The 143,087-nt window shown below is 39.2% G+C and overlaps 12 protein-coding genes, 1 long non-coding RNA gene and 1 pseudogene across 13 annotated transcripts in view; 8 read left to right on the forward strand and 6 right to left on the reverse strand.

Moving 5' to 3' along the window:
- Positions 1-2,618, forward strand: part of LOC116305369 (uncharacterized) — a 4,869-nt gene extending 2,251 nt beyond the window's left edge. The window contains exons 3-4 of the mRNA XM_089029437.1: positions 1,847-2,204; positions 2,277-2,618. Of these exons, the coding sequence (XP_088885563.1) occupies positions 1,847-2,204; positions 2,277-2,313 (395 nt within the window). The 3' untranslated portion in view covers positions 2,314-2,618. The remainder of the gene's footprint in view (positions 1-1,846; positions 2,205-2,276) is intronic.
- A 1,064-nt stretch (positions 2,619-3,682) lies between these two features.
- On the forward strand, positions 3,683-8,244 carry LOC116305364 (tetratricopeptide repeat protein 28-like). The gene is made up of 2 exons (XM_089029435.1): positions 3,683-3,757; positions 4,988-8,244. The coding sequence occupies exon 2, from the start codon at positions 6,145-6,147 to the stop codon at positions 7,822-7,824; it is 1,680 nt and encodes a 559-aa protein (XP_088885561.1). The 5' UTR covers positions 3,683-3,757; positions 4,988-6,144; the 3' UTR covers positions 7,825-8,244.
- Positions 8,245-29,006: 20,762 nt separating this feature from the next.
- Positions 29,007-33,532, forward strand: LOC148911227 (glycine receptor subunit alpha-3-like). The gene is made up of 4 exons (XM_089029327.1): positions 29,007-30,194; positions 31,218-31,381; positions 31,826-32,041; positions 32,592-33,532. The coding sequence occupies exons 1-4, from the start codon at positions 30,143-30,145 to the stop codon at positions 32,793-32,795; spliced, it is 636 nt and encodes a 211-aa protein (XP_088885453.1). The 5' UTR covers positions 29,007-30,142; the 3' UTR covers positions 32,796-33,532.
- An 888-nt stretch (positions 33,533-34,420) lies between these two features.
- Positions 34,421-39,196, forward strand: LOC116293897 (meprin A subunit beta). The gene is made up of 10 exons (XM_031701394.1): positions 34,421-34,569; positions 35,183-35,356; positions 35,443-35,566; positions 36,943-37,034; positions 37,106-37,189; positions 37,505-37,723; positions 37,931-37,981; positions 38,248-38,394; positions 38,505-38,770; positions 38,981-39,196. Exons 1-10 carry the CDS (start codon positions 34,500-34,502, stop codon positions 39,062-39,064), a joined length of 1,311 nt encoding a protein of 436 aa, XP_031557254.1. The 5' UTR covers positions 34,421-34,499; the 3' UTR covers positions 39,065-39,196.
- Positions 39,197-40,776: 1,580 nt separating this feature from the next.
- Positions 40,777-50,541, forward strand: LOC116293899 (45 kDa calcium-binding protein). Its single transcript, XM_031701395.2, has 4 exons — positions 40,777-41,342; positions 41,551-41,726; positions 43,520-43,605; positions 50,044-50,541. The coding sequence occupies exons 1-4, from the start codon at positions 40,787-40,789 to the stop codon at positions 50,285-50,287; spliced, it is 1,062 nt and encodes a 353-aa protein (XP_031557255.2). The 5' UTR covers positions 40,777-40,786; the 3' UTR covers positions 50,288-50,541.
- Positions 46,376-48,057, reverse strand: LOC116293900 (5-hydroxytryptamine receptor 2A-like). Its single transcript, XM_031701396.2, has 2 exons — positions 48,042-48,057; positions 46,376-47,777 (listed from the first exon to the last, which is right to left on the reverse strand). Exon 2 carries the CDS (start codon positions 47,683-47,685, stop codon positions 46,705-46,707), a length of 981 nt encoding a protein of 326 aa, XP_031557256.2. The 5' UTR covers positions 47,686-47,777; positions 48,042-48,057; the 3' UTR covers positions 46,376-46,704.
- Positions 50,542-50,646: 105 nt separating the features above from the next.
- On the forward strand, positions 50,647-53,997 carry LOC148911228 (uncharacterized). Its single transcript, XM_089029408.1, has 2 exons — positions 50,647-51,248; positions 51,659-53,997. Exons 1-2 carry the CDS (start codon positions 50,919-50,921, stop codon positions 52,964-52,966), a joined length of 1,638 nt encoding a protein of 545 aa, XP_088885534.1. The 5' UTR covers positions 50,647-50,918; the 3' UTR covers positions 52,967-53,997.
- On the reverse strand, positions 53,945-56,084 carry LOC148911229 (uncharacterized). Its single transcript, XM_089029409.1, has 2 exons — positions 55,562-56,084; positions 53,945-55,238 (listed from the first exon to the last, which is right to left on the reverse strand). Exons 1-2 carry the CDS (start codon positions 55,774-55,776, stop codon positions 54,821-54,823), a joined length of 633 nt encoding a protein of 210 aa, XP_088885535.1. The 5' UTR covers positions 55,777-56,084; the 3' UTR covers positions 53,945-54,820.
- Positions 56,085-62,110: 6,026 nt separating this feature from the next.
- Positions 62,111-65,105, reverse strand: LOC116293901 (signal peptidase complex subunit 1). Its single transcript, XM_031701397.2, has 4 exons — positions 64,955-65,105; positions 64,796-64,855; positions 62,853-62,939; positions 62,111-62,636 (listed from the first exon to the last, which is right to left on the reverse strand). Exons 1-4 carry the CDS (start codon positions 64,991-64,993, stop codon positions 62,508-62,510), a joined length of 315 nt encoding a protein of 104 aa, XP_031557257.2. The 5' UTR covers positions 64,994-65,105; the 3' UTR covers positions 62,111-62,507.
- A 284-nt stretch (positions 65,106-65,389) lies between these two features.
- LOC116293895 (WD repeat-containing protein WRAP73) lies at positions 65,390-91,535 on the forward strand. The gene is made up of 14 exons (XM_031701392.2): positions 65,390-65,594; positions 65,676-65,771; positions 66,700-66,756; positions 66,982-67,098; positions 69,101-69,173; positions 69,681-69,784; positions 70,208-70,294; positions 87,672-87,806; positions 87,908-87,985; positions 88,231-88,315; positions 88,988-89,113; positions 89,591-89,674; positions 89,755-89,862; positions 90,417-91,535. The coding sequence occupies exons 1-14, from the start codon at positions 65,526-65,528 to the stop codon at positions 90,521-90,523; spliced, it is 1,326 nt and encodes a 441-aa protein (XP_031557252.1). The 5' UTR covers positions 65,390-65,525; the 3' UTR covers positions 90,524-91,535.
- A 4-nt stretch (positions 91,536-91,539) lies between these two features.
- On the reverse strand, positions 91,540-99,833 carry LOC116293891 (uncharacterized). The gene is made up of 11 exons (XM_031701388.2): positions 99,645-99,833; positions 98,159-98,264; positions 96,467-97,948; positions 95,752-96,018; positions 95,612-95,677; positions 94,422-94,892; positions 94,135-94,241; positions 93,980-94,038; positions 93,732-93,901; positions 92,561-92,659; positions 91,540-91,981 (listed from the first exon to the last, which is right to left on the reverse strand). Exons 2-11 carry the CDS (start codon positions 98,217-98,219, stop codon positions 91,902-91,904), a joined length of 2,862 nt encoding a protein of 953 aa, XP_031557248.1. The 5' UTR covers positions 98,220-98,264; positions 99,645-99,833; the 3' UTR covers positions 91,540-91,901.
- A 1,211-nt stretch (positions 99,834-101,044) lies between these two features.
- LOC148911230 (uncharacterized) lies at positions 101,045-104,072 on the reverse strand. Its single transcript, XM_089029999.1, has 2 exons — positions 103,968-104,072; positions 101,045-102,258 (listed from the first exon to the last, which is right to left on the reverse strand). Exons 1-2 carry the CDS (start codon positions 103,986-103,988, stop codon positions 101,059-101,061), a joined length of 1,221 nt encoding a protein of 406 aa, XP_088886125.1. The 5' UTR covers positions 103,989-104,072; the 3' UTR covers positions 101,045-101,058.
- A 7,481-nt stretch (positions 104,073-111,553) lies between these two features.
- Positions 111,554-117,836, forward strand: LOC148911231 (uncharacterized). Its single transcript, XR_016119645.1, has 2 exons — positions 111,554-111,911; positions 117,313-117,836. It is a non-coding gene; the product is annotated as an uncharacterized LOC148911231 (long non-coding RNA).
- A 19,576-nt stretch (positions 117,837-137,412) lies between these two features.
- LOC148911232 (uncharacterized) lies at positions 137,413-139,715 on the reverse strand (annotated as a pseudogene).
- Between the last annotated feature and the right edge of the window lie 3,372 nt (positions 139,716-143,087).

A 143,087-nucleotide genomic window follows, 5' to 3' on the forward strand; every position in this document is an offset into this window, starting at 1 on the left:
TTATTTTTTAGGATTCAAGAATTTTTTACTAGGAGCTATCTTTATGCTCTATTCTGATATCCTGATAAAGGATCATCTAGCTTATCGGCCAAAACTATCTTCTAAGATGTACATGCTCTTGAAGAGGTAAAACAACGCCAGCCCTGTGGTTTTTAGCAGTAAAGGAGAGAAGTTTGATTCCTCTGCAGTAGGGCGAAGACCTGTCGAGTTTGTAAAGAAATAAGAATCCAAAGAAGATTTACCCTCACATGTATTTGAAAAACATCTTCACCAGTAGTGGCAGGAGAAGATCCCAAGACACAAGAAGTGCATGCACAGCTATTGGAACACAATCCGTTAAATGAGATACCTTTTTGCCATTGACTGCACAAAGAAAATATGTATTTGATTTTTTCCTAAATTTCCATCTCAGAGTAAGTTCGTCTTATTTCAACATTAACCCAACATTAGTCACTTCTCATGCATTTCTCTCGACTATTTGTTCATTTTTAAACTGCATAGCAAGGTAAAAGCAAGTGTAGAGAACCATTTAAGGCTAGGAATCATATCTGCTCTTGGACATGTAAACACCCAAAACTGCTATGTAAAACGCAAAATGAAATTAAAGGAGCAACTGAGTCACACAACAACAAGGAAAAGTCCATCAAAGTAAAACCTAAGGAGCAGCCTGTATCACTAGCTGCAGAAGTGGAACAGATACCTATGTGGAACAGATACCTATAATATTTGTCCTAGACTCACCTATATCAGTACGAAAAACGAGTCAAATGATGCAAACTACAAAATTCAGCGACACACAGAGCAGGCGAAGAAAGCAAAGCCTTAAGTTGCTTGAGACGTATTTCTTTTAAATTTCCCCAAAGTATCAAGAAAATACAAAACAGCAACAAGAAGTCAAAGATTTTGGGAATGCTTACTGTTGAAAAAATAAGGAGCAGAGTATGTAGCATATATTATAAAAAAAGCTAGCCAGAATTACTGTACCACGAAGAACTCAGTATTGATCCGCAGAGCCTGGTTCATATCAGAACTGGTTTCCAAAATCAGCAATTGAAACAAGGTCATCAATTTCGGAACGACGTTCACAGATGAAATGGAGTGCAGAAGACAGTGAAGTTATAACAAATGCATCTGGAGAGGACATGAAATTCAGAAAATTACAGCCAAGAAAATCTAGAATCCTAGAAGGTTTTGAAAACCAATTTGGATACTAAGAGTTAAAAGAAATCTACACCAGGGAAGATGACAGTGCATGGCGACAATGGTGCTTAGAGAAAGTCCGCACAGAATGGAAAACAGTTAATGAAAAGCTGACAAGCTGGAAACCATGACTAAGTGAGAAATGACAAAACCAAATTTGATCAAAAGTAGTATATCTACTGTAAGCCGGAAAACTAAGACTTCAATTTAGCATGGTGGCGTAAAAAAGTTATAAATACGTTAATTAGACTAAAAAAAGTACATAAGAGGAAAGAAATTCAATGGGGAAATACTATTTTGTGAAGGCAAAGCTCACCATCTATAATTTCTTAAGATATGAGGAAAAAATAAAACAGTAAAAATTTTGAACATGTTCAAAAAGAGCACTATGTTCAAATAAATTACTTAGGAATAGGTAAACTTTTTGAACATGTTCAAAAAGTTTACTATGTCTAAGTAAGAATTTTGAACATGTTCAAAAAACTTACCTACGAACTAGGTAAACTTTTTGAACTTAGGTAAGAATGCATATGGCCACCACCATCACCATCACCATCACCATCACCACCACCATCACCATCACCACCACCACCACCATCACCATCACCATCACTTTACTAATGTCTTGATTCTTCATTCCTTTCAGGTTTAAATGATAAGCATGAGACGTTAAAAGGACTGAGTAGTAGAGGGAACTATTACTGTTCTAGTAACCCAAGATGTTTGCATTCTTTTTCTACTGGCAATATAAATAAAAACTCCATAGACGGCAGAATCGACTTCGTGTGTCCTCGTGAAGGATACATAAGTGGTATAGATGAAGGTTATTTTTTCAAGGATCCTGCTTCAGTTGAGGTCCGGTGTTGCCATGACAACCATCCCCGTAAAGGCTGCTTCTGGGTTGGCTGGCAAAACTGCTTTGGACGTCCATTCAAGTTCTGGGTACCAGATGGATACTACATGGCTGGTTTTAGAAGGAAGTTGCACTTTGACCCAAAGAACATGTAAGAATTAAACTTTTTATATTAATAATGTTTTATTAATTACGACAATTAATTCTGTTCTTATTTTTTTAGATTCTCGGGAGTTTGGGACTTCTATGTGTGTAAATGAAAAGCAGAAATGTCAGTTCCTCTAGTGAATCACAGTTAATTGAATGCCTTTTTCTTTCATGGTTACATCCCAAATCTACGCTTCGTTTTCAGAAGCTCTCCTGCTCTAGTGTTTCTTGGTCAGTCATAGTTGGTTTAACTGACGTTTAGCGACAACTAATAGAGCAGCGAGAGCCCATGTAACAGACGATATACCTTAAATAATGCATGGAATTAAACAGTATTTCGGTCTAAGATGCTCAACACCGAGCGAATGACCGAAATGATAAATGTAATTGTAATAATAATAATAATAATAAAGTTATATTCCACTAATGTAGAGAGTTTATTATTACATATTAACTTGACAAAAAGGGTGCCATAAATGGGTCGAAATCTTTTTGCTCAAAAATGCTGAAAAATGTCCCATTTTGAAAGCTCCATACATATTATTCTGTATTTTGAAAAAGTAACCAAAATTGCATATGACCTGAAAACGTTTCGGACCATAGCGTGAACATGGGTACCGTAGCATGAACCAGCGTGTGGTAAAATATGATGACGTCATGAATCACGTGACCCATGGAGCCTTAGGCAACGGACAGAGGCTGCCGGATAGCTTTTTAAAATGGGACATGATATTCCCGGTCCCAATGTGAACAGGCGTGAAACAGAGCATGAGTCAGCATTTTATCGACAGCGGATATTTCCAACTCGCTCTCTTTACTCAAACTACTTAAACTTCCGGTTACAAATCACTCCAAAAACAAGCGCTCTATGTGTGAACAGATGGGCTATCTGGTATACTTTTTGAGCCGAAACGATTGATGCTGTCAGTTATAGTGTGCACATAGCCTTATTCGTAGTTAATTCCAAAATGTTGTGTTTTCTTGTTTTCATACCATTAGTATTAAAGCTATGTCACTATAATTTATGTTATTCATGAGCCAACAGGTCCTTTGCAGGCCCTTTGCGTGTCTAGCTGTACTGGAGAGCAAACTGAATATTTTGTCTTACTTTAAATTTTTCGCAGACTCGCTCGTTCACAATATCATGTGGAGCGCTAGCATACTAAGTTATCTAACCTTGCTATCTAACTATTCAACAGTTTCATGACTATTTTAATAATATTTTTAAGTGCAGTTTAAAAACTGCACTTTAATTTTCATCATAATAATACAACAAAGATAACGGCTGGAAGAAGTTCTTTTACCATGATTCATTCTTCATGGTTGTGTGTTGCTAGGATGCAATAGAAAGCGTATCAGCTGTTGTGTTTCTTTATGTTGTAGTTTCGCTTCCGGAAGCTTCACTTCCGGTTGCCATTTGATCATCATATCGCGCATGCGTATGTTATCGTGCTCCTTCGTGCTGGTCCGCCATCTTGGTTTGGCTTTTTGAGTTATTGTACGACTTCAGTGCATTAAATTACTTTTACGACCGAAACCACGACACTTTATATTCAGGTACTTTTGAAATTCATGTATTTATATCCGTAAGACTCAGTTTATTCCAGCATTCTTTCGACGAGTCTTTTTATACCCCACAAAATGTGACCCGAAAATAGCTTAATTTTGTAGAGCGACTGAGCGCAAGGATTGTGTTTGACTCTTGGCTTATGGCCCATCAAGAAGAAAGTCAATATTGTAATATTTTCAATACTTCATATCTTATTATTTATGTACAGGGGTGGAAGCAGGGGTGGTGAAAGGGATAACTAGTCACCACCCCCTCCCCTCACCGTTTTGCTCATATTTCTCAGTATTATGCACTTGTCATCGGCTTCCACGAGGCGGGGGGGGGACCCCGGGCAAATGTGGGGACTTTGCTTTGAGACTAGAAGAATGTATTTCCCCAGATATGGGGCAAGGTTCTTAGAAAATACCCCTATATTTCACCAGTCCCTGGGGCAACATTGTTATGGAGTTGAAATAACAGATCACAAAAAGGAACACAAAACAGTAGAGTGCACACACTAAATCCATAAAGCAAACTGGTGACAAGATCTTAGTAACATGTATAGCAAATAGAGCATTTGATAATATCTTAACTTTCTAAAAACTATTACTGAATATACTAATTCAGCGTCTGTCTCAAGCTTGCACTTGCTGCTACAGTTACAGTAACTTGACCTTCGTTCAATGTCCGCCATAATGGCATTTTGTGCATGTTTTCAGTTCACAAGCAGCGCAGGTTAAGACAGCGACCCCAATGCCAGTAAATTGAAGTCAAAATAAATTCAAACAAAAAACGATGTTTATACCTCGGTTTGCTTTTTTGGACCTTTAGAGTCCAATACTTTATTGAAAACAGCTCTTTACAAAAAACTCTAATGCTTCCAGGGGGTTTCAGAACATTTTATCTATCTACCACTTTTCCCCCAGGTACTCTGGCAAGGATTTAAGGCTAAGTCCCCACTTTCCCCCACATTTCCCTGAGTCTACCCTGGGGTCCGTCCCCTCGTGGAAGCCGATGACAAGTGCATTATCCTTAGTAAGCCACCCCCTTTTCCTGGTATTCCTGGTAAAACCTTCATAACCCCCCTTCTATAATTCCTGAATCTGCCACTGATGTATACATAATTTACATATAATTTTTTATTTATTTCAATTTTTAATTATTTAAAAAATATTTTAATTCTTCCATCGGTGGTTCTAATGTGTGCTTGTTTAATCATTTAATTTGTTTGATTTTAGTTGAATGTTGGATAACAAGTAAAGCTGAAGATAAATATGTTCAAGATTATTACTTTTGTAAGGTTTTGCTTTGCGTCAGCCTACAAGTTGCGAGAGGAACTTGGACTGTCAACTGAACAGCTGATTTGTCTGTATAAAGAATGCATAGAGATGGCTAAACACTGTAATGATATAAGTACCATGATGAATTCATGCGTGCAGTTCGTATTGCATAGCTACTTCTTAGGTAGACATGCTGATTCACTGAGGTGTCTGAAGGAAATATTACCGTTAGATGTAGCAACACCAAGTGTTGAGTTAATATTTCGTAAACATTTGTGCTTTACATATAAGGGGCTCAACGAGTTTGAAAACGTTGTCTTGCACACCAAGAAATGGATCGAAATTGCTCAAAGTATAGGCGATAAAGAAAGCGAAATATATGGACATCGTGAAATGGGATATGCATTTTTGTCCTTACCTCGTTATGATGATGCTGTTGACTGTGGCAAAAAATGGCTTAAAATTGCCCAGGAAATTGATAGTGCTGAAGACATGATGATGGCATATAACCTTATAATGGTTGCATATAAATACATGGAGAAATATGATGACACTATTCATTATGCGCACAAGCTCCTTGATTGCGCCTTGAAAAACAACAATCAGAAGGGTGTGATGAATGCGTACTTAGAGCTAGGAAGAGCACATCTTGCCTTGAAACACTATCAAGATGCCACTGACTTTGGACAGAAATGCATTAAAACAGCAAGGGAGATAGAAGACATCTCTCAAGATACTGACGACAAAAAAACTCAGATGTACGGACATGTTATTCTCGCTCAAGCATATATGGAATTTTTGCAGTTGAATGAAGTGTCTCAGAGTATAGGTGCGGGCATGGCGATAGCTACAGAGCTTTGGAGACAAAAAAGCAGAAGAACAGTTCAAAGAATATAGGTCTTTTCTTTATGGATTTGTTGGTTTGCTTGGCAAGTGTGATGCACCCTCAGTAAAGGAATTATTAGAGGTACCAACATCTTGACCAGGATCTTGAGCAAGCAGTGAAGACAGGTGTTAAAGCAAAGAAACATAGCGCCTCCATCAGGCTTTACAATTTTTATCTTTCCAAAAAAGATTATGAAAAATCAATCAAGTGCCTTGAGCAGTTAAAAGAAATGGATATTGATTGTTCTGTGAACTTGTTCTGTATCACAGAAATCGGAAAGTTGTATCAATTGATGGGTCAGAATGACATGGCTTTACGGTGTTTCATAGAAGGGACACCTGCTGCTGAGTCTTGCTCTGAAAATGTTGGGCTGCTATCCAAATTTTATTATGGCATTGGTCAATTATTGTTTTTGTTAAACAGAGAACTGAACTTGGCAGAAACTTATCTAAAAGAAGCTATACGATGCTTTGAAGCGATCTTTACCACACTTGGTAGTCTTGATGAATTCAAAATTTCAATTTTTGACGAGTATATTCATAGTTATAAGGTGTTGGCAATACTGTTAATCAATGGCAAACAGATCAAGAAAACTGTTTTAGTGTTGGATCGTTGTCGTGCAAGAGCATTGAAAGATCTTATGATTTCAAACTTCAAGATGGAACAAGAGGAAAGCAATGATGAACACCTAGAGTACAGCGATGTTTTGTCTCTGGTCTCAATAAATGACTTCAGCATTGCCTTTTATTCACTTTATTTTAATGCTTTTCTGAAGTTTGTTATTGGAGGGGAGACAAATTTGCATTTTTCAATATGTCTCAATTCTTCGCTACAGACATACGTTGATACGTTGTTTGACGAAATGGGTAATCGTGAGGTAGATGACTGTGAGAACAGGTCTTTGGACAAAGAAGAAGATATTCAAAAAAGACAAAGAAGAAGCCAAGAAGAATACGAGGAACTTAATCAAGCAACGGCATTACTGCTGAACCTCGATTCGAACACAGGAGAATCTAATGAGAATAGTGCTGAAACCAAAGGATCTACTCTAGAAGATCTATTTGATATCTTAGAATGTGATAGAATAATATCGTCGAAGCAAGACGAGGTTGTTATTATTCCAGAAGGTCCCCTATACCAAGTGCCTTTTCCCGCTTTACAAGATCGTCGCACGGGCAAGTATTTATCAGAGACAAAGCGCATTAGACTTGCTCCTTCATTAGCGACTTTAAAGCACTTTGAAGACTTCCCAACAGACCAAACCAGCGATGCTAAGCATTTGATTATTGGTAACCCTTTGGTTGGGAAGGTAATGATGGACGGAGAAGAACAGGATATCCAAGGTTTGCTGGGGGCACAAGCAGAAGCAATCGTAATAGCTTATAAACTTGGTGTTAAGCCACTAATAGGCGAAGCAGCCACAAAGCAGGCTGTTCTAGAGAAACTACAACAAAGAGTATCTGTGGTTCACATTGCTGCACATGGTGTCCTATCAAAAGCTACCATCGTACTTGCGCCCTCTCCTGAGGTAAGAGCAACAAAGACCCCAGATGAAGAAGATTACATGCTGACCATGGCTGATGTACAGCAGGCCAAAGTACGTGCACAGTTAGTTGTGTTAAGCTGCTGTCACAGTGGACGGGGTGAAATCAGAGCTGAAGGAGTAGTTGGCATGTGTCGAGCCTTTCTAGCGTCAGGTGCTCGTGCAGTGGTAGCGTCTCTGTGGGCCATCGATGACGATGCAACACTCGACTTTATGACATCGTTTTATGGCAATCTGAAAAATGGGAAAAGTGCCAGTACGAGTCTACAGCTGACAATGAACGAGATGAGAAACACGTATAAGGATCCAAAATACTGGGCGCCATTTTTTATCATGGGTGATGATATAACGCTCAAGATCATTTAAAGCATGTTTGTTAAATGATAGAGGGGACATGTTATAGGCGTATTACGGCATTGGATAAACTGAAGAAGATAAAATACACTATAACCAACTACCACTACCATCACCATCAATCACCATGACTATGACTATAACCTATGACTCACATTTGTAAATACCACTATTATCATGACCATCACTCACCATGACTATGACTATAACCTATGACTACATTTGTAAATACCACTATTATCATGACCATCACTCACCATGACTATGACTATAACCTATGACTACATTTGTAACTACCACTGTTATCATGACCATCACTCACCATGACTATGACTATAACCTATGACTACATTTGTAAATACCACTATTATCATGACCATCACTCACCATGACTATGACTATAACCTATGACTACATTTGTAACTACCACTATTATCATGACCATCACTCACTATGACTATGACTATAACCTATGACTACATTTGTAACTTCAGCTACAAATATAAAAACAGTTAAAATTAGGCTGAGAATACTAACATTTTATTGGCTGCACAATGTATTGGAATTCCTTTTTGTAGTACGTCAAGTGTTACGAACCCAAAAAATGAAGTCACAACTATTAGAGTTAAAGTCAAAACTATATATCTTAACTATATCTATATCTTAATAATACCTTATAATCTTTATCTATATCTTTTATTTACTCAGTATTAACGTAAATATTAGAGTTGAAGTCAAAAGTACATATCTTAACGATATCTATATCTTAATAATACCTTATAATCTTTATCTATATCTTTTATTTACTCAGTATTAACGTAAATATTAGAGTTAAAGTCAAAACTATATATCTTAACTAGATGACGACTAGTATTAGAACTAGTTTAGACTGCGTCGGTGATATTAAAGTTAAAACAAAGGTGTCGTGGTAGATAATCTTTTCACCGTAGTAAGAACAAGAGTAACTAGTCTTGTTCTTACTACGGTGAAAAGATTATCTACCACGACACCTTTATATATCTTAACGATATCTGTATCTTAATAATACCTTATAATCTTTATCTATATCTTTTATTTACTCAGTATTAACGTAACTATTAGAGTTGAAGTCAAAACTATATATCTTAACTATATCTGTATCTTAACAATACCTTATAATCTTTATCTATATCTTTTATTTACTCAGTATTAACGTATCTTTTGTAGAATACCGTGGGCAATTCCCACGTGTTTAGAATATATAAAGGGTAGATCTGATACATGTAAAGTAGATGAAGAGCTACCTGGTACCTCTCTCTTGGGGGAATGATTACACAAGTCAAGTTTGGATTAGCACGCAAGCCGTGAGAATATGAATTATAACAAGAAATGATAAAGAAAAACACGGATGCTTAGCAGATGATAGATCATAGACAATTAATATAACCCCTTTGTTTTAATGCGTTGTCTGTTAGAAGGCAATAAGTAAGTGTTAATTGTTATATACCAACTGTCAAAGTCCATTTCTCTCTTACTATGATTGGTCGAGAGAGTATGCCGTGAACGTGAACAAGCTTCGATGTTTCCCCGGCAACGGCTCTCAGCGGGCAACACTATATGTTATTGACCAGTAATAAGATAACCAAAAGTGATTTTCACGGAAATGTAATTTTTTCTAAGTTTTTTCTACATCAAAACATCAAGTAATGATTATTTTTTCTTTGACTCTTGGTATATAACAAAACACTAATAATTGGTTGTTTTTTTTCCTTTCTATTTTATGATTATGAAAATGTAGAATTAGAACAAATGAATAAATAGTTGGATATTTTCAACGACAATAGTTTATTATCGTAAATGATTACAGATGAAGTATATATAGATTTCGATTCTTTTGCTTTGTGCATGTGACACTACTTGAAAACTTGATCTTGCGTCATGACGCGACAACATCAAATATCCCAATGTTCTCTGTCAGAATTACCAATGAATTTTCTTATCTTTTTACCATCCTTTGTCATTATATTATTTACTGGGGTGGCTGTTTATTTTGCGCAATAGTACCCATGAGTCTTAAAGTCACCACCCACTAGTCCTTTGCGGGCATATGATATCGAGACGATTAGAGTGGATTTTCTGACAATAGATCTTGCATTCAAGATAGCAAAATTAATGGAAAGCTGAGTTTTCGATGGGGCACTAAGAAGCGCAACAGGTATCAGATTGTTGACATTTCTAGAATAGGTTCCCAAGATCCACGATGCGTAGAAAGAATGTTTGGAATATATTAAGATTCATAACTTCTTGATTCGTAACTCCATTAAAGACATTTATGATTTCGCTGTACTCCCTTGAGACATTTGGACACTTCACTGCAGGGCATTCCGGCCAAAACTTCAAGTCTGTGGAATCCAAAACGGGTCCTCGATTTGGATGTATATCACCAGAGGCGAGTATCGCCGAAGAGGTAATATTAAACGTTGCAGTAGAATTGTGAGGATAAAGTATGCGATCTTTCGTTCAGCCATTTGCATTTTAATGTCGTAGATATAATCCGTGAATTTTTGCTGCAATTATCGGGAACTTCGATGAAATATTGGTTTTCCTCATTCAAATTAGACTTTAGATCCAACCTGGAAATATACTTTTCAAGAATCACGGCCGCAGGTAACAGTAAAATAAGAAAACTTACAGAGACCAAAACAACACCTCTATCAATGGTTCATTAAGCATCAAACTTAGTAAAAAACTTCATCAAAGTTTACTTACTTAGAGTAATTAAAGAATAGTATTGAGAGAAGTCATGTAGGCAGTGTACTAGAATTACGGTGAAATTTGTAGGTATTTTAATTGTACGAGTTACACATGGCTATTACGATATTAATATTTTGATTGTGGAGTATGATCATTTACTCTTAATTCATTGCATTCTTATATCATATGATAGAATACACTATTCTTGATAGTCACTTCAATGACAATTAATGTGAAAAATTGGGCTCTGTACAACGATTCTAGCCAAAATTATTATAATTCTTTAAAACAAGGTACTACACAAGAAGCTTTTACTTCATTTGTCAGGGTCACATTTGAGAAGGATTTATTTCAAAAATACACAAAAAGTATGACATTATGGATGAAAATGTTCAAGTAAATTTGAAAACTGTTGAAACAGTTTAAAAACCTCCAGAAGCATTTCATATGTCTTTACCACATAAAAGTCTCAAAAAAATAACTTATAATAATAACTTTTTTTAAATATTTAAAACTATGCATATTTTATATGCTTATGCTCACATGCGTGCAAAATAAAATAATAATAATATTTAAGATACGCTTATTCATTGCTGCTCTAAGCGCACGAAAGAGTAATACTAGAATAGACAAAGAACTAATAGCAGAGATACATTTACAAATTATACGCTTATTTGAATAGATAAGTTTCTAGGGCTGTCTTGAAGGATGTTAGCGATGATTGTGATGTAATGGAAGGAGGAACAGAGTTCCACAGTTCAGGGCCACATACGGAAAACGAACGATAACCATAAGGTTTTAGAAGAAATTTGTTGATGATTTGATTGAATGGAAAATGAAGATGTTAGATTTCTTGGGGGTTTGTATTGGGAAAATGCAATGAGAGATGTAGCATGGAGCCAGGTTATATTGAGATTTATTGTTATTAAGAGGATGTTGTATATAATACGGTGAGTCACAGGAAGCCAATGAAGCTGACATTATAGTTGGCATGTAGTAGGACGCTGATCAATAGTCAAAGAATGGTTTTGTTCAATAGAAGTCAATTCATTTCTAGTTTTGATTATTTGGTTCTTAAAGAAAGTGACCAAAATTGTTTGCAAGCAGAGTAGATGATTGACATGTTGGAAGACGTTTTTCTGGTGATTTTTGTAGAAGGTTCTTTCTTGAGAAATGGTGAAAAGTATAATTGTGAAGGATGTTATGGATATCAGGTATGCAATGATCATCTTAGTCTCAGGGGCGGATACAGGGGTGGTGAAGTAGGTGAGTAGCCACCTCCCCCCCCCCCCCTCCACCTTTGCTCATATTTCTCAGTATATTGTAAGTAACGATCACCCCCCTTTTCCTCTCTTTCCTCATAAAACCTTTGTAATAGTCACCCCCCCCCCCCCTCCCTCCCCCGTCCCCCAGTTCCAAAATTCCAGGATTCATCCCTGGGTCTGTTCCATTTAGCCAAGTTTCGGTTAAGACCAGAATGTCTAGATGGTTAGAGTGGATTTTCTGACAATAGATCTTGCATTCAAGATAGCGAAATTAATGGAAAGCTGAGTTTTTGATGTAGCACCAAGAAGCGCAACAGGTATCAGATTGTTGATATTTCTAGGATAGGTTTCCATTGAAGATCTACGATGCGTAGAAAGAATGGTTGGAATATGTTGAGATTCATATCTACTTGATTCGTAACTCCATTGAAGACATTTATGATTTCGCTGTACTCCCTTGAGACATATAATTGACGGTCAATATTTGAATCTTATTAACCGAGCGGGAGGTCTATACGGGATAATCTTGACCGAGGTCTGTACCCGACCGAGGTCAAGATTATCCCGTACAGACCGACCAAGCTCGGTTGATAAGAGTTTCATTATATGACCACTTTTCATTGAAAAGGACAAAACATTTTCGCAGTAAGATTAATATGCGATCGGACCGGTTAATACCGGAAAATCTAGACCAGTCCGCGATGCGATCTATCCAATCAGATTGCTCGATTTGCTATAGTGTCCAGGCTCTAAGATTCACGGTCATATAATACAAGGAACTAGTGTGTTTGACTGTTGGTATACGGACAGACAAGAAGCAAAATGTTTCACTAGATCATGATCTTAACATGATCTATCATGAGTATAAAGTTTAGGATAAAAACTTCATAAAAAACCCTAACCCAACCCAATCCATCAATCTAGACGATTCTCAATAGACCTTGGTATCGATACTCTTTTCCTGGTATTCCTGGTAAACCTTTGTAACCCCCCTCCTATAATTCCTGGATCTGCCACTGATGTAGTAGTATAGGGAATGGGGGTTCCAGCGCAATCTCAACACGGGCAAGACCCGTGTCAAAAATCCACCTACGGAAACAACCCACTCCAAGTGTGGTTGGGGGCAACAGCGCAAATATGTTAGTCTATATATGGAGTGCGAAGAATGTAAGAGAACTTTTAAGAAAGAAGCGGATTTGAAAAAGCATTTGAAAATGAAGACGAAGTGTATGAGCAGTTATGATTGTGGATGTGGTAAGAAGTTTGAGACTAAGGTTAAATTGTTTTGGCATTGTCAGGACTGTGAGTACGACTACGACGACCTAAAAAGTGCTTGGTATTAGGTATAAAATATTTCCTATTATATAGATGGAATCCCAAAGCAACTTCAGCACGGTGTCAATACCCGGTAACGGTGAGATTGACGTTAGACAGTTTTGGCGTCAGTCAGAAAGGAAGGTTAAAAGGACTCTCCGAAAAGGTATAGAAGAATTAGGAGCCCTGAAAGCGAGCATAATGGTAGAAGTAAGTTTGTCAAAAGACGAGGTAATGACGACAGCAATGTTGCGATCAAAGTCGTTAGTGATATTAGAATCCACGAATCTGGATAGGTCACTCAGTGAAGCCTTAGAAGCAATAATGGAGTCGCTGTCTAACTACACGAAAGAAGGATCGGGTTGGACAGTAGAGGAGGTTGAAGGAATAGAGATAAGTATAGCCAGGTACGTACCCATACGAGGGGGGAGTTACGTACCGCTACCAACGTGGGTAGAAAGGAAGAAGGCTATTGTAAACGTGAAGAATGAAGACAATCGATGCTTTATGTGGGCAATCAGGTCTGCACTGTATCCAGCAGAGAAGGATCCCTGTAGGACAAGTAAGTATCCCACAGATGATTTAGAGTGGGATGGTGTGGAATTTCCCATGCAGTTGATAGACATCCCCATATTTGAGGAAATAAACGATCTAGCAATTAACGTTTACGGAGTCAGAGAGCAGACGATAGTACCGTTAGTTCTGTCAAAAAGTAAAGGAGAGCGCGTACATTTATTCTACCACGGCGGACACTACTCATGGGTTAAACACATTAGCAGACTATTCTACAGACATACTAAGCACAAAGGCAAAAAGTACTTCTGCGACTGCTGCTTGCTGTCATTTACATCCTTAAATACCCTAAAGAAACACGATGAGATCTGCCGCGGAGTCGAAGAAGTGGCGCAACGGATCCAGATGCCCACCAACAAAGAGCTTTCATACGCAGACCATCAAAAGCAGATGCAAGTGCCTTACGTGATATATGCAGACTTCGAAGCGTTGATAACTAAGGAAGAGCAGAAACGTGGCGCCACGAATAAGGTAGGATTACACGAGATCTGCTCCTTTGGTTACATAGTAGTCAGATCAGACGGTAAAGCAAACCCTCCTGTGATTTACCGAGGTAAGAACGCAGCTAATGAGTTTCTAGAAGCATTGCGAGAAGAGGAGGGGGAGATTAGAGAACAATTAAGACGTCCAAAGAAGATGGAATTTACCAAAGAGAACCAGGAGGCTTTTAACAAGGCAAAAAAATGCCACATTTGCCAACATACGCTTCTTCAGTTTGGAAGACGAGCCAAGAAAGCGTGGGATGAAGATGGAAAGTATCTAGGAGAAGCTCATTTTAAATGCGGGAAGTATGCTAAGAAAGGTGAGAAGCCGGGAAAGCCCTCCACGCACTGCATTCACTGCCACAAAGCATTTGTTGAGGATTTCTATGTGGATAAGGTTAGGGATCACTGCCACATCACGGGTAAATACAGAGGAGCGGCTCATTGGAAATGCAATATAAACTTCAAAGTAAATCCAGACATGGAGATTCCGGTGTTCTTTCACAACCTCCGCGGTTACGACTCCCATTTGCTACTACAAGGAACAGACGGCTCCGACGTCAAATGCATACCCAACAACAAAGAGCGCTACATGTCCGTAACTGTGGGTAAGCTAAAGTTCTTAGATTCGCAGCAGTTTATGGCGGACTCCTTAGCAAACCTCGTAAAGTATAACACCAACTTTCCCATTTCCAGTCAATACGGCGCGGAAAGGAAAGGAGTCTACCCATACGAATACATGGACTCCTGGGATCGATTCAAAGAACCCCTACCACCCAAAGATCGCTTCTACAGCACCCTAAACGAGTCTGGTATAAAGGATGAGGAGTACCAGCATGCGTTAGACGTGTGGGAAAAGTACTCCTGTGAGAACATGGGGGACTACCACGACATCTACCTAAGGTCTGACGTAGTGCTGCTCGCAGATGTTTTCCAAAGCTTCAGAAAGATGGCTATGGAATATTACGGATTGGATCCCGCTAATTTCTACACGGCTCCTGGGCTCAGCTGGAGTGCTTTGTTAAAGAAGACAAATGCGCAGTTGGATCTCCTAACGGAGTACGACATGTATCGGTTTATGGAAGACGGTATTCGTGGCGGCGTATGCGGACCCAGCCGACGTTACGCCCGCGCAAACAACCCCTTAGTAGAGCACGACCCAGAGAAACCAACCACATACATTTACTACCTGGATGCGAATAACCTTTATGGTTGGGCAATGTCACAGTACCTACCTGTGAGAGACTTCGAATGGGATCCAGTGAAGCCGATAGACTTCTACATGCAGGTAGGAAAGGAGGAAGACAAGGGTTACGTCTTAGAAGTGGATCTGGAGTACCCAGAGCGCCTGCACGACGAACACAATGAGTTCCCCTTAGCACCAGAAGCGATAGAGATACCATTTAAGCAGCTAAGTCCGCTGCAAAAGCAAATGTGCCCTGGTTACAAACCGTACAGGAAACTAACTATGAACCTGATGGATAAGAAGAAGTATGTGGTACATTACCGCAACCTGCAGTTCTACGTGCGACACGGAATGCGCGTAGAGAAGATCCACAGAGTCCTAAAATTCACGCAGGAACCCTGGATGCGCCCCTACATTGACTTTAACACGCAAAAGCGTACCGCAGCGAAAAATGACTTCGAGAAAAACCTCTTCAAACTGATGAACAACAGCGTGTTCGGAAAGACAATGGAGAACATCCGCAAGCGCGTAAGCGTAAAAATAGTCAGCACCAAAGAGGAAGCAGAAGCATACGTGTCACAGCCAGGCTTCGTTAGATACGTAGAAATGCTGAACTTCTACGTGATTCACATGAAAAGGGCAAACCTCTTACTAAACAAGCCCGTTTACACAGGCTTTACGGTGCTGGATCTATCGAAGCTGCTTATGTACGAGTTCTACTACGATAAGCTTAAGCCAAAGTACGGAGACCGCTGTCGCCTCCTGTACACAGACACCGACTCCCTAATTCTAGAAGTGCAAACGGAAGACGTTTACAAAGACTGCCTCCCCGACATAGACGAGTACGACACCAGCGGTTACCCGAAGGAGCACTTCCTTTACTCTGCGAAGAATAAGAAGGTAATTGGGAAGATGAAAGACGAAATGTTAGGAAAACCCATAGTAGAGTACGTGGGTCTGAAACCAAAGATGTACAGCGTGCTAAAGTTAGACGGCGTAGAAAAGAAAGCTAAAGGCGTAAAAAAGTATGTGGTTAAGAAGGACATTACGCACGAGTCCTACCTCAACGTATTACGAACACGCAAGGAACAGCGGCATAAGATGAACAGCCTGCGCAGCTATGGTCATCAGATACATAACGTCACGCAGGAGAAGGTGTCACTGTCTGCATTTGACGGTAAGCGATGGATGTGTGATGACGGAGTGCATACGATAGCATTCGGACATCACACGATAAGCAGTTCTTCTTTGACGAACCCACGCGTGGGACCATCATGAAGATAATACAAGATGGGCTGGCCCTTCTTAGCTATCGCACTTCGGATCTGATAAGTTTCCAAAGACCAATTAGGATCCGTAGCTCTTTTGGATCCTCCTTCTAATTCACCCGACTCATAGAGATATCGAACCGTGACATCGCCTAATCTTTTTTCCTGGGGGAAGACCGCCCTCGAACTTCTGATGAAGGACTTGTGTTCCACGTGTTTCTTTTTTATGGCATCCTTGGGTTTCATTCCCGTAGCCCTGGCCGCCTCGTTGTTCGAAGCTGCGACGACCTGGGGGAGCCTCTGAGTCCATTCCCTGTTGCGTTTGGAGGGATCTTCCAGCTCTTTCCAATACTGGTACCCAAAGAGACGCTCGGCCAAGGTCTTATTGAATCTTTCGACGATGCTCTGACCCCTGTGGTACTCTGCTTTAGCTCTTCTAATCTTAGTGTCGTGGTCTTTCAGGGTTTTGGTAACCACGCCCATGAACTCCGTCCCCGCATCCACTTGCAGCAGCTTGGGCCATTTCAAGACGCGCTTATAAATCCTACCTAGGGCTTCTGCGACTTCCCCAGAATCCTTGCTGGTTATGGGTTCGGCGTCCTTGTATCTGCTTGCGATATCAACTACGGTCAAAGCGTATCTATAGGTCTTTCTTCTCACCTTGTCGTGCGGTAAGAAAAGCAAATCCGCCTGATGAACTTCATTGGGGGCATTTACGGTGAAGCTGGGTCTGGGAATGTACTTGGGCACGGGAAGATAGACCTGCCAGAGGGTTTGTTTTCTTAGCCAGTTCTTAGCCGCTTCATCTGATACCCTGGCCGCGGTCGCGAGTTTTTTAATAGCCGACGCTCCTTTCCAATAGCCTTCAGGCCCATAGTAAATCCTTTTAAGTTTGTCCTCTACGCGGCCCATTATATGAATTCCAAAACAAAATTGATCTTACGTCCGTTGAAATCCACCGTCTTTCCGTCCACTTTAATGGTAATGTTTATGCTTTCTACCAAATGAGATAAGTCATAGCTTAAAGAAATGGGAGTGTATTCTACTGGGTCAAATGGATTACCTTTGGGTAGAAACTTGGACATAAGAGAAGACTTTTCTCCATTGTTGTAACTATGAACCAAGTCGCAATAGACTTCGTAAGAGGATGCGACTTTCCATTTCACATCATATGTACTGCCGCTATTTATCGTGGTACTAGTAAGACCTAGGAGTTCTACCAATGGACTGCCCATTAAATTAGCGCTTCCACTATTTTTCTTGAATTTCATTTCATGGGGTAATCCTGTGGTAAGAGTATATCCGTGCTTTGCTAGCTCCTTAGCCAGTGTTATAGGGGTGTAATGGGAATCTGGTATTTTTGGTTTGGTGCCGGAAGTTCCGATGACAAAGCCATTAATTAAATTATACCAAGAATTGTACAAAGAGCAACTAACCAACCGAACCTTACAGGCTTTGATGGGGGGATTCAGATAAGTAGTAAAGTTATTCTTGTCGCTTTCCAAAAAGACGATCATATATTACAGGGGACAAGTCCCCTTCTAGTGATCTGAGCGCAGCTCAGAGCAGATACGCCAAAGCTACGCCTCCCGCCAGCCCTGCGACTCCTACGAAGACCAACTCACTATCTTTTTGTTTCTTAGAAGGCTGGTAGTAATTCTTGAACTGAGGCTTTCTTAACCTAAAGTCGGGGTGTGCTTGCGCATAAAGTTTGAAGGCGTAGTCTGTGTTTTCAAAGTTCTTATCCGCCTGCATTTTGTCTTGGTAGTTCTTATCCAACCAATCCCTGTAAGCTTGTCTTTTTTCATTCCAAGCCGCCACATCCCTTTGATATTTCTCCAGCGCTAAGTCGTGTCTCTTCCTTTCGGCGGCTAAATCTCCGCTGCGATCACCCCTGACTAATCTATCCAAATATTGACCACCATAATTAGCTCCAGTGAATGCTAAAGCTGCAATGACTCCACCTACGACCACGCTAGCCATTTATACATTAGGAATGTACTTTTCCTTCCGTAGGTAATCCTTTACCATGATAGCCCCGCCAACGGCAGCGGTCATCTTAGCAAAATTAGCGAAGCTCTTGCTTGGGTCTTCAGTAAAGTCTTCTTTGAGCACTTTCTTACCTACCCAACCAATACCCGCAACGATGGAAGTAATGATAGCTGCCTCTTCAACAGTTTTCAATAACGCGGTTGACATTATATTACAAAGCGAGAAGGAAAATCTAGGTCGCCACGGTACGTGGTGATAAATCTACTCCATTTCAGGGATCTTACTTTTTCTAACAGCCGGTTCCACAGGTGCGCGATACGTTGGTGGTTCTACCTTTTTCGTTGCCCGCCATTGTAAGTAGAAGCTGCCTGCTGCTATAGCGACTCCTAACGCGCCAATGACGTATCCCGGATTAATAAAGGATTCTTCTTCCTCCACCTTTTCTTCTTTTTTGGCTTTGTTCTTCCTGTTCATCTCCGCGAGCTTCTTTCCGGCAGCGACTCTGCCCGGAGATTTAGCCTTGGTAATCTTGGTATCTTCTACGGGAGCCTTTTCTGGTTGTTCTTCGGTGCCACTCATCTTATATTAAGGGACTTGAAGGACTTGACAAGTTACTTGATGACGACTTGACAATGACTTGGCAATGACTTGACAACGACTTGACTAAGTACTTGAGGTGACTTGACAACGACTTGACTAAGTACTTGAGGTGACTTGACAACGACTTGACTAAGTACTTGAGGCGACTTGACAACGACTTGACTAAGTACTTGAGGCGACTTGATCAGGTACCTCAGCAAGTGCTGCCTGGAAGACCTTTTCGACTTCTCTGTCCTTCTTGAAGTCCTTCCAAGATGTTCCAAAGGAACCTAGTACCTCCTTCAAGTCGACGTGCTGAGCTACGTGAAGTGCCGCAGAGGCGACTGCCATTAACTTACCGCACTTCAAAGACAACCACCCGCAGGTTATCTTAAGTTCTTGGGCGATGACATAGTCCTCGCTTATGTCCTTCCGCAGTTGCTCCACGTCGTCTATAGGCAGTGCAAGTCCAAGCAATTTAGTGGCAAGTCGGATAGCGGAGTCTGCTACGGCGTCCGTGGTCTTACTTGCGAGGGCAGCCTCGCACCTCTTATGGAACTTCTTAACCTCCTCTTCTGACAGCTTATTAACCTGCTCATGGGTAAGTTCCTTACCTATCATTTCTTTACACTTCCCAGAAGACACAAGAATGTTAAGTTGTTCCTTGAGGTTACTTTCATCTAACTGTGTGGGGACTTCATCTAAGAGCTGCTCAATGTCCATATATGTTAACGTCATACGGAAACCTCAAAGAGAAGATCATCTTGGAATGTTGGTGCGTTTTTAAATGCCGCATGTATTCATGCAACTGTTCCTTGCTTATCTCACCACCGTAGTCGCTTAAGATGGTTTCCAGATCAGACTTACTGGGTGTATAAAATACTACGAGAGAGCCTATGTTTTCCCTAAAGGGTTTAGAGACACTGGTAAGCTGCTGGGAAAGCAACCAAACGCTGATATTGTCGTGTCTGCCGCTGAAAGCGAGCTTCACTAATTCGGAGGTGCGCTTTTTTACGTCGTCCCCACAGGCAATGTCATCCAATATGAGGAGCGTCTGTGTATCTTTAGGGAATTGCTTGTGCCAGAACTTAAGATGCCCAGATAACTCGTTAGGGTCTAAGATATCTACAAAGAAGTCGTCGTCTTTCACTCCTATGCCCGTCCAGGTGCGGTTGTTCACGTAGGTGGGACAAAGCAGCACTATGTAGTCAAAGCGGTATCTAAAGGATCCTAATAGCTGCTCTACCACGAATTGGGTCTTTCCACAGCCGGTGGGTCCTACTATCAGAGCGTTACAAGGCATGTGATCTGGGTTCATATATAGATGGAACCAGTGGAAGCAGTGCAAAGAATTGTCGCCGACGCAAAAGAAAAAAGAGCCACCAAAGAACTGCAAAGGGAGGAGATAGACCGGTTAAAAGAGCGCGTGCAGGAATTGTACGATGAAATGTGCGGTCTGAAGCGCGCAGAACGGTTTGGCGCGCTTTTGACAATGGCGGGCTGGGCTAAGGAGTCCATCAAGGATTTCATACGATACCCTCCATAGATATATGGACTGTATTACGTGCGAACTACCTGCCGACTGCATTACCCCTCCCAAAACACCGATACCCAAACCGTATAAAAAATACACCTGCCTTCATTGTAATAAGGTATTCCCCGAAGGATCCTTTGTTGGGCATTGGTGTCCCGCAGATCCTAAAGCACAGCGAACCTTAGCTGACACCTACAAAGAGGATCTGCAAGGTGGTTTTAAATAAGGTCTTCTTATTTATTGTTAATTTGTTAAAGTAAGATAAGAGGTTTCAAAAGAGTCTTAATAATTATTGTTAATTTGTTAAGACCTTCTCGCAGGCATTTAACAAAACAACAAGAAATAATAGACCCTATCCTAAAACCCTCTTGCAGGGTTTAACAAAATAACAATAAAAAATAAGGTATGTATAATGGAGTGCATGCAATGTGATAGAGCTTTTAGTAGCAAGCAGCGACTGCAATACCATCTTTCCAAGAAAGTCTGTCAGAAGACCGTAAGTACCCTTTGCGGTGACTGCGGTAAGGAACTGTCCACTGTACAGGCCCTACGATATCACCGCGAGAACAGAGTCTGCCTCAAAGACCGTTGTCTCCGTTGCGATGAACCTCACTTCGAGGAGAACTGGCATAAATACCGCTGTCGTCGTTACCACCTCGAAGATGTCGTCTGTGAAACCCACGGAGACTTAGCCGAACGTTGTTGCCCCCACGAAACCTCCCGGGCGCTCACGCGACGTAAGAAGGAAATAGACCAGACCTTCGTATGCTTTGACGACGTCGAGGGCGTGAGATGGGAAGACAGGGAACACTGGGACGGCATTTGCGACCGATGTGGCTGTCTACGTAGCGGTCAACATATTTGGTGTTGCCTGTACGACGGACCCAAGCCCTTAGACCATTACCTTGCTGTAAGAAAAGCATGGAAAAATGAATAATATATGATGTTACCTTACATCGCAGCGTTCGCAGGAGGAGCCTTAATTACCATATCCACTAATTACATGACAGAAAAAATGAGGTCCGCCGTAGCAGACCAATACCTAACCGCCCACGAGGATGACTAATCACACAGAGGATTAGCATCCACCCTACGTTCAACGTCGAACTTCCATCGCCCGTTAACCTTACCATAGCTGCGTATGTGCGTGTACTCTTCACCTTGGATTACATACCGCACACAGTCAGGTGCCCACAGGGTACACTCTTTCCCTTCGTATTCGAGGACCAACCTTAAACGGCTGATGTCTTCGAAAACGACGTAATTTTTTATTTTGTATGTGATGCCTTGGACTAATTCACGCCAGTGCGTCTGTTCAATGATCATTATATCTATGAAATATTCTTTGGTGAGTCCTTAACGCCTCCTGCGTCTTAAAAGCCTTAACACACCAAGGACAAGGTACACGAATACCTTCCGCGTAATAGTCGATCTCCCTGCATATAAGGTCATAATCGTTGCACACCATGGTTAGGTAACCATTTGCCTCGTATTGTGCGAGTAACGCCTCTTGTTTAGGTGATAATACGCCGTTACCCTTAGGTGTCTTCAACTCCAAGCATAACCCATTATACTTTTTATGTGCATTAAGAACTAAGATGTCGGGTTGCCCCGCCTGATACCCTTTCTGCCAACATACTATCCTTTTGCTAGCTGAGTCCTGTAGTTCTCCAAGACCTGGTGCGAGCAGTAGGATAGGGTGGAATCGACGTATGTAGATTACGACCTTCTTATGCAGGTCAAATTCATTTTCTATTTTGAATACCAACTTGTTAGGACTGTCAAAGCGCCGCTCTATTTCATACTTACCTGTTTTCCTGAGGGTAGGGAGAACGTCACCTAACACCCATTTTCTGAACTCCTTAGCTACGGACTTTTCAGATCCGAATATTAACTCATAAAGACCCATTTCAGTGATGTAAACGGAATGTGGTTGCGCATTAAGGGTGTCAGTCAGATTTACACCCTTTATAGACCTCAAAGTTACCTTGTTTTCCTCTGAGACGTGATCAGACGCCGCTTTTCTGGAATTTACGTAACCCAAGGCATCAGCCACGGACTTTGCTTTGAAATAAAGTTTATCGCCTTGCACTATGCATTGCAGTTTGGTGTTGTTGTTTTCAAATACGCGAAGCATTATATACGTAAGGGATATTTTATCCTTTCTTGGATGAGGGAGCGCAGCGCGCGAATCAATACGCAACGCTCTTTAGCTGATTCATTTCTACGCTCAACTGGGCGTCAGACACCACGAAGATGTATGCGTTGATCTTGTCTGAGTCGCCTGCGCTAGCGTTTAAGTCACGCTTGATTTCCAGGGTAATGCCGTCCTGGGTATTTACCAGACGCAATCCCTGCCCATGTAAATCCTCGTCGTTGGTGGTTCGCATGTCAATCCACAGTGCATACTTATTGGTAAAGAACTCACCGGGTGCAACTTGATCCCCAAACTTTCTTTTTATTTCCCTGTAGATGTCTGAGGGCTTCATTCCCTGCGAATACACCTTATTTGGAACTCCATTGATGCTAATCCCGACGTTGGTGATGCCGGGGTTATGAAAGGCTTCAGAGTCGCGCTTACCGGCTTCATAAGGCTTAATAAATACCAACATCAGCCCCGTAAGACTACGACGTGGTAAATTAATGCTCTGAGTAATTACCGCGTCTGTCTTATCCAGGAAACTAAAGGTTTTGTACATTACCGCGTGGTCGTACAAGAATGCCTTTCCAGCACTGTATTCCATGCCAGCGCTACGTGCTAGATCTTCGGAGTGTATGGTTTCATACTGCAATTCCAGGTTGGTAATGGCGTATGGATGAATACTTCCCGACAACGCAGTGCTTAACCCGCCAATGATGTTAGTCATGTTGGCTAAGGTCACTTCAAACTGCAACTCACTCAACTGTCTAGGATAATAAACCCCGTGGCTGGTAATAGCCTCAAAGTCCAATGGTATTACGTATTTAGTACCATAGGCTGTCTTGATGGCCTTTGCATCTGCCACGTCAGTTGCGTCGCCAGAATCGGTAGGTTGTGTCTTGGTGGGAGTCCGAACCTTACGTAATATTGCGCTACCGATACCCTGCTCTATTTTTTGTGCCCTTTCGAATGCAGTCAGCCACAGATCTTTGTAGGTGGTGTACAGGTCATAGTTGTTTAAGTCTAAGAGGGATTCCCCGGCGAACTTTACGCGCATCTTAGAAACAATGTTGCGACCAAGGTTGTTAACGATAATCCTTTCATCTGTGGGGCTTGACTGCACCGCTAGGTCGAACCTTAAAGCCAGGGTACCAGGAACCAATACTAGGTTATCCGTTAGGCGGGGCACGCCTACATACAGCGTCTCACCTGGCTTAGCGCTAGAAGGCGTGAATGTAACCCGGTGAAAGGTGCGTTCTGCTTTCAGTCCGCCAACCTGCTTAGGTAATACTGTTGGGGTTTAACTTTGAGCTTATCATATATAATGGAAGTAGAAGGAACGGATTTTGACCCCACCACCGAAGAAGGTCAAGTCGACATTAACGACGATGAATACGAGTCTTTACTACCTAAAACCAACGACCCCACGGAATTCCGAGGTAACATGGTGCGTCGGTTTGGAAAAAGAGCCCGCGCCGGCTGGATGGCTTTCCTAGACAAATACCGCACTAAGAACCCAGGCAAACCCATACCAGAATACATAAAGCTCGATAACATCGACTTTGGTAGTAACACGATGATGAAACCTCCTAGGAGCAAAACCGCGGAAACCAGCTTTGGTCCGGACGGCAACATCCCCGAAGCCCCCGGCGCTGCATGGCTTAGTAGGGTTCAGGAACAAATGGACGAATCCATGGAAGAAACCCCGGACGATTTTGATAGGATCAAGGAAGAATTCCCAAACTGGGATCCAAACAAAGTCCAAGTAATGTTTGACGCGGATAACGAATGGGGCAGGGAAGTCGTAGTAGCAAGGTTAAATAGGTCTAATGCTCATCCATATGTCATCAGGGACATAAATGGTAAATACTACGCAGATAAAAATATTCCTCCAACCCTTAGAAAGGCATTAGGAGAACCCAACTTACCCGAAAGAATGAGAGAAAATAGTGAGAATATTGACGAAGCCGTCGAAAGAGTTAAGACCATAATGCAGCGGCAACAAAAAGGTCTTGAGGCGATAAGGGAAGTAGAAGAGCTAAAGCAAGCGATGGAGGAAAGGGAAGCAGATTACATACGGCAAAACCGACTACTCCTTGATGCTCAAAAGAGAGAACTTGACGACAAGAATCAACACATATTAGAACTTAGAGGACAAAGAGACATTTCTCTTCGCGAAAAAGACAGCGCCCAAAGGGCATTCAATCTCGCCCTGCAAGACCTGGATATAAGCAAGGAAGAAGCCAAGGACTTACGTACCACCATAGAGGGTTCTTTGGTGGAGCGGCGGCAGTTAGTTGCTGAAATCAACATTAAAGAAGAGCAAATCCAGCAAAGAGATCAGGCCATCGAAGACCTGGAAAAAAACATATCCGAAAAGCAGGAAATAATCAATGACCAGGCGCGCCCCGAAGAAGAAAGGGAGGCAGCCCGAAGGGAAGTAGAAGCCCTTCAGGAGAGGGTTGCGGAATTACAAGCGCAAAAGGACAACCTGGAAAGAGAATTGGGGCTTACCACCAAGGAAAAGGTAAAAAGAGCTCTGGTGAAGTATGGTCTTCCGCTGGCATTCGCGGTCGCTATTTCGAGCGTAGTAGGGGTAATCCTTAACGCGCTTAAGGCTACGGGCGCGGGCGTAAAGAAATTAGGCAATGGGCTGACGGACTTGGGAAAAAAGATGGCAGCCGGCTTGCCTGGGCTGCTGGGTTCGGTTGTTTCCTTGGCACTTAGGGCCGGCGGAGAACTGTTGAAGTTCGTGGGGAATAACATTTGGATCTTGGTTGTCGCTATTGGGGTGGTACTCCTGAAGAAGCTAGGTCGATGAAGGGACCTTGGATTTCCTGTCCTTAGAATTGCTGCGCTCTTTCCGCGTCCTTGATTGAGGATGATGAAAGATAGTATTTGCGCCGCCCTGATAATTTGGGGCTAGCGGCAGCACGCTCATAGTGGAAATGGGTTTATGACTCCAAACCGCATCGATAATATTGCTACCCACGCCAATGCTGTTTATCCTTGCGTGGCCCGGCGTCGACCCATCGTTGCTACCGTCATCAGGAAATATTTGTAACTTAGCATATTTACAATTAATCACCATATGAAACGTGACCGGCGTCAGATCTTCTCCGCTAAATTTGTTTGGCTCCATCGAAAAGTGGGCCGCTCTTCTGCTGTTCGGGGAAGTTCGATAGGGGGGCAAAGGCTCGTCATTCTCATCGACAAGCCTAAACCCCACATTCGCGCTCACTCCCGTGTTAATGCTAATGGTGCAAATGACTAACGCAGGACCTCCAACTTCAACCCACATTCCCATATCAAACCACTCATGCCTTGCGTACTCCTTTACGTCTAAGTAGTGAACGTAATGCGTTTCACTTAAATGCGGATTCATATAATTTAAGAATCACAGATTCTCACAGGCTTAACACTGTAAGAGTGCTGATGGTCGCGTGATTATAAGGTCGATCTCTTTGATCTTCTATGCTATTTATGCACGCCGACGCCGTGTCATCTACGCGTATTTGCAACTTTATCTTCCCATGGCAATCAGCAACCATGTGAAAAGTCCAAACCGAGAGATTTTCGGTGCTGGTGTCGGGCGGCTCTACCGAGAAATGTGTAGGCTCTCTGTTGTTTGTCTTCGCGCGCATGGGCTGTAATACTCCATTGTCGTCGCAGAAACGAAATCCTACGTTTGCATCACTCGCCGTACCAATGCAAATACTACAAAGGATCAATTTCTTACCTGAATAATTCAAATTCACGGACATGCCCGTGACATCAACCCAAGATGCTTGGGTGTATTTTTTCTCGCCTGTGTAAGTCGTATAAACGCAATCTACTCCAGCTACGTAGGGGTTGTTCATCGCCATATATAATAACTCAGACCAATGCTTGCAGCTGCTAGGCCGGCTTTTAGTAAGTTATGGTCATATTCCTCACGTATCGCAGGCATAACCTTCTTTACTGGTTTCTTTGGTTCGGGTTTTTCTGCGTGTCCCTTTTTTGGCTTCTCCACGAAGTGAGGAATGTTCCTAAGAGTGTCAGAGTTCACGTCATTCACCCCAAACTTCGTATCCTTAGTAGCTCGTTGAAGTTTGTTGTTGTATCCTACTACAGAGCCAGTATTTATAGATAAATTACTGGGCATTAACCAACAACCCGGGGCTACGGCATAGTCCAGTCGGGCCTTAGAATTTTGTATAGCTAGTTGGTAACGCTGTACGCCCTTGCTAATGTCGCCCTCCAAAATCGAACTTTCGAATAGAATCAAAGCTTCGGCTCGCGTTTCTTCTGCGGCGCCCGTATTTCCCACTATGCTGGATCGGGTGTTTACCTGAGCTCCAAGGATAGAATACACGTAAGCTTCTATGCTGCGGTTTAAACGGGCAAGGCCGGCTTTGGTTAGTCCTTTACCTTCTGGGGGTATGAAATTAAGATATTGCTTTGTTTGCTCGTCGTTGGTAATTTTGATAATCAGTGGATTAGCCCCTGCATACTTACCGCCCTCGTCTTTGAATAAAGGCCCGTCTCTAACTTCCTTAGTGGTCTTAGCGTTTGGTTCAAAGAAGGTGCTACTGTCGTGAGTTTCTTTGTGATACCCAGTGTTCCATCGTAGATTCAATGCATGAACTTCCTTATCACTTAGCTCGTGTCCACCAATCCCCCAATAAGCCCAAATATGTCCCAAACCATCGTTAGCACCGGCAGTGCATCGGAAATCCTTCCCTACAACACCGAACTCCTTACAAAGTCGGTCGTAAGCAGGAACGTCGTATTTGTTATCTCTTGGATAAAACGCAGCATCTCCTGGTAATGCAGTAACACCCATCTCATGCAGTATTCGCCTCACCGTAAAGTGAAAGTGAAACATAAATATCGAATTCTTCATCAAGTTTGCGCTTACCCCACAACCGCCGGTGGCACACCAAACCGCAAAGTTCAACTGCTGCGGCCAATAACGCATATTAGGAGCGCTTAACCATTCGTGAGATTCCTTAGCGGTGGTATGATTAATGGGCACGTTTTTGAAGATATCTCGCACCTTTAACGGAAAGGAATGCTTGTTAAAAATCCGCATGTTCAACGTTAAATCCAAGCTTGGTTGTTCATCAAATGGAACCGCGGGTATCGGATAAGTACTGGTACCAAGCAATAATTCCTTTGACCAACCTTGCACGGGCTTATGTTCGACATATGTTGGCTTAGGCTTATGTTCAACATAACCAGAATTCTTCAGTTGATTGTCTGTCTGATTAACCAGCGTAGGTTTCAAATCCTCATTACTGTACATTCTGGAGCCGTTATAGTAAATACCATCGGGTCTTCTTTCGAACTTACTAGCATCCGCGTGCGGAAACATCTTCCTGAAGGCCCTCCAATTCCAGTAATCCCGGTTGTCGTGATGTGGCTGCTCCTGTATATCATTCCCAAAAGCGTCGTACATTAGTATATATAATGGATGTTATACCATCAGCACCTCCACTTTATCCTGATCTACCCAAGGAGGGACCTAACGAATTAAACGCGGAAAACTTTCGTCTGAATAAAGCGAACTTAATCCTGGCTTACTTGGAAGGGCAAACAAAACACTATGAAAAAGTTAGAAAAAAGTACGTTAGAGCCCGGAGTACGCTACATAAAATCGCGATAACTGCCGGCTCCATGTCCGTGGCGTTAACAGGCTCTGGCGTTGCTACTTCGCTTACTGGACCGGGAATAATCGTTGGAGTTCCTTTGGCTAGCGTCGGCGCCGTCTGCGGTATTATTTCGGCTGTTACAACAGGCGTTATGAAACAGTTGTCAAGCAAGATATCCAAGCATGACACGACAATAGCTCTGTCAAGGGCTAAAGTAAATACTATCATTGACCTTGTCTCAAAGGCTTTGCGTGACAGAAAGATAGACAACGCAGAATTCTCGCTTATCTTAGCTGAAGAGGAAAAGTACGAGAAATTAAAGACGGACATAAGGAATAAAAAAACAGTCGTAAAAGATCTTTCCGAGGAATCTCGCAAAAAGATCTACCAGGAGGCAAAAGAAGAGCTTCAAAGAAAGCTTGCTCAGTAAACATCTGCTTCGAAAAGAGCGTGACGGGATTCTATTTACATATCGAACGCCGGCTGTCCGGGTCATATGCGTAATCAAATGTCTGAAGCTATCATTGACGTCGGCACATTCCTGAGCGCCTTAACAACCAGCGATTTTAAAAGTGAATATCGAGTCTACTTTCAAACTTGCTGGTTGTTAAGGCGAAGGGGCATGATCGGAATGTTGTCTATTGTTTTACACGTGAACAACTCATTGTTCTTCCTAGGCACGCCACTTCCGCCACGTGAAAGTAAAAACCCCACGGTCAAAGCTGTTATCATTATTATGTCGATCGCCTTGGAATCCATCCTAACAGGGGGTGGTTGGGGTCTATTTCATGGAATATTTCGTAAATTACGTCAGGGTAATAAGGAATATCCTTATCCAGCCGACAAAACATCCACTCGGCTTTTGTCATATCAGAAACCTCGGGAATAGACTTACCGGTAATTTCAGACAAAAGATAGGGAATAGCTTTGTAATATTTCCCTAGTTTTAATTTTTTCAATGTCTTCCGTAGACTTTGTGGGGTTGGCTCTTCTAAATGGTCTATGATTTTCTTCTTTACTTCGTTGTCTAAATATACCGGTCGATAACCTTGGATATGACTCATCCAGTCCCTAAAGTATTTTATTCTTTTGTATGGCGTCTTCTTACGACCTCCGTTGGAATAATATTGTTCCCTGGTAGCACAAGGCACGGCATTACGAATATTTTTACCGCACTCGTAACACTGTGCTGACGTGTCGTCTTCTATTTGCATTTTCTTGTCACAACAAATATACTTATTTGGTGGTGGGGTAACAAACTTGGGTTTCAAGCACTTTACACAGAAATCATAAACAAACTCTTTACAATCTTCGCACTCCATATATAGACTAACATATTTGCGCTGTTGCCCCCAACCACACTTGGAGTGGGTTGTTTCCGTAGGTGGATTTTTGACACGGGTCTTGCCCGTGTTGAGATTGCGCTGGAACCCCCATTCCCTATACTACTTACATTGCATTGTCCTACAATTCAATCGCCCCAGTAATGATGCATTGTCACAAGCCACCTGTTGTCTACAATATCAATTTTGCCTCCCATAGATTCTGGCTCCACTGACAATGTTATATTAAAGTGGAAGTTCGGCGAGAAGAAGTCAGTTACCATAGAAAAAGACATTAGTCTGCCACAGATGGATCTGCTGAGCGCCAAAGGCAAAGAATACGTTGACTCGTACACAACAGGTGCGTCAGTAATAAGTTAAGCAACTACAACAAAATTGATTTTTGCTTGCACAGTAGGAAGCCTCGCGATCTCGAGTACAATTCTAAATTTATAGGTACAAGTGATGTTTTGAAAGTTTTCAAAATTAGGCGATCATCTTAGGCGAGTCCAATTTGAGAACTTTCAAAATATCACGAGTATCTATATATTCCAAATTGTATGAGAAGATCGTGCTATATTTTGTTTATAATAAACTCAACAAAATTATTAATTTGGACTCTACAGAGTACGATTTGGGATTTAATTGTACTCCTCTTGTCCAATCAGAATCGAGTAATTTTGTTCAGTGTATTATAAAGTGTAAAACTGAAACTCACTTTTATATCAATTCTTTCTTTATACTCCGTCACACGATCAGAAATCTAAACGCCCACTGATTTACCTTTTAATTAATTCCACGACTACCTAGTAAACGATCAAGGTTTACGATGGCCAATACGAACGGGCGAGGTCCACTTTCAAGACATCAATGCAAAGGGCATAATTTTTCCCTATCCAGACCAACATTAGGATGACGGTAAATAACTTTAGCAATCCGTTACGATGTGCGCGTGCAGATGATGTCAGAACACCGGACTGTGGGCAAATGCTAAAAAAAAACAGGTTGAATCTAAACCTATATTGATAGTTTTCAACCATTGTAAGAGAAGTAAATAACAAAAGACACGGCGGCCATGTTGGAGGATATAACAAAATAATTCATTGACAATTCTTTTGTTAAGTTCCTCCAACATGGCCGCCGTGAAAGCCATCAATACTCAGTAGAGTAAAAATAACGTTAGAGACAGCATGCTGCGGCAGTCAGTATAAACATTGTTTGCTGTCTCTGTTCGAGGTTTTTTACTCTCACTTAGAAACCATCCAGAATTTCACTTCCGAAACCCGATAGGTAATCTAATTAATCTCAGACATAGCATTGTACAGTTCAGATCGATCTACCTGTACCTACTTCAGTGTGACACTATTAATGCTAACATTTTTAGGTAAATATTCAAGGTTGTCTCTGGTTTTCCGCTTCAAGCGCAGGATTACCTTATTTATCACTGAGACATATGTACCACTAGTATTAATAGTAGCCTTATCCTGGGTATCATTCTGGATTAACTACAAAGCAGCTCCGGCTAGGGTTGCTCTGTGTATTACGACGGTAAGACATCACCACATATTTTTTTTCATTTGGATATATATACTTATTATTATATATACTTTTTATTTTTAGAATGTGTGTGTTTAATATGGACCAACGGTTGAGATTTATATATATATATATACTTCGTAGTACAACTAGTACTGATATAGTAGCTTTATCCTGTTGCCTTTCCTTGGAAAAAGGGGGGATACATATATATATAAATATATCGCTAAATTGTGACAGTTTTAGGGATTCGGTATATACAATAAAAAAAGGAAATAAATAAAAAAGGAAAAAATTAAAAATAAACAAAAAACCATTCAAGTTCTTGTCTTCGGCTCGCTGACATGTCTAACCGGTTACCTGATGTATGTCATCGATTTTGTCGATGTAAAAAGAATAATTGTAATTGAACTGACCACTTTATTTTATAGGCCAATACAATTTGTTCTATTTCAGGTTCTAACGATGATTACCTTGAGTGCCGCAGTAAGATCATCTCTTCCCAAGGTCACATACACTAAGTACAGTGATTACATCCTCATATCCGGTCTGCTGTATGTGTTCGGCGCTCTCGTTGAATACGCTGTGATCAATTTCTGTGATAGCCTTGAGCATCAACGAATTGCGCGACAAAAATTAATGAATGACGTAGAAATGGCAAAGTTTGAAGAGGTAAGATCGCACTTGGCGCGAAGAAATACGTTTAGAAAGTGAAGCTATATCACCTCGACGGCTTAACATTGCCCGGGGTAGACTCCATGAAAAAATATTATAGTGAAAAGGTTAACTGTGACCAGAGGGAGCCCAATTTAGATAAAATTTATATATATTTGTATACTACAATGAACGAGAACTATAGAAAGATTATATGGAAAACAAAATTGATGATCGATGTTTTCACTAGTTTGCAGTATATATGAAGAACATTATCTTTGACTTTGAATACAAAAACAAGTGAAGTTTATATAAGTGCTGTGTGATGGGTGTAGGGGCTATCGTTCCAAGAAAATGGACTTCAAGGACAAAGTCGAAGACACATCCTGAGAAAAAGGATGAAAAGATAAATGCATATTGTATAAGCATGACAGCAATTTCTTCAAGATCCTCTCTGCATTCTGTCTTTTAAACATGCATTTAGTATTATATAAATCCCTTCCCAACAGCGACAGCCACGACAATAAGGCATGCCCTATTATATTCTAACTAAGCTCTTTTTATTTAGTTTAAGGAAAACGAAGACACCCTTGAAACAGTCGAAGGACGTGAACCTCCAGTGCGCATGTCACAAAAATTGATACGCTGGTTCGAGTTTGGTCGCGTTAAAGTGGACTCGATTGATGTTAAATGCCGTTACCTCTTTCCCGGATCCTTTCTATTACTGCATATCATATTTTGGATCTATTTTGTAGTGGAATCGGCTGACTAACCAATTGTCTAATCATTTTCTAGCCACTTCCTTGAATGACTCATGCATGTTTATATGCATAGTACCTGAAGACGTTTTCTTGTTGTAGTTAGGAACAGATTTTACTTCAAATTCTATGACTTTATATCAAATTTGAAAAAAATCTACTCTACTTCTAGTTCTACTGTTTGAAAAGAAAACAACAAGATTTTTTCATGATGTATCTTTCGAAAGGCACAATATAATATCTAAAAAAACATGACGTATTTATTTTCGGTAAAGGTAAAAAAGTTCGAAGATTGTCTTTCAAATTCTTGAAATTTAATAATTGCTCTTTTGGTTTTGGATTTCAGTTCAATGAAGACCTACAGCGTTCTTCAATGCTATCCTATATTTACAGAACTACTTTTGTTGCCTATTGTTCTTGTGACAAAGCGCCAAAATAAAGCCTACTGGGATAGAAAAGAAAAAAAAAAAAAAAAAAAAAAAAGATTAAAAGACTCGAAAAACTCTTTAGCAGATACTAGACATATTAATATACAGACACATATCTGTTGCGTGGCTATCGAACAATAATCGCAGTTCAAAGTCTTTTACAGTGTTTCAGTTTTTCAGGGTTTCATGTTGTAAAAAGGCAATCTCTGAAGTGTTTCTGAGCTGTTTGAACAGGGCTTTTAAAAGGGTTTAGAAGCCTGCTGGTCACGTGGCAGCTATATTTGTACATTTCGTTTTAGTCAATTCTTAGGAGTGAGTTTATAAATATGAAATTTCAAGAAAAAATAAAGTTTAAATTTCATTTGATATTGTCTGGATATACAAGTTGTCTCTCCTTAACAGTTTCTAAAAACTCTTTTTAATATGCTGAAAGATGTTCAATATTTCAAAAAGATGGCATGGCGTAGCCAAACAAAGACGCGGTCTGTGAGCGCACCTGAGCCAATGTATTTGTCTTTCACAAGTTTCTATTAAATGATAAATATAGGATTGATTGTATGAGCCCTTTTGCTTCTGACCGACTAAAATCCCTAAAAGTCCTCAAATATATCTACTAGCTCCTGTAGCTATAATAACAAATAACCATTTAGCTTACCACTAATATATTTTTCATGACGCCTCCACCGAAAATAAAAAAGTCCAAATCTCATTCATTTTTTTAGTTTGTCTTTCGCTCAATTTGAAAACAAAGTTTGTCATTTTAGCTGTAAGATTTGATCTTTGTAATGCACAATTACCAGTTGAACGTGAGACAATGTTCTTCATCTTTCTTAGCACATTTCAAAGCATGAGGGTTGGTATTTAACCAGCAGTGTTTGACTAGAGACCAGGGGGACTCGTAAGAGCTTGGTGAAAACAAAAAGACCCAGTGATACTATAGGCTCTCAGCCGTTCAGTCTGTTATATCAATCAAGTCACCATGTATCAAACACCAAAAAAACCTCTTTGGGTTTCGGAATTGGATTATGCAATACTCACTCATGACGACTATGTCAGTGCCATGCATGCCTTACTGTATTGTGATTGGCTATCATCCTAAGAAACTTTCAAACTTCAGCTAAGGATTTTTTTAAAATAACGAACCCTACCCCTCCTCAATATGGTTGTCCCTGTATGGGTCCCCCCTCCCCCGAAGTCGCCAAGTTGACTACTAGGTGTGGTTAAAAGATATCAAAAAGACAATAACTTCCTCGGATCATCGCATTTCTTTAAGAAACCCAACGAGTGAAGATGCATTTCTTGTTTTGTCTTGCGTTTGTCGTGTTCTATCACGGACAGAGTGCGCTTACATTCGAAGAAGGTAGGTCGAGGTGAATGACTGATTTTGAATTTCCTGCATGCAGTGAATATTAGCTAATTGCAACTAAAACAGTCAGGGTAGTTCACATAGGAGCTTGTGGTGGTGCCAACTGCTCAATACTTGAGTCAAATATATGCGCACTGAGCCGGTTTTTTCAAGAGTCTCAGCTCGATGAACAAAACAATCAAAAAGTCAGGCAAAAGCAATCATAATCATTACACAAATGTAACATTTAAAGAAAGTACGGTTCATTCTTGACTAATACTTCGTTGCAAAACCCATCTGTGGTTCGAACACATTTTAATTGAGTTGACTGTTATAGTTTTAGCATGTGTGTTTTGAGAACTTTTCTCCGGGTTCTCATGTTCTTAGATCTTTCCTTCTAAAAATTAACTTCCTAAATTCAAATTTAATTATTGGACTTTCATCGAGCTTGGGGCCTGGCTGTCTCTAGCTGGGATGCGTTCAGCGGACTCGGAAAGGCTAGATTATCATAAATAATTTCAGGTTTTTTAAAAAAAAGTCACCTTTCAAGAACTTGATGACAGTGAATTAATGCACCATTTTGGCAAAGAATTATATTCATATGGGTGTTTTTCTTGTTCAACCACAGAGAATTGGCTACTTGATCTTCATGAAGGAGATATCCAACTGAACAATGTCCAGAAAGATTCTCTGAGATTCTTTGGCGACCCTACGACATCACTTGGGGCTCGTGGACTGACGTCAGACGCTACTAAACTATGGTCCAATCTCATCGTTCCTTACGATATTTCTTTAGAGTTAGGTAAGTGAGAATATAACTAGCAGATCTATTGAACTGTTTCAATATACTGATATTTTTCAACAAATAAATGACTTTTGTTTGTTCAGAAAACGTTCCAGAAGCCGTTGCCTCCATCAATGCTGCTATCAGAGAGTGGGAAGAGAACACGTGTCTTAAGTTCGTCCGTAGAACAACTGAGAGGGACTACATAAAAATGTTCAATGGCTCTGGGTAGGACAGACTGATATAGGCTGTGTGCAGCCAGACTGTTAACATTTATATCAGACGGCAAACTACATATAGTGGACAGATAATCAGAATGACTTGTATATTGCAATCATAAGCCATCCTCCCACCCAGGCTCTGTTTTTCCTTTACCTAGGAGGTGATACCCTTAAAGTATACGTTAAAACTTCATGATCCTGTGTCCACAGAAAGATACATAATGCATGGATATCTTTACGCGTTTCGTAATGTCTTAAAACGCCACTTACAGTGCATGCGCATGTTTCAGAGTTAAAACACTCTTGTGCCAAAGGAATCGGTTTCACTATGGGTACATTGCGGGCGAAACATCAAACGTCTATGTTTATTCAAGTATCTTAAAATGCAAAAAAAAAAAAAAAGATGGGGGGGGGGGGGGGGGGGGGGGGTGACGAAAGATTTCAGGCCTCCAAGCCGGGTACCGTGTGCTTGACGTGACCCATTGTCTTGAAAGCTCAGTTTTTCCCCACTTGGTCAACTGGGCCACGCGCTGCATGCATTAATCTAAACAGGGCCGTTGATACATCTGAATTTGCATCTGTTCCAGTCTTGGCTGGCCAGATTTGCGGTCGGCTCGCCGAGATTATCTCAAATGTAAGCTAGTCTTCAAAGCCACGAACGGCCTAGCACCACCTTACCTCTTAACGGAATTTCGACAAGCCAGTGAATTTCACCATTATTATACTAGGCACCCCGACTTGACTTCTTCTGCCCCTCGTTAAGACTACTAAGTAGCAAGGGGGCTTTAGATATAACGAACGGCCTAGCACCACCTTACCTCTTAACGGAATCTCGACAAGCCAATGAATTTCACCATTATAAAACTAGGCACCACGACTTACTTCTTCTGCCCCTCGTTAAGACTACTAAGTACCAAGGGGGCTTTAACTATAACGGGGCGCGTACTTTTGATACTTTACCCCTTGATATTAGATCATTCAAAGAGCCTAAAAGTTTTATAAACGAATGCGAACGTCATTTGAAGCGCTTAACGACCTACAAAGCGTCATGCTCATTTCTTATATATTGTGTTTCCTTATCTGTATTATTAGTAATTAGAGTTTATGAATTTTATTTTCACAGGGCTTTCGCTAAAATAGCTCTGCTAAATGAGACATCCATGTATAAATAGTGGCTTCGGGCTAGAACATTATTCTGCGTAAATCCATTTATACATTAAGTGCGCATTGGCTTAGCTGCAGTAAGGCCCGAAGTCCATGCAACGCCTCAGCTTCTGCGCATAATGGCACAGTATAGTTAATAGACATTAATATATTTTAAAATATCATATCCAATTGTGTATCCTAGTTTCCTTGGATCATGTAATAGTATGTTTTCCGTAGGTGCTGGTCGTACGTTGGTCGTCAAGGTGGCATGCAGCTAATGTCTCTCAAATCAGGCTGTTGGCACTTAGGAACTGTTGCCCATGAGATTGGTAATAACATCTTCCGTCAGTTCCGTTGGCTATGATCACATTTTTTTAAACTCTCTTCTGGCTTTTTTTAGGCCACGCAATGGGATTCTGGCACGAACAGAGTCGTCCGGACCGAGACAACTTTGTGAAAATCGTCTGGGACAATATTCCTGAACGTAAGTAAAATTCAATATTCCTGAGTCTAAAACTAGTTGCGTTCATCTGTACACGATCATGATCAAAACAATAGTATCATCTCCCTCACCTGTCCCTTCTCATCCAAGTCTCATCCTCGACTAATGTTTATTCATGCTCCACTCAACTTGTTATATATTCCTACCATCCTCACATGACATGTGAAATATATTCGTAAAGAATCGCGCGAGCTCCCACACTATCCTATGCTCTACTCTACTGATTATATATATTCCTACCAACCTCACATGACTTGAAAGCAAAGATTCCGGACTGAGGTGTTCTTTATTTTTAAGCGAGAAGACATAACTTCAACAAGTACAACCGCACACAAGTAGATTCTCTTGGTGTACGGTACGACTATTTGGCTATCATGCATTACTCCAAAACCGCCTTCTCCTCCAATGGGCAACCAACTATCATTCCGTTAGATCCAAATGCTATCCAGCTTGGTCAACGTGTTGGGTTGAGCCCACTGGATGTCAAGCAAGCGGACTTGCTCTACAAGTGTAATGGTATGTGCTACAGTGTTTATACATAACTTTTATTGAGCATTGTCACGAGGTCGACACAAAGTGCAAACCCAACATGACTACCATGTCTTATGTGATTATTTCCTTTAATTACAGCAATCTACCATTTATTGCATCGCGTTTTACTGAGAACTGAATTCAGTGATTGCATTCATTTTTTTTAACGCCGACATTTTCTTTTAACTACAGGACAAACAACAAGACCACTGACTCCCATCAAACCCAACCCACCTCCTCCAGGTATTGAACCTATATAATTCCTAGAATAGACTCCTTGCATGAGCAGCTCAATTTGGAGTAAAGAATTCCAAAAGAATTCAAAAATAATTTCAATCTCCTGAGAATTGGAAACATATTGTAATATCCTGCAAATTGGGCTGCATTCTGATCCGGCCCCTTTCTTGCCTTGGCGGTATCAAAATTGGGGTATTCGTCTTGTGCAACAAATATAATGCATAGAGCTATGATGAAACTTAGTACATAAGATTTCATATTGAACATTTTAGGACCAGACACCTGTACATTCGACATCATGGGCGATCTGTGTGGGTTTGTTAACATCGATGGAGATCAATTCGATTGGACTCAATTACTAGGGAAGACACCAAGTGGTAAAACTGGACCAGCAGCTGATCACACTACTGGAAGATGGGGTAACAACACTAGTTAACGTTCGCTCCTAAAACAACTACACGATCATTTGATGTTTAGTCATCTTGACAAAAAGCCTGAAGGCTAGACCTTCGTTACTGATTTTTTTCAGGTTGGTTTTTGTACATCGAAGCCTCTATTCCCCGTAAAGAAGGCGACACAGCCATCTTACGCAGCAAGGCATACGCCTCAACAACGGAGCGCTGTCTACATTTTTACTATCACATGTATGGTAAAAATATTGGCTCTCTGTCGGTAACACACTCGCTCATTTCTGACCCAGCCAATGAACAGGAACTGTGGAAGATGTTGGGAAATCAAGGTAATGCTTGGATTAGAGCTGACGTTCAACTTCCTGCAACAAGCTCTCCTTATACGGTAAGAAACGCTCTAGTTGAACGCATTGCTTTCTTCACTCCCTTTGCCCTTCTATTTACTTTATCTTCTCATTTTAGTCAAACATTTCCAAATGATTTGATTATTGCGATTTATTTTCATTTTTTAAAAATCTAATGACAATGACCTTATTATTGCATGCCCTTTGCGATTCAGACTTCTAATACATTGATATTTTCTATTTGAATGCAGATATCATTTGTTGGTGTCAGAGGCAATGGATACATGGGAGACATTGCTATTGACGATATCTATTTCACTGATGGTAGATGCTGACCACCGCCGCCTGATTCACAAGCTTTTGGCTTCATAATGTGTGATTACTTGAATAAAAATTACATTTGAAGCAGTCAAACTAATTCAAAGAGAAAATCGTTTGAAACCCAATTAAAAGAATGTCTGCTGTCATCGATTTTTCAATTTACATATTCTCCTCGAAACCCTTTAGATCAAGTGGTTTCATGACGCCTATAGACAAAATAGGGACGACACCAAAACCCAAGGGAAAAAACTAAACAGGTCAAAGAATAAAACAAACCACATTATTAAACAAACAAACAAACATTCGTAGCCCGCCTTCTCCCTCTCGGATATTTCAACAACTAGCTTGATGACAAACGTATCACTACTTCTCTATTCCAAAGTTTGTATATATATATATATATTTTTGCTATTTAAAAAAAAAAAAGGTTGGCAGTGTTTTTTCCTCCCCTAGTATCCGAGGAGTCTAGGTTGGGCGAGGGAGAGCGTGGGGGCTTTGGGGAGGGAATTCCTGTTTTATCATATGTGGAGTCACTGTTAAATTGTAGGGATCTCTTGGTAAAAGACACGAACACTTGTAACAGGCTCAGTTGAAGTGACACCTCAATCGTGACATAAACTGTGAAGCATTCCGCGGGTCCATACAACTGTCCTTACAATATTGTGGCGCTAAAATAAAGCGAAAAATATTCACAATGATTTACTAGTAACCCTCACTTGAAAAAGTTAGAAATTTTGACAACGTTAACAAATCCTCTCACAAAGAAAAAGAAAAAAGACAAAAAAAAAGTATTTACAAGAGAATATGAAAGAACTTAGTTCATATTATCTTGGTATTTAGCTATAGAACCGCTCCTTTTTGTTTTGGACCCGGAAGTCGTTCTTCCATACTATGGTTTCGTTAGTAAATATGAGGCATTGCTATTGTGTAATATACAGCAGGTCATTCTCCTCTACCACCCTGCAAAATACTTAAAGACGTACCGGCGCTCACGTAGATTCCCTTTATAGATAGACAATGTTATTTGTCTTGAGTACTGTGTGTGTACTTTTTTCGACCACTGATGGTATAACCAATAACAAGAGAATATTCTCTTTCTAATAACTATTGTTCTGGACTGAATTTTACCCCTCGGTTACCGAGGATGACCAGCCTCGTTTTCACTAGGAAACATAAAATAGCATGAATCATTTTCACATGTACGAGAGGCTAGTCAGTCCAGAAAAATACTTATTCAAATTGGACTTCCCATATTTATTAGTACACTTTTTCTTGTGTCTCGCCACAGGTAGTCCAAGCTTGGTTTCTGTGGTGTCATGTTATGAAAAAAAGTATGGGGATTCTTCAAAAATTTTAATAAAATCATCGAAACGTGAAATAAAGCCTAGAAATTTTACCTGATTATTGAGAATAGCACTTAGTCTCTTTAGCTCTGTGAGGTTATGTTTTAAAAACGGGCTAAATTCAAAAATAACCACACAGAGCGAAGCGAAAGAAGTGCTATTTCTCAATAATCAGGTAAAATTTCGAGGCTTTATTTCACGTTTCAATGATTTTATTGAAATTTTTGCAGAATCTCCATACATTTCCTTATAACAGGACACTACAGAAACCAAGTTTGGGCTACCTGTGGTCTGGCTAACCCAATTCAATCCCGTAAGTGTTCCGTAAGTGTCCCGTAAGTGTCCCGCAAGTTCCCAGACGTAACCAGGCCTTTGTTGTCTGTATGAACCAAGATGGCCGTCAGCAAGTACAAGTTCTGTGGAAGCAAAAGGAGCAGGATGAGTCTAAACCAGGGATTCTTCTTAGCTGTTATCATGGTAACACTCAGCATTTGTGAAGGCAAACCGGTAACGAATAGCAGAGTGATTATTACAGATATTAAAAGTATGATTAAAAACAAAGAATTACTGCCTCCAGACCATCTTGAAGGAGCCAAACTGGAACGAGATGGAGACATCAACAAGGACTACCATCACGAGGCTTTTCTTGGTAAACTAATAAAAGACGGCGAACTAGTGTTTGAAAACATGCTGGGATACAAAAAGCTCATTGAAATATTCCACAAGGTTGATTATGACCGGGATCATCTCATCGATAAAGATGAATTAACCCGATGGATACACGAAAGAATTCTAGAGCACGTAGAAAGTGCTCGACAGAAAAACGAAGGTTTGTTCAAGTCCATCGATAAAGATGGAGATGGGCTAATTTCATGGAAGGAATACCGATACAAGCTTCTACAAGGAGATAGTAATGTTACAGTTAGTTCTGAGGCTCTACAAAATCAAGGTGTGTTCAACTTTTCATTACTTGTACATGTTATTTGGTAACATTCTATACATAAACCAATCAAGCTAAAAGAAGTTACACTGGCTTAAAAGCACGGTAGAGCCTGGCTAAATATTTTTTAATACATTGGAAGTCTTTTATATGGCTAACATAACGTTTACAGTATGTGGCTATTATAATTTTATAATAATTGTATGACTTATTGCAGAAGAGGATGGTGGTTTACAAGAAGCACATGAAAAGTGGAAGAAAGCAGACCTCAACTTGGACAAGAAGCTAGATGTCACTGAGTTCCTTTACTTTCAGCATCCTGAATACAATCCTGTTACTGTGCAGAATATGGCTAATGACATGTTGGTCAATTTTGACAAAAACAATGCCAAGGTAAATGTTAACTTATTGATAATTCATAGAGGTGGGCCATACTAGCATTAGGTGGATAGATGGCCTTGGAAACCTGATCCAATATGTTGCACAGGTTTGAATGTGGTACATAACAACCAACACATAAAAGAGTAGAAATCCGATCCTCTTATGTGTTTTCGAGCATATTTCTCAGAAATGTTTTTTGAATATTTGCATGGACCTGCAACCTCCTGAGTACCAAAAAGAATGATAAAATAACTGTTATAAATCTTGCATTCTGATAGTTGAGAGCCATGTGCTTTATGAGAGCACACAGCACTTCCCACACACTTTCAGTTGCTTCATTTCTATCCAAAATAACGTTTATTGTAAGTAAATGTATTTTATAAAGCAAATAAAAACTTACTTGCTGTGCTTTGTGGAGTCATAAAGCACTTGGGAATTGGCAGAACACTGCTACTCACCATGCTTCTCTTAGCACTTCTCTCATCTGTTCTGCCAACCTCCACATGCTTTTTAACTCCACACAGCATGCTTGCTTCTTTTCTATTTCTTCAAGTTTTTTTTACCAATATTCAAGTACTGATAATTGAGGAAGGTTGTTAGAAAAAAGCACATGAAGTAGGGGTGTGAATAGAAGAAAGCTGGCTATATGCAGGGTATATTTTATTTTTCACAGCTGCCTATTTCACAATCAAATGAAATATCATTAATATCAATCTAGTGCAGAACACAGCTGCCTATTTTGTCAAGAGAGCATACTAATGTGAAAAATAATTGAAATCCCCTTATCAAGGGCATTTTTTACAAACGTTGAGGTTTTTGTTTATGCATAACAGTTGTTCTAACTGTAATGAGCTTTTATTGTCTATTTTTCCTCTCAATGCAAGTGTTTTTATCTGTTATCTTTATTTTCCTCCTTATGGTGAAAGATCCCCTTCAGTCCTTGCAATTGCAATTTATTGAGTTGTGAATAATTAGAGTAAAAACCTGCATGTAAGAACCTACATTTTGTGAAGCACGGCAAAATAGGTTTTTGCATTTTGGGGTAGTTATTGACGATTTGGGCTTATTAGATTCTCAATTAGGTTCTTAAAGACAATTAGTATATGTAATAGGACTCCATGCTATCCAATTAAGAAATAATTGGATGTGGAAAATTCCGAGGACTTCCAAAATTGGATGAGGCCATACAGGAATTTTTCGAGTCTGAATTATTTTTTTGATTGGAGAGCATGAAATCCCATTACCTATTAATTATATAGCTACCTAAATTAATCCATCTCAAAAAGACCTGTCCAATTAACAAAATAATTGGACAGTTACCTATATATGGGATTAATGAGAAGCTGTATAATTAGCATCTTAATTAGGTCAATGAAGACAATTACAGTCTGTACTTTATATAAACCTGTTTTTGTTGTAGGAATTATTACTTTTATTTGTAATTATAGTTTGGTATTTTCTTGTAATGTAAATTTGCAACTTCAAAAGTAAAACTTCTTGGTTAAAATGTTGATCATAGTTTAACTGTAATCCATATTTAAGAACCTGCTTGATCTTGCTTGGCTAAACAGGTTTTTCATACTTTTGGGTCACTGTTAAAATGGCAAATTCTGCCAGCAGGTTCTTAAACCACTAGATTCTTACACACAGGTTTTTATTGTAGTTAACAATCAAGGTTGCTTCATGTTTTGTATAGTCCTTTACTTGTGGACTTGCTTGTTTTTTCATATGGAAACTCGTGAATAAAAACCATATCAGGCTCTTAACATGTGATAATCTCTATGTATGTGTTTGTTGAATATCAGGTCATGACAGTAGATGAGTTTGTGAATATTCCTCCTGGTGATGTTGATCCAGATCAAGTTGAAATGGAAAAACAATATGCAGAAGAGTAAGTATTGTATTCCTGCATGCATCTCTTTCTAATGTGACCAGTAGAGTTTTATCTCACCTAAGGCCTGTCATTCATTATTTCCTAATAAAACATGATGAGATGTGTCTGTAGTTTATAGTGGAGTTTTGCAGACACACGAAAAGTATTCTGATATTTTAGCTTTTTAACTTAATATTAGCTTTTTAATTGAAATAGTTTTTTAAATAATATTTAATGTTGTTATTCTAAGTCAACCATCCTTCACCATAAGGGGCTCTGTTTCATAAGATTTGCTCCACATGCACTCACCTTTCATTACTGTATCTATTATTTTCAACACACAACACTCAACTCACGTGTTTTTTTTACGGAGGGTGGAAAACCAGAGAACTGGGAAGAAAACTGGTGCAAGATCTGAAATGGACAATCTGAGACTAAACGGAATTTTTGTGCTTTTATGTTTTCTGGATACCTTATTACGTGAAATTCGCGACATGTTAATTTCGCGATTTTGAGGAAAAACGCTATTTAACACGCACTTTAATTTGGCATGTTGTAAAACCTGGACTGGATTGGACTGATAAAACCTGTACTGATAAAACCTGTGCTGATAAAACCTGTACTGATAAAGCCATGTACTGATAAAGCCATGTACTGATAAAACCTGTACTGATAAAACCTGTACTGATAAAACCTGGACTGACAAAACCTGGGCTGACAAAACCAGGACTGACAAAACCAGGACTGATAAAACCTGGACTGACAAAACCAGGACTGATAAAACCTGGGCAGACAAAACCAGGACTGACAAAACCAGGACTGATAAAACCTGGACTGATAAAACCAGGACTGATAAAACCTGGACTGATAAAACCAGGACTGATAAAACCTGGACTGATAAAATCTGTACTGATAAAACCAGGACTGACAAAACCAGGACTGATAAAACCTGGACTGATAAAACCAGGACTGATAAAACCAGGACTGATAAAACCTGGACTCACAAAACCAGGACTCACAAAACCAGGACTCACAAAACCAGGACTCACAATACCAGGACTGATAAAACCAGGACTGACAAAACCAGGACTGATAAAACCAGGACTGACAAAACCAGGACTGACAAAACCAGGACTGATAAAATCAGTACTGATAAAAACAGGACTGATAAAACCTGGACTGATAAAACCAGGACTGACAAAACCTGGACTGATAAAGATTGGACTGATAAAACCTGGACTGATAAAACCTGGACTGATAAAACCTGGACTGACAAAACCTGGGCAGACAAAACCAGGACTGACAAAAACAGGACTGATAAAACCTGGACTGATAAAACCTGGACTGATAAAACCAGGACTGATAAAACCAGGACTGATAAAACCAGGACTGATAAAACCAGGACTGATAAAACCAGGACTGATAAAACCAGGACTGATAAAACCAGGACTGATAAAAGCAGGACTGATAAAACCTGGGCTGACAAAACCAGGACTGATAAAACCAGGACTGATAAAACCAGGACTGATAAAACCTGGATAAATGTGATCTAGGTCAGCATGTTTAGGAAATAAGCCAAACGAAAATGTCTTCTCACTTTGATGTTTTCCAAAATAAAACAAATAATAATGCAATAATATCACTGCAAATGATGGTATGATGGCTTATGCAGTATTACTTCACAAAATATCTTTAATCTTTCCAAATTTTCTCTCTGAACATTATCCAAGTATAAAATTTACAGATGTTTTTTATCAGTCAAGGACAAATATCAAATGTGAGATGACAGATCATTATCTCAGAGAGGAAACTGCTTCTCTGTAGCTGGTCATGCTCAGAATCAGTTTCAGAAACATTCCATCAAAATTGCTTGTTCTGATTGGATAAGACAAGAAACGCTTTCGGAAACTTTCTAAATCTCTTACTCATTTCCTTCTTTGGAAGTTCCATTTTGAAATGACATTTGCCACTTTGTCATGGCACACTGTTCGGTTGAGTAACAGTAACAACAACAACGAGAAATAGTTCGTGTTTTTTCATGTTTATTTATTAAATTTAAAATTAATTCAAATATGCATTATGGGTGGCCACTTAATTTTCGTGTCAATTATTTTTTTCGCGTCACTTTAGTTTCGCGATTTTTTGAAAATCGCGAAATTCAAGTTTCGCGAAAATTTCATGTAATAAGGTAAATACGAAAAATCACATTTCTATTCAAAGGTTCATGCTTCATATTCAAATATAAAACTAAGGTCTCAGATTTCGGATATCCGACCGTTTACCTTTGTTATTAGAATGAACGGCGTATCTGAAGGATAAATCTTATCCAGTAAATAAATGTATTGAATAACAGCACTATCAAACACTTCTGCTACAGGGCCAGGGAGATTAGGAATCTAGGCGCGCGATGCATTGCTTGTCACAACGAAGTATTTTCTATTGTCTCTTGACAAAATGAAATATTTTCCATCTACAACGAACTATGCTATTTCTAAAAGATATCTGGTAAATCTTTCTACGGATTAGTTTTATCTTCTTTATTTTCGAGTTAAATCTGTTTTTGTATTGAGCCAAAAACCTGGAACTAGGAAATATTGTTCTACGAACAAAATGTTTGCTGATTGGCTAATTCGTTCACGCTGAGAGAAGCAAAATTTTGACATCAAGAAGGCCTTTTTTGATTTTTTTGACCCCAGATTTGTACCAGATTTGGTATAGTTGTCATATAGAAAAAGTAGATATACTTTATTTTATTCTCAAAAGAAAAAAAAAAAAAAATTGAAACAAATTTTTGACTGTAGCTAATGGTGGTCATAGCGCACTACTGTAACCAACATTTTAAGCTAATTCTCACAGAGATATACTTTTACAAGGTATTGGGTTGACGTTATCATATCGTGATTTCTGTATTGAATATCTCGGCAACGAAAAGAGATATCAAAGAGAAAGTAAAGGCCATTATTATTCTATAAGGCTTTGAAATCATGAAGGTATCCTGTAGGCATGATAGGTACTTTAAAGCCAAATTGAAACTGATCCAGTTAATGTGTTTCCTTTATTTTTTAGCTAGATTTAAAAGTACGTGTTCCAAGCCATATAATTATTTCAAAGATCTAATTAAAAGGTTCTTTCATTTATAGTCATACTATTACTTATTACAGCAACTGTGGAATCATGTTTTGTTCCTCTGTTGAAAAAAATCGATCGAAAGGCGTTCCTGTATTCCTGGTTCCTAGCTGCGTATACCAAGGGATTAACAGCGGAGCTGAAAAAAGCAACCAACACAGTGAACGACCACACGCGAGTCAACTTATCTTCATCACAAACCTTCTTATTTAACGCCAACAATAAAGTTAGAATCAGACTTGGAAACCATAAAACGAGGAACACCCCAATCACTATGGCAACAGTCCAAGCAGCTTTGGTATTTCGTTTTCTGGTAACCACGCCATCGTTAAGGCTAGAAACCCATTTATTTATCGAAGCAATGGATGAAATATGTCGTTTAACCTCGCGTACGATATGGTAGTAACAGTAGGTTATGATTATCAACGGTAGAAGAATGACTAAAGTACTGCCAGTCATCCATATTTTCGACACTTTGGAAGGATCAGTAACAAGAGGACGAGGAATCGGCAAAACAAAGGATAGTATCCAAATGATAGCAATAATTATTTTACAACGTCGTCGCGTAAGGATTCTTTCATAGTGTAAAGGTCGTGTGATGGCAACATAACGGTCGATTGAGACAGCGCATAGATTAAACGTGGTAGTAACCGCGGTCTGCATGGACATATAGGCTGTGATAACAGTCAAAGGGTGTTGGTTATGCCAGACAGAAAGAGCACTTCTTGCGGCCCAAAATGGGTTGACTAACACTCCCACCGAGAAGTCAGCAACGGCCAATGATGCTATGAAGTAGTTTGAAACTGTTTGCAAATAAGGCGTTTTGTAAATTGCATAAAGCACCATTCCATTACCTATCATGCAGAACACTCCAACAATGGTGTACAAACATGCCATGAGCGTCGGACATTGAGTACAGTAATCTCTATTGCATGCCACCTCCAAAGTCTGATTCCATTTGGTTTCACTCATTGCAACGTAGCTTTCCTTCAAATGTTCATCTATTTCTACCAGGACGTACTTCAAAATGTCTCGGGTTTTCCACGATTTTTTTGCTTCCCCGTCTAAAAAAATATGGTAGTGAAACTTGTAAAACTATATTTACATGAAGAGGGGAATACTTTCTTTTCTGTTGTTGTTGCTGTTGTCTAACTTTACGACCTAATATCAAAATTGAATTGACAGAAACTAAATGAAAGCTACGTTGTGTCTTGTGCTACGGACCTCGTTACTTGGTTCCTGTGGTGTTGTATTGTAGAAAGCTATGAAATGATGTTCATTATTTTACAACATGATTAGAAATAACTCGTACGTGCCATCATTAATACCTGTTAATACCGAGAACCTTTGAAATGTCCGTCAGTTCTTGTAATATGTACAAGATTAGTGCATTCAGACCTACCTCTGGACATCAAATGCCGACCTCCTTTTGATTTGAACCCTTTTTCATATATTAATTAAAACATAAAAATAGGGAGGTTTAATATTTGCCAACGGAGAGCTGACAAACAGTGGTCTTTTATTATTGGATGATCTTGAAGTGTGGGAAACTTACTGTGCGAAGAACTCCTAATTTCACATCTGGGTTCACTTGGACGTTTGACTCAAACTTCATTCAACTTTTAAGTTCGTCACGCCTCTACTCGCAGGGTACTGTTTACTCGATTTTTCAATATCATTTCTTGTCTTCTTTTCCATGGGGCGATTTCCTTTTTCACAAGCTTCATCATAATCTGTTTTCAGTTTCTCCTCTTGAGTATATATGAAATTTCAATAACTTTTAATCAAACTGTCACTTGTTCAGTACTCTCTTATTGTCTGATTCTTGTAATTCATGCACTTTTCTAGGAATGGCAAAACGATTTATTAGGTTTGAGCGATTAACGCAATAGGAAAGCTCTTTCCCTTTTCCTTATTTGCCGAAAGAGACTTTATTTTTATTTCCCGTAGAAATTCAAAACTTTGTAATTTATGCTGTATTTTTCTTAATTACATGTGAAGCGCCACCGCAATGTAAACAAACCCGATGACAATTTCTATTTGACTAGGGTTTTCATTTATCAACTGACTGAAAGGGCTCAGGATTTACGACAAAAAAGGAGAGCGTCGAGGATGTTTCAACAACTGTCTTATTATGTTCACCCACATCAACAGTCAACAGAGTAGATTTGATGAGTAGAGCGGCAACTTATGTTGCAGACGTGACTAACAGCCTCCGAATATAGTGGTACCTCTATTTAGGATGTTCACGGGCAAAACATTTCATCACCAGATTTTTGTATCTTTGCATGATGACATGTATTATACAAAGAGTTAAAAATAGGGTCGCCGACTTTTTTTAGCCGTAAGATTGCGTGGCAGTTCATTCTTTTTTGTGATAAAAATGCGCGAACAACGAAAACATGGTTTGTTTCAGAACTGTAAGAGTTTAAAGTGAAAAAAGTTGTTTCCTTGATATTTTACTTATGGAAAAATTTGAGTGACGTCATCACGATGAGTGCATGCGCAGGAACTGTGAAGCAGGGATTTTGTTGGGGGTGGGGGTAGGGAGGTTAATTTGCTGTTGCAACGTCTTATTTCTTGCTATTGAAAAATAAGTGCCAGAAAGAGAGGGAGGGACTAACGTTCTGCAGCCCACTGCCTCCCATCATCCAGTTGTCATCCCAGGTATCCAAGCACAATCTTCAAAACACAAGGCCGGTTTCTTGTGATATTAGTCTAGTAACCTTCACTTTGATAACTACACAGGGACCCCACACAGCATTAAAGTGATGAAGTTGTTGTCTATCATGAATTTATTCTCATGCTTGTTTTTTTACGCCCCCTAAACGTGGGAACAGTATGGATGAGGTGTTACATACACATCAGGTTTTTTGCTTTGTTATACCATAATGACTAGTGAGTGAGAAGGAAGCTTGGGCATTAGTGGGCAACTTGTTTGCATATTTTGATCAAGGGGCTTTCCCATTATGAAATGTATAATTACCTGGTGATAAATGGGCCCTTAACGGGTAACATTACTAGAATCAATATGAGCAGGCACAACAGTTTGGAACTCAATTCTTTATATCTTTTTATAACAACTAACTAAACAACTTACTAACTCATTGTTAAGTTCATACTGGTGATAAGTGTGTACTTTACTGCTAACAGAATTACTGGAATCAATATTTGGTACAATAGTTTGTAACTTAATTCTTCATATCTTTTCGTAGCAAGTTCTTTGCCTGCAGTCTTCCCATATTAATTATAGCCAAATCTATAATGCAATATTAATTATTGCCAAATCTATAATGTTTTAATTGTCCTTTTTCTGTCTTCCAATTTCAGTCGCAAAAAGGAGTTTGCCCAGATGGATAAAAACCATGATAATGTTGTAGATAGTAAAGAGCTGGCCTCGTATCTTGATCCTCGCCATGAACAGCATGCAGCCAATGAGGCATCATATCTTATCAGTGTTTCAGATAAAAACAAGGACGGGAAAATATCTGAGAGGGAAATGTTAACTAACTATCAACTCTTCACGGGCAGCAGTTTATCAAATTTTGTTGGGGTTTTGCATGATGAATTTTAGAATTGCTTTATATTACCCACAATTTTTCAAAGCATACTGTACAATAAGCATAGAACACACTACAGGCACAGCTGTACATGTACCTAAGAGCACAGGCCCTAGCAGCCTTTGCCGTTGCAAATTTGGACTTTTAACAAGGTTACTTGCACTAACAGGTCACACACAACGAACCTTCCCTGTGAATTTGACCAGTTTTGTCAAAGCTAATATGTCAACTTTTAAAAAAATGGCAATAAATATAGTTAAATATTTTATTAGGATTTATATAGATAGTGTTCTGTATGTCAATCAACACATCTTCCCTTACAAATCCTCATCAATTCTGACACAACTGGTTGATTAAAGGACAACTGACCCCAAAAATTGCCGTTTTTCATATAAAACTACAACGTACATAGATCACATAAATTCAACTTTGAACTCTGATACAGCTTCTATGTCGCCGAAAAGAAATAATCAATTCGCGAAAAATAGCAACAGAAGAGCGCCATATTTGAGCCCGCAATAAATTACCGCATTAATGCTGTGACGTCACAACGTGAAGCTTGCATTCCAAACTTGTTGAGTTTGTATATTTCGAGTGCTAGTCGATCTTTTAATAGTCTAAGTTAGAGTAAGTTTCTTAATCCAGATGGTCCATTGTTGTGTGCCAGAATGCACCAACCATTCTTCCAAAACTGAGTCTGTTAGCTACCACAAAATTCCTAACAAAATAGCTCTTCAGAAGGCATGGATAGCGCGGATAAAGAGAGAGAACCTGCCGCCTTTGAAGAACTGCTACGTTTGCAGCGATCACTTCGAGGATTCATGCTTTGAAGTGGATCTGATGGAGCAGTTAACCGGGATAAAAAGGAAGAGGAGATTAAAGAGCGATGCTGTTCCGTCAGTATTCAATTTTTGCAAGCCAGCTAAAAGAAGAGCTACATCAGAGAACCGGCTCAAACGCAAACAAAACGAAGAGGTGAGATAACATGTCATTTATACATAACATAGTTTACATTGTTTTTCGAAATAATCACTCATGAAAAAGACTTATTAATGCATACCGAAGCGAGTCATCAATCATTAGCTATTTATGCTTTCATAGATGAAATGTTGCTTAAAATCATAAGTATAGCTAGTAATATTTGATCGATACTTGAAATTTTCAAAATGGTTATTTGCACGTGTTTAGTTTACATTTGATATCTATTCGTAAACCATAACAATGTTGCCGTAATATTCCAAATTTGCTTGGATAAATGACCACGGAAGAATAATTTATAGCATTGTTGGTTAATATGTTTATTTTGTATTATTTAAGGTAAAGTAGGCCTCGAAGAATGGTTTATAGTATTGTTGAAAACATTGTTTATTTTTGTATTTTCAAAGAATGTGGAGCAGCTATGTGCCACAATAAATCCCTCGTGTGAAGATCCACCAAGTATGGAAACACCAGAGTTCTCTCCTGAACCACTTTGTAAGGAGATTGGTGTTCAGTGTTGCCTTGGTTGTAGATATGTTGTAACATCCACTGTATCAACACAGACAGAGCCTGGATACTATAAAGATGCCGACACAACAACAGTTTACAATCCCTCCCCTTCACCAAACATCAGTAGAGATGAAATACTCAGTGTGAGCTTCCACGACCACAGCTACAGTACTAGCTATCACCCCTCACCAGTAAAGTCAATGCCAACAGTGTCTCCACAAAAGTCAGAAAAGTCTTTGTTTTCAGAGGAAGAGGGACTCCCACTAAGTGACGATGATCATGGTTTCATTGTTTCATCACAAGAGACAGTTTCAACAGCGGACAGTGAATTAGAGCCAGAAAACAAAGACTGCAATAAAACTCTTGAAAACCATATCAAAGAACCTAAATATTTGGTATTTAACTCTTGTTTGCAGCAGTTATTCAAGTTTTGTAGAAGCTGTGGAGCACCTGTCGCTGATGTCAACTTTGTATGTCAAGGCAGCCTACTTATTGTGACAACTATATGTATGAAACATCATGCTTTGACATGGTACTCACAGCCAATGTTAAATCGCTTAGCTATTGGGAACTTGTTGATTTCCTCATCACTATTATTTACTGGTAATACTTTTACCAGACTTCAAAACTTTGCATCCTGTCTTGGCCTAAAATTTCTGAGTGAGAGGGTCTTTTACAGACATCAGGAACGTTACCTATTTCCTGTTGTTAATGATGCTTGGAAGAGAGAGGAGGCTGCTGTAATTGAAGAGCTGTCAAATAAGGACATAGTAAATCTCAATGGTGATGGCCGAAGTGACAGTCCTGGCCATAGTGCTAAATATGGCACATATACTATGATGGAGACAAGCACAGGGAAAATTGCCACCTTCAGCATTGTTCAAGTCTCTGAAGTAACCAGCTCCAATGCTATGGAGAAAGAGGGGTTTCTAAGGTGTTTGAACACTTTAGAAGACACGGTCAGTATAAAATGTATCACAACTGACAGACACACATCCATCACCAGCACTATGGCAAAAGATTTTAGCCACATCAAACACCAGTATGATGTGTGGCATCTTTCCAAGTCAATTGTAAAAAAGCTGAACAAGAAAGCAAAATTGAAGAAAAACCAAGAGCTGGCACCCTGGATACAATCCATTTCAAACCATCTTTGGTGGTGTGCTGCTACATGTAATGGGGATGTACAACTTTTGAGAGAGTAGTGGAAATCTGTTGTTCACCATTGCGTGAACAAGCATTCCTGGAAGGATGCAGAGGTATTCAAAAAGTGTGCCCATCCTCCCCTAACCCGCAGACAAGTGCGCACCACACACTGGATCAAGCCGGGGTCACCAGCTCATGTGGCCCTAGAAGAGGTTGTCCTTCAACCAAAGTTACTTAATGACTTGGCAAGATTGACCGACTTTTGTCACACAGGAGGGCTTGAAGTTTATCATTCGATGATGCTGAAGTATTGCTCAAAAAGAGAGCACTTCTCTTACAAGGGAATGGTTGCTCGTACTCAACTTGCTGCCATTGACAACAATTTCAATACAGCTAGAATTCAAGCAATTGTTCAAAAAGGCCCAAGGAGTGGAGAAGCTCGTTATCGCAAGTGCTTCCCTAAGATGCACAAGCGCTGGGTTGTTAAGCCAGTCTTACAAAGAAAAAGCTATGCTTTCCTCCCTGAGCTACAACTGAAAGTACTTGAAATTTGTGAGGGTGGCATGGAGGCTGCAGGGGTTGACCCAATTGAAGAGGTTGAATTACCAAGAAACATTGCTAGTGTTCCTGCCCCAGACAAACAGGAATTGATTGAACGACACCGGTCAAGATTTTCTAGGTAATTAATTTAAATGGAATGTAGTAGAGACTAAAAACACTAAAATGTGTAGTGTTAAGTGATGCTAATTCTAACCATTTCCTATTTTTAATTAACACTATTTAGTAGAAAATAATGCAAAGCATCATTGGCACTCTTTTAGTGATTGTACTCTAGTGAATAGCTGTTTTGAAAGAACTGTCAAGTAAGCCTGTCGTCCCAATCCCCCTCATCTTTGAACAGTTGTGTTCATTACTGGTAATAATTACAATGCTTCTACAAATGGGAAGGTACATGACAGACCCAAGTAAAACTGCTATAAACAAAATATGTAATTAATGTGAAGGGGACCTGATTAAAGTGGTAGATAAGTTTGCAGTTTTTAGATGTTCAGATGAAAATTTTATTAAAATATCATTACCACTTAGGAAACGATTGACTTTTAAATGAAATCTTAAAAGAGGTCTTTTCTTTAACTATCTACGCTCCATTATATATGGGGTCTCTCCCAGTATGAATGTAGTATAGAAAAAATTCCAGCTGAATAGTGACTTTCGCTTTCACTCATGGGAATCAAGATGTTCATTCATTTGCTCTCAGTGAATTAATCAGCACATGATTACTGAGCTGCAAAGGGCCTATTTGCCTGGAAAAAAAATATATGAGCCATAAATGGCTGACAAGCCTGGATGCCAAGATTTCCTAGTGCCAATTTGTCTGACAATGAGACTAGTCAGTACCGAGATTCTAAGATGGGGTGGGATTCTATCACCAAGAGAATATTTTTTTCATTTAGCACAATTTTTGAATCCATTATAGCATGCTACTTCAAGGCAAATTCTTTATAAACAATACTGACTAGCCTTGTTTTCAGACAAATTGGTGCCCAGGAAATATTGGTTATCCATGTCTAGTATAACTGCAAAATTTGCTTGGTTAGCTCATGATTTTGTCCACTAGTGCTTTGTACACTAGGTTCTCTATTCAGCTGGATATTTTGTCTAGGTGTAGTTGTTTTTAAATAATAAAATATGCAAAACCTAGAAAACATTTATATAAACAACTTTCTATATGTACTTCATCTAAAAATAAATTCATGACTAATCTTATACATTTTGGTCTCAGCCTTTCCATGTTTTCCTTTTCAATTTATCAATTCAGAAATCCTGATAGAAAAAAATCCACTCTGTGTATATGAAATGAAGTAAGGAATAAATAAAATGTATATAATAACTCCATGTAACTTTAGGCCAAGCTAATCATCTGCATAGTGAAAACCTTCAAATTCAAAGTCCTCCTCTAGTCCAGGGGGAGGGAAGTGTGCTCTGATGCACATGACAGCACAAGAGGGCAGAACAACCCGAACTTCCTTTCCAAGGACTCCCCAGCACCATCTTGCTAGTTGCCTATATGCAATGTGTCTGTACTGCTTGTGCTCTGGGCCTTCATACGCATTACTGTACTGCTGTTTGTACTGAGCCCATGCGGTTCGAAGAACATACTTATTGGCACAAACAGGTAAGAATCCAGGATGTTGAGTAATGCATGGTGGTGGTTCATCAGCATCTCCATCTTCAACAACAGACTGGCATGTTGCAACCACTTTTTCGATTTCTTGGCAACAAATGCATTCAGATATTGAATCCATAATTTGGCAGCTACCACAGGTACACCTATTTAACAGAAATAAAACAATTCTTAGTATCTTTGAACATTATCAACGATTGTCCCAAGTGAGAATATACATACACAACTTGTGACACAACTATATCCCTGTATCTATATCCTGCAGTATATAACTTATTGACTATCAAGCGATGTTTTTAAACATGTTTTTAATTAAAATTGTGAAAGTTGGTATTGCTTTTGGTCGCAAACTGGATTCATGCATACCAATATCTAAAGAACATATTGCAAGAACACGAGTGGCAAGATACGATTTTATATAAAATGGATATGTAGTTCAGTTTTGTGATAAGACAGAAGTACGACTTACCAATCTGAATTTGTAAGTCGATTGTTCTCTTGTTCATCGTCTTCAATAATGTCACTGTCAGATCCTTCTCTGAACTCTTCATCTGAGGAGATTTCTATTTCTGGTTCAAACTGATATGGCCGTAAACCAAATTCGTCGTCCATTCCGAAAAATTCTTGAGCGAAATCGTCTCCCGAGCTGTCCGAGCCTTCGGAAGAAGAATTAGATTCTGACATGCCTTTAATTTGATGACCAAGTTGTATTTTTTCGCAAAATATTGAGTAAAACGTATAAGAAACTGAGGAAGAAGTCAGACAAACAACTGGAAGCTTGAACTCTTGTGACGTTGTGACGTCATTACGCTATTTTTCTGAGCCCGCGATAAAAGCGCAAGATGGCGGCCACCAGAGCGATATATGCGATGTTTTCAAAAAATTGTTTTAGAAAAATGGATGCTCTATCCCCTTTAAAAACTGGATTTTTGGACTTCTCAAATGATGTAGTTCCTCTTAAAAATGGGTCATTTTGGAGGGTCAGTTGTCCTTTAAGGAAGAAGATTTATGTGCGCATTTGGCCACGCATGGCTCAGGAGTGTAAATAATTAATTCACTGAAACCTTTCTTGGGTAAAAAATGGGAAACATAGCTAAGCTCATCTGGTCAATCCCATCCCTTTCAGAGAGTAAATATTTTCTAATCCCCCCTTCTCTACAGCAAAAGCTAGAAAATGGGAAAACATGCAGATAAAAACTTAATGGAGAGTTGAATGTCACATGCTGGAGTATAGCAATGTTACAGGATTTACAAATCGATGATGAAAATTGAACCCTGTTTATTTAAAACGAGTGCCTAATTGCTTTCATTCAAAGGACTATAAATTTAGAATACAAATATTTTCACCCATAGCATTTATAGATTTATTCCACTTTAAGGGTCGATATCAGTGTGATAAAGCCGTAAATAAAAACCATATCAGTGAAGTGATTCGATATCACTTCATGGTAAACTGGAAACTGCACATTTTGACGCTCGCAGACTCGCTCGTTCGCGATATCACATGGAAAACGAGTGAATAAAAACGATATCAAGCTCTTAACATGTGATATTCTCTATGTACCTAATTTCTAAAACAATGGTAAGGCCCATTCCAGACAATATTTTAAACGCATTTTTCTGTTTGTTATTGCAAATGAACAACATGTTGCATAGTGTTTCTCTGGAGTGACAACTGATTCAGAATCAGATATGATAACTGGAAATCTTCCTCTTATTGCTGCAAAGAAGTAAATTGCCTTATTCTTACTAATTATTATCATCATGATCATCACCACCATCACCACCACCATCATCATCATCATCATCACCATCATCATCATCACCATCATCACCATCATCACCATCACCATCATCATTATTACTACTACTAATGTAATTAGTGTATACTCTGGTCCCGTTTACACGAAGCCGGGTTTTTTTATCCGGGTAAAAAAATGTGCGTTTACATGCGGCTTTGTGTAAACGCTCATCGTTTTCGCATCGTTTTCGACCGTTTATACGAAAACGCTCCATCGATTCGAAAACGCTCATAGGAGCTAAATGAGCATGCGCATAGCTCTTGAGTCTGCGATCTCCTTTGTTTAGTGACGTCAGCGTTTACGAAAATATCCGGCTTCGAGTGTTTACACGGAAACGCATAGGCAGCGTTTTCAAAAATATCCGATTTGAAAAGCATTTTTGAAAATGATAGCCGGCTAAAGACTGTCTCCGTGTAAACGGTAGGCCTAAATGGATAAAAAAATACGCGTTTACAAAAATATCCGGCTTCGTGTAAACGGGGCCTTATACGAAACTGTGGGAGCCGAATCTTCGCGATTGCAAAAAAAATTTTTTTACATCGCGAAATTCGCGAAAGTACTACTCGAGGAAAATTAGTAAGAAAAAGGTAGTTCCAGCAAAATTACATTATTTATTTACATTCATATTTTAACAGGAAGCTTCTTCACTTATAAATGTGATTTTCAAGAAGGTCCTGATAAGTAAGATATTTTTACAATAATATGCAAAAAGAGAATTTAGAATTTGGAGGGTGAATATTGAAACCAGCTCGTTACTGAAAAGCCAACATCATTATTACTACTATGTAAAATTGTAAAAGATGAAAAGTTCAGATTATTTAGGTTTAAAGGTTTAAAAGAAATTCGATTTAAAATGGTCAATATTATAACACTGTTTAAGAGTGTCACTCGGATTGTTCCATTCTTTCATGGCTTGAAACTGCATTGTTTGTTTTCCCCAGTTAGTTTTGGGTCGTGGTAAGCGAAACTCGCTTCCATGCCTCGTTTTGTAGCCATGCTCATTGAGCTTATTCAGCTTTAGATTTGATGATAATAATCTGTATTTACATTTGAATATATGTAAACATCGATGGTAGTATCGGCGCTTACTGAGTTCCATCCAATTAAGTTCTTTCCGAGCATCAGACGCTGAGGAGTATGGAGGACGATCCAGGATGATCTTGGCCGCTTTGTTGTGCAGGGTTTGAAGAGATTCCATAAGCGTGATATTATCTTTATCTCCCCGAACAATATCACCATAATCAAACATCTGATTCAGGGATGCTTAACATTAAACCAATTCATCCAGTTGGATATTTGTTTGCTATTGGCAATATAAGTAAGTGGAAAGTTTTGACTTCCGACTAATAAAACGTGTCCACCAAACAATGGAAAAGAGCGGGAAAAGTGAACCATCGATTGATAGCGTTTTCCACGGATGACGTCACAATTATGCATCATGGGACTGCAATGCGGACAAGTCAAGCCCAGCGCACATTTAAGCAATAGAAAACTTTTTCCGTGTCTACATAGCCTGATAGCAACACGAGGGGACGTTGGGAGAATTCGAGACAGTTATGCAAACCCGAGACGTAGTCGAGGGTTTGCATAACTGTCGAGAATTCTCCCAACCTCCCCTCGTGTTGCTATCAGGCTATGTAAACACAGAGAAAAATGTTTTCTATTGCTTTTATAAAATAAATACTAAGGGAAAACACTACCACTTGCAAGAAAATAAATCTTTATTTGAATTTGATTTTCATATCAAAATACAAATTCTCCATACATCACGAACTTCGATCGTTAGCCAATCAAATTTCGTGTAATAAACGCCAAGGAGGCAAATGTGAAGCGAGAAAGAATCGCTATAGCTATTTTAAATATTTATCATTCTAAAACTTTAAAACAAATACAAAGAAATGTCCAAAGATTGAATAGAAATATTAATAAAAGATTTCAGAATTGATTATCTTTACGAAAGTGATCAAAAGTAGATTACTGAGTGTCACTGTGACTGGAATTCTCAGTTGAAAGAAACGTGGTTTTGCTCAATTTGACAGCCAGAAAACACGGCAGCGAAGTCGATTGTTTCGTCTTGCCTCGAGAAAATATTTTGTGGAGTTGAAGAGCTATCGCTGGAAAGAGTTTGAAGCTGCTGACTGTTTCCTTGAAATACTTGTATTCCTTATCGGACAGTGCATTTAAATCATAAGAAAGCACTTCGCTGAACAACCGAGGCTGTCCTGACGAAGGACGTGTGTTGTAGCTCCTGAGGGAATTCTCGTTACGGTGACCAACAAGAGATTGTCATGATCGATATTACAATCAGAAACACCTGCATGACACCATAGGGTTATGCCTGTGGCCCTGACAGATGTCAAAATTTGGAACTTCGTCTTCAAAATACATTTTTGGGGGCGTTTTTTACCTCGAAAAAAACTGTAAATTTTTTAACTTGTACCGGGAAAACACGAAATGTATGACGTCACAACTGTGTTTACATACCCTCATGCAAATACGGCTATCAACCAATCACAGCGTACGTACTATTTGATTTATTTTATAAATGCTAATATGTTGCAGCAATGTTTTGTTGTCTTGTTTTCCAATCCATGGAAAAACTATAGTTTTAGTACTAATATTGATATTTCCTTGTATCCAAAGCCTTTGTTCACAAAATTTGTCTGCAAATCGATCCCACAAGGCTTTGCAATATCTATTTTACGTAATCGTGAAAAACGCTATTGAAATGGCATTTTTCCGGTTAAATAGAGATTACTTAATGGAAAATGCGCGCGTACCGTTTTTATGCACGAGTTGAGAAGTAACAGAAAACCAACGAGTGAGCGTAGCGAACGAGTTAGTTTTCTGATACGCATTAACGAGTGCATAAAAAACGTACAAGCATTTTCCATTCTGTAATTTATTTATTTCATTAGATACTGAGATTTCAACGATCAAAACTTCTAACAATAAAACTAGTATAGTTGTTGGTCTACAGGCCAGGCGACCATATTGACTGATAAGCTTATTGACTAAAAAACGAACAATCAAAAACTTGGACACTACTGCACTAAAAAAAGGGTTTTAATAAATAAACTGAATTTAATTTTTTTCTATATTACATATAGTTTACAAATTCAAGTCAGAAAGTTTGACAATTGAAATAAATCTGGTCATTTTTTAAGACACAAAAACAGCATGCATGTTTACAGAATCAAATATAAAAATCTTGAAATATTTAAGGTGGCTGCCTACTTTTGAACGTTCGAATTGAGCCCACAATGAGCGCGCGCTCAAAAACCGCTGAAAAATCTACAAGATTTTATTGAAGAACCATACGCGTTTTGAGCTTCAACAGGGCAAAACCCTCAAATTTTGCACGGGACTCTATATTTTTTGATAGCTCATTCGAAAAAACTCCTAAAAATCTAGGTTATATCAACATTTTAGGAAAAGTTTAAATCAGGAACACGTGAAAAAATAGATTTTTGTAGGGATTTTTGTTCGACTTTATGAGATTTTTTAAGAGCACCGAAACTACAAAATATGACAAATCATTGTATCTCTCTGTCTTTTTGTCAAAAATATCCATGTATTATTGTAGAATGATTGACTAGCCTTCATTCATGCAATCATATAGTCTGCAAATAACTATTATCTTGTTCATCTTAATTTTTTTCTAATCACTTCCGGTGGCGCAATTTTTACTCGAAAAGCTCGTGCGTAGGCTTCCATTAAATGCTGATTATCTCGAAAACGAGCTCGGGACACCCTATTTTTCTTTCCAGATTTGGAATCAGCATTAAATTTCAATTCGGAAAATCGAAGTTTTAAAAAAAGCTTAAATCAATTTCCAAAAGTAGGCAGTCACCTTAAGTTAACTGACAATTAGAATAAAAAAATGCATACTGTGGCTACGTTAGTGATAGAAATTACTAATCATCAGAATCACTTTGAATTCTTATTCTTTTCCGCTGCTTTGGAGGGTTTTCGTAAAGCGGAGTAAGTGGTGTCCTTTGTCGTATAATATCTTAATTTCGTCATCTGTAATGGCGACGAAAGCGTTAGGTTTGTTTCCCTTCCCTAGTTTCTTTAGCTGTTTCTGCTTGGAGGATAGTGTTTTTCGCGTTTTTTCAAACACAAGATCATTGATAATGCTGTTTGGATAGGACTTTGATTTAAGATGTCTTTCAAAACTAGACAACATCCCCCGTAGCGACGACGGTTCGTACTCTTGGCCTTCTTTGGTTCGTACACACACGAAAAACTCACTGAGTTCATTCAGCTCGGCAGGAGGAATGTCGGCTATCTCGCTGCGAGTTTCACCTTTAGTTTGAAGAAACTTGGTTAACAAGGAAACATCTCTTGTCGTCTTTTTCACAGTATTTGTATTTTCTTGTTCGACTCTACTGAATTGTCGAGTGACACAAATCTGGAGCTTTCTGCAGCCATTTTCGCTCAAGTTGCAAAGGCGCCAGTTTGTTGACACAGTGAGGCTTCGTCGATCTTGTTTCTGATCGGACGAACGATAATTTTTCACTAGTGAAAATACATCGTTCGTCCAATCAGAAATGTGAACGGTCTTTTTTCACTAGGAAAAACATCGTTCGCCTTTCTCATTGGCTAAATTCAGCACACGAACGAGAATTTACTAAAGTAGATTTCCGTGTGTAAATCTCAGTATCTATGAGATAAATAATGGTAAGCACCCTGTTACTCTGAAGTTATGCTTTCATAGTCAAAATTGGTTATATTAATTTTGTCATGCAAGTCAGGGTTTTCGTTACACTTTGAGATAATGGAAGATGATGAAATGCTGGAGAGTCAAGGGGCGAGGTGAACATTTAAAAAAATTACCAAAGTCTTTAATGGTACCGTAGTTGAAGCCAGAGAATTTTGCTCAATTACCAGAGCATTCTCCAATGCACAACCCCTAATGAAAACCCTACAAGTGGCGTGACCCCTGGAACACTTTGCCAAACTGTTCAGTTGTAGCATACACTATAACTATAATGGTAGAAATGATAAACTTTGCAGTTGAGCATAAATAAATTTTATAGTGGATCAGTTAAGAGTTTTGATTGGCCAAAATGCACCTCATTAGACTGATCTTATAGAGCAGAAGGTTTCTAGGAGAATGACTGTAGGCTCGACCACCACTGAATTTTAAAATTTCGAATACTCAATACAGTGGATATGATCATTAACAGATATGAATATTTTGCACCACGAAATTAATGCAGACGTTTTATTAACTACATATATGTACCTTTATACCAAACATTCATAGACTAAAGAAATGTTTTAAAGTTTCTCAAGTTTGAAATAAAATTTCAAATTTTTCTTTATGCCTTTCTAGGAGATTTTTCATTTTCTCTAAACTTAATAAAAATTTATAGCAGAAGAATAAGCAGTTCTGCCTTTTCAAAAAACTGATACTAGTTTAATGTCTTTTGACGTCCTCATCATCAGTTCTCACATGGAGTGATTTACGCCATGTAAATCAGTCCAAAATAATTATTGAGTAAAGACAATAAACTTTATTATACTCTATCTATGAGAAGTACATTTCGTAATCTTCAGAACTGGGATATAAATAATGTCTACATGTACACATGAACAGTGATATTTCTAGTTAGCTTTTTGTTTTTTCTTCCCTGATTTTTCATCTTTCTTACTATCTGTTGGCTGTTTGGTTGGCCTTGGTTTCTGCCATACCAGAGGATTTCTTCGAAAACAGGGCCATGGTGGAAGAACAACCTAAGAGAAACAATTTAAAAGCGTAAAATACAGATTTCAAAATTACACTTGTTAACAGGAAGGAAAAGACTATGTAGGTGATTTATCCCTCTCTTTGGTAATCTTTTTTACTCAAAATCTGCCAGTTTTGTGTGTGTGTAACCTTGATTTTGAAATTAACAGACAGTCTGTGTACATCTGCATATAAATTTTCAGTTAGTTGAACAAGTTACTTACCAGACAACTAACAAAGAATCCAGCAAACAGAAAAATAACAGTAGCTCCAAACTGTTGGATACAATAACCCCAGACAAAGCCAACTATCTGTAATATTAATAGAATCATTCCTGTAAATAAACTAAACTAAATACAGTAAGTAAGCTAAAGTAAGAGGACAAATTCTGCATTTTGATTGGCTGTGCTACTATATACCATAGAACCAAGCACAGCATGCCCACCGCGTTACACCACCCTCTCCCCCAATCTAAATAATGACATGTCAGGGCTTGAAATAGCTGCCTGCCAATGGCCAAATGACAGGACATATGTCAGGTTTGGTAGGAGAAAATAACAATGCACTGCCAAATGAATATTGAAATGGTATGCAAAGTTTACTGGGATGACCTTCTTTTACATGTACCATGCTTCTTTATCTACTATGGCAGGCTAAAATTGAAGAAATAGAAAACGCACACGCGTGTTGTGTGCTGTCATAAAGCATGCAGGGGTTGGCAGAACACAAGAGAAGTGTTAGGAGAAGCACAATGCATAGCGGAGTGCTTCTGGACACTTCTCGAGTGTTTTGCCAATCCCCAAGTGCTTTACATGTATGACTCCACACAGCACAGCAAGCAAGTTTTTTATTTCTTTTATAAAATACAAATTACAATAATAGATAAGGATGATGCAACGGAAAGTGCGCGCGCGTGCAATGTGCTCTCATTAAGCACGCGCTCTAAACCAATCAGAACACGACATTCAAAACAGTTATTTTATAATGTTTTCTATTTTGAGCCCTGCAGGTCTCTTATAGTAACCAAGATTTTTCCTGAACTGTCCCCCTTTTCATGAGGTGCAATTTGTCCTACCACCCTTTCTAAAGAAATGGTGACCCATTCCCTATTTTTAAAAAATGACTTGTCCCAAAGCCCCACCAATAAATTGTAATCCCCCAATTAAATTGCCCATTTAAAAAGACTGGGGAGGGTGTTGTTGCACAAATGCATCTGGGATTGTTACAGGGGATACTTTTCTGCATAAATATGGCAAAAGAAAAAGGTATTAGAAAAAAATTAAGAATTCAGTTAAATTTAGGGCAGGTTAATATCAGACAGAGAATTGTATGAAACAAAGAAAGTGTCCCACGTAATCTCAGGGGCCTTGGTGATGATAATCTCTATCACTTGTTTCTAAAATGGTCAAAAAGCCCTCCCATCTGCTAATAGAAATTTCCTCTAGGTTATGAGTCCTCTAAATTGATGGAGTACCACTGTACAGCCTCATAACACATTGCCAATCTGAGTGGCTGAAAGTTAAAAAATTGTAATACAGTAGGTTACGGGAAGCACGGGTGGCATATAGCGGTGTGAGCGCTTGCCTCTCATCAATGCGACCCGAGTTCGAGTCCTGTCGGGATCGGTGTTGTATATGAGTAAAGTTGTTTGTTGGTTTTCTCCTGTGCTTCGAGGGTTTTCCAGGTTCTCCGGTTTTCCTCCCTCCGCAAAAATCAACTTCTAAATTCCGATTCGATCATGGAATGAGGGCCACAGGTTTGTTAGCCACTAGCTATTAAGTGCTACCCTAGTGAAAAACGGACTTTAAAAAAAAGGACTTTAGGTTATTGCATTTCCTTCTTGAAATAAAGTTGTTGTATTGTAATCTGCTCAGGTTATAGATTTTTGGGCATGTTCATGTTTAAAAGCTCTTACTGCTCCTGTTGCATAAACACTGTTGCTCAGTTGGACGTGATTATACAATGTGTAGTTCCAGAAATATCCATACCCCACCATGGAGGAAATTTGTAAAATGACCTCCCTATCCCCCAGGAACTCATAATTTTCTTCTATACAAATTCTGTAATTTTGTTTTTTCTCTGACCCCCCTCCCCTACAGAATTACTGTAGAGCGAATCAAACGGCTAATACATATATAAAACACGTAGTTAATGAAGTGGAACTTACGCCAAAGGAAAGGATGATGATGTGGAATAGCTTCTCTGCCAGTTTCTGGCCCTCAAAATCCTGGAAAGAATAAAGATCAACTCCATCAAAGGTTAGAAGTCCCTACAATAAAGCTTTACACTGAGTTGGTTTGACGAAAATGTATATCGTACGACTTACCATATGTGTTGACAAATTTCTTATTTTGTCGAAAACCATGATTATAAAATAAAACTAACAAAGTATTGAAATAGATTTTAACACAATTATATCTTCCCCCTTTCAACAAAACACACGTCAACTTTAACACTGATTCCTTCGCTGTAACAAGCTGAGGTATCTCGTTATAAAACATGCGCGACTCAAATCCCGTGATCGATATCTTATCGGGTCAACATCGAATATCTCAGAATATTAAACCGAAAAAAACCCTCGTACACATGCAGATTTTTCTCACCTAGGTTTACCTTTTTGTTTTTTTCTTCTATTCTTTACGTGATATAAATAAAAAAATTTTGTCGAATTTTGAAATCGGTAATATAGAAAAATTGGAAATATTTTGTCATTATTAGTTGGTTTTCCGTAAAGATATCGATTTATTGTTTTGTCGTCTGTGGTTTCGGAGAAGCGACAGAGGGCATATACAAATGGCGGGTTGTTCGAAATGGGCTGTAATCAATTTGTTTGCTTTGTTTTTAGGATTTTACTCGTAAACAGTTAAGCGAAGACTTGTCCAAAGCACAAACAAACAATGAACTTCTCTGAACTCTTCAAACAAACAAACCAGTTGTGCAAGTTTTCTCCAAATGGAAAATACATGGTGAGACTTTAGCTGTCATCCGCTGCATGGAGGTCAGTTTTATATGTTTTCAAAACTGACGTTTTCTTTTATACTTTCCAGGCAAACTGTGTTGGTTATCGACTAATACTACGAGATGTCAAAACCCTTCAGATCCTTCAGCTTTACACATGTCTAGATAATATACAAAGCATAGAGGTATAGTAAGAACAATAGTCACTGGATGGGTCAAGTTTCGCTTCTATCGCACACAGCACTGGTTTATATGTTTTGATGCAGTTAACACATACTTCAGCGCTTTCAGTCGTTTAATTTTAAAGTTTTCCTTCCTCCACAAAACCTAACAAGCTATTTATAAATTTCCTTCTTCCATTCCAATTTGATTTGTGAGCTTTGGCTAAATTAGTTTTGATCAGCCCGAGTTTGTTTTAGGGTTAGATCTGTGAGTTTAAAAGCTGTGCCCTAACTTAATTAGATTAGTCCAGGGGTTGTCGCAGGGTTTTATTTGTGAGTTAGTCATTGTCCTGACTTAGATCAGCCCAGAGTTTTTTTAAGTTTCAATCTGTGAGTTTGCCCTGGCCTGACTTTGATCACCTCAAAGATTGCTACAGGGTTATGCCATGACTTTGATCAGCTAGCCCAGGTTGTTTCAGGGTTCAAATATTTGATTTTGTTGTGCCCTGACTTACTAGCGTTTGCATTGCTACGCGGCCACCCCAGACAAAAATTGCGGCATGCACTTTGCAATAGACTGCTGTCAATCAAACACCTTGCACCATTTACACGTGTGTGCGATTCAAAAGGTGCCAAAACTTCGGTCGATTGTTTACAAGTATTATGAGCCACCCTCACCGGGCCTGTCGGGGCCAATCCAAACACTTGTAAATGATGTCAACTTGTTGGATTGATGGCAGTCTATTGCAAAGTGCACTTCACGATTTTTGTCTTGGGTGGCTGCCCAGAGTTTGTTTCATAGTTAGATCTGTGAGTGATAGAGAAGCCCTAGGGCGTGCGTTGATGTGAAGGTGAAGGTAGAGGGGAGGGGGAGGGGTGGGTTTCAGTTTACAAAAGCATTCTCAAATGCAATATTAAGTACATTGCATTAATTTTCATCCTGTCTTTACAGTGGTCTTCAGATTCTTTGTATGTCATGTGTGCAATGTTCAAAAGAGCATTAATACAGGTAAAAATTAGTCCTACATAGCCTAGTCTACTTTCTAATAATTTAGTAATTGTTATGTACCTGTACAATTGGATCATTGTTAATAAGCACACAGTACAGTAGTATAGCCTCGATAAACATACTTTATTTGTTCTACAAATACGACTGCAGAAATTCAACTTATTGAAAGCCAATTTAATTTTTGGAAGATCTGGTGATGAAGCTTTATTTTTGTTTCAAAAATAGGTTTGGTCTCTTGAAAAGCCAGACTGGACATGTAAAATAGATGAAGGATCAGCTGGTCTAGTTGGTGCAAGGTGGAGTCCTGATGGAAGACACATTCTAAGTGCTGCTGATTTCCAGGTGTGAATATGTTTGAATACACATGTTGAAGGGTTCATTTTTCATCTTGTTTTGTTGATGATAAATATTGCAACCATTAATGGTCCGTGTAACACTCCACAAAGAGCTTTTCAATTTAGTTGGCGTGAATTGGACATATGAAATTTGACTGATTTTTGAACTTTTCATTTTTTACGATCATGTCAAAATTCGAAAATTATCTCATCAATGTCAATTTTCAATTTTCGAATTCAAAAATGAAAAATCAAAATATATATTTGAAATGACTTTTCGATATTTTGATTTTGTCCTCTGAAAATGAACTTTGGAAAAATATCCTGTAGACAGGGGGGGTGAAGATTAGGCGGACTGAGGGTAGGTGGGTCCACTAACAACAACAACAATAATAAAAAACATAGAGGGAGGGGAGGCACCAAGAACCCACCTACTGACCGCACTGTTACGGCACGAGGTTTCTAGTTCGTAATCGTATCATCCCGGCTTCCACTTTGTAAAAAAAGGCGCGAGATTGAAGTATTGTTACTTGTGTTGATTTGAATGAACGACATGGCGTCAAACAGAAGTGTTTTAGATCCTTATGAACACGAAATCAAACATCTTATAGAAGATTTTGGATATACGCTTCGTGAAGTTGGAGTGTTTTTAACCGAGAATTATGGATTACAACGAGGATGTTCTGAAAGGAATCTACAAGTCTTCTGTTCTTTGAGAGACATTCATCGGCACGACTACGGTAGGAAATATCAAAAATCACCAATCAGATAACAGTAAAGCTAGACGGAGATGAACTGATAACAGCATTAGCCAATGAGGTTATCGCGTTCTCACGCTCCATACTTGTCTTCCAAAGTGGCCTAGGTAGTATAGTCGAAGCCGGGATGATACGATTACGAACTAGAAACCTCGTGCCGTAAAAGTCCGGTCAGTAGGTGGGTTCTTGGTGCCTCCCCTCCCTCTATGTTTTTTATTATTGTCGTTGTTGTTAGTGGACCCACCTACCCTCAGTCCGCCTAATCTTCACCCCCCCTGTCTACAGGATATTTTTCCAAAGTTCATTTTCAGAGGACAAAATCAAAATATCGAAAAGTCATTTCAAATATATATTTTGATTTTTCATTTTTGAATTCGAAAATTGAAAATTGACATTGATGAGATAATTTTCGAATTTTGACATGATCGTAAAAAATGAAAAGTTCAAAAATCAGTCAAATTTCATATGTCCAATTCACGCCAACTAAATTGAAAAGCTCTTTGTGGAGTGTTACACGGACCCTCCAAGCAGTGAGAAGCTGATAAAATCTACTGTATATCTTGGAGGAGAAACATGTAGCAAACATGTTTGTAGCTTTTCAAACTTATTTTTATTCATAAAAGAAAAACAGAAATTTGTGTACACTTTTTATTAAGTATTACAGTGTATGATTTATATATTGTATATAGTGACCACTTAAAGATTGCTCATAAAAGTTTCAAAACTTCATTCTTGCTCATTCAACAAATTGAGTCATGTACAGGTAGCATAGGGCATAGTGATACAGAAAGATGGAAAGGGCCAATTATAGATTTTGTAAAAGCAATTAAATCTTTTACTCTAGTTTTAAGTCTAAAAAGTAAGTACTAAGTCTAAGTACTTTATCTTAAGGTGGCATATTGTCAGGAAAGAGGGACGTAGACAGTATTTAATATAAAAAAACTTCTATAGTATTATTTATTACATTATTCTAAGGTAATATAGAAAGTGTAGAAATTCAAATTAAGATTTCACATGGATCTTGCTCTAGGTCTCTGATTGGCTATCTTCCATGTGTTGATCAGTGTTTGTTCCAGTTTCAAGACTCATACACCTGACCAAATACAGTACAAAGTTTTGATTGATTTGGTTGTCAAGCTTATGAATTTTTAATGATTTTGTGAATATATTATCAACTTTCAAGGATGACTGAGGAACTATAAATAGCTTGTAATATTTACTAATAATTGCTATGTTGAAACTTTGTTGCAGCTTAGAATCACAATCTGGTCACTTGTTAGCAAGTCAGTCAGTTATATAAAATATCCAAAACATGCAACAGAAGGTTTGTGGTTCCTATTTATTTAATTGCGTTGACATCTGGACTTTTTAACCAAAGAAAAAGTCTGGATTTGATGCAAGTTAAATTTAATTAGCTCAAAGATACAGAGTAAATATTTAACAAATAAAACAGCTTTTTCCGTGCGCCGGTTCAGTAATCAAGCACACAGGAAGTGACGTGAGCATGAAAGAAGTGTAAGGAGAAGCATGAGTTGTAGGCATTGTTGTGCTTGTACAAGGCTTTCTAAGTGCTTTTTATCACTAAACAGAGCACAGAAAAAGCTGTTTTATTTGATTTATTATTTGGTTATTAATTCTATTTTGGTATTGAATTTAATTACGCAAAAAGAAAGACGGTCATAGGACCTAGTAGCACTTTGCGCATGCGGATAGCGTCATTACTGTGCTTCGTTCACTAATAAAGCACAGTTTTTGACCAATCAGTTTGCGCATACTCTCCTAAGTATATAATAAAATGTTATATGCTCATGATATGATTATATCGTTCTAGGCCTGGATTTTAGCAGAGATGGCAAGTACATGGCTTTGGCTGAAAGACGCAACTGTAAAGATTTTGTTAGCATTTTTGCATGTGATACTTGGCAGCTACTCAAGGTATACAGTCAGTTAGTTATTTAATTGAAGACTACAAATAGTTGTTCAGTGTATGATGTCACAGACTCCTATACAAATTTGCAAAAATATAATACTTGCCATCCGAATATCAGGAAAAAACTTCAACCAGTGATTATTAGACCTGTAAGAGTTATTACATTAAAGTTTCAGTTGTTTCAGATGATTTTCATGCTAGACCCCCTTTAACTACAAATATATGCAATATTAGTGGCTGATCTGTATGAACATTTACAATGACAAGGCAGTCAAATCTCAAATAGACCCACTACCTCAATGACTACTGTACAGTATCTGCTAATAATCTTTTTTACAAAATGATATTAAGTAATTTCTACAACTATTATTTTTAGTTATATTTTTTACCAGAGTTGTAACACCTTTGTTTTCCTGGTCTATTTCTAGCATTTTGAAGTTGAGACAAAAGATCTTGCTAATGTTTTATGGTCTCCAGATGGCAGGGTTCTCTGTGTCTGGGATGCTATTATTCATGTAAGTAGCAGAGAACTAGAACAGTGCAGACAAAATATTGTATGCACCTGGGCCCAGTTGTTCAAAGCCTGATTAGTGCTAATCCTGGGTTAACTCTTAATAAGACCTATAGAGTTAATCCTGGATTAGCGCTAATCCAGCTTTGAACAACCCGGCCCTGTTACCAAAGGAAATGGAGTAGTATAGGGAATGGGGGTTCCAGCGCAATCTCAACACGGGCAAGACCCGTGTCAAAAATCCACCTACGGACAATCCCCACTCCAAGTGTGGTTGGGGGCAACAGCGCAAATATGTTAGTCTATATATGGAGTGCGAAGATTGTAAAGAGTTTGTTTATGATTTCTGTGTAAAGTGCTTGAAACCCAAGTTTGTACCTACTAAACCAAATAAGTATATTTGTTGTGACAAGAAAATGCAAATAGAAGACGACACGTCAGCACAGTGTTACGAGTGCGGTAAAAATATTCGTAATGCCGTGCCTTGTGCTACCAGGGAACAATATTATTCCAACGGAGGTCGTAAGAAGACGCCATACAAAAGAATAAAATACTTCAGAGACTGGATGAGTCACATTCAAGGTCAACGGCCGGTATATTTAGACGACGAAGTAATGGAAAGAATTATAAACCACTTAGAAGAGCCAACGCCACAAAGCCTACGGAAAACGTTGAAAAAATTAAAGCTAGGGAAATATTACAAAGCTATTCCCTATCTTTTGTCTGAAATTACCGGTAAGTCTATTCCCGAGGTTTCTGATATGACAAAAGCCGAGTGGATGTTTTGTCGGCTGGATAAGGATATTCCTTATTACCCTGACGTAATCTACGAAATATTTCACGAAATCGACCCCAACCACCCCCTCTTAGGATGGATTCCAAGAAGATAGTGAATCTTATGGCATAAGATGAGAAATTACGCGTAATAATTCGCCAAATAAGGTCATGCAAATAATTTATATTACGCGTAATAATTCGCTAAATAATTTATATTACGAGTAATAATTTACTAAATAAGGTCATGCCGTGTATTATGGTATAAATCTTATGGCATAAGATTACGCGTAATTTCCAGACTGTCGTTCGATATGTAAACGAAATCCCGTCACGCTCTTTTCAAAACTGATGTCTAAGCAAGCTTTCTTTGAAGCTCTTCTTTTGCCTCCTGGTAGATCTTTTTGCGAGATTCCTCGGAAAGATCTTTTACGACTGTTTTTTTATTCCTCATGTCCGACTTTAATTTCTCGTACTTTTCCTCTTCGGCTAAGATAAGCGAGAATTCTACGTCGTCTATCTTTCTGTCACGCAAAGCCTTTGAGACAAGGTCAGTGATCGTATTTACTTTAGCCCTTGACAGAGCTATTGTCGTGTCGTGTTTTGATATTTTGCTTGACAACTGTTTCATAATACCCGTAGCAACAGCAGAAATAATACCACAGGCTGCCCCAACGCCGGCCAAAGGAACTCCAACGATTATTCCCGGTCCGGTAAGCGAAGTAGCAACGCCGGAGCCCGTCAACACAACAGATATGGATCCTGAAGTTATCGAAATCTTATGTAGCGTACTCCGGGCTCTGACGTATTTCTTCCTGACCTCCTCATAGTGTTTTGTCTGCCCTTCCAAGTAAGCGAGGATTAGATTTGCCTTATTCAAGCGGAAGTTCTCGGCGTTTAATTCGTTAGGCCCCTCCCTAGGTAAATCAGGATAAAGCGGAGGTGCTGATGGTATAACATCCATTATATACTAATGTACGACGCTTTTGGAAATAACATAGAGGAGCAACCACATAACAGCCACTGGAATTGGGAAGCATTTAAGAAATTGTATCCCAAAGCAGTAACCTCGAAGTTTGAAAGCAGATCTGACGGGATTTACTTCAAAGAGTATAATGACTTAGTTTACAGCAATAAGGATTTGGAAGAGGGATTGGAAAAATTACACCCAAAAACACCCGTTCATAAGCCCGTTTATAAAGCACCTAATTTTCCAAGGAATCTATTATTAACCACGGAAGATTACCCATTTTACGATGCTGAAGGTGGTGTAAACAACTTCGAAAAGCTGGTAACGCACCTGAAGATTTCAGTGGGTAAACAATCATTTAACGTAATACTAAGAAATATCTATAAGAATACGATGTTGAAGCATACGTCGGGTAAAGAGGCCAGGGAATGGTTAGCAGGGCCCAATATGCGGTATTGGCCGCAGCAGTTAGACTTTGCTATTTGGGCTGCCACTAAAGGTTGTGGTGTTGCCGCGGACATGTTTCACATTCCAATTATGCAGTTTCACGTTGCCTTTACGGTAAGGAGGTTGTTGAAGGAGCTTAACGTACCTTTACCGGGAGATAAGGCATTTAATCCAATGAATAATCGATATAACGCCGCAGCCCTGGAAAGGTTAATTAATGAGTTCAAACCACAGCAAAGAGACTTTCGTTACAAAGAGGGTAAGACGCATGGCCTTGGCATCGTTTACGTTTGGGGTGCCAATGGTGAGAAGCCGGCTGACTACGGACATCAGGAATACCCAAGTAATGAGTTAGAGTTTAGCGATATGGGTGGTGATAAGGGTAATAATTCATTAATTACTAGAATTCAAACAAACTACCCCGGCACTTGGGATCCGTTTGTGTTAATGAAAGGAAAAGGTTTAAGGAACCTAGCCAGGATTAACCGTAGCATTGAAGCATTCGTGTACTGCATCCTGGGAGCGCAGGTAAATACCCGCAACCCCATTGTTGGATCCCAAGGCGCTTCACAGGAAACGCAACAAGAATTCCTAACTTTATTTGAGTCTGCAATAATAGAAAATGACATATCTAAATCGGTGCAGAGATATCAATTAGCGGTGCAGCAGTCTAAAGTGCGACTGGATTACGCTTTGTCGCCTGGTTGTTGGTTAATGCCAAGTAATTTGGTTATTAACACTAATTCCGTTGTGGGTTATAACAACAAGCTGCAGCGAGCTACTAAGGATATGAAGTTTGGGGTGAATGACGTGAACTCTGACATGACCAAGGGCATTACTCACTTCGTAGAGAAACCAAAAAAAGAGGTAGAAAAACCATCGAAGAAGGCGCATGTAGGAAAACCCGAACCAAAGAAACCAGTAAAGAAGGTTATGCCTGCGATACGTGAGGAATATGACCATAACTTACTAAAAGCCGGCCTAGCAGCTGCAAGCATTGGTCTGAGCTATTATATATGGCGATGAACAACCCCTACGTAGCTGGAGTAGATTGTGTCTATACGACTTACACAGGCGAGAAAAAATACACCCAAGCATCTTGGGTTGATGTCACGGGCATGTCCGTGAATTTGAATTACTCAGGAAAGAAATTGATAATATGCAGTATTTGCATTGGTACGACCGGCCATGCCAACGTGGGCTTTAGGTTCCTGGATGAGAATGGCATACTGCAGCCTATGCGCGCGAAGACGAACAACAGGGAGCCTGTGCATTTTTCCGTAGAGCCGCCACCGAATAGCCCTGAGAATCTTACGACTTGGACTTTTCATATGGTCACTAACTGTCACGGGAAGGTAAAGCTACAAATAAGAGTAGACGACTCGGGGAGTGTTTGCGTGAATAGCATAGAAAATCAAAGAGATGCGGCCTATAACCATTTAACCATTAGCACTTTGACAGTGCTTAGTCTTTAAATATATGAATCCACATCAGAGGGAAACCCACCATGTTTATTACTTAACAGATAAGACTCTTGAGCATCGCGGCTGGCGTGATATTGGAATGTGGGTTGAAGTTGGAGGTCTTGCACTGATCATTTGTAGTATTAACTTTTCCCCAGCGTATCAATCTAACATAGGGCTTAGATTGATAGATGAGAATAATGAGCCTTTGGCGCCCTTTAGGATATCGGCTAATGATCGAGAGCCTTCTCATTTCTCGGCGCAACCATATCGATATAGTGCCGAGGCGTTTTACGTGTTGACGTTTCAAATGGTGGTTAATTGTGAGTACGCTAAGCTACAACTTTTCCCAGATAGTAGGCTTAGCATCCGCACGGTTTTCATAAATAAATTAGCTAACAACCCCAATGAAACTTGGAATCATAAAACCATTTCTACTATAACAGCCATACCACTAGTTCCGCATTATCAAGGCGGTGCGAATACTATCTTTACTTATCCCCAGTCGAGAACACCTCGGACACCCGACGACGATAAGCCCGACATAACATACAAGGATAAGATCAACCCTTCATCTTCTTCAGGAGGACCACCCCAATAGCGACGACCAAGATCCAAATGTTGTTGCCCACAAACTTCAACAGTTCTCCGCCGGCCCTAAGTGCCAAGGAAACAACCGAACCCAGCAGCCCAGGAAGACCGGCTGCCATCTTTTTTCCCAAGTCCGTCAGCCCACTGCCTAATTTCTTTACGCCTGCGCCTGTGGCCTTAAGCGCGGATAGGATAACTCCTACTACGGTGCTAATAGCGACCGCAAATGCCAGCGGAATGCCATACTTCAAAAGGGCTCTTTTTACCTTTTCCTTGGTGGTAAGCCCCAATTCTCTTTCCAGGTTTTCCTTTTGAGCCCGCAATTCCGCAAGACGTATTTCAAGGGCCTCCACTTCCTTTTGAGCTGCTTCCCTTTCTTCCTCGGTACGAGTTTGGTCATTGATTATTTCCTGCTGCCGCTCTATTTGTCCCTCCAGGTCTTCAATAGCCTGATCTCTTTGCCGGATTTGTTCTTCCTTAGTGTTAATTTCGGCAACCAACTGCCGCCGTTCCTCCAAAGAGCCAGCTATGGTAATATGCAAGTTTTTGGCTTCTTCCTTGCTCATATCCAGGTCTTTTATGGCAAGATCGAAGGCTTGTCTGGCTTGGTCTCTTTCGTCTAAAGCCGTTTCAGCTTCTCGCTTGAATTGTAGCATGACTTCGTTTTTACCCTTGATTTCTTTCTTTTGAGCATCGGTTAGCTGTTGTATTTGTTTTTCATACTCTGTTTCCCTTTCCATTAACGTTTTTTGCAGTTCGATAGCGCGTTTTTCTAGCGCAATCCTTTCATTCAATGCTTCCATACCTTCTAACATGCTTCGGGCGGCCTCTTGAAAGCCCCTTAATCTTGCCACGTTAACCTTGATCGAGCCATTTTCGTCAAAAAGGAGCTGTGGTTTCGTCCAGCGGTCTTTGTCGGGTTGTCTCAGGTCTCTGACGCTTATGAGGACTTTGTTTCCTTTTTCTGTGAGTCTTATCGCGTCAGTGTCAATGTGGGGATGACGCATCCTTAACTCTCGCGTTGCCCACTCTACAGTTTCCCGCGCGGCTGCCTCAGGCTGCTCTATGTTTTGAAGCTCCAAGTACTCAGGGACGGGGCTGCCGTGGTTTTTCGATTGCCACATGCGATTCAAGGCGGCCTTGAAGCTTTTCCATCTATTACCATACTTGTTTTCTAGAGCCATATCGTAGATTAGGGGGTCGGTTTCCGCGCCTTTAGTCCATGCGTCGTATTCTTCGTCGTTAATATCGACTTGACCTTCTTCGGTGGTGGGGTCAAAATCCGTTCCTTCTACTTCCATTATATATGATAAGCTCAAAGTTAAACCCCAACGTATTACCTAAGCAGGTTGGCGGACTGAAAGCAGAACGCACCTTTCACCGTGTTACATTCACCCCCAGCAGCGCTAGACCTGGGGAAACCCTGTACGTAGGCGTACCCCGCCTAACGGATAACCTAGTATTGGTTCCTGGCACCCTGGCGCTAAGGTTTGACCTAGCGGTGCAGCCAAGCACTACGGATGAAAGGTGTTGCGTCAATAACGTCGGCCGTAACCTCGTCTCTAAGATGAGAATCAAGTTTGCCGGGGAATCACTTTTGGATCTAAATAGGTACGATCTGTATACCACCTATAAGGACCTATGGTTGACAGCCTTCGACCGCGCGCAAAGGATAGAACAAGGAATTGGTAGTCTTATCCTGCGTAAAGTCCGCACGCCTGTTAAGACACAGCCCACGGACTCCAGCGGAGAAACCGCAGTAGCAGATGCGAAGCGAATAAAGACCGCCTATGGTAGCAAGTACGTTATCCCTTTGGATTTCGAAGTAATTACGAGTCATGGCGCGTATTACCCGAGGCAGTTAAGTGAGTTACAGTTCGAAGTAACCTTGGCCGATACGACCAACATCCTTGGAGAGATGTCCACCGCAATTAGTGGAGCCGTTCACCCATACTCTATTACCAACTTAGAGTTACAATACGAAACGGTATACAGTGAAGAGCTGGCCCGTAGCGCTGGCATGGAATACAGCGCCGGAAAGGCGTTCCTTTACGACCACGTAGTGATGTATAAGACGTTTAGCTTCTTGGATAAGACGGATGAGGTTATTAACCAAAGTATTAACCTCCCCCGAAGAAGTCTCACGGGGTTGATGTTGGTGTTTGCCAAACCCTACGAAGCCGGCAAGCGCAACTCCGAAGCCTTTCACAACCCTAACATTACTAACGTGGGGGTAAATGTCAACGGCGTTCCAAACAAGGTTTACTCCCAGGGGATAAAGCCCGCAGACGTTTACAGGGAGGCAATGCGCAAGTTTGGCGACCAAATTAGCCCCGAGGAATTCTTTAAGGATAAGTACGCGTTATGGATTGACATGCGCACCATTAACGACGAAGATCTACATGGCCAGGGTTTACGCCTGGTAAATACGCAGGATGGCATAACATTGGAGATCAAACGCACCAAGAACGCCAGTGCCGGCGACAGCGAAAAAATAAACTGCTACGTCTTCGTCGTGTCTGACGCGCAACTGAGTGTAGAAATGAATCAGCTAAAAAGCGTTGCCTACTAAAATATCCCTTACGTATAATATGCTCCGCGTATTCGAAAACAACGAAACTAAACTGCAATGCATAGTGCAAAGCGACAAGCTGTACTTTAAGGCGAAAGAGGTAGCAAAGGCATTAGGTTACGCAGACACCAAAGATGCTATTAAAGTCCACGTGCGGGATAAGCATAAGAAGAGACTTAACGAATTTAGAATAGAGGTGAATCGCCTCCCTTCTGGTTCACACCCACAATCCCTGTACGTGACGGAATCTGGTTTGTATCAGTTAATATTTAGCTCCAAGCTACCGACAGCAGAGGCATTTCAAGATTGGGTCTTCGAGGATGTCCTACCTACGTTAAGGAAGACGGGAAAGTACTCGTTGGATGGTCCAAATAAGTTGGTCTTCAAGATCGAGAATGAGTTTGACTTACATAAGAAGGTCATCGATTACGTACGCCGGTTTCACCCTACACTGATATTAGCGCCTGGACTCGGGGAATTGCAAGATACCACCAGTAAAAGGATAACGTGCTGGCAAAAGGGCTACCAGGCAGGTCAACCCGACATCCTAATTCTTAACTCCCATAAAAAATACAATGGGTTATGTCTGGAACTGAAGACGCCAAAGGGTAACGGCGCATTGTCTGACAAACAAAAAGCGGTATTGACGCAATATGAAATGAATGGTTATCTTACGATGGTTTGCAACGATTACGATCTGATCTGCAGGGAAATCGACCGTTACGTCGACGGCATTCGCATACCTTGTCCTGGCTGCGTTAAGGCTTTCAAGTCACAGGAGACGCTACAAACGCACCGAAAGATATTTCATAAATATAATGATAGTTGAACAAACTCACTGGCGCGAATTAATACAAGGCATTTCATACGAAATAAAAAATTACGTCGTCTTCGAGGACATTAACCGTTTAAGGTTGGTCCTCTTAGACGGCAGCCAAGAGTACAGTTTATGGGCTCCTGACTGCGTACGGTACGTACTGCAAGGCGAAGAGTACACTCACATACGTAGCTATGGTAAAGTCAACGGTCGATGGAAGTTCGACGTTGAAAGAAAGGCGGAGGCTAATCCATTGTGTGATTAGTCGTCCTCATGGGCTTCTAGGTATTGGTCTGCTACGTCGGACCTCATTTTTTCCGACATGAAATCAATCGATATCGTAATCAAGGCTCCTCCTGCGAACGCTGCGATGTAAGGTAACATCATATATTAGACCATTCTTTTCGTATTGCAAGGTAATGGCCTAAAGGCTTGGGACCTTCGTACAGGCAACACCAAATATGTTGTTCGCTACGTTGACAACCACATTTATCGCAGATGCCGTCCCAGTGTTCTCGGTTCTCCCATCTTACTCCTTCGTAGTCGTCAAAGCATACGAAATCTTGGTCTATTTCTTTCTTACGCAGCACTAAAGCCCGGCTGGTTTCAAGGGGGCAACATCGCTCTGCTAAATCGCCGTGGGTTTCACAGACGACTTCTTCGAGGTGGTAACGTCGGCAACGGTATTTATGCCAGTTTTCTTCGAAGAGGGGTTCATCGCATCGGCGGCAATGGCCTTTAAGGCAGACTCTATGCTCGCGGTGATATCGTAGGGCCTGTACGGTGGACAGTTCCTTACCGCAGTCACCGCAAACAGTGCTGATTGTCTTCTGACAGACTTTCTTGGAAAGATGGTATTGCAGTCGCTGCTTGCTACTAAAAGCTCTATCACATTGCATGCACTTCATTATATATACCTTATTTTTTATTGTTAAATTGTTAAACCCTGTAAGGGGTTTTAGGATAGGGTCTATTATTTCTTGTTATTTTGTTAAGCCCCCCATTAAAAGATGAGGTATCATTCTTTCTCATTGTTGAAGCCAGCAAAAAGATAATCATGTTAACCATTCTTCGATTTAACAAAATAACAATAAAAAATAGACCCTTACTTGAGACCTCTTTGCAGCATTTAACAAAATAACAATAAAAAAGAAAGACCTATGCTAATTCCTCTTGCTGGGGCTTAGTAAGATCTTCTTTGCGGCCTCTTACTCTTCTCGAACGTCGTCTAAAGTCCTTCGTGCTTTAGTATCCGCGGGACACCAATGTCCAACGAAGTCTTCTTCAGAGAATACCTTATTACAGTGACGGCAGGTGTGTTTCTTACGAGGCGTCGGAGGGGTAACGATGATGCAGTCAGCAGGTAGTTCGCACGTAATGCAGTCCATATATCTATGGGGGATATCGAATGAAGTCCTTAATGGACTCCTTAGCCCACGTCGCCATCGTCAAAAGCGCACCAAACCGTTCCGCGCGCTTCAGACCACACATTTCATCGTACAATTCCTGTACGCGCTCTTTTAACCGGTCTATCTCCTCCCTTTGCATTTCTATGGTGTCTCTTTTATCTTTTGCGTCGGCGGCAATCCTTCTTACTGCTTCCACTGGGTCCATCTATATATGAACCCAGATCACATGCCTTGTAACGTTCTGATAGTAGGACCCACCGGCTGCGGAAAGACCCAGTTCATCGTGGAGCAGCTATTAGGACCCTTTAGATACCGCTTCGACTACATAGTACTATTATGCCCCACCTACGTGAATAACCGCACCTGGGAAGGCATAGGCAGGAATGATGACGACTTCTTTGTAGATATCTTAGACCCTAACGAGTTATCCAGCCATTTGAAGTTCTGGCATAAGCAATTCCCTAAGGATACGCAGACTTTACTCATATTGGATGACATTGCCTGTGGGGACGACGTAAAAAGACGCACTTCCGAGCTCGTTAAACTCGCCTTTAGCGGTAGGCATGACAATATCAGCGTTTGGTTGCTTTCCCAGCAGCTTACCAGTGTCTCTAAGCCCTTTAGGGAAAACATAGGCTCTCTCGTAGTATTTTATACTCCAAGTAAGTCTGACCTGGAAACCATCTTAAGCGACTACGGCGGCGAGATAAGCAAGGAACAGCTGCACGAATACATGCGGCATTTAAAGACGCACCAACATTCCAAAATGGTCTTCTCTTTGAGGTTTCCGTATGACGTTAACATATATGGACATTGAGCAGCTCATAGATGAAGCCCCCACGCAGCTAGATGAAAGCAACCTTAAGGAACAACTTAACATCCTCGTGTCTTCGGGGAAGTGTAAAGAAATGATAGGCAAGGAACTTACCCATGAGCAAGTTAATAAGTTGTCAGAAGAGGAAGTTAAGAAGTTCCATAAGAGGTACGAGGCCGCCCTTGCAAGTAAGACCACGGACACCGTAGCAGACTCCGCTATCCGACTTGCGACTAAATTGCTTGGACTTGCGCTGCCCATAGACGACGTGGAGCGACTACAGAAGGACATAAGAGATGACTATGTCATCGCCCAAGAACTTAAGATAACCTGCGGGTGGTTGTCTTTGAAGTGCGGTAAGTTAATGGCAGTCGCCTCTGCGGCACTTCACGTAGCTCAGCACGTTGACTTGAAGGAGGTACTAGGTTCCTTTGGAACATCTTGGAAGGACTTCAAGAAGGATAGAGAAGTCGAAAAGGTCTTCCAGGCGGCACTTGCTGATGATCAAGTCGCCTCAAGTACTTAGTCAAGTCGTTGTCAAGTCACCTCAAGTACTTAGTCAAGTCGTCCTTAAGTCATTCTCAAGTACTTAGTCAAGTCGTTGTCAAGTCGTCATCAAGTTACTTGTCAAGTCCTTCAAGTCCCTTAGTATAAGATGAGTGGTACCGAAGAACAACCTCAGGAGGAGCAGAAGATTACCAAGCCTAAATCTGCGGGCAGAGTTGCCGCGGGAAAGAAGCTCGCGGAGATGAATAAGAAGAACAAAGCAAAGAAGGTGGAAAAGGTGGAGGACGAAAAGGAATCCTCCATTAATCCTGGGTACGTCATTGGTGCGTTAGGAATTGCTATAGCAGCGGGCAGCCTTTACTTACAATGGTGGAATATGAAGCCAGAAGTAAAGTGGGAGGCCGTGCATGTGCCGCCAACATATCACGCACCTGTAGAGACGAAAAAGAGTAAGATCCCTGAAATGGAGTAGATTTATCACCCGTGGCGACCTAGATTTTCCTTCTCGCTTGGTAATATAATGTCGACCGCGTTGTTGAAAACTGTTGAAGAAGCAGCTATCATTACTTCTATTGTTGCGGGTATTGGTTGGGTAGGTAAGAAAGTGCTCAAAGAAGACTTTACTGAAGACCCAAGCAAGAGCTTCGCTAACTTTGCTAAGATGACCGCTGCCGTTGGCGGGGCTATCATGGTAAAGGATTACCTACGGAAGGAAAAGTACCTACCTAATGTATAATGGTTAGCTTAGTCGCAGGTGGAGTCATTGCAGCTTTAGCATTCACTGGAGCTAATTATGGTGGTCAATATTTGGATAGATTAGTCAGAGGCGACAAAAGCGGTGCCGCCGAAAGGAAGAGACACGACTTAGCGCTGGAGAAATATCAGCGGGACGTGGCGGCTTGGAATGAAAAAAGACAAGCTTACAGGGATTGGTTGGATAAGAACTACCAAGACAAAATGCAGGCAGACAAGAACTTCGAAAACACAGACTACGCCTTCAAACTTTATGCGCAAGCACACCCCGACTTTAGAATGAAAAAGCCTCAGTTCAAGAATTACTACCAGCCTTCTAAGAAACAAAAAGACAATGAATTGGTCTTTGTAGGAGTCGCAGGGCTGGCGGGAGGCGTGGCCTTGGCGTATCTAATATAATGATCGTCTTTTTGGAAAGCGACAAGAATAACTTTACCACTTGTCTGAATCCTCCCATCCGCGCGGAAAAGGTTCGGTTGGTTAGTTGCTCTTTGTACAATTCTTGGTATAATTTAATTAATGGCTTTGTCATCGGAACTTCCGGCACCAAACCAAAAATACCAGATTCCCATTACACCCCAATAACACTGGCTAAGGAGCTAGCAAAGCATGGATACACTCTTACCACAGGATTACCCCATGAAATGACATTCAAGAAAAATAGTGGAAGCGCTAATTTAAAGGACAGTTCATTGGTAGAACTCCTGGGCCTTACTAGTACCACAATAAATAGCGGCAGTACATATGATGTGAAATGGAAAGTCGCATCCTCTTACGAAGTCTATTGCGACTTGGTCCATAGTTACAACGATGGAGAAAAGTCTTCTCTTATGTCCAAGTTTCTGCCCCAAGGTAATCCATTTGACCCAGTAGAATACACTCCCATTTCTTTGAGCTATGACTTATCTAATTTGGTAGAAAGCATAAACATCACCATTAAAGTGGACGGAAAGACGGTGGATTTTAACGGACGTAAGATCAATCTTGTTTTGGAATTCATATAATGGGCCGCGTAGAGGACAAACTTAAAAGGATTTACTATGGGCCGGAAGGCTATTGGAGAGGAGCGTCAGCTATCAAGAAACTCGCGACCGCGGCCAGGGTATCAGACGAAACGGCTAAGAACTGGTTGAAAAAACAAACCCTCTGGCAGGTTTATCTTCCCGTGCCTAAGTACATTCCCAGGCCCAGCTTCACCGTAAATACCCCCAATGAAGTTCATCAGGCGGATTTGCTTTTCTTGCCGCACGATAAGGTGAGAAAAAAGACCTATAGGTACGCTTTGACCGTAGTTGATATCGCAAGCAGATACAAGGACGCCGAACCCATAACCAGCAAGGATTCTGGGGAAGTCGCAGAAGCCCTAGGTAGGATTTATAAGCGCGTCTTGAAATGGCCTAAGCTGCTGCAAGTGGATGCGGGGACGGAGTTTATGGGCGTGGTTACCAAGACCCTGAAAGACCACGACACTAAGATTAGAAGAGCTAAAGCAGAGTACCACAGGGGTCAGAGCATCGTCGAAAGATTCAATAAGACCCTAGCCGAGCGTCTCTTTGGGTACCAGTATTGGAAAGAGCTGGAAGATCCCTCCAAACGCAACAGGGAATGGACACAGCGGCTCCCCCAGGTCATTGCGGCTTTGAACAACGAGGCGGCCAGGGCTACGGGAATGAAACCCAGGGATGCCATAAAAAAGAAACACGTGGAACACAAGTCCTTCATCAGAAGTTCGAGGGCGGTCTTCCCCCATGAAAAGAAATTAGGTAATGTCACGGTTCGATATCTCTATGAGCCGGGTGAATTAGAAGGAGGATCCAAAAGAGCTACGGATCCTAATTGGTCTTTGGAAACTTATCAGATCCGAAGTGCGATAGCTAAGAAGGGTCAGCCCATCTTGTATTATCTTCACGATGGCCCCACACGTGGGTTCGTCATGGAAGAACTGCTTATCGTGTGATGTCCGAATGCTATCGTATGGATACCATCATCACACATCCACCTCTTACCGTCAAATGCAGACAGTGACACCTTCTCCTGCGTGACGTTATGTATCTGATGACCATAGCTGCGCAGGCTGTTCATCTTATGCCGCTGTTCCTTGCGTGTTCGTAATACGTTGAGGTAGGACTCGTGCGTAATGTCCTTCTTAACCACATACTTTTTTACACCTTTAGCTTTCTTTTCTACGCCGTCTAACTTTAGCACGCTGTACATCTTTGGTTTCAGACCCACGTACTCTACTATGGGTTTTCCTAACATTTCGTCTTTCATCTTCCCAATTACCTTCTTATTCTTCGCAGAGTAAAGGAAGTGCTCCTTCGGGTAACCGCTGGTGTCGTACTCGTCTATGTCGGGGAGGCAGTCTTTGTAAACGTCTTCCGTTTGCACTTCTAGAATTAGGGAGTCGGTGTCTGTGTACAGGAGGCGACAGCGGTCTCCGTACTTTGGCTTAAGCTTATCGTAGTAGAACTCGTACATAAGCAGCTTCGATAGATCCAGCACCGTAAAGCCTGTGTAAACGGGCTTGTTTAGTAAGAGGTTTGCCTTTTTCATGTGAATCACGTAGAAGTTCAGCATTTCTACGTATCTAACGAAGCCTGGCTGTGACACGTATGCTTCTGCTTCCTCTTTGGTGCTGACTATTCTTACGCTTACGCGCTTGCGGATGTTCTCCATTGTCTTTCCGAACACGCTGTTGTTCATCAGTTTGAAGAGGTTTTTCTCGAAGTCATTTTTCGCTGCGGTACGCTTTTGCGTGTTAAAGTCAATGTAGGGACGCATCCAGGGCTCCTGCGTGAATTTTAGGACTCTGTGGATCTTCTCTACGCGCATTCCGTGTCGCACGTAGAACTGCAGGTTGCGGTAATGTACCACATACTTCTTCTTATCCATCAGGTTCATAGTTAGTTTCCTGTACGGTTTGTAACCAGGGCACATTTCCCTCTGCAGCGGACTTAGCTGCTTAAATGGTATCTCTATCGCTTCTGGTGCTAAGGGGAACTCATTGTGTTCGTCGTGCAGGCGCTCTGGGTACTCCAGATCCACTTCTAAAACGTAACCCTTGTCTTCCTCCTTTCCTACCTGCATGTAGAAGTCTATCGGCTTCACTGGATCCCATTCGAAGTCTCTCACAGGTAGGTACTGTGACATTGCCCAACCATAAAGGTTATTCGCATCCAGGTAGTAAATGTATGTGGTTGGTTTCTCTGGGTCGTGCTCTACTAAGGGGTTGTTTGCGCGGGCGTAACGTCGGCTGGGTCCGCATACGCCGCCGCGGATGCCGTCTTCCATAAACCGATACATGTCGTATTCCGTTAGGAGATCCAACTGCGCATTTGTCTTCTTTAACAAAGCACTCCAGCTGAGCCCAGGAGCCGTGTAGAAATTAGCGGGATCCAATCCGTAATATTCCATAGCCATCTTTCTGAAGCTTTGGAAAACATCTGCGAGCAGCACTACGTCAGACCTTAGGTAGATGTCGTGGTAGTCACCCATGTTCTCACAGGAGTACTTTTCCCACACGTCTAACGCATGCTGGTACTCCTCATCCTTTATACCGGACTCGTTTAGGGTGCTGTAGAAGCGATCTTTGGGTGGTAGGGGTTCTTTGAATCGATCCCAGGAGCCCATGTATTCGTATGGGTAGACTCCTTTCCTTTCCGCGCCGTATTGACTGGAAATGGGAAAGTTGGTGTTATACTTTACGAGGTTTGCTAAGGAGTCCGCCATAAACTGCTGCGAATCTAAGAACTTTAGCTTACCCACAGTTACGGACATGTAGCGCTCTTTGTTGTTGGGTATGCATTTGACGTCGGAGCCGTCTGTTCCTTGTAGTAGCAAATGGGAGTCGTAACCGCGGAGGTTGTGAAAGAACACCGGAATCTCCATGTCTGGATTTACTTTGAAGTTTATATTGCATTTCCAATGAGCCGCTCCTCTGTATTTACCCGTGATGTGGCAGTGATCCCTAACCTTATCCACATAGAAATCCTCAACAAATGCTTTGTGGCAGTGAATGCAGTGCGTGGAAGGCTTTCCCGGCTTCTCACCTTTCTTAGCATACTTCCCGCATTTAAAATGAGCTTCTCCTAGATACTTTCCATCTTCATCCCACGCTTTCTTGGCTCGTCTTCCAAACTGAAGAAGCGTATGTTGGCAAATGTGGCATTTTTTTGCCTTGTTAAAAGCCTCCTGGTTCTCTTTGGTAAATTCCATCTTCTTTGGACGTCTTAATTGTTCTCTAATCTCCCCCTCCTCTTCTCGCAATGCTTCTAGAAACTCATTAGCTGCGTTCTTGCCTCGGTAAATCACAGGAGGGTTTGCTTTACCATCTGATCTGACTACTATGTAACCAAAGGAGCAGATCTCGTGTAATCCTACCTTATTCGTGGCGCCACGTTTCTGCTCTTCCTTAGTTATCAACGCTTCGAAGTCTGCATATATCACGTAAGGCACTTGCATCTGCTTTTGATGGTCTGCGTATGAAAGCTCTTTGTTGGTGGGTATCTGGATCCGTTGCGCCACTTCTTCGACTCCGCGGCAGATCTCATCGTGTTTCTTTAGGGCATTTAAGGATGTAAATGACAGCAAGCAGCAGTCACAGAAGTACTTTTTGCCTTTGTGCTTAGTATGTCTGTAGAATAGTCTGCTAATGTGTTTAACCCATGAGTAGTGTCCGCCGTGGTAGAATAAATGTACGCGCTCTCCTTTACTTTTTGACAGAACTAACGGTACTATCGTCTGCTCTCTGACTCCGTAAACGTTAATTGCTAGATCGTTTATTTCCTCAAATATGGGGATGTCTATCAACTGCATGGGAAATTCCACACCATCCCACTTTAAATCGTCTGTGGGATACTTACTTGTCCTACAGGGATCCTTCTCTGCTGGATACAGTGCAGACCTGATTGCCCACATAAAGCATCGATTGTCTTCATTCTTCACGTTTACAATAGCCTTCTTCCTTTCTACCCACGTTGGTAGCGGTACGTAACTCCCCCCTCGTATGGGTACGTACCTGGCTATACTTATCTCTATTCCTTCAACCTCCTCTACTGTCCAACCCGATCCTTCTTTCGTGTAGTTAGACAGCGACTCCATTATTGCTTCTAAGGCTTCACTGAGTGACCTATCCAGATTCGTGGATTCTAATATCACTAACGACTTTGATCGCAACATTGCTGTCGTCATTACCTCGTCTTTTGACAAACTTACTTCTACCATTATGCTCGCTTTCAGGGCTCCTAATTCTTCTATACCTTTTCGGAGAGTTCTTTTAACCTTCCTTTCTGACTGACGCCAAAACTGTCTAACGTCAATCTCACCGTTACCGGGTATTGACACCGTGCTGAAGTTGCTTTGGGATTCCATCTATATAATAGGAAATATTTTATACCTAATACCAAGCACTTTTTAGGTCGTCGTAGTCGTACTCACAGTCCTGACAATGCCAAAACAATTTAACCTTAGTCTCAAACTTCTTACCACATCCACAATCATAACTGCTCATACACTTCGTCTTCATTTTCAAATGCTTTTTCAAATCCGCTTCTTTCTTAAAAGTTCTCTTACATTCTTCGCACTCCATATATAGATTAACATATTTGCGCTGTTGCCCCCAACCACACTTGGAGTGGGTTGTTTCCGTAGGTGGATTTTTGACACGGGTCTTGCCCGTGTTGAGATTGCGCTGGAACCCCCATTCCCTATACTACTAATGGTGATAGATCATTCCAAAACCAAATGGAGTTATGGGCATGCATCTAACACAAATAATTGAGGTGTTTAAATGGTTTTCTGGACTACAAGCAACACTTGATATCTCAAAACTAACCTCTGTGTTCTTGAAGAGAATAATTAAAAGAAACCCAAGCTATTTTATTTTTATAATTAGAATTTAGAAGTTGATTTTGAAGGAGGAAGGAAAAAACAGATAACCTGAAGAAAAAACCCTTGAAGCACAGGAGAGAACCAACAAACATTTCTACTCACATGCGACATCTGTGTCGCCTTGGTGAAAGGCGAGCTCTCTCACTGCCACACCATCTGTGTTCCAGTTAAAAAAAAAAAAAAAAAAACGAAAATGGAAATATGCTTCAAAAGAATTTCCCAAAGGTTGCTTAATATTTATAAGTTACTACTGTATGTAAAAAAATCATGAAATTTAAGTGAAATTGTTATTTTTCATCTTATTGCATATGAACCCTGATGAATAACATTAAATGCCAAATCGTTAATAAACACTATTACATTTACATTTACTAGTACAAGCTGTACCTGTATTCAGTAGATGGAAGATGTCTGTCGTCTTACAGTGCATATGACTATGCTTTGGGAATTAAAACAGTTTGTTGGTCACCTTCAAGTCAGTTCTTGGCCATTGGTAGTTACGATCAAAAGGTGATTATTTGGTTAGGAGAAGCTAAAGACATTGAATCTTATCTATTTCTCAGGTTAATTGATTATATTCTTAATGACATGAGCTTTCAATCGCACTTTAGTGTCGTGTGCTCAACCATATAACCTGGAAAGTCGTGGCAGAACATCAACATCCACACTCCCTTGATTCAGACACTGTGGTAAGAGTTGCTACTTTTTAATAATGACTTAATGTTATTGTTCTTGATGTGGTCCAGGGGGAAGCAGATCTAGGGATCTAGGGCTCATTCATTTCGAGGGCTTCCTCACTGGACATGAAGTGGGTGGTACACATGCAACCTTGTGGGAAGAAAATTTTGGGACTCATGCAACTGTTTGTTTGATAAAATGTAATTAACTTAATAGAGGAACATGTATACTACTGTATTTTTGTTTATTTTATTAGGTGGTCTACAAGGAAGTAGAAGTCAAACCTCCATTATTACAAGGGGAGATTCTTCCTTCTGGTGGATTCTCCATACAAAGCAAATGTACGTTTTAGACCTTTCTATTTTCCCTCAGAAATCTTGCACTCCTTTTGAAACATTCATTCAGTTACCACCATCCAGTTTGCTAGTTGGTTGAGCATATGATTGGCATGTGGGAGGTTCAAGTCTTGGCCAGACCAACACTTAGGTTTTTAAGATAACTGAGGAGAAGGTGTTACCTTCATATTTACATCTATAAATGGTTAGACTTTCAAGTGGCTCGGATGACTACCTTAAATGGCAGTCCCGTCTCTCCACACTTCATCATTACTAACCAATATCGGTGGAATGTAAAAGAACCACTGAGGATGTAAAGGAAACCCTGGCAGTGACTCCTCTCAGTGCCTACTCCTCATACTAACCACCTAAATTTATGACTCATGATATCGATGAGATCTATATGGAATTAGGGCACTATATCAACCATCATAATCATAATCCTAATCATAATCATTAAATATATGAATCATAATAGAAATGAAATGTTTTGAATGGAGTCATTAGCGATGATATGAGTGTACGTTTCTATACATGTAAATCCCGATAACCTTTTCTCACTACCAGGGTTACCTGGAAATGTTGAATTTACAGATATTTCTAAAGTCAATCAAAATGTAGATGAATATGAAAAAAAGTCCTATCTGTCTTAAATCAGTTATCAATTCTATATTTTAGATCAAATAGAGAAGGTGCCCATTCAAGTTCCTACGGTAAAAGTTGATCCAGAGAAACACAACCCCAGACTTGGTGTTGGACATGTATCATTCAGCAATGACAACAAATACATGGCAACAAAAAATGGTAATAAACAACTATATCATCCCTCTTTCCTCTCTCATGACCTGTCTTCTTTTCAATGTCTCATTGACCACTTTCAATAACCTGTTTAATAGTGAAACATGAAGCATTTAACCGAGGTTGCAAGGTAGATGTTTGAATAATTATTTGAAATCACCCTGTAGCTTCGATTGAATGGTTTGCATTAAAATGATTGAATAGTTAGTTTGTAATTTAATATTAGATATGTAGACACGACCACATCTGCTATGATGCAGTAGTACATCGTGTATAGATAAATAGCGCTAACATCATCATCATTATCATCATCATCAAAATTGTTATCATCATCGGAATTATTTATGTTATTACTAAACAGTGAAGTGTTGCATGGAAAGTGGTCATTTCCTCACTTCATCTGTCTGTCTATTGGCTTTAAATTGCTCGGCTCCGGAAGCAATCAATTCTAGCTGATCTACTGAAATCACTGCTGTTTTTCAGATAACATGCCTAATGCATTATGGATCTGGGATGTTCCAAACTTGTGCTTAGCTGTCCTACTACTGCAAGCCAACCCTATTAGAGGTCAGTTATATCTTTTCCAGCCGACTATATGCACTTTAAATGTCTGAGATATATTCCTATCCTTTTTAATTGATATGCAGCTATCCAGTGGGATCCTCTCCAACCTCGTCTAGCTGTCTGCACTAATAATAATAAACTGTACATGTGGTCACCGGCTGGCTGTGTGTCTGTCATCATTCCTTCTGAAAGTAAGCAACATTATCCAACATGACTATTCTTGGGGTGCAACCACATGACTCAAAATTCCTTGAAATATATATAGCAATGAAACAGCCGCCATTTTTATTGATCTAACAAGAAAAGCTAATAAGGAATGCTTTGTTATCATCAACTAATATGGTGACTATGACGTAACATGCACCCCAAGAATAAAAGCATACTTTGAAATGGTTGACCCGAGAGCTCATGATTTCTCACTGATATAAACGCCATTTATAGATGATACAAAAAGGTTTTGAAATGTACAGAGATATCAAGCCTTTTAGGGAAGGTACGATTTTATCGGGGGGGGGGGGGAGGGGAGGGCGGTCAGCAGTAAAACTTCGAACTTTTGACTTAGTAGGAGGGTAATGAATTTGTTACAAAGTGAAAGAAGAAGAGTGCAACTATTTACTGCGAATCCCTCCCATTAACTCCCACCCCAAACAAATAACGTACAGTACCTTCGTTTTTTTGTGTTACGATTTTATGATAAGTCAAGATTGTGTAGGATAGTTGTTGATCAGTGTTATATCTTTTCTAGATGTGTTTCAAGCAACCTCTCTTCGTTGGCATCCTGATGGCAACAGTTTAGTCATTCTTAGTAAAGATCACATGTGCTTGTGTTTTCTATCAGATCCCAGATCATGATAGCAAAATATTGCAAATCATAGTGAACCTCGGTAGTATCCCAGTTATAAGTCCCTCTTATTATAACCCCCCCGATTATAAGCCCACCATCCATTAAACTAACCCCACCCTAAAAACCCTTATAAAATTTAATAAACCAGAGCTAATGAGGTACCACCATGCAGTCCTGTAGCAATCTGGTACACTTTTGATAGAACGAATTTTCCCCTCCCTTTTATTAGCCGCGCCCTCCCTGGTTATAGACCTCCCCGATCATAAACCCACCCAAAACAAAAACCCTTATAAAGTATCAGCTAAGAGCTCATAACTGGAATTCTACAGTATAAGTACCATGCTACGCTGTTTAAAGACAGTGGACACAGTATTGTAGTAGTTCTTTCATACAGTTACCCTTATAAAGTTGTAACAGCTTAGAGCTTATAACTGGAATTCTACAGTATACGCACGATACTACACCATGGTGAAAGACAGTGGACACAGTATTGTAGTAGCTCTTTCATCTTTTCCCATTTCAGACCACGTGTCATTCCCAAAGTGATAACGAAGAATCCTTATACACCTATTTCGAAAATCGTTGTCGCACCAAGAGCCTCAAGTAACAAGGCTCCAGAGAACGTCGGTACTTTTAATTATAATTGATTTATTCATGGTTCATGCAAGTGGCTATAGCTCTCCACTAATTATCATCTCAAGCAGCCTTGCTTGGAGCAATTTGTGAAGTCAATAAATGAAAATGCACCATGAATAAACTAATTACAGCTAAAAGTACCGGCGTTCTCCGCGGTCTTGGCTTGTTGCTTGAGGCTTTTGGCGCCACAACGATTTCTATAGTAGGTGTATATTACAAGCGTGAATAAGAAGGAAATTTCAACACTATATAAAAAAGTTTAGAACTGTCTTTCGTTGGAGTGAAAAACCAAAAAATGGGACGAAGATATGCGATAACTGTAAATAATTCGCTTGTCGCTGTAGAGATATTATTAAATACAAATAAAACTTTATTGGTTATTAATACTGTAATTTTATTTGCTTCTTAAACTGGAACTTTTAGCTGAACATCGAATTAAAATCTCACTACTGATTAATATACATACACTTTCTACTTCCATTCTATTCATTTCATTATTGTACATATATATTTATAATCAATTTTTTGGATATATAACATAAAATTGAATGGGCTATTGACTCGTAGACCACGGGGGCGCCGAGAGGTCTAATTCTAATCATTCAAATAAATGGATACAAACAATTTTGAAATTAGTCTGAAAACGCGAACCTAGCTGCCATTATTTTAGTTTTCAAAGCCGGCACTTTTTGCTACTAGTGGTCTATTGCTATTAGACCATGGACGCTCAGCCAATCAGAGCACAGGATTCTATTGTTTTTCAGGATGTGTGCTCCTTTTTATCTTGGTGGGATCCCTCATCAGGAACAGTTCAAGCGTGTAAGGAACCTCTGTGGATACAAAACATAATAAGTGTCAACAATAAAGACTATCAAACAACTTACCAAGAATACTGAAAAAAATAACACAACTCTTGAGGACAACAAATTATTCGTTATTATTTCCAAACCATTCATGAGAATAAGGCCGTACGTTTTGTACGTTTGAGTGACATTAATCACATTATGTGGCCCAACTGAAGAGGGAAAACAAAGGTATCATTTTCAAAGGAATAAAACGTGGCGCTGAAAACTGCGAATTTACCCGGAAAAACCGGAAATTTATGTTGGAAAACCAATCGGTTCCGGAAAACTCGGTCTTCCGATTGAAGAAATCAATTACTTTTCCCTTACTTTTCGGTTCTTCCGGGATGCGCGAATGTAGCATCTGTCAAAAGTTAAAGTTTCCTGCTCTATCGTCTTGTTACTGTTAGCACTGAAATGAATTTCTAACCGGATGGATCGGTTTAAATGGTAATCGCCCCACGTGGTCTTCCACATCACAGTGCTAAAGTGAAAGGTTCTAGCGGTGTTTTAAAAAAACGTTTATGGTAATGATTGCAATCTGGGGTTGTTACTAACTGTTCTTACTTGGTTGAGTGGTGCTGCTTCGTTTTGTCTCGGTTTTTACTTCTTTTCTTGCTATAATTTTGTCCTTGGTCACCGATGGTCTTGGTGCTTTGTGGTATTCTGTTTTGTAATTGGATTTTTGCCATTAGTATTGGTGTCAATGAATTTGTGCGACATGACCTACTCATTGTGTATCGCTATTGGCCCTATACAATATATAGGCTTTGCACCATCATGTGATGGCAGCAATGGCAGGATGAATTTATTCTCATGAAAATCAGATTAGACCAGATTCAATTGTTCCTGCCTCTTGTCATGGCTGCCATCACGTGATGGTGTAAAGCCTCCATAAGCAGGGTCACTCAATAAGGTTCCTCGGTTATTGTACTAATTAATGTAAATTGCCGAGAAAGTATTCAAAAGACCCCTTCACGTGACGTCAAAGCAGCTCAGTTTGCCGGAGGACAAAACAATATATTTTCAATCTCCTAAGAATTGGAAACCTATTGTTATATCCTCCAAATTGAACTGTATTCCAATGGCTGCAAGGTATCTATAGACCTCTTCACCTCATGGTCTTAATGTTTTGCCCACATTTGAGGCCACGTGTTTTATTTGAGAGGACACATGAATATGGAATGTAAAGAGGTCTATCGGTCTATCGACTGAGGCTGCCATGGACACATTTGAATCTTATTTTACAGCCTAGAATTAATGCTTTATCTTTCTGAACTTGTATGTACATGAGAGAGTATTGTTAGACCCTGCTATACGAATTTGTATTATGACTTCTTGTAATAGCTATATAAAGAAGACAACGATGGAGAGGCATGAGTAAGATAATTTTTTTCTTTGTAGAAGGGGTAGAGGGCCGAAGGAATAGCTGTAAATATGTGCCCAATGTAGATTGAGTATGTTGTATGTAGGTATGTTATCAAAATCAAAAGGTTTCTTCTACGTGCCCAATTTGTCTGAGTGAGCACCACAGCTTAGTTTTGAACTTTGAAAATGGTTCTCTAAAACTTTACCGATAAAATAATAATAAACTGATTATATCCAGAAACAATCAAAGTGGCCTCACTAGCTTGTCGCTATGTAAATTTGTGATGACACTCTTTAATTCCTCCGCACCCCCTCCCCCTCCCTTCCAAGAAATGAATGCTTCCTAAGACAGATAATAGAGTACATTTACCTTGTATATGAATAGACTTCTTGTATACTGGCATGTCAAACAGTTTTCCTGTGTCCTGGATAGCCTTACTGACTTTGTTCTCAACGCCAACTGTATCTTTTTTGAACGTGAGAACGAACGGTGCAACAACCTTTCTTATGGTAGCTGGATTGTGTTTGACCAACCCTTTACTATGAAAAAACACCAACAGCATAAATGAGTACGGCTGATGTGGGTTTCATAATCGTGCTTGCTGATTGGTCACTTACTTGAATCCAAGGACTTTAACTTTGATGAAGTTTGGATCCTTTTCAAACATTTTTTTAAACTGAAAATAAGCCAATTATAAGTGTTTAAGCTTCATTGGATAGAACGTATTTTATCTTTTTCAGTAAATAAAATATATACATGCACTCTTTCTCACCGCTTGTTCGATATTGCCAGATAATATCTTGAACTCCGGGCTTTGATCGTTCTGTAGGCCATCCAGCCAGCTTTGTTTTAGCTTTATAGTACCAGTAAAGGTTTTCACTGTTGAAAAAAATCGATCCAGTTTATGAGATAAAGAGATATCAGATTGATAATGAAAAATTGTTTTGTCGGACAGTTTTTACGTCTCTAGCAAACTTCCTGTCCCAAACACGCTACCTCTTTCTTATAATGACTCATATTTCCCAAAAACTACAGAATTAGGACAATTGCATTACTTACTTCCAGGTGTTATATCCAATTGACTGAACGGCTCAAATTGTGGTTTTGGTTTTGGTGCTACGCCATGTTGTTGATGGAGGTAGTGTAGTTTACCAACGCGGGCTCCCTGAGGTGTTACCTTGGGAGCTGGTGGTCTAGCGATAGTAGACTTCTTGTACTGCTGTTGTTGTTGTTGTTCCATGTTTCCAATAACACTTGGAATGTAACGGAGACTTTGAACAGGAATGTTAACCACATTAGCTTTAACTACTGCGGGTGGAGGCTTTGCCTGGTACTCCGGTAACGGTGTTTCTGAATGGATTACGACTTTTGGCTCATCTGGGCTAAAATACGTAGGGGCTTGGACAGAAGGGGCAAACTGTACCACCGGGTCGTTATACGGGAATTGGTTTGGCTTACGGTAGGGGACGAGTGAAGGGTAAGCTGTCTCTTGTGGCATGTAATTTGTAGTGCTCGAAGGTTTATTGATAACTAAAAGAGAAAAGAGTTGCTTTATTTATCGAGTTGTCCCGTATTATAGATTATTGTCTCACTCAGATAATTTCAGTCTTAATCATATCCTTTTTGTAATCACTACCAAATCCTGCAATCTGATTGGTTCATAGGAGTGCGATTAATTCCCAAATCGCATCCTTAGGAGCTCTTAATCGCATCTTTTTTAAAGAACCAATCACAGAACAGAATTCTTATATTCAGCCAATCAGAGAAGAGAATGATAACCATTATTTATGGATATTTAATGATTTGCTGATAAATCGTTTATTTTATACCAGGAAAAAACCTGATTGATTTACTTCTTCTTCTACATTAAATTGATTATTCTGCACTATTTATTGTCTTTTTCTTGTGTATGATTACAAAAAGGATATGATTAAGTGGTAATTGAACTTCGTGTCGTGAAATTTTGGACCAAAATCATACTTGTGATTAACAAATTGCACTCCACTCAGTTCAATTAATATCACAAAACTCTGACTAAGCTTGTTTCAATGGTAATTGTGACGTCTTTGGCGTCGCTACGTTACGGACTGGGACGTCACGAGGATTTGCAGCTGGTTAACTGCGTACCAAACTTGAATATAGATTATCTTAGTTTAATGAACTTTAGACGGACGGACTCGGAACTAATTAAAAAAAGTTAACCTGTAACGAAAGCAAAAAGGAATAACTATGATAGATAAAATGTTTACCTGCGTTAAGTGGTCGAACGCTCTCAACGTGGAAAAAATCTCCCTGTGTTGGTTCGGTGACACCATCTGTTTATAAAATGAAATGACAACAAGCTTTAATAATATGTAAAAAGAAAAGAAATCAAGAAGCCAGGGTATACCTGTGGCATAGATAGAACTTCTAAAGAATCCTCCGCAGATCTGAGTTCCATCTCCCTTACAAGCCGTGCTGCATTGGTCTTCTCCCAGTCTAGTGTATTTCCCGTAGGAATCGCCACATCGGCAGAGGTAGCCATATTGAAGACCAGCGTATGCGTGTTGAGCCTTCTTACATGCGAGTCGGCAGGTAGTCGGGGTGAGATCTCGTACAGATAACGCAAATGGTAAATCTCGGTCTGGAGACTGGTCGGCAAAACAACCAACGTAACCTTGGAAACAGAAGTGTTATAATAGATCAGAAACAGGATTTGAGGTGATGGAAATATGTGGGAAATGTATTGGAAGAATAATTGAAAGTCATTTCTCCAAGTTTTGGACAATTCCATGGCATGGAAATACGTTGGAAGTCGGCATTCCCAACATGTTTCCATCATTTGGGGCGTGCACGATTTTTTCCAGTGAAGTAGTGAATGAGAATCAAAACACACGGCTAGCTTCCCATGGTTCTGTTCAGTCTTACTCGTTAAATAGTCGGCTTTATTTAAACTCAATTTCCGATGGAAAATACTAAAACGAAACGAACATTTTCATATCTCGAAATGTCTAGTTTATGTCTAGTTCTTGAACTGGCTTTTGGCTTGTTCGACTACTTTTGTTGGGGGTGATCGATTCAACCAATTAGAAATCAAATCATGAACTGAATATAACTATCCTTACCATCTTCTCTGATGTCTCTCTCATGTATTTCAATAGTTGGTTCAGACTCATCAGATTCATCTTCATTCATTCCGCCATCACTAGAGTCCATTCCCTCTTCTTCGTTTTTTGTATACACCGCTGGTTCTTCTATGATAGTAACGTGGGCTTTGGGGAGTTGCTTCGTGTGTACTACGCGGGCTTCAAATGGATTGTTCTTTGTTACCTTGTGGTTTGAAATGACTTTCTTCTCTGTCTTTTTCGTGATTGGATATTTCTTTGCTTCCACGTCTTTAAGAATATGTTCTGGTTTTGGAAGAACTTTTCTTGTCTGGCCAGTTTGTTCCATATTTTGATCTCGATAGAATCGTCGCACCAAGCTCAGCCCCGTAAGCCCTTCGCCTACATTAACCGTTTCCAAGGAGCCACTTTTCTGGCTGATCTTGGAACCTCCCTTAGCTGATCTTACAGCGGGGATTGGTGGTGGCTCATGTTTTATCAGGGGCAGATCTGCTTCACTGGTGATCTTATTTGGACTGTTCCTGAAAAATGATGTAAATCCTTCCTTAACGTTCTTATCATCTTGCTCTCTTCTGCTTCTGGAGAGGACATCTTTATGATTTTCTCCAAAAAATTGCTCAAGAATGTCCCTCTTGTGTATTTTAATTGATTTAGTTTCATTGTTGAGTGGCTTTGCTGGTGATTGAGTGAACTCCTTCTTGTTGCTGGGCTTTTCGTCCTGGTGGACTTCTTCTGCTAAGTCTGAGATAAGATTACCTTGCTTAGAAGCCACATCATTTTCCTCATGTCCACTTCCTGACCCCGAGATAGTCTCACCAACCTCATGGTATTGTGAATTTGAAGCAGCAGCAGAAAAGAACTTGGGCAGGTCATCATCAGGTGTATTGAACTCTTGACCTGAGCCTGAAATGACCCAAGCTCCAGATGCTGAGCCATCATTGTCTCCATTGAAATCAGCTGTCTGATCTGTTTTTATCGCACTCAGGGCGGCCACTATGCTTTCCAATGAACTTGCACTTCGCTTGTTATCTTTTTTCCCCGACAAGAGGTCTTTTGCAGCGGAATCTGATATCCACATACCGGAAGCTGAAGACTCAAAGTTACTTTCAAGACCAGAACCGGAAGCGGCAATAGATCTTTTTGCTGGTTGCTTATTTCCCTTAATATCATCTTTGGGGAGTATAAATCTATCGAACCCATGTGCTGTAACATCTTTATCCTCCCTCGATGACCTTGAAGACCTGGCGGCCATTTTGTTTGGATAGTTCTCCCCTTCTTCTTCTATATTCTCCTGATCAGACTTGAAGCGTCTTCTTCGACTATTTTGGGTTTCATCTTCTGTTGCCTTGTGCTCACCTACAGTGTCTCTCTTGTGTCTAGTTAAAGGTTTTAGCTCTCTTCGTTGAAGAAGATGTTCTTCATTTTCTTCGTCTATTTCTCCTTTTCTTTTTACTCTCAGTAATTCTCTTTCTATTGGGACACCTGTTCAAATAAGAATTTCAACATGGTTCTTCAGTTATTGATCTTAAATTAAGGTCAGCAGCAGCGGAAAGAAGATGGCCGTTAGAGGTCAGCGGTTATGTTTGAGGACTCACATTCGTCACAAATCCATCACAGTATTTTACCTGAAGCCCTTGAAAATCAGTTGTTCCTTGTTCCCTGTCTATAGTCGTTGCTTATGGCCAGACTTACCTAAAGACTTAATGATCATAATCCCCAGAAGGGTTAAACTCAGTAGCGTCCGTAGCCTCATGATCACGTGACTGCTGGGCTAGCAGAATCTCGATCAGCTCGATGCCTGGAAAATATTAGTAACTCGTTAGAATAGTATCACATTGTCATCAGTGCGTTGGTTTTTTGATTGATAATATCCCTTACGAAACAGAATGTTTGCAAGATGGCGCCGTTTTATATTCAATACCAATACATCTTGGATTTTCTTTCGAATGTTGTATTTCCATATGCGAGAACAGCTTACCGGTGCTTATGAACTGCATGAACTAATTAAAAGGGGTGCAAGGAATTGTGGCGGCGGTGGTAGTAAATGTAACTGTGCTATAACGTTGTCAGATAGTTTGCAAGAACGTAGCAAGACTATATGACAAACAATAATACACCTAAGTATTATTATCTTAGCAAAGTTACTGAAGGTATATATTTCATTTCACTGAGTTTGATGTTCTATTTTAAAGACTTCAGATGTTTTTCTAGCGGTTATAATACGTTATTGTGAAAACATCAAGGCAATAGTCTTCATTCTGACTAAATTCCTGCCAAATGCAGATTCTGCTCTCGTGAGCAATCGTGTGTTAAATCGTAAGAAATTTTCAGCTCACAACAACAAATCGGTCATTCGACCTTTACAAAACTGAAGCCATCAATAACTGATTTGTTGCTTTAAATTGGTTTCAGATTTGATCAAGGCTTTTTTCAAACTCACTTGGAATTGTCAATGTATACGTGTAATCAAAATATAGAAATACTGTAACAGTAAAAATGTAAAGGTATTCCATTCTTCTTCGGTGTGCCGGTTTGGCATAGTAATAATAAATCCCAGTGTTTTATCTAAATATTAATATTTACAATAAAACTTTGTATGTATTTCTAACAGGAGTTGATGAAATTATTTGTCATATGGTCCAACTGGTCAAACATCCTCCTCTAACGATCCAGTATACTCAGGAATTTTTCAGCGTTTCTTTTATCTTCATTTTTACCTGTATATAGAACTTTCACCATCATCCTTGCTATTTTTTACTCTTAGCAAAATATATCAGTGATGTGGCCGACAGATAATTACCCTTAATATTCAACGATATAGGGACTAATACATGTAATAAAGTATTAGCAAAATAGAACAACGCGACACTGAGTATTTAACTTAAGGACTCTGGAGGGTGACGTTTATAATCCAGCCACCACTGAACAGGTCGTTGCCGGGACGAACATCATTTGAATCAACTCTTTGGATGACTTTAATCCGGCGTTCATAAGAATTGCTTCGTTTGGCTATCAAGAAAGATTCAATACCTATTTTTATAAGATATCTGATTTTTCCTTAGTCAGTAGAAATATATATTTTGCTCTTAACATTCATTTGTTAGATACTTGGCTGGCTGTATTCAAATGAACAGCTACTTTCAACAAAACCAAAACAAAATCAGAAGTCATTGCTCACCTCAAATATTACGAACAAATATGCTTTATCTCACCATTGATATTGTCCTATGAATGAGTTACTGTTATCTTTGAGTGTTTGAACCAAATTCTCTCAGTCTTGTTTGGTAGATTTTGTACTTTAGTGGTATTGAAATGATCCTTTCAACTGTCCAAGAAATAGCAGCAGCAGCTCATTAGTTATTCATGGCGTAAAGAATCTCGACAGTGATTCTTTCAAGCGTTCTTCTGGTACCGGTAAAACCCTTTGAAGGTCATTCACTGATCAACACGTTTTTTCTCCTTAGAAAATCATAGTAAATTCATGGATTTTAGTAGGGAGAAGAAAGCATTTAAATACTACTTTTTGTTGTTAAAAAGTTTATTTCTCAAAGTTTAGTCTTTCCTTGTTTGTTTGCTACATGTCAGCGGTCAACGCGCTTTAAAATATTCAGCTTCAGGTTCAGTCAGTTATTAAAAGTGGCCTGTACGTTTTTCGGACCATTCTTTTGATTTATGTCGGCAAATGATAAATCGTACTTTAGCTGTACCAATCACATTTTCACATCAGATGTCGAACTAGGACGGCGGATTCATCAACTGAATTGGCTCTGTACGATAATGATTACTTTGTGCATCCTTTAAATGAAGAAAAGTGCTACCAAGCTAGAAAACGTTTACTGAAAGCCATACTCACCTAGAATTCCTCTCGTTCTTTTTACATTGATTTACTTTAAGTTCAACTGCTAGAGAATGATTAACCAGGACCATACTTCCAGACATCGAGTGCTGAACCGTCGTATGGACTTACGGCTACGCTGGAGATTTCGACCCCAACACCGCTATCCCGGGAGGAATTACAAACTGATCAGGAATCTCGGCCGAAGCCTAAGGGAGAGGTTAGTCGGCCCCTAGACCGTATATGATTAACCCCTTGCTATGACCAGCAAACCCTGGGCAAACTTTTCGTGGCTGATGACTAAGCACCCGTGATCACTCCCTTCCATGTGGGACGCGTTTTGAAAAACTATCTACCTTCAAAAGTGGGATAAAAATTCAAAAATTAAACGAGACTTACCTGTAAGGTGAAGTTTGATTGGAATTCTACAAGTCATTGGTCGGGAGTGTGGGAGTTACGTGAGAGAGCGCACGAACCCGGGAGATCAATATTTAACTGCGAGTAATCATGCAAATAGATCAAGGGTGGGTATAAAAGCATAGAAAACTATATGGGTGGGCACGTAACTCCCACACTCCCGACCAATGACTTGTAGAATTCCAATCAAACTTCACCTTACAGGTAAGTCTCGTTTAATTTTTGAATTCTACTTCATCATTGGTCATTGGTCGGTGGGAGTCACGTGAGACTTTAAAGCTGCATGATTATGAGCTCAACACCATGCAACCACAATAATAACTGTATAACAGACAAATATTTATTTGTGTGAATCACAAACTTTAAGTAATTCATTGCCAAAGTTTTCAGTATTAACAACAGGCATATTGTAGAACTTTTGAAAAGTGTTTTCACTGGACCATCCTGCACTTTTCATAATAGTCTCAAGAGATATGTGTCCTGCCTTAGCACCTGAAGTAGCTGCAGCCCTAGTGCTATGAGCACTAAACACACTTGTATTAACTCCAGCCTTGCCTAACACATACTTTATCCAGCGGCTGATTGTATCAGCTGAGGCAGGCTGGTGTGGCTTTTGATAAGTTATTAGCAGCTGATCCTTGTTTGGCTGTCTTAAACCACTTGTTCTCTTTAGATATTCAAACATGTAGGTAACTACACACAGGCGATTGTCTGGTTGGTAGGCAAGGAACTCAACTGTGGAGAGATGCCTTCCAGGTCTGGATATTTTTAGCAATGTTTTAAGTACAAATATGCACTTGTCAGAGGTTAAGTGCATGTCAGACACTGTCAATGAATGTAACGTTTGGCGTCTCTGCCCTGATAGTAGTGCCATTAACATAACTAACTTGTGGGTCAAGTCTTTCAACGTGAGAGTTTCAGGGGGATGTAAAGTCCTCAGATAGTCCATAACATGTTTTACATCCCAGGTTCTAGAATATTTAGGAAGAGATGGCCTGCATTCAAATACCCCTTTCAGTAGTCTGCAGACTAATGGGTGGCTTCCAAAACTATTGTGCCCAGTTGTCTGTATGCAGGTAGACAAGGCGCTCCTTGCAGTGTTAACTGCACTATATCCCATGCCTGAGTCATATAACTCTGCAAGGAAATTTACCCCATCCTCTACAGATGCTGAAAATGGATCAATTTTCCTTTTATGACAGTACTCTTTCCATCGATCAATGTATGGACTGTACTGCTTTTTAGTGCCATTTCGCCATGATGACATGACCAATGAGGTAGCTTTTTCTGATAGTCCTTGACCTTTGAAATGTTCCCTGATACATGACATAGGAGCAACACCAGTTTTCCCTGTAGTGGGTGGGTTATAGTTGGTTGACTGGGTTGGAAGAGCATCCCTATTTTCCTGGGAAGTTCCAGTGGGTCTTGAATTAGCATTCTCATAACAGTTGGCCACCAAGGTTGAGTTGGCCACTTGGGAATCAATATTAGACCTGTTGCCTTCTCTTCCTGAATTTTCTGAAGAACAGTTGCCATAAGGCTGAAAGGAGGGAAAGCATAAAATAAATAGGACTGCCATGATAAGCTAAAAGCATCTATTGCAAATGCTTCCGGGTCAGGTTGGTAAGCTACAAACGGTTTTAGTTTGTAATTTAAATGCGAAGCAAAAAGATCAATGGTGGGCTTCACATTCAATTTATTTAATGCATCCTTGAATATCTTTGGGTCTAATGCCCATTCAGTCCCATTATTGACATTTCTAGAGTGCCAGTCAGCCATTACATTCATCTTTCCTGGGATGTGAGCAGTAGACAGCCACACATTGTTCTCAATACACCAGTCCCAAATACAGCGGGCTAAGTTATTACATGCCTTTGAATGACTAGTGCCCATGTGGGCTAATGTTGTTACAGCTGTCATGTTATCGATCATAACTCTAACATGTTTGCCCTTAATATGGTCCCGAAATGCTTTCAGGGCAAAGAATACTGCTAGCATTTCTAGGCCGTTTATATGATAGGAGGCTTCGGATGGACCCCATCCGCCCTTAGCTGATAGAGTGCCCATGACTGCCCCCCATCCTAGCATGGATGCATCAGTATGAATAACAATATCTGGCTCTCCATGCTGAACAATATTGTATGCACTACTCACAGAGTCTCGCCACCACCTTATATCTGCTAAGGCAGCTTCCGACAATGTCATGGAAATATCAAATTTTCCTTTTGCATGCTTCAAAGCATCAGTTTTTTCCATATCAATGCTTCTAAAGTGCAAGGGTCCCCACATGACTCCTGGGAAACTAGCAGTCATACGTCCTAGGAGTGAGGACACTTCTCTTATAGAAGGATTGCTGCTAGCTAGTATATTTTTGCATGCATCCTTGAGTTTGTTTGATTTTTCCTGAGTGAGGTAAACTTTCATTTCTAAAGAATCAAGGACGAAACCCAGGTAAGTGATTCTCTGTGAGGGTACAAGTGTTGACTTTTCTGGGTGAATTATAAACCCTAATGAGTCAAACAATTTTATTGTGGCAAGAACATTTCGAATACAGTCCTCAAAGTCCTCACCTTGGAGGTACGAATCATCTATGTAAGATGATGACAAATGACCAGACTGTCTTAAGGTGGCATAAACCGGCTTCAGTAATTTTGTAAACTTTCTTGGACAAAATGCAAGACCATTTGGGAAGCATGTAAACTTATAAAGATTCCCTGACCATATGAACTTTAGGTATTTTTGGTCACTTTCTGCTATACTAACTGAGTAGTATGCATCTTTTAAGTCCACCGAAGCCATATAACAATTCGGTCTCATCATACTTATGGCTGATTTGAGGGTGTCCATTTTAAAATGCTTGTACTCAACATGCATGTTGAGCCGCTTCAGGTTTAGGATTAACCTGTGAGAGCCATCTTTTTTCGGCCTGGTGAATATAGGTGACAGATATTGTCCCTTCTCATGCCCCGTGGGTAATATAACACCCTTTTTTATGAGTTTACATATTTCAAGGTCTATGATTTTGACCTCTGAATTTTTCACAGACTGTCCCGGGGTTTTTCCCTGGGTGGGCATTGAATTAAATTCAATATGCTGGCCTCTGACCATTGACAATATTTCAGAGTCTGAAGTTATTTCCTTCCAATTTTCTAGGTAGGATACCAGCCTGCCAGCCTTAAAACAGTCTGCTTTTGCAGTGAAATAATCTTTTAGAGCAGGTATAAGCGACATAAAATTATTTTCATTTACCTGTGTTGTCAGGTTAATCATTGAGAGGGTGTCTTTTTGTCCCACTTCTTCTTCTGGCTGTTGAAGTGGGGATTCCTTCTCCCCCTCTGGCCTAAAAAAGGCCTCTTGCCTCTATTGTTATTGCCAGATTTATCTTGGTGGCGGTTTGAGCCGCCTCCAGCCGCCAGGTTACTTATTTGGTTTGAGGCCTTGATGCTGCTCAGTTGAGATTGCAGTTCATCACCAAACAGCATCCCAGTAATTGGGATGTGGGGAGCACACAGGGTGCTATAATTTTTGTTTAAACAGGGTCTGATTAAGTCCCTTCTATGTTGAGACAGACTGAGATTATCATGGCCTAGGAGTGCTATGGCATCAGTGTTTAAGGTCAGCAACTCCTCCAACTTCAGCGTGGTGGGATCAGCAATGGCTGTCATTATCTTACTGACTGAGGCAGTCAAGATAGCTCCCACTTTCGTGAGTGTTTTTGGGTACTGGCAACGCGGAGGTCCCTTCTTCTGGCCAAGTGGTCGAGTTTATCCCATATTTCAGGGTTAACTGTAGGGACGATAAGCTTGTCACAGTTTGACGGGCGGGCGTATTTGTCAAGCTTGTCTTTAAGTTTTGTGTCGCCAAGTTTGGTCGAGAAACGCTTATTGACAAATTCCGCCAGTTTATCCGACACAGCGTCGGTAGTTTTTTCTTCTGTGTCATAATCTTGTGAAATTGTGCCCAAAAACTAGTCGAGGGGTCCTCGATTTGGTTTTTCTGGCTGTTTTCTTGACTTGCCTTTGCAGTCCGTTGTTGTGTACGAGATGCTCGAAGCAACTTGACTGAGTCATCCGAGTCGGATTCCTCCTCACTAAGATTTCTATCACTTAGCTCAGCATCTTGAGTAACAGCTTCTTTTCGCTTTTTTGCTTTTGACGATGCAGCCGAGTCGGCCTGCATCCGCTTAAGAGTATTTCCCATTGAGGAAATATTTCCCGCCATGGCGGCCATTGTTTGGTTTAGGCTCGCCAAGGTGGCAGTGAGCGAGTCGCTCGGATTATCTTGCTTTCGTGAATCAGAATTTACTTCATCATCAGCTAGGAGGTTTTCCTCTTCTTCTTCGCGTGTTCCTTTAGGTTCCATTCTTCAAAGTCTACTTCTTTAAGGCTTTAAGAGGTATAAATCGACGCAGCAATAACAAACACAGTAGATCTCCCAAGGATCACACACAAATTGATCTCCCGGGTTCGTGCGCTCTCTCACGTGACTCCCACCGACCAATGACCAATGATGAAGTAGAACTAAGATCTTATCCTCTAATCCCGTAAGACGCATTCAGAGGAAAAAATTTTTTAAAACATCCACTGAAAAAATTATATGCAAATAAAAAGAAATGACAAAACTAGTGTCAGTTAAAATATCAAATGCCATGCGTGGGCACAAGAATAATCATCAACACCATGCAAATCCAATGCCCGCTGTTCGGATTTGCAGTTGTTTCATATGTGAACTTCAGCGCTCTCAGTTGAAAATTTTCCAGTATATCAATCAATTAAGATAAAACTTTGAGGTATTAATACGAATTTGGTAAAGTAGTAATAAAAAATTATTCTGAATATTTTCATAAATTTACCAGTTGGAGCGACCCAATTCTCAGTTATATGTACCGTACCTAAATAGAGTGCAAACAATAAATCCGTGAAACACTAGTTACTAAATAGTACAAAATAGTGCTAATTAAACAGTAGAAAACAATGGAATTTGCATGAAATTGTGCTATTTAGTATAACTAACGTTTCACGATTATATTTTTTGGAGTTGATGTGAGTTGATGGTTTTCACGGCGGTCATGTTGGAGAAACTTAATAAAAGAATTGTCAATGAAAGCTTTTGAAAGAAAGCAATGAAAGTGTCTTTTGTTATTTAATTCTCTTGGGAATGGTTGGAAACCATCAATACTGATTGAATCTTAAAAGATAAGCTGTCTAGAACGGGACCGACTTGAAGACTTGAAGCTGATACAACTAAATAAAAAGTAACATTTATATATTTTACAATTTTTAAAATGTTTGGTTTGAGTCCCGCCAGTGAAATCGTTTTCGAAATCGTCTTTTTACAGCGCATACATACCAAGAGGGGGGGGGGAATAAGTGTTTGGGATGTGGGGGATCGGAGTGGTTGTTTTGACATCTTTGGTAAAACTCCTACGATTTGCATGATTCATTCACTTATGTGCATCATTTATGAATTTAGTTTGGCGCGTGTTTAATACTGCGTTTGCCGCAGTCGCTCCAGAGTTGTAATATCCAACTTGGTTCGTCCAAATTCATGCTTGACTCGAACCTATTGAAAAGGGTCGAAAGTAAATTCGGCAAACGTCGAACTAACCATGAGCTTATTTCGAAATTAATAGATTCGACTGAATTAATAGTTAGTTTGAGGTTTGCCGTAGGTCTAAATCATGGGATGCTATTTGCAATAATATGACGGAAACTAAACAAGTGACGCGAGTCGTCGTGACGCACTCCAAACATCGACTGAAATTAAGATAGAAAATGAGTGACGACAAACTAACTTGTGATGATGTCATGATGACGTAAAGCATTTACGCTCATTTGTCTTCATTAAGCCACAGGGAACCCGGCTATACATTTTTTGCTTGTTTTAGAAAAGTGACTTTGCTCTTTGTGGGTTTCCTGTGTTGTGATCAGTTTTTTATTACATAAACTAATCAAGTCGGCGCTGTAAACTGATAGATTAAAGCTAAGGTACTCTTATCTGAGACTGGTTACTGGTACAGGATTCTGGGCTTGTTTATCTACGCGAGAAGAAAGACGATAATAGGATCAATAAACCTAGTACAGATAATGGAACCAGAGTAAACTAGAAGCTTCTATTTGTGTATGTAGAAGGAGGATTAAATGGCACAATAATTGTAATGCGTGGTGGCTTGTGTTTTCATTTATCACCCACTTGCTTCGTGCTTCATGTTGCAGTAATTAAGATCGATGAGTACAGTGGCTGTACTGGCCAAAAATGAAGTACTTTCAATTTCCGAGAAATTTAAAAATTTAATTACTTAAGAGATTAAGCCTAATTTGAATCAACCAAATGAATTAACATATCATTATATATTGGCACATTAACACCACAAAACACATTACGTCCATATTGGAAAAATATTTTAAGGCGATCAACACGTCTGTTTTGCTAAGAGGATATTAAGTGTTTGGCCGCCCTAAAAGTTTCTCACATTATATTGATTTATATTGATACTATATTCAGACGTTATTCATTGTCAGCAACAAAAGTGTGGACTAACTAACAAAATATGCCAAAATAACCTCCAAGGCCCTTTACGCTTGCGGTAAAACTATTATATTTGTGCAAGGGCGTGGATGTGAGTTTTACATAGGCTTTAACAAAGCGCAATTCGTAGTATCAAAACCACTATGCCACACTAACAAGTTTACCCTGTCCATAACGTTTCTTGTCACATTGTAAAGGCTTAGCCTGTTCAGAAAGAGTGTCAGATGTTAGGCTTTACTGTGTACCAGACATCTTGACGAGGGCTTAGGGAACTACAGTAAAATATTTCTATTGTGAGCTTATCGCCCTGTTTAGAAAGATATATTAATAACACCTGGCTCATCTTGCAACATTGAATAAAGTGTCATATAAGTACCTCCTCTCTCCCTCCCTCCCCCTCTTCCCCATGTGGTGTTGGATCCTGTTAGGTCGATCTCAACTTTGTTACCTACTATTTCAACTGTCTAACTGAGACTACTTTATCCTCTAATATTGTTTGAACAATAATATCCATGCACCTTGATGAACAATGACGAATGGGAATAACTATTGATTAATCCTGATCAACGGCAAATGGAGCAAGGATGAGTTCAATCGATATATTCTAATCATAAAATCTAAAATTATTCAATAGAACAAATATTACAAAAAATCAGAACGATCTACAATCTAGATTTGATAAACGTGTCCTTATTTTCACTCTTATTTCAAAGCAAATGTAATAAGTCCTGCCAAGTATTTATAGTGCATATCTATTTCCTTTTTTCTCTGCGTTCAGGGATAATCATGATGGAGGCTTTATAGAACTGTTTGAAACAGCTGAAACTTAGGTGCAAATTCAGTGAATGTTTTTTGTTGACGGATGACATAAATTTAGTAGAGTTATAAAAAGTTAAACTGTACTCTTAACTAAGAGGAAGCACGATAAAAGTTCTGTCCTTTATTGTCAACAAAAAAAAATTTTTTTTTAATTCGTACTCGTTTTCTTGTATATTTTGGTATTACCAAGCGACATATCAAATATATAGTTCGTTCATACAGAGTTTGTCAAAATTCAATTGAGTACACAGAGACGAAAAGAGAAAAGTCTCGTGATTATGGGGGACAATTTATCATTCAGTTTCCCGCTAATACTCACGCGAACGCTTTCCCTCTTCACAGTTTCCCGTCACATCTGCATCCCTTCCTCTCTATACGTTACTGTGAATACAACGGAAAACTAGGAAAAAGTTTGAAATAACAAGAACGTAACTGTTTCTTGTTTTTACAAAACTGTCAGAACTTAGCCCATTTGTAATCAAGATCATGATCGAGCGAACATGGCTTGACCACATTGACACATGCTGTTATCATCTGACAGACAATAGATTGGATCTTCTTTATCCTACAGTACTGCCGAGCAAAACATGATAACTAGTGATTACTTCTAGGTTGCTGTTTTGTGCATACACTTCGTATGTATAGGACTATATATGAGAAAGAAAGAAAGAAAGAAAGAAAGAAAGAAAGAAAGAAAGAAGTTATATGCATACTGTGCTTTAAGCTTGTAAACAACAAATTACGATGATAAAATTTCTTTCTTAAAAAAATACCAAACACGCGTAATAATGTAATAAATCATAATCAAGAAGCGCTATCAATCCTTGATATGATGACTTGTCGGCACATTTTTATATAATTAATGAAAATACGGAACTGAGAAATAAGTCAACTTAGAAACAGAAATCTATAGTTTATAAGTGGCAAAGTAGACTCGAGCAAAGTACCTGGTAATCGGTGTATGGGAACGATATAAACATTTTGAAAAATGTACTGGGCTTGGCTTGCATCAAGATGAAGGTTTACCAGCGTTCACTCCGCTTCCCTAGCATGTTTTTGGATTAGAATCGAAACACCACTATTTCTGTACAATTTTCCGCGCCGGTCAATAAGTTCTTCCCGCATCAACGACGATAGATTCATCTTATAAAATTTTGCGTTTAACCAATTACATTTAGAATTTTACTATATAGATAATATGAAAAAATACAAATAGTTGAAGAAATAATACTGAAGCATTTTTACTCTACGAAGAAAAAAATAATTTATTGTTACTATAGCGCCCTATCCAAAGCTCTTTACAGTATTAAGAAACTTCGAATGATTTTCGATAAAAAGAAAGTACATATGCTCTATATGAATCAATGTCCTAAAGTCAGCTTTTAAAATCTTATCTTGTCAAGGCAAAGAAACTAGAAGCGATACATATATAAAGACCATATGCTATGACAAAGCACATAAATTACAAAAAAAAAAAAAAAAAGCTCCATACGAAAGAAAATGGGTCTTTTCAGTTTCGATTTGAATTTGTCTAAATTTTTCACATGGCATTATGTCAAATGGAAGAGAGCTCTCCATTATAATTTTGGTCCAGCAACGCTGAAAGCACGGTCCCCTTGCGTAACTGTGTTAGTACATGTTGTTTCCCTAAATGATTTGTATTCATTTTCTTCATTTGTAAGGTTAATGATACGTTATCATTGATATTTCTTGATCAGTTATAAATCACGTTTTCCATTTTGATATCCCTTAACGACGACTTTCGTTTGATAATTTATTAGTCGCATGCGCACCAGCTAGGTTAGAAGCTGATTGGTTAAAGGAAAAACAAACCGAAAAATAGGAAAAAAATGCCTGCAAACGTGATAACAAGGTTGGTCAATTGATTGGTTATTTAAAATAAACAATCACAAAATTACGTGAAAGAAGAAGAAGAAGAAGAAGAAGAAGAAGAAGAAGAAGAAGAAAACTGGCAAGTCTATATCAAATTCACTCTATTAGGGACATCGCAGTATTTAAACCTTTCAAACGATTAAATGACGAAAGGCTCGATAACAAGTAGCAGTGCCTATTAAGGAAATTTCTGTAATGAAATAAGAATTATAAACTATAAATCAACGGAGAATGAACTCAAGGAAGAAATGTAAATGTGAGCGGAAAGCCAAGAATAGCTAAGGCGATGATGATAAAGTGGTTCGGTTGCTTTGTTGAAATGTTGTCACTGACGTTATTCTTGTCTATCCTTCGTTTGCTCAATAATTACAGTCGTGGAGCGAAAGATATGTTCATTAACTAGTAATGACAAAAATACTCTTGTCTTTTTAAATATATATGGCTCTAAAGTATTATTCAGAGTACGCAATTAACTTCCTCCTATAAAAAGAATAGACATTTTAAAACTTTAAACACGAAATAGAATAAAGTATTTTCTATTTTAATTTGCGCATTCCGGCTAGCACGAAAATTTGATCAGGAAAGCATATGACTTTTAATCTAATCTATGCAGATTTTGATTATTTCTTATCGATCTAGTGATGCACTTGTTATGAACAAGGAGAAAACTGTACTAGAAAACAAAACCTGAATCCCCGTCTAATCTAGCAGAATATTTTTAGGCCTTCGTCATTCTAAATCCACTCCTTTGCCTTCCTTTTGTAAAATAATTCAAAATTAATCCACAGGCGTTGATCAGTAAAGGCTAAATGATGCTTCAGAAGGACTAAATGCCTTTAAGCGATTTAGAAGTGTTTACGATATTCCCTCTCACAAAAGACTTTAACAATGAGCTGATCAGTAACAACAAGAAGTTTGAGATTTTAAATGAGCTTACTTTGCAAATTAAGTCTTACTTGATCCTCTTCATCACAAAAATCCATCATTTCCTTCCTACACAACGTGAGTATGTTTATGTTACTGAAAATAAATGTCGCTTCTTTCTAATGCTGTTGCTGAAAGAGCTGATAATCAAAAGTCGTTTCTAGTTTGTCAGTTTGATGGTTTGAAGTCACTGGTTGTTTCTGCCTATCGCGGTTCAACCTTTCACGACTCAAAGAAAGTTAACTAATAAATGGGTTTTCCAAATTTCCTCTCTAAACATTATGAATGTAATTTGATTTTTGACTTTAGATTTCTTTATCATTCGATTAGCGCATTAGTAAAAAGAGGAAGACTTTTTATTTGGAAGGAATTTTTGTCTAAAGTCATAAAACGTAATGTCGGAATTGACGTAGTTGAGTTCCTGAATGAGATTCGTGATCCTGATTCATTTCGATGAGAACCATTTGAGTAAAGAAGTAATGTTTTATTTCATTCAGTCATGGCCAGTGGGTAGTTTTCAATATTGATTAACGAACATTTAAATAGCGCTAGAATTATTTAAGAATTAGGCGGATCGGGTACAGGTGCATGCATGGAGCATGATATCCAATTATGTAATTCCGCATCATTTAAACGTTGGTTAATTGCTACGTTAGTCTTTTGTATTGGTGGGCGTTGCTGATCCTATTGACTGCCTATATCGTACATCAGTCAACGATAAAAAGGCCTCGGCAGATCTTGTCTACCACTGAACTCGAAACTGCGAACAGCACTGATCTCAACACTGATATCCAACACCCAAAACAAGCCATGACCAAGAGACTACAGAAGGCAGCAATCTCTTTTCTTCTAGTTTTACTTCTGATTGAAGTTTTAGTTTGTGCCGTGCGCTTTGAAAGCGATGAATCTCTAGAACAAGCGTTGGAAGGAACAGAGGCCAACGAAGAAAAGAAATCGACTTCTGGACGAGAGGGATGTTTTATGGCGAGATGTGTGCGACGCCGTCGTTCAAAAAGATCCCCGAAAAAGGTAACCACAAAAATACTTCTTTTAAAAATCACCCCTTTTTATCATGCGTTTATAAATATATATATCTCCATTTTTGTTAAGACGAAAACGCCTTTCAGACGATAACCTGTGTGTTTTGTCATTTTTTAATTTGTTTATGGTATCGACAAGCTATTAATGTAGGTGATGGGGCCATTGCGCATGTAAAGTAAAAAACCATTTTTTACAGATCTACTATTATGCTCACTCATTTGTGTTTGTGAAGACGGATACGAAATTATAAACCAAATGATAGGTGTCTAAACGACCATCACATATATCGGGATATTCAAGTAAAGCTATAAAATGGGAAAGTTATCTCCATGATTTGAATGATAAACTTAACGACAAAATTTGTCGTTAAAAAAAAAAAAAGCTCCAAAGCGAGCGAGAGATGAATAAAGTGATCAGATATCTAATAATAACTTTACAATACTTCCATGCCTGGTCAAAAAAAGAAAAAAATAGCGATAAATAAAATAACGATCTATTATCTACAAAATCATATATTTATTACATAAGAAAATTTTCCTCCAAAACAATGACTAAAGTAAAACTATAAATGAGATTTCTCAAACAAGACAATAAAAAAGGGAAAAAGAAAAAAGTGTGTTTATGATTGAATCAGTTGATTACTTAGCTAAACTTGACATCTGGCCACAAAAAAAAAAGATGCTTTATTGCTGTTATCAATTATCGAATGGTTTAACGCTCTTGCAATCAATCTCCAATCATTAAGAGCTGTGGTATGACATGTGTAGGAAGTCCTAAAAATCACTTTAGTATCACTGATCTGAACAAAAAAAAGTGATTCTGAACTATAGATAAAGCCAAGTTGTGCAATCTGAGATAGCATCCAATGAGAAGAGAACACATGTCAGATAATATTCACTACATATTGCCTTCTATGTTCTTTCTTTCTTTCTTTCTTTCTTTCTTTCTTTCCCATCTGATATTTTTCCTTTGTTTCGGTCTTTCTTCCTTTCTCTCTTTCCTTCTTTCTCTCTCTCTCTCTCTCTCTCTCTCTCTTTCTTTCTTTCTTTCTTTCTTTCTTTCCCATCCGATGTTTATTCTTCGTTTCGGGATCCTTACAAATGAATCATAAAAACATTTTTTGTTTCTATTTCAAATTAAGAAATATTAATAACTCGCTCTCCCGTGGAACTGTAAAAACTCTGAGCAATTTTCACTCATATGGAAAATCATGAATATCATGGCGTATGAATATAGCGTATTGTGTACGTACAAATGACTAAATGAATGAAAGTAAACAAACGAAGGGATAGATAAAATGATGAGACTAACACACCCACAAAAACTAAACAAAGGAAAGAGAGCTAGAAAGTTAAGAAATGTTAAAAAATGTTATATATCATATGTCAGTGGAAACATAACATTTCTTAATGTCATTTATTACTCGAACAAACTCGCGCTATATCGGTAATAAGTAAAGGAAACGCTTTCCCTTTAACACACAAAAGATGCCGAAAAATTATACGGGAACTCAGCTCCCAAACATTGAGTCGGTCAATCGGTCCGCAGAACTGATGAAAGAAGGCGGTATAGAACGCGCTTGATGAATTGTTAGCGCGTGGTAAATGGGGTGGACTCTTCCTGTGATATGCCGGTAATGAAGACATATATATCAAGGTAATGAATGAATATTATCAGCTGGTCGTGTTCACAGGAAAAGGACCATAGATTACGCCACAAAGCTTCCGTTGGTTCAGCGTCCTACAAGGATAACAAAGAATAACACAATTCTAAAACAAACTTGGTGTCATTTTCAAACAATTAAATATTAAAGGCAAAAACCATTGGTTTGATGTCATGTCATTTGAAGAATAACGATTTAATACAAAATGTTCAACGGACGAAAATAAGGAATTGACCGCATGGACCTCGCCCAGTTGTTTGGTTTTGCCATGGTCGCCCATAGGTGGCCACAGATTCAACTCTACTAATTCACCCGGCCTAGATTAAAAGTAATCAATTGAGAAACATGTGCCTGCTAAAATAGTCAAAACACTGAGCTAAATCTGTCGGTAAACGCTTATTAAATGATTTGAAGTTTGTCGAAACTAATTCATAGCCATGCGATCCGCGTCTGCGGTTGACGACTAAATGTATTGAAAACAAAATACAGTCTTATTTTCAATAGAGAGTTAAATCAACAACTGCCAGCTAAAAAATCCACAATTTACTTTTAGTTCCTGTATATCAGTTTATTAGATGTAAGAACACATCACTTCAAGTTCATCACAGTTTGTACGATGTCATCAGAATACATCACTTCGTTCTTCTCTGACACCTATTGCTTTTCCTCGAGTGTTTGAAAGAAACTATCGATGTCTGTTTTCTATAATATTGAGTGACAAATCTTTCACATCCGTAATTTGAGATTTCAAGTTGTTCTTGCATTTGGAGAGTACAGATTAGAGAAATCATATTAATGAATTGCTCTTTGTAAAGTGGCAAAAAGTTGGTAGAATGAGAGTGAATCTTTTTCCCTTCTTTTCTTGCCTTAATTAATACTTTAATTTCTTTTTATTCTTCCTTTTCTTCATATTTTTCTCCTTATTTTTCTCTTTAACTTTTCTTTCCTCTTTCTTTCCTTTTCTCACCTCCCTTTGTTTATTTTAAGTTTTTCCGTTTTGCTATTCCATTTGCCCTTTTTTCTCATATTTTCATCAAAGTTTGTCTTTTCATTTTCTCTGTGACTTTTTCAATTGATATTCGCTTTCTTTCGCTTGTTAATCTCTCAGTTCCTTTAATTTCAATATTTTCATTTTCGCTTTGCTTTCTGTCATCTCTTTTTCTCCTTTAAGTTCAACTAACCCCTACAGGATGCCTTCATGATTTAAAAGCCCTCATAAAACAAATAAGAATGGCGTTTACTATTCTATGATATCTCTTTTCGATGCCGAGATATTCAAGATAGAAGTTACGAAATTATTGTTGTCCCCGTTTCTTCAATATTTTCCCTCGTTTTGTCTTCATTCTACTTGGATTCGTTTTCTCGCTCCACTTCTATTCTTTTCAGTCCTTTGTCTTCTTTTCTTTTTCATTTAATTTTTGTGTAATTTGTTTTCTTTTTCCATCTTTTTCCTTTCTTTTTTGTCAAGCGGCTTTTAAACCTCACTTCCAAAGTCTGTTAAAAAAGTACTCGAGAGGTCCAGGGCATTGTCATGCACAGTCCATACAAAGACTTGACTAAGAACCTGCTGTGATAAATTGTGGGTCAAAAGCGATCTAGCAAAGTACTTCCACGATCCTCTTCTCTTTAATCTACGCGAGCACGAGCACAGAAACAAAGGAATCTTCTAAGCACAAAAAGCGTCCTTTAATTTCATTAAAAGAAACTTCTTTGTACATTCATTCGTTTTACCGGTGGGGGAGTAAGGGGTAGTCTTATGTCAGGTGGCGCTAACGCCATTTAAACTCAATTATTTTTTAATCTAAAGTTGTTAGACTATTTTCGTACTATTACCTCATATTTGTGAGCTGAGTCATTCTCACAGTTGATTGGCTAATTATCCGCATGGGATTTTGTTTAGGAGATCTACATGGAAATTTGTCTGCTTAGTAGTTGAGACGCAGTTGTTTTGAGAATTTGCCAAAAGGAAGCTACTGTGATAAGAAGATTTGTTTTCAAAACCAACAAAACACGAAAGTAATTGAATTATTGTTACTGAAAAATGTGAAAGCAGATATGTTTGAGTTTTGACGAGCTGTTGATCGCTAGCGGCAGTATATAACAGCATAGGGAGTGGATAGTATTGACTAGGAAACACTGCGGTTTTGTTTTGTTATTTTACTGTGTTTTAAAGAAAATATTTCCCACTAAAAGTGTGAATAAACGGTTATTTAAAGATATAACTTCTCTTGTTGTTAAAATGTATGTCGTATATACTTTTGAAGGAGCTTACATTATGTCGACATCAAAGAAGGAATACCGTTTGATTGAAAGACTAATTAACAAAGATGAAGTATAAAGACAGTAGTTGATAATACCGTACTAGAAGACGGAAAGGACCACGCTTAAAACAGAAACAGAAACAAAATCAAGACTAAAATATGTACAATAAAAACCCAGATAGGACACAAAAGAAATAATATAGGAATAATAGTTTCCTAGGCATGAATAAATCTAGAGGAAAAACATAACAAGCGGCTGAATAAACCTCTCGCTTATACCGCGTCGAAAAAACATATCAAAAAAGTATTCAAAAAAAATTTTTAACAAAATTTTATTATCGAAAAAAAAAAAAAAAGGATTTAAAATGAATAGTTAGGATTAGTATGTAAACTAAATGGAAAAACGCCGAAAAAGTGACATTTAAAGAGATTTTTATGAGTTTTCCCTTTAACCAGAGAATGGATGACTAATTAACACAAGACGTTGATTGAGGTGTCAGTAAGTATCATTTGTTTACGCCAAAAAAAAAAAAGAAAAAAAGAAAAAAAAAAAAGAAAAAGTCTGACAATATAAAGGAAAAAAAACCGATTTTTTCTTATTAATCTTTCAAGGCAAATAGCTTAAATTGAAATCGACTTTTACATCATTGGCTACGGCGTCTTGGTATGAGTTCAGATTTGAAGGCCTCTCCAGCACATCCGAATCTATCAGCTGTGTATGAGGCAGCAAGATATTTTGTGTACTTCACAGTTTATAAACACACTTAACATTTTACGATAGACTCTTGACATACAAGAGCTTACTTTTCTCGACAAATACGATTAAGCGACAAAGTTGTGATCGATTTATAGATTGTGGATTTGTTATGTTTACGATGAAGTGAAGATCAAAACGAGTAGGAAAAGAAAAACAACTTGATTAGATTAAAGGCGAAATCTGAAGTGTCTTTAATCTGATGAAGTTTTTCCAGTCTTTATTTCGCTTGGTTCACATTATATAGCTACGAATTCATCTTTAACTATTAATGCAAAATATTTCCATTGGACTATACTTATTTATGCTGAATTCATTGTTGAAGTATTAAGGGCAAAACGCTTTACAGCTATATTTTCACTGTAAAAGGTTACAGTGGCGAACAGCGATAGATAATAAGTTATGGCCGATATAAAGCGATATATAAGGTCATTCCAAGATCCAAGAATAGATGGAATGACTAGTGTTTTTTATTATTATTCTTGTCAATACTGAACACCGAGGGTATTGTTACATTTGTAGTCGACGAAGAAACCTTTTAAAACACCGTTTACAAGTACGCTCACGCCGCAGTTCCTTTCGGATGTGTGTAATCGTCCATCATCGATCGTTATTCGCCGCTCGCCCATGCAGACCTTTTTGAAATAGCTGTATAACATATTTGGCGTATTTTTATTGACTTATGTTTCTGTTTTCTTTTCATTTTTCTAGAGAAAAATAGAGTTTGCAGAGGCAGATTTTTAAGGCCAATCATAAATGAAGAACTGCTTCCTCAAAGCAGCCCAAGAAAACTGATCGCCCACTTTATGACGTCATCCAACTAAAAATAAAGAATCCTAAATCCCCCAATCAATCCATAACATCTTGTACTGTTGCTATTAATCATGCTAGGACAAGTCATCAGGAAACTTCCCCTGACGTAGAGAAGAGAAAACGTTTTAACATTTGATAGAAGTCAATCGCTAGGTGCTTGAGATGTTTCCTGGTAGCCGGCTAACTGTCAAAACCAAATCGTTAACGTTCTGCCTTCTTGTCTCGTAATTCAGTTTGTTTGATGTCGTCACTAAAGTCTGTGACACTAAAAATAACTGGTAATTGTAAAAATATCCTTTTTCTTGGGAAATGTTTAAGAATAACTAATGAATTTGTTTTACTGTCGCTGAGGGATAACATTCCTCGATTAAAATTCTTGTCGGCAATAATGATAGATTTGTTAAATAAAGTTATTTGGCTAATTTGTGTCTGTGTGATTTTTCTCCTGATATTTTATTGCATATGATCTCTTTAATAAAGTATGTGTGTTTGGAATCAGCAATTATTTTTCTTTGGACCAATGCACCCACAACCGTAACGGGATTTTAAATAATCCAGAATAATCCAGGATAATAATCATTTAGTATTTTTTGTAATCTCTATGTTACGAACATTTTCTATCGAGTTACGACTTCGTGCAGCCCTTGTTTTTTTTCAAAGTGGGAAATAATAGCCAAACACTGCTTCCTTGAAACAGCTGTAAGTCTTAAATGGCAGACTGACGTGAATATGAATTTCGTCAGTTTTCTTTAGCTGATTTCTCTGCAGATTTCACTGCTCGTTGATGGTGTTTTTGTGCGCACATTGGCCGTGTATTCGCACATCCATCTGTGTTAGTACGTCACTATGATTACTGATTGGTACTGTGATAGGGCCCTGGATAGAAACAAGAGGGGGTTGAGCAATTATTTGTTTAGCGGGAACTGGGAAACGGCTCCTTTGGTTAAGGAATATATAATACGCGCGCATGTCTCTTTACTGTGATATAAACACGTTGGGATCCGTAGAGCACGATAGAAACAAGCTTAGGAACACGAGGCGTAGCTCTTGCTGTTGATCTTATTCCTGAATACAATAATCATCAGACATCCGCAGAAGCTGAGACGTGGTTTATACTTCAGCTGACCTGATGGCAATTAAACTAGTCCGCCCAATTTCGTGCCCAGAGTCTGCGTTTCTTCTGGCCTGCAGCGAAGAACAAGGGCTCTGGCATAATCCATTTTTCGAGACCAGGATTCCTTGAACTTCTGGTATAAGAGCACATGCGTTCAAAGATTTGCCAAAAAAAATAAAAATAAAATAAAAATTAACACCTATTTTCTGGGACTGAGGGAAACAGTATGTTTTGTGGTCCCAAGACCACTGATGTTTAACGAGGCGGGGTCAAGGGAAGCATCAGCAGTTTCAGGGCCACAAAACATACTACTTTCCCGAGGCCCCAGTAAATAAGTGCTTTATTATCATACCAAGTGTCAAAGAGAACAAAACAAACTAGTAATTTGGATATTTCCACCTCTCCGCGGCAAGAAAATCGGGAAGACTCCATTTCTCAATTGCTATATAACAAAACACTTAACTGTGACCACACAACTTATTTTTGTACTGAGTTAGCCAATCAGACAGCGAGAATCTGTGCATTTGCATGTGAAATCACTCAGCGTGACCGCAAATATCTAAAATTATTTCAACAAAAAGTTTAATAAATGGTTAAGGAATTTACGTCGGCTATACCAATTTTGGTCCCTTTGCAGCTGGCTAATACTGGATACTTTCGTAAAAAGTCTTTTAATTGAAACAATTAAACACTTTGCAGGAAAGGATTTACGGCATTGGTACAAAAAATAAGGTGGCCACGGTTAGGCGCGTGGCAAAGTAATGACTGTTCCTCGGGTTCAGGCTACGGTAAAAATCATTCCATATATTGATATGACATTTGATATTGGTGACAATAACACAATTCAGTTCTGGTGCGCATGCTCACTGATGACCGAAAACAAGATGGCGGACCGTGTAAAACGTTTTTCTCGTCCACCAAAATGATTCATTGAGGAATGTAGTCGTAAAAAAGAACCAGGAATAAAGCGAAAGCAAAAAAACGACAAAAGTCTTTACGATGTTGAGATTGTTGAAGTCGATAGGGAAAGAAAGAAGTTGAAAATCCATTTTGTTGGATATAGCGACAAGTTTGACGAATGGCGAGACTATGACAACGAAGGCGAATACTTTCCATTTATTCGCTTGGAGAAAGCTTATATTCCAGGCCAGCAGTCACTAGAAGACCGAAAGTTTGTTTTTCATGAACAGCTTTATCGCTCAATTAAAAGAGCTTTGTGGTCAGGCCGACGGGACGACCCTTCGACGAGAATAGAAATAAATGTTGAACAGGATGTCTTTTACTCCGGACTTGGAAAGATCACAAACAGTATTCTTCATAGGGGAAAGGACATTTATAAATTGGAAGACAACCGGTCTTTGGACGCTATACTAGGGACAAGGTGGGATGAGAGGATTCTTAATTGCATTGGAGATTATGCTTTTGTAGAAAAACAAACTGTACGGTACTGGATCACTAAGAAGAACCCAATTCAAGAGTTTAAGTACATTGGTGGTAAATATGTTAAATCAGAAATCGAGGATTCATTTATGCTTGTATTTACGTTTGTACGAGGTGATGGAAATAGGAAGCAATATCTTAAAAACAATACATAAACATTTACCTTCAGATACTCAATGGATTTAATGGATTCCTTTTCAAGAATTATAAAGACAACATTTTGTTAATAGCCATGGTTATATCAAAATATCAATGATAAACATTATTGCAATTTTGTTTGTTTGTTTTGTGCATGTTTCCTAAATGCTAAACCACATACTGTAAAAAAACTGCTTTATGTCTAAATTCATAATTGCTGAAAACTCACAACTGAAAACTTGTTAATAGCCATGGTTATATTAAAATATCAATGATAAACAGTATTGCAATTTTGTTTGCTTGTTTTGTGCATGTTTCCTAAATGCTAAACCACATACTGTAAAAAACTGCTTTATGTCTAAATTCATAATTACTGAAAACTCACAAAGTGCAGCTTGGCACCCACTTATTATTCACTTTATCAAGATGACCACAGCAAACTTCAAATGCACACCTTTTGCATTTTTTGGTGCATGTCTTAATGTTGTGACCTTGTTCCAGACAGTTTGAGCAAGTCAAAGAATTTTTTTCTCGCTGGTAACCTTCTGCCTCAAGGTGCTGCACTCTTTGTTTTTTCCAGAAGAGTTGTCTCAAAGCAGATACCCCTCGGTGGTTGGATGATCTGAAATAATTTTTAGATGCCGTATCATTATATTTTTCCATCCCTTGTTGATTGAAATGTGCAATATTTTTGTATAGCTTCAACGATTCAGGAACATGACAGTAAAGAGTGTGCATATATGGTGTAATATCTTTACCCTGATAAAGATTAAGAAATTGTTGAAACCAGGATTTTATTTTATCTTTCAGCTTGACTGTTGATTCTTCATTATCATAGTCCAGTTTTAAATCTCCAATAATGTCCAAAAAATCACCCCAAAGTTTCTTCAAATTATCTGTGTATTCATATGTTGGAAGCAGAGTATTGAAGTCAATGTGCTGAAAAACAGTTAGTTTTTCTGGTCCAGTTAGATCCCTATAATCAAGTTTTTTAGTATTTGGCTCTACCTTCCATTCAAATGTTATTCCAATGTTCTTTAAAAATGCCTCATACCCTGCCATGTGTTTGTATTTTTCCCTTTTAAAACCATTTGGAAAAGTTTTAACATTTTCAATTGCATCCTTCCTCCTCAATTCTCTAATCAGAAGCTCAATGAGGTTGTCTGATATTCTTAAAAACAAGTGCAAAGTATCAATGATAACATGGTCTAGTGGAATAAAATTGAAGAGGGGTTTTGATTTGCAATTAAACCATTTGGATCTTGAATGTTCAGTTATTTCATCATGTGTCCTTGCTCCAAACTTCTTATCAGTTAAGGACCAGGTTTTGGTTATATCACATCTAGATTCTCTGGGACACTTGCAATAAATGCATGCATAATCCTGGTTTGCTGGGCCTAATCCACAGACACATGCTAAGAATTTCCAATCACCTCCTAGGAAGTATTCAATTTTAAACTTTTGTCCTTCAACATCAATTTCATCAAAGTTTTCCATTTCTGTTTTTAAGTGACTTAGACTTTCTGCAAGATTGTCATAGGTTTCTGTGGTTTTCATTACAGCCAATAAATAATTACCTTTATCACTCATTGCAATATCCTTTTCATTGAGTATAGTGTAAGTAAAATTAACTATTTTTAATCTTTTGCCAATACTTGTTCCATCACCACTCAACTTCACCTTGATTGTATTTTCATCTTTTAGCATCCCCTTGTTTTTAAGCCTCTTGGTTTGTTCAATCAAGCTTTCCTTAAATGAAATCTGAACACCCTCTGCCTCTCCTGGTGTGTCTGTAAGCCTCCATTTGGCATTCAAATCTGATATTCTTTTATTAAGTCGATACATATTTGGCATTTCAGTTGATTTCAAGGCCAGTTCATGCCAAGCTTCATTGGAAATGTTAAATTTGTCCTTTATGTACAGCCAAAAGTTGAGATCAGTAATTTCCTCATCAGTGAGTGTTACAGGATTGTTCTCTTTGAGAGGGAGTTGATCTTTATCAACTAGCTGTAAGGTTTCATATTCTTGGGTTGCATTGTTAAAGATCTCTACTTTTGTAGCAATGAAGTCATGATGACCAAGAAAGGAGAGGGTTGCATTACATTGCTCTTTCATCTGGCCCTTTACCCTGTATTGGTGCCTTTTTGTGAACTCATGAAAACTCTTTTTCTTTGAAGACCCTCTTTTGTTTGGTGTTGCTTTTTCCTGGTTCTTTATAACTTTTTTGACTAAATTTTTGAATCTCTTTTTGTAGAAGTTACAAGAGCTTTCCGATTTTTCAAGAGCAGCCTGTAGTTTTTCTTCTACTTTCAGCCTTTTTGACACTTCTTCCACAACAGTGTCTTCTAATGCTCTTTTTTGGCCTCTAAGATTACTGTTCTGTTGTTCAAGTGCACACTTGTCAATTTCTGAGTAGTACACAGTAAATTTATGAGTAGTCCCTCTCCATTTATTTTCTAATCTCCTGAGAGAGAAGCCACCCTTCCTAGCTGCAGCCTTTGCTTTGCTCTTTAAAACAGAAATCGTTTTTCCAAATACATTCAGTATACGATTGTTAATTAAAACCCCTTCGACTCCAGAATCTGTCAAAATCCTGCTCACAACCTCTGATAAAGCAGAAGTTCCACAGCCAGTACTATCCCTTTTCTTAGAGATGGCATAGATTAAATAGCTACAATAAAATGAATACAATAAAATTATTTTTTATACAATTCGGCTTCACTAATTTGAAAATAAAAATAAGAATAAGAATAAAAATACGTTTATTGAACGCTTAAATAAAAAAAAAAAGCTTAATTATTCCAACTTACTTCGAAATTTCGTAAGTGAAGGTAGGAGAATTTGCCTTAAATTGATCATTTTGTTCCCTAAAATCGTCTTCTATGGCTTCTACAGTTTGACAATAGAAGATCAAAAGGACAAAGACCAGATGATGTAGTTTAGCAGCCATTTGACGTACCAAAAATCTCACAAAAGTCGACTTATAATATATCAAAACAAAGATAATTTATTCAAGATTTCAGATTTGGCGGTAAAATCATGATTCAAAGGCGGGTATTGAAGCTAGACCCAGTTATTCGCAGCTAGATAGTCGAGAATCGAGTAACGCCTTGTAAAATCGACTCTCAACGGTACTCGGAAAACACAGATTTGACGTACCGAAAAATGCCTCAAATCATTTAATATTACTACTAGTAATGGTTTACATACTGCTTTACTTAAATCCAGTGGTAAATGAAAGACAGACTCACTTAAATTCACGAGAGAGCGTAAAATAGTCGAAAAATCCGTGTATTTTCTCGCTCAACATATGAGCTTCGTACCGGAAGTGAGCTCGCCGGAATATGATATATGGCATTTGACACCAGTGATTTTCATATGATGTATCATTTTACGGTACCATGGTTCATGCTACGGTACCATGGTTCATGTTACGGTACATGGTTCATGCTACGGCACCATGGTTCATGCTACGGTACCATGGTTCATGCTATAGTACCAGTATGGTACAATTCCATGTATGCCATTTTCCCACGGGTCACGTGACTGATGACGTCATCATGGTGGACCCCTTGAGGGAGTTTGGTTAGGCTAGAGTTGAATATATGTTCAGGTTTGGTTAATATCGGTTCAATTCCTGTGCATCTACAAGATATTTTCTCTCAGGTCACGTGACCGATGACGTCATCACTTTTGACCAATTGATTGTTTTTGGTTAGGCGAGTGTACTATAGTGCTCAGGTTTGGCTGACATCGGTTCAATCCCTGTACATCCACAGGGCCAAAATTCAGATTTATGACGGCATAATTGCAACGTAAGGGTGGTGTAAAGAATTAATTTACGCTCCTTTAAGCCTTATTTACGGGTCGTAAATGTTACTTCTACGCCATCTTTACGGCTATACTTAAACACGGCTTAATGAAACACGCTACGCCATTAGGTAACCACGCCGTAAAGGTAACGTAAATATGCGTAAAGTTGAGTTACACGTCTTCTTTAGTTTAACGTAAAGGTAACGTAAATATGCGTAAAGTTGAGTTACACGTCTTCTTTAGTTTAACGTAAAGGTAACGTAAATATGCGTAAAGTTGAGTTACACGTCTTCTTTAGTTTAACGTAAAGGTGGCGTGAATATGCGTTAAGTGCAGTTTAGACCGGTCTTCAGTCGACGTAAAGGTATCGTAAATACACGGAAATCCCGAGTTTACTCATTTTCAATCCACCTAAAAGTGTCGTAAATAGACGAAAAATTAAACCCGAGTTTACTCCGTTTTCAATTCAAACCTGGAAGCTGTCGTATATACGTCTTTGGCCAACGCCTAGACATCGTAAGTGCACGTAAAGGCCGAGTTTACACGTCTCTATTAAACGGAAATATGGTTTATAAAACCGTAAATTTGGACATTTATTTTCTTAAAACAATAATAATATAATAGTAGCAAAGTCCGATAGTAGATTTTGATATTCAATGATTAACATCAACTTACTTTAATACAACAACAGGATATATCTGAAATCTTTATTCTTCATTAAAAATCCAAACCATTTGAATCTTTGAAAATTCATTTTAAAATATATTCTTGAATGTATAGTATTTACAAATGAAAAATAAGAGTAAGTGCCCAACCAAAGGTAGAGGATAAATCTTAAGTAATATTTTTAAACAATGATTATCACAAGGAAACTAGCCAGTGATACTTATTGTCCTTACTGAAAACATTTTGCAGATGAATAGTTTCATAATTTTTAAATGTAGTATTTACAGATTTTAAGGTAGTAAATAAATTTGAACTGGAACAATAACATTATCATTTTCTAATGCAGTGATTGCAATAAACCTTTAAACCTAGCCTATGCCGAATAAGAATTAGCTAAAGAAAAAAAAAATCATTATAATTAAGTTATGAATATCACATGCACTAAAATTAGTAAGTCTCCCAATTCTAAGCATGTTCATATAAATAACTACTTATTGATAGGCTTATAATAAGGTTCATTGCAATCACTCTACAGCAATTCAAAAATGCAAAATTTTAAACAGATTTTGAAAGACGGTTTCTTGGTGTGGAACTATGCAGTGGAGTGTCATTGGTAGAGTTTGACTGATCATCAGCAAGTCTACGAACTGCCCAGTTGATGACAATGTTCGGATATTCCCTGCTAGAGAGTTCATTATGATTTCTTCTTGAAAGAAAAGAACCTCTCACACGAGGGTTTAAACCTCTTAAATGCAGGCCATCTAGTTCCTGTTTCATTTTCCTCAAAGCTGATCTTTCCCAAGGTAATTTCTTTACCAAGTAGCCTTTCAGCTTGAGGTCACCATTTTCATCTTCCGAAAGATCACTTTCATCAGAGCTTGTGTAACCTAAAATTAAAGCTTCCTTTATGGTCTCCTTTCTATCCTCAGAACACTTTGTAGAGCTAAGCGTTTCAATTCTTCTTTGTAGTTTCTAAAAAGAAAACAGATTTTGAATTAGATAGATAGACAGACAAACTTTATTTCATGATTGTAATCCCTTAAGCTGAAATTCCCCTTCAGATAAATAAACACAGCAGGGTTCCAAGCACAAATTTGCAGTTTTTGTAGTCAGAATTATCCATTTAGTTAGAAACTTACATCTCGCATTCGTCCTTGTCTCCTGCACAATGTTCTGTGCTTGTCAACTTCACCTTTATTTTTTCTGGTATTTTTATCTCTTCTTGATTTAAAATAAGATGATGCAGCTCCTACAATCAAAATGATAAAATTTCAATGTTGGTTTAGTATATGAATCATATATTATCCTTTTCATATATAATAAGTTCACAATAATTACTTAACCAACAAATGATTCCCTTTCATTTTGAACTTTGCTTCCTCCTAACTTATTTTCATATTACATTTTATTATACTTGCATGTATTTAACAAGTTTTTTTTTTTTTAATTTAAACATATTTTGTCATTACATTAACCCCAAGAGCGTAACGCTCATTGAGGGGGTCAATGTATAAGTAAGTTACTTCACGCACAGATGATTTAATATGTTGTTAGACATTTCGCTAGTTAAGGCTTTCTCAATAACTTGAAAATCATTTGACAGTAGGCTACATTTACAGCACTATATATGCATAGTTGAGTTACCATGAATGAAGAGTCATTTTTAAGTCACTTTTTCTCTCGTTATAACTCAATTAACATACATAGTTCCATAAATCTAGACTACTGTTAAATTACTCTCAAGTTATTGAGAAAGTCTATAGTCTGGTGAAACGTTGAACGACATAATTGAGACTTCAGAGATATAAACTTGTTGTATTTAGATGATCCTACTATACCTCTTAATTCTGCAAGTGACCAAGACAGCGCTGGCTCTGTGTACCAAAACATGGCTGTGGATGCTCTATACTCCACATTACATTGTGCCTTTAAACTCTTCCATCATTCACGTTAGCACACACCAAACTACATTGTCTTGTAGCCAGAGCTCCAAAGTCGTTGCTTTTTTTGATTTGGGGGCTGCAGCTAATGTACCGGCTGAGAAATTAAGGATTTTCTTGGGGGAGTCCTTGCTAATTCAGCAAAAGGCTCTTATAAGCAAATGTATGTGAACGGAACAGGAACTTTGCCAATTCCTTTGGCAACGTCATTTCGTTTGGAAAACCGAATTTTCTTGACCGCGCTGGGGGGAGGGGCCGGGAGAGGTGAAAACTACTAGATAGACGTATTTCAGCTGGAAATTTGCTGTTGAACATTATAAAAAAACGAAAAAAACATGATGGATAAAAAAGAAAAAAACGAAAAAAACATGATGGATACATCATGATCAGTAGTCATTAGTCTTTCAACTCATTGTTTTTTGTCACTCGATGTTCGGAGGTATGGTCCTACTCAATCAAGAAAGAAAAAGACAGAAACAATGTCATCAAACATCGGACGTCAGGATACAATGCATAAAATATCTAAATTATAATAGATAAATTATTGTACATGATAAATATAATAAATTCTAAATAGAATACAAAATAGTCTAAAAAGTTAAACAATATTCTATGTCCAAAAGAGGGTTGTCCAATACTGTCGTACGAGAAATAACACTTTACTGGCTTCCTGGTCAGAGAAAAAAGCTGCTGTTTTTGATAGTTGACGGGCTGTTTTCTGTCCAGTTGTTGCGAATTTGTCGAGGAAAAACAATACTAAATACCTTTTAGTAAACCAAGAAGAAGATAGCTTTTGCCGTAAGGGTATTTGAAGCCAGAAAAATCAGAGAAAGACGTATAAATATCAAAACGAACGAGCTAGTGGTTTCTACTTCTCGCCAAAAGATAGAGGTTTCAAGCTAAAAGCTGTGCCGTCCTTGAAGTCTTTATCTAAAAATGTGTCTTGATACATTAATCCTATGGTTTTAGAAAACCTGGAGATAGACTGGCGAAGAAACGAAAAAGCAGAAGGTTTTTTTTTTTCTTGCAATCTTCTTCCCGAGGATTCAACAGTTTGGCTTCAGCTTTCAAAAGTTGTAGACTTGATGTTTTTTCTTTTCTTTTTTGATATGATTCAAACACTTTATATTACGATAGTCTTTACGTTCAAAGGTCTAGTTTCATTCTGTCTTACTAAGTCTTTTACTATATTGAAATTAAAATGTGGTGTTTTGTTCGCATATATTAAACGGATAACACCATAGAAAGTGCTTTGTTCAGGATTATATCCACTCGATTTTCAAGCGTGTTTTATTACGATCTATTGACTTTTGATAACGGCAATAAGCCTGAAGCGAGATGACGTTTTACCCCCGACTCTATACCATAATAGTTTTTAAAATTCTTTCATATTAAAATTTTTGATTCCTTAGAGAATACAGGAACAATAGTCATAATTAAAGAACAAAAGCAGTGTGAAAAGGATTATGGTCTAGAGACGGGGATAAAACGTCATCTCGCTTCAGGCTTATTCATATAGGATTTGATTATGTTTTTCACTTGATTTTCGAGCGTGGCTTATTACGATCCATTGACTTTTGATAAAGGCAATTTATATAGGGTTTGATGGTGATTTTGACTTGAGATTACTAATCGTACGAACGGATAATTAGATGCACGGTTGGTACCATCCGTACGGATGGTACGGATGGTGAGAGACCCCAGGTATGGCATCATTGAAACTACCACAGGGTGACCATAGCCATTTTACATAGACGGGGACAAAAACACTTCACATACATACATTGCATACATACATACATTTTATTACAATTTTTAAATAACATAAATTACATGCATAAATCTTGACCTGCATTTAGCTATGCTAGTCTAGGCGGGCCAGATTAAACTATTTAAAAAAATTTGTTATTTACATTATATTCTCATTATTGATTTGTCTAACGAATTATTAGATATTTACAATAAATAATTAGATATTTACATTTCAAACTTTCATTTTACTTTAACAGATTTTATTTTATCTGAAATAGAGAATGCATCAAGATATGAATTCTCTTGGTGAAGAAGCATTAAAAGTACTTCATGTAATTTCTTTTTGAATTTCTTTTTTGTTAATTCCCTGAGAGTACAAAGTATCTCATTCCACACCCTAGCACCATAATGTGAAAAGGAATTCTTTAAAACATTTGTTCTTGAGTGTTTAATGTTAAAGTTCTTGGATGTAGAAGAACGTGTTCTGTAGGAATGAATATCTGAGACGTCACTGAATAAAATTTGAATGTTTAAAGGAGCAGCTTTGTTTTTTACATCATGCATGAGATTGGCCACAGATTCAAAGTATACATAGCGCAGAGGTAACACAAAGGTAACCGTGAAAGGTTAAGTGCACACACCTAATGATATGCATGTTTTATGCATATCAATGACTTTCACGAACCGTACGGATCGTGAGCCACATGACTGCAGTGTCCAAAACGTAAGATGTATACAGTTAATTGCTGCGAGCCAGTAGGTGAGAAGCGACACTAATCTTGACGATTGGGATCCCTGTGTGCTTTTGTGGAAGTTGGATGAAGTGTGCTTTGGATGAAGTTGTTTAGTTAGAGAAAAAGCAAAAGTTAGCGATAAAAGATTGCGCTAGCAAAAAATTGACAAACATTATACGATTCGATAGCATATATCATTTTTTCTTATAGCTTTAACTTACTCAAATGGCTTGAAGGTATATTTCTTAACCAGTTATGTGAAGATTAATCAATCAATGCAAATTTTCCAACTACGTGTAACAATTGCAAAAAGAAAACTTAGCACACACAACGAACTCGAGGACATTCTCAATTATCCCGGTTGTGTCGAAAGTGTTTGAAAGAATAGTTTACGAAAGTATATTTTTATTTCATGTTTATAAAGATATCAATTTTTTTATATAAATCAAACATTATAAATTATATTTATTGTAAAATCCTGATGAGTCTACCGTGTTTAAATAAAGTTATTCATCCTTTCTTTCAAACTTCCATTAATAGTGGTAGTGATTTAAAATCAACCACAAGACAAAAAGACGATACAAATATAAAACAAAAACCTGTGTCTTTAAGCAGAGCAATTGAATCCTTCAATTTTCGACAAAAAATCATACCTAAATGTGTTGCTCGACTCATGTGACCATGTGTCATCTATAGATTGATAGGTTTTTGGTTAAAAAGAATGAGAAGAATATAGGAAGAAGAAGAGGAAGAAAATGAAGAGAATGCGCATACAATCTTTCACATTTTTGATATAAGTTTTGAAAAAAATAAAAGAATAATTCATTACCAGGTTACCAGGAAGATTTTTTGTCGTATATGGAATAATCAATTCATTGCCAAAAATGCAACATATCAAATGAACGGTAATTTCTCTATTATGTATTCAGAGTGCTCAAACGGCCGTTGTAAAGCTTGAGCGGGTCATGTTACATACTGCATTCTCATTGGTCGAACGTGCCAAAACTCGATTCAAATTCCCCTTTCCTGAGAGACTCGGGTTAGTTATGAATACATGTCATAATAGAGAAATTATCGTTCCTTTGATATGTTACATTTTAATTGCGGTTCGAGTGGGGGGAGAGAGAGTTTTTTTTTTTTTTTTTTTTTTTTCATTTTCTAGCGTGATGTAGTCGATATCGTGTACTAAGTCTCCAGCCTTCCCATTATTTAGGTAGAGAAGAGCGGATTTTGAAAAACCCACTAAAAGGCCTCAAATCGCGCTGAAACTTTGTCAGAAGACTGAACAAAGTAAAAGAAACAACTACAGCAAGTTTTGAGGCAAAGTGTTGAGTGAAACAATTTATTGTCATGACTTTATCATAACTCCCATACATTCCCTTATAAACCATACGCAGGAATCTTGTTTGGGCTGCCTGTGGTGTGAATTTAAGATGACTGTGACGGGTGACCCATTACCACAAGCTAACGCATATTAAAACACGGTTTTGACTTCATATTTTCCTTCCTTGTGAAACTTTTCTCGCTAATATTGTGTTATCATGACATACTCAAAAATTACCCCTGCCACAGGTAACCCACTAAACATACGGCGTCCGTGTACGCGAGAATCCCGATTGGCTGGTTAGATTATCTTTTTATTTTGGAGGGAATGTCGACGCGTTGAAACAACCGGGTACACATAAAGGTACACACGTACATATTTGTGTACATACAATCCGGCTATTAAACTTTTGTAAAAAAATTTTTTACACCTTTGAGGTTGAGGTTGAGGTTGAGGTTGAGGTTGAGGTTGAGGTTGAGGTTGAGGTTGAGGTTGAGGTTGAGGTTGAGGTTGAGGTTGAGGTTGAGGTTGAGGTTGAGGTTGAGGTTGAGGTTGAGGTTGAGGTTGAGGTTGAGGTTGAGGTTGAGGTTGAGGTTGAGGTTGAGGTTGAGGTTGAGGTTGAGGTTGAGGTTGAGGTTGAGGTTGAGGTTGAGGTTGAGGTTGAGGTTGAGGTTGAGGTTGAGGTTGAGGTTGATATTTATATTTACTCTATTTACGATGGAATGCCTTTCCGAAATCGATATGTCGAAAGAAAGCTCAGAGGAATTAAGGCCAGAAAAGTAAAAGAGTTTTTTTTTTGGAAGAGGAAAAGCTCTGGAGGCGTGAAAAAAAAGGCAAAGACGAAGGGATCTCACCGAAGAAAAGCGGCAAGCAGAGAGAGAAAGAAAACGCAAATCCAGGCGGGACTTCGATTATGAACAAGGAGAACAAGATCGTGAAAGAAAAAGGAATATGAGGCAAAACTTGACGGATGAACAAAGAGAAAGTGAACGTTAAAGACAAAGGAATATGAGGCAAAACTTCACGGATGAACAAAGAGAAAATGAACGTGAAAGACAAAGGAATTTGAGGCAAAATTTCAGCCTAACACAGAAAGAAAAAGAGAAGTTAAGCAAAGGACGTGCAAGACAAAATTCTACGAAGGAATACTTCGAAATGGATATCATTACGAATAAAAGCTCAAAGATATCGGGTGAGTTTTTCTCTTGTGCCCTGTTAGCATGTCTAGTGCTTTTTCTTGTTTTTAATTTGTTCTCCTTTGCTTTTATTATATTAAAGTGCAAATGAACCCTTTGACAATATATTCAGTACTGGTTCTGCATAAAGTAAATAGTTGATTGGTAAAATATTTCTTGATTTGAGTGATGCGTCTCTAAGTTATGAAGGTTTATACTTCCAATATGTTAATGATGATGACGTCAGGTAAGGTATTTGAGTGTTTTTGTTGTAACTAATAATACTAAATGCTGGCCATTTTGAAAATAAAAGTTGTAAATAGCTTTCATGTAAACCATGAGTAAAATAACGATGCTTCTTAAATACTGTATCTATGAACCAGTTTGATTTTGTATATTTGATTAAGCCTTAATAGACGTCACACTCATTAGCATATTGGAAGTATAAACCTTCATAACTTAGAAACGCATCACTCAAATCAAGAAATATTTTACCATTCAACTATTTACTTTATGTAGAATCAGTACTGAAAGTATTGTCGAAGGGTTCATGTGCACTTTAAGAAAGCCGTATTTTTGTGCCATTTTTTAAATAAAAATTTGAACTATTTTAAAGATTTCTTAAAGCGAAAAGTAATGCTCATACGTAAGAAAAGGAAAATAGGTTTTGTTTCCGAGATAATCGGCCTGCAGACTCCATGATTACCCAAATGCAGCCTAGTAAATTATTCTACAATATCACATGTATGTTTTTGACAAAAAGACGAGGAAATACATTGATTTCCATATTTATTCCTCTCAGTGGTTTTACAAAAAAATACTTTTTTGTTACGTTAGAAAGATTAAGAGAGAATTCTTTTCGTATTCAAGCAGTGAGCGCCAAAAACGCGCGGAAAACTGAAAAATTCCTCCTTTTTGAAGCCTTATACCCCAACAATGAACTTCAAATGACAGAATTTTATAAAAAATTCATAGAAGAATTTTGATAATCCGGTACTACCTTGAGTAATATTAAACAAAAATTCAAAGTCTAAAAATGTCGGCAATGGAACTTCGTCGAAGAATATTTCAAGAACAAAACTAGCCCCTGGGGGTGAGGGGGAGTTGTATAAAAAAATCCTAAGTGTCAGAGTATACTAGCGCAAAAAAAAAAAAAAAAAAATTCCAGTGCGCATGTTTTTTTATTATGGGAAGAATTATCTTGATCTCGAATAACAAATAATTTAATATTTTTTCACTCGATTTTATTTTTACCTTTCAGTTTCATTTAAATTGGGCTCCCTGTGACTTCCGTATCGAGAGCTCCTCCGCTTTTAGGCAGTGCCTAAATATATATATTAGCATAGCTCGTTCTTGGTCTAGATCCGCCCTACTGTAAGTTAGTTGGTAAACCAAACGTTGAGAGCAAACTCTCAAGCAAACAAATGAAAGAATAAAGTATCTGATTCAACTCCACTGACATCTGATTGGCGTATCCAACTTATCAAAAAATCAAAATTAACGTTTGGTATCTGAACGTTGGCAGGAAAAATCGAGGGGGTTCATTGCAGGCCCTACCTTTCCTCCCTTCCTCTTCCCAGTCCCCGTCCCCTTCCTCTGCCCAGTTCCCGCTCCCTTCCTTGGCCCAGTCCCCAATCCCCTTCCCTTTGGGCCGCTACGCAGGCTACAAAAGTTACCACCCTTTGCCTTGATCCTATTAATATTAATTTTTTTGTTGAACATATTTAGAGTAAGCTTGTTTGCGATTAGGGAGTCATTGACACTGATCAAATCTTGATTTAGATGATGGCTAATGCTATCTACATTATTAGATGCAAAAGTTAGATAAGTGTCATCTGCATACGAACGAGGCTGACAGTAGGAAAGACAGTTTGGGAGATTCTCCATGTATAGGAAGAATCACAAATGCCCAAGGATTGTCCCCTGAGGAATGCCGCAGGATAGTTACTTGTTATCTTACAAATAACCATTCACTAAGGATCTTGGATTGCGTTCACTCACGTAGGAATTGAACCAATCATGAGGGACTCCCCTTATTCCATATTGGTATAATTTAGATAAAACAATGTCATGGTTCACTCTGTATCGAAAACGTTTTTTAGTTTTAAGAAAACTACGGAGTTTACCTCACCCAGGGTGAGGGTGTCGGAACCCTGACTGGTGACTAAAAAGTAGTTTATTGTCAGTTAAAAATGTGAAGACCTGATCGTAAACTATTCTTTCAAACACTTTCGGCACAACCGAGATAATTGAGATTGACCTCCAGTTCGTTGTGTGCGCTCAGTTTTCTCTTTTCAATTTTACACGTAGTTTGGTATTTTACTGCTAAAGTTTGATTGATTAATTTTCACATAACCGATCCAGAAAATTACATTCAAACCATTTGAGTAAGTTAAAGTTAGAACCTAAAAAAAGTGGCATATGCTATCGAATCATAAAAGGCTTGATAATTTTTTTTTGCTAGCGAAATCTTTTATCGCAAACGTTTGCTTTTTCTCTCACTAAACAACTTCATCCAAAGCGCGCGCAAGTTAATTGACTGATTATCTGATTGATGATGTAATGCGCGTTCTCTTAACCGGTATCTATCGTGTATTATATTTTTTTATTTGATTTAAGGTTGGTGCCTACTATTGTCAGCGCGCACACTTACTGCGCATCTGCATTGAGGGATTCCCGCGGGTTTCAAAAGCAAAACACTTAAAGGTACAAAAAAACGTCGGCCTTGGAAAAAATTAAGACCAAGAACAACAGCAATAACTATTATTTATGTAGTCAAAGGTGTGTCACAGAGTAATTTTCAAGAATGTTTACTCTTGGCGAAAAATCATGTTTTTACTTTCTAGAAAAAAAGCAGTTTCGATGGCCTCGGATCGGTGAATAATAAAATAACTTTTTCAATATTTCCATACAGATAAGCTTAGTTTCCCTTAAAGTTAAATGAAAATTGAAAAGGAATTACACATTACATCAAATATCAGCCATTCATTTAGCTTTTCCTGCGAGTACAATTACATAAAATAAACTTTTGTCGTTGGAAGACCTAGTATTTACATAAACTGCCGTGAAACATTCATGAAAAGCCGTTCTTTTTCCGACTTCAAAAAAAAAATTGCATACCATTTGCTAAGGAAACCTTTTCTTCTACACAGGAAATAATCATTTACTATTGTTCTTCGAATTGAAAGAGGTTTTCTGGTACTTTGAAGGTATGAAATATCGCTTTCTTTCAGTTTTCCTTCTGCTTGTAAGACCACAAAGAGATGAAGGAGCTGCTGCAAACACGCCAAAAACAGAGCGAGTCACGCTGTTTCGTAACGCCGCGTCACGCTTGTCACGCTTTTAGCACCCGATTTATCCTTTAAAAAATATTTTAAAAAATCATAACTTTTTAAAACGCGTGGGTACCCCCCATTTTTTTTCGTCCAAAATGTAACAGAAATAGTAAAATTATTTTTTATAATAGAATTTTTAAAATAAAAATGGTTTTGGATGCAAATGTAAGCAAAAATGTTGCATCCCTTTAGAACCATAAGCAAAATTTGGTTAAAAAAATGGTTTCTTATATGATACATAAAGTTTATATATTTGATATAAAGAGCACAAATAGTCGTTTATTTGAAACAAGTTTCAGATAAAATCGATCAAAACAACTTCGTAATATGATTTTTTCCCCTTGCGTAAAAAAGTGCTTACGTCATCGGTGTTTAACGTCAATTATCTCGTTTAGATGCGCGGGTACCCCCAATTTTTTTTTCGGATTCCAGTGGCCTCTTGGGTGATTTAAATGACTGGCACAATTTGAAAAAAATAAAAATGGTTCCCAATTAGTAGGCACCAACCTTAAATAATTAACTTTATACATCTTACGTTTCGTATATAAAAAATCGTTTAACGTTTTAGACTATTTTGTATTCTATTTAGAATTTATTATTTTTAGATATTTTATGCATTGTATCCTGACGTCGTGATGTTTGATACACCGGATGTCAGTATGGCGGAACGCTCGGAAAAACTGGGGCGAGTGCACGAAATCGAGGATAGTAAGGAAAGGTTCCCCGGTAGTTTTGAAGTTGCACATGGCTACTTGTCAACTAAAGAGAACGATATTCCGGGATCTTCCCTTTGTGGAAGAGATCCAGCGTCTTTAAAAAATGAAGAATTGAAATTCTGGCTTCAATGTAGTTTAGTTAAATAATGAGAGACGGATTCCAGTTCGCGGTCGCCATTAACTCGCGCTTATGTTGTGTTTTCGTGTCTATATGTCTTCTTGTTTTCTTTCGAATATCCTGGGAAAGGCTACAAATACTTACAATATACTTTGTCTTTTACAAAGGGTCGAGCAATATATAAAAACTAAAATCTAAAAACTCGTAAGCAGACCAAATTATGTTGTAATTGGTAAAGCCAGTGTAAAAATTAATGTCTGAATCAGACTTGAAGCGTTCCAATTGAAATATTTTGTTCGTATTTGACTCCAGTCACCTTCTTTTGCCGCGAGCTTTTTCTTCAATAGAGTATTTTCATTGCGAAGCTTTGTTATTTCTTCTTCGAGTTTTGCAAAATTCTCCTCGAGTATTTTTACGTAAATGTTAGTCTCTGACTAGGTTTCCTCTGATTCCTGTTGCTGAGAAACGACTGTTTCTATTTCACATAGACTATCAGTACAATTTACTTCATCATCAGTGAATTCTGGGGAAATATCAGCGTCATCGAGCTTGTCACGCTTCAGAGTTGTTGTTTGCAATGGCGGACGAAATGTTGGCGCCTTTCTTTTACGAGGAGATGGAACTGACCACGCAAATTTTGACGGAATACCATCATCAACTATATGAATTCGGCCATTCAATAATTTCCTCAGGTCTTCAGATCTGTAGTGAAGGGAACAGACCTTTGTAGAGCTAGTAATTTTGAAATTTTTTCCTTCCTCGCGGCGAATGGCGTGGATCCATTGTTTTCTTTTCGGAGTCAAGATTGGAAGTGAAAAATATGACACTTTTTCACCGTTGGCGTTATAAAACCCTGTTGGCTGCATTGAGGAACACAACAACTTGTAGGCATGTCGATTAAAAGTCGATATTGAGAAATCTAACGGAGACAAACACAATTTTTAAGGCAAATGCTTATAGTCTAGAAGCTAAGTCTGAAAAGAGGCTTATTTTTCAAGTTGGCTGCACCCCATGGGTGGCCAAGGTTTCTTGGTATCATTTTAAAGCTTGAAGCCTGTAGATTACGAATCTGCTTGTCGCCACTTGAAAAAAGTGTCCAAACAGCTTGGCGACCTGGCCTAAAGTACATACTTTCTATTTCACAATATTTTCGTTATTCTTCATTTTCTTGACGTTTTTCACGTTTCACACACAAATTTTCGATAAAAACTGCTTTGATGTGTTTATTATATGCTAAGCTAATGCACACATATGAAAAAACGAGGACATTTTCAGGAAATGTGGAATTATTAGCATATTTGGGCCATTAATCACGATTTTCGATTCATTGAGTGGCAAAAGTTTTTTTAAAATAATCTTAAACGTCGCTAAAAACGCATTTTTCTTATAAAGACCTTAGTTTGACCTTATCTGATTAGTTTTCAGAGAGAAATGACAAATATTTTTAATATTAGCTATAGAAAAGACAATTTCCGTACTATTCGTCAAACCGGAAGTTGATAGCTAAACTACTTCCGGTTTACGTTTTTCAAGATTTCTTGAATAAAATCGGAAAATAACTCATTGCAGACTCTGGTAGTCTTTTATTTATAACAAATTAACACTCTTATAGATGTTTACTACTTGTGTGCACTCTTTTCAAGTAGTAAATAGGTAAGAATCAATTCAATTAGAGAAAAATAAAAGTTTTGTTTCAACGATGATTGATTTTAAATCATCTTAATTGACAAACGTTAGTCGTCATCATCATCATCTTGGCCGCTGTTGTCTTCTTCATCATCCTCATCAGGATTTTCCCATGCATTGTGGGGATTCTCACATTGATCAGCACACATACATACATCTGTGCACGATATGCCATTTCTCTGACAAGTACAGTGGCCAGTTGAACATTTTCCAGTGCATCCACAGATTATCAAATCAAGAAGTGCTGCTGGTGCAGGAGGAAGTGACATCCACTTTAATGCGAGGCTTTCTTCTTGAATGATCCATCTGTGGTTCTCAGGTGATGGGACATTGGGATTTGCAACTAATGCCCGTCGCCAAACAGCAGCTTGGTAGTTTGCCCGCATCGTATGGTGCTTCAACGCATCTTGACAAGGTGGTAGAAAATGTGACTGTGATTGTTTGCTTGCAAACATTTGGTAACGACAACTATTAACTCTGGGAAGTTCTGGGTAACCATACATGTGACAAACAAATCTTTCACAGTGAGAAAAAAGAGCATCATCGGCTTCAAACGATCTCCCAAGCATTGACATGGTTTGACAGTCTGCTTCATTGATTCTGCATTGCTTCAGTGGCGCCTTCTTTCCTTTGCCTGAGAAAGAGCTAACGGAGTCACAGCCGGTAAATGCGTGTAAACCAGGTAGAGCATTGCAAAGCAAAGGGCCAGCTTCTTCTGATATGGCAGAGACATCGAGATATACCACTCTGGTCTTCTCTTTTTTCATAACTAGAAGGCGTGCAGGGATTTGGTTACTGAAATGATAAGCAAGGATTGCCACATCTGTATCTTGCGACTTGATTATGACGGTGTTTTCTCCACTGTCTGCAGCATGCTTGGCATGTAGAGGCAGCTTCGTGTCAGCTTCTTCGTGGTTGCTGCATAATGTTGGAATTTCCTCACACAAAACTTTATCATCAGCTATACAGAAAGACGGAAGCACTTCAGCTCAACAGCAAAGAATAGGTGGCGGTTGCCAATCAAACGCTTGTACCTGTCTTGAGACCATTACTTCAAGATGAATTGCACCAATTCAATTTTGTTCTCGCCGCTGCTCAGATATTTTCTCCATTGCTTTGGACATTTCTGACCACTTCCTGAGATCTTAATCTTAACCACGCCTTCATTTGCTCGCTTTTCTCTTTCGGGGTTTTTTATAGAGACTTCGGGATATCTGTCCGTTACAAAATCTACTCGTCTTGCTAGACTTGTATGAGGGACAGCAAGATGAAACACTTTAAGGGCAAGCTCTTCAAATGTGTCAGGAATGGGTTTCAGAGACTGAAGAATAGCCATCCCGTCAATAATCATTGCCGAGGTCGGTGGGACGTCTTCAACTGGCTGAATGTCCTTAGTCAGAATTTCAAGCAGCTTTGACTTGCCAGTTTTGGCGAGTGAGCCATCAGCGGAAGCAAGGGACCAGGGCAGAGGACCAAGAGAGTATTGAAAAACATCAGAAAGATCCATGGATCTTCTCTGGGCGATTACCAGAAGCCGAGCAAAAAGATCTCTGTCTGCTTTGATCATGGTGTCCTTGCCAGCGATCTTTACTTTAGATAACTTTGACGAAGAAAAGTTGGCAAGCTTCAACTTCTTTAGTGGACCATGGAAAGGTACTTCATTAGTCAGCAACCTCGTCCTAAAGAAGGATTCCATGGCTTCTTCGCCTTGTTGATGTGCAGTTAGCAGGTCATTCTCAATCTGTGTAGTCGCTGTCGATCCAGATGCCAGGTGATACAGCTCTACTTCATCTGTTGGTTCGAATGGGTTCACCCAGTTGTTGATGGTCGCCAGTACTTTCTGAACGTCTTTCTCGTCGGCTGTCATTCTGCTCTTACCCATCTCCTTCTTTGCAGCATCTCCATCAGTTTGTTGTAGTCCTGCCATCTCTCGGCAAGCTTGGGTGATAGCTGCGCGTTCGTGGGATGTAAGGAGCCATCGTTGTACAGCACCCTTATTGACACTGAATCCTATGATGCCGCCCTTGGTCTTTGTGTCTCGATTGACAGTCTGTTCGATCGTCTGGTCCACAGGTACTTGACTGAATGGGCTTCCACTGCTTCTTTGGACGACGAACTCGCCAGCTTGAAACGCGCTCAGAACCGCTGGATGATTTTCTTCTAATGACTGCATATCCAGGAGGTAAACGGATAGATATCGAGAATAGTTGACCCGGTCATATGCAAACATCCACGGTATCATATCACGGATGCAGGTGAGATACAATTTCCAATCACCCTCTCTTATTGAGCGGATAAAGTTTAAGAGAAGACTGACCATTTCGATGTATGAAAACCAGAATTTGGCCATTTTTGTAGTAGCTGGTGATTTGTTGAAATCTTTAAACTTTGCGTGGAGCTTCTCAAGGTCCGTTGTCTCGTACAGCCTACGATATAATACAATGTAATACAATAAATGCTATTACTAAAACATGGGATGTGGAACTACTAAATTTGTTTTTTCACCTCTGGATCGTGGAGCTTGATAATTCTCTTTGGACGCTCATCGTAGCTGTGGTCACAGTTTGCTTGAAAGCAGCAGTAAGGGGGACTCGCGATCGATGCCGTATATTTGCGGGTTTTACAGGCGTTATTCCGAACGCGGGTACAGCAGATTTACGGGATTTCCCGCGGTGTGTCCTTACTGCTGCTGTGTTGGGTACCGCAAACGGAGGTTAAAATATTTGTCGGATATACGATGCATGAATGTAAAAAGTTCACCAATGACTTCTGTGTGATTTGTCTAAGATTCAAAGTTAATATACCCAAGCCCAAGGGTTTCTGGTGTTGTGGTAAGAAAATGCAAATAGAAGACGACACGTCAGCGCAGTGTTACGAATGTGGTAAGAATATTCGTAATGCCGTACCAAATGCTACCAGAGAGCAGTATTACGCCAATGGAGGTCGTAAGAAAACCCCATACAAAAGAATAAAATATTTCAGGGACTGGATGAGTCATATCCAAGGTTTACATCCGGTATATTTAGTAGAGTGTACAGAATCCCATTTTCCCGGCAACCACTTTCGGCTACCTTTTTTTTGTGTTCCAAAAGATGCAGATCCAAAAGACGTCTGTGTCGTGGTTTGCGACGCTTCCCAAAATAGAAGAGTGTCCGCGCCTCGACACGACTACCTTTTCTCGCGTCCCAAAAGGTGTCGATCCGGATATCCCCCGTAGAATGTCGACAATAAGGTTAAATCTTTGTTAAGTATGTGTGGAAACTATTTCAAAGAGTGTCTTAGAATGTCGACAATAAGGTTAAATCTTTGTTAAGAGTGTATCGTTTGTCCGCGCCTCGACACGACTATCTTTTTTTGTGTTCCAAAAGATGTGCATTGCTGTCCCAAAAGAGTGTATGCGTGTCCCAAAAGATGTGTATTGCTACCCCAAAAGATGTCTATAGAAGGGAGGCGATTCACCGCCCTTCCAACTTGCACCCAAAAAGAGCGCGACACCCCCCATAGTAGTAGCCAAAAAACCTTCTACTCCTAGATATAGACATGGACTCCCAAAAGAGTATTTCGGTTACATTGCAAGAAATGGGCATACGTGCAAAGAGCAGAGTGTTGGCGCATTTGCTGCTGGACAATGCATGCGACGGGAACTTGCTGCCGGACATATCCAAATGCGACTACCTACGCAACAACGAAGGTACTACCAGTTTGCAGCCGCTGGAAGGATTGCCGCCATTCGTAGACGACATATTCGTATATGGTTTCGTTGCGGAAGAGAATTTGTATGGCAAGAAGCTGCTCTGCAGAAATGCAAAGACAATAGTTGCGCAGATATCTACGGCAGCAACAGTGGCATTTGGTGGGTTTCTGCCCACGAGTATCGTACATACCTGCAAGCAGGGAAAGATCGTAGAAAACATCGCAAAGATAGAAGAGCGCTCCAATGCCAAAGGCAAATGGTATGGAATACACAACACAGATCCTGCTGGATACTTCGTGGCCAAAGTAGACACTTCGGAGCTGCAAATAGAAGATGTCGGGGAAAACGTACGCAAATTCTCCATGGCTTTGTATGGGCAAGGATATGGCATCTACTCCGTGGACTACACACAGGATTTCTCCGGTACTTTGGACAGAGCTGCATTGGTGCGCAGACTGCGGCAAATGGGCTACAAAGAACAAGGAGAAGTTGGTTGGCGCGAAGGTACCATTTTGGACAATACGCATGCCGTCGGGAACCATGTTTGTACTTGGATGGAAGACGGAAAGAGAACCAAAATATACAACAAGATAGTGTCGAACTTCGAAGCCGGAGAAGTGCAAAACCCAGTAGGAGCAAAGTTGGCAGAGTACGTGGATTGCCCCAACGACCATTTGCGTAGAACATTCCTACGCCCAGACGTGCAAAAAAGAGGATGCACCAGAGTGGAAATATCCATCTACGGCAAAGACTTCTCCAAATCCCACACCAATGCTATAGCGGAGACCATAGAACCTTTGCAGGACATATTCGTAGTACAGCCGCCAAAGAATTTGTGGTTGGCACTTGCGGAACATTTGGACAGGTGCTTGTGCATTTGCTGCGAGGAGACGAAAGAAATATTCCTAGCTTGGTACTGTAATTTGGAAACCAGACGCATAGCCGGAGTGCGAGTTCGTGGCAACGACAAATGGGAACAATGTGTACTTTGGACCATAGCAGAGTTTGGCCTGCGCAAATGCCCCATATTTCGCATAGATGTGCTTGGTATGGAACCTGTGGAAATAGCTCCGCTGCGCTGCTACACAAAAAACTTGCCTACGGTATTGGCGGAGTCCAAATTCCCCACCCGAGTGCATACAAATGCCCCTGCCATTGCCACAATGCTGCCTCCGACGGAACACGTAGAGTGGATATGGCGTACGAAGAAGGCGCAAAGAATAGGAGTAGAAAAGAGTCTCTTCGGAATACTGGAAGTACCTACGGACCGCAGGATCTCCTTCCTATCCAAAAGAAAACGACAACAAAGATTGGAAGACATACGGGACGATTTGGAAGGCGACGAGTGGGTAGAAGCCACGCAGAGATACCACGCAGAGCTGTCGGAACAAAAGCAAAACACCCTGCGGCAAAAAGAAGAAGACAGGCGAAAGATAGAAGAAGAGTTGGAAAAGTACGAAAAGCTGTTGGATAGGATTTCCAAAAGAACAGACAATCTGCGTAGATTGTTCTTTGGAAAAGAAAGCTCGTTTGGTCCAGAGACGCCCAGAGCCAAAGTGCATAGGATGGACCAAATACCCGCAGGAGACTACAAAATACTAGGATATGCGATCCCCAGAGACTTGGATGCTGGCTGGTCGGCAAGGGGGCACCGAGTAGTATTGCGGAGGAATAGAGAAACGTCTGTGGCATGGGCCACGGAAGCCCTATTGGAGGCATTTGCAGCTGGAAAGTTCGAAGCAAACGGCAACATACGCACTGCCATACCAGGAGAAGAAATATTGCTAGAGTGGAAAAATGGCATAGCAACTGTCTTCGTACCGGAAGGACCAGGCTTGGACACATACCACGAGTTGGCCAGAAAAATAGACCACAAAATGCCGCAGAATCCAGGAAAGCTACTGGAAGTTCCAGCGCCACCGAACAAAGAATGTACGCAGGCTTTGCGCATGCAGCCGGGCGAATACCAATGCTGGCGCTACGCAAAAGCCACATACAGAAAAAAAGAAAGGACAATACTGTTCCTTT

Source organism: Actinia tenebrosa, unplaced genomic scaffold, assembly GCF_029948245.1.
Source record: "Actinia tenebrosa isolate PJP-AT-01 unplaced genomic scaffold, QUT_ActTen_1.0 PGA_scaffold14__42_contigs__length_11649687, whole genome shotgun sequence".
NCBI lineage: Eukaryota > Metazoa > Cnidaria > Anthozoa > Actiniaria > Actiniidae > Actinia > Actinia tenebrosa.

Excerpts from the sequence above, each read along its gene's own strand:
- LOC116305364 (XM_089029435.1), top strand. The coding sequence starts at position 6,145 with ATGGATATTGATTGTTCTGTGAACTTGTTCTGTATCACAGAAATCGGA.
- LOC148911227 (XM_089029327.1), top strand. The coding sequence starts at position 30,143 with ATGGATCTGCTGAGCGCCAAAGGCAAAGAATACGTTGACTCGTACACA. Across the intron at positions 30,195-31,217 it reads CGTTGACTCGTACACAACAG|GTAAATATTCAAGGTTGTCT; the intron begins GTGCGTCAGTAA and ends TAACATTTTTAG. Across the intron at positions 32,042-32,591 it reads AAATGGCAAAGTTTGAAGAG|TTTAAGGAAAACGAAGACAC; the intron begins GTAAGATCGCAC and ends CTTTTTATTTAG.
- LOC116293897 (XM_031701394.1), top strand. The coding sequence starts at position 34,500 with ATGCATTTCTTGTTTTGTCTTGCGTTTGTCGTGTTCTATCACGGACAG. Across the intron at positions 37,035-37,105 it reads AACTGTTGCCCATGAGATTG|GCCACGCAATGGGATTCTGG; the intron begins GTAATAACATCT and ends GGCTTTTTTTAG. Across the intron at positions 37,190-37,504 it reads CTGGGACAATATTCCTGAAC|CGAGAAGACATAACTTCAAC; the intron begins GTAAGTAAAATT and ends TTTATTTTTAAG.
- LOC116293899 (XM_031701395.2), top strand. The coding sequence starts at position 40,787 with ATGGCCGTCAGCAAGTACAAGTTCTGTGGAAGCAAAAGGAGCAGGATG. Across the intron at positions 41,727-43,519 it reads TTGACAAAAACAATGCCAAG|GTCATGACAGTAGATGAGTT; the intron begins GTAAATGTTAAC and ends GTTGAATATCAG. Across the intron at positions 43,606-50,043 it reads GAAAAACAATATGCAGAAGA|TCGCAAAAAGGAGTTTGCCC; the intron begins GTAAGTATTGTA and ends TTCCAATTTCAG.
- LOC116293900 (XM_031701396.2), bottom strand. The coding sequence starts at position 47,685 with ATGAGTGAAACCAAATGGAATCAGACTTTGGAGGTGGCATGCAATAGA.
- LOC148911228 (XM_089029408.1), top strand. The coding sequence starts at position 50,919 with ATGGTCCATTGTTGTGTGCCAGAATGCACCAACCATTCTTCCAAAACT. Across the intron at positions 51,249-51,658 it reads AACGCAAACAAAACGAAGAG|AATGTGGAGCAGCTATGTGC; the intron begins GTGAGATAACAT and ends GTATTTTCAAAG.
- LOC148911229 (XM_089029409.1), bottom strand. The coding sequence starts at position 55,776 with ATGTCAGAATCTAATTCTTCTTCCGAAGGCTCGGACAGCTCGGGAGAC. Across the intron at positions 55,239-55,561 it reads CGACTTACAAATTCAGATTG|GTGTACCTGTGGTAGCTGCC; the intron begins GTAAGTCGTACT and ends TCTGTTAAATAG.
- LOC116293901 (XM_031701397.2), bottom strand. The coding sequence starts at position 64,993 with ATGGTTTTCGACAAAATAAGAAATTTGTCAACACATATG. Across the intron at positions 64,856-64,954 it reads GAAATTTGTCAACACATATG|GATTTTGAGGGCCAGAAACT; the intron begins GTAAGTCGTACG and ends TATTCTTTCCAG. Across the intron at positions 62,637-62,852 it reads GATTCTTTGTTAGTTGTCTG|GTTGTTCTTCCACCATGGCC; the intron begins GTAAGTAACTTG and ends TGTTTCTCTTAG.
- LOC116293895 (XM_031701392.2), top strand. The coding sequence starts at position 65,526 with ATGAACTTCTCTGAACTCTTCAAACAAACAAACCAGTTGTGCAAGTTT. Across the intron at positions 66,757-66,981 it reads TCAAAAGAGCATTAATACAG|GTTTGGTCTCTTGAAAAGCC; the intron begins GTAAAAATTAGT and ends TTTCAAAAATAG. Across the intron at positions 69,785-70,207 it reads ATACTTGGCAGCTACTCAAG|CATTTTGAAGTTGAGACAAA; the intron begins GTATACAGTCAG and ends GTCTATTTCTAG.
- LOC116293891 (XM_031701388.2), bottom strand. The coding sequence starts at position 98,219 with ATGAGGCTACGGACGCTACTGAGTTTAACCCTTCTGGGGATTATGATC. Across the intron at positions 96,019-96,466 it reads GAGAGACATCAGAGAAGATG|GTTACGTTGGTTGTTTTGCC; the intron begins GTAAGGATAGTT and ends TCTGTTTCCAAG. Across the intron at positions 94,039-94,134 it reads CTGGCAATATCGAACAAGCG|TTTAAAAAAATGTTTGAAAA; the intron begins GTGAGAAAGAGT and ends GCTTATTTTCAG.
- LOC148911230 (XM_089029999.1), bottom strand. The coding sequence starts at position 103,988 with ATGATTAACCTGACAACACAG. Across the intron at positions 102,259-103,967 it reads TGATTAACCTGACAACACAG|CCTTATGGCAACTGTTCTTC; the intron begins GTAAATGAAAAT and ends CCCTCCTTTCAG.